We start from the raw sequence: 142,047 nt of genomic DNA on the forward strand, positions 1-142,047 counted from the left end.
CATTCAAAAAACACTTCTTGCGCACTTGGGTACCAAACTCTAAGGATGTGGCGGTGATGAAGTCACAGGTTCTGTCTGCAAAGGGCTTTGGGCTGAGTGAGGAGCACAGGTAAAACACGGGCACTTTCAGCAGAATAAGAAGAGCGCTGAAAAGGTCAAACTCAGTGCTTCCCGGGAGCCCTAGTCTCCCCTCCTGTGAGTAGGGAATGCTCTTCTTTACCACCAAGTCACTAGAGTAACAAGGGCCGTCCCAAGGAGTGCAGGGGGCATGGAGGCTATTAGGGGGAGGGGCCTGCCAGGTCTCACCGTGGGCCACAGACTGTCTAAGAAACCACTTGCAGGGTGTCCCATACATCCCAAAGCAGCGTCCCATTCAGCACCTCCTTTGGTTTTCCTGCTCCTCTATGAGGCTGACAGGGTGGAGAATTTCTATTTGAAAGGCTCCAAGGTCATAAAGTCATCTGGTGGCAGAGCAGTCAGCTAAACCCAAGTACACTTTGCTGGCCATTGCAGGGGGTGAATTGGGTGGAAGGTGGGTTGAGGGGAGCTGGGTCGGGGCACAGAGATGAGCAGATAAAGACCCCAAGAGCACACAAACCCTCCCTCCCTTCCGGTCTTTCTCTCAGTTAGGGAGTCCATACATGGGGTGATGTGCCACTGTGCTGGGACACCGTGTTACCCCGGGATGGCACTGAACTCTGCTCTGGGCAGGCAGCAACCCAATCCTGGGTCCTTTCCACACTCACTTATTGGGTGTTGTTCAGGCAGGAAGAACATGAAAAGATGTTGCTGCCCTGGGACAAAGGCCCACTTTCTCAGCATAGCTGGGAAGACTGCTGGACCCTGCTGTCAAGAGTGCAGACACACAGTCCAGCCAGCCCCTTCTGCCCCTATTTTGGAGTAGGGAGGCTGTAGGGGGCTGTACCTCTGGGGATGCCCATCCTGGAATACCCTTTGTGGATGGGGTGACTTGGGCTGGGGAGTGACAGGTGATAAAATAGCTTCCATTTGCCCTGCTAAATGCAAACAGCATCCACCCAGGAAGGCTGATCCCAGGCAATGGCTGCCCAAGTGAGCTACAGTCTGGGGGGCTTTGAGGGCACTCTCCCTGTATGTCACACCCTTGTGGCTGTTTGTTCCTGTGGCCATGGAAGTTTCCTAAGAGCCTAGATACTGAGGGCAGACGATAGGCAAAATTCTACCCTTAGTGAGTCATTCTTCTGGATTAAACTTTGCCCCCTCCCCTGTCTCCTACTCTGGTGAGAGGGACAGAATAGCAGGAAAGCCCTGGTGCATGCACACAGGAAAGGAAGGAGAGAAAGTCCTGGACAATGGGAAAAGAGGCCCCCCAGAATGTGAGGGCCCGGGCACGCAGGTAAATGTCCTCATTTGCTCCAGAGCCACCCTGGGCCTTAGGGGGACACTCTGGCCCCCACATTTTCTGCCCCCAACCCCTTGTGAGCTGCTTGCCAGGCTTGAAGACAGACCAAGCTGGGCCTTTGGAGTGACAGTCCGTCTCAGACCCAGCACTGGTGCTCCACCCACCTGGCCAGGCTGGGCTAAATAAAGACGCGGTCCCAGTGGGGAGCCCTGGGGCTGAGAGCTCTCCTGGGGGGCACTGGGCAGCAGGAGCCAGCTCCCTGAGGCTTAGCAGATGCAGTCACGCCCGCCCCCCTCCATTCGGCCTTGACATTGAGTGACCTGGCAGATGGCCAGTGGCCGAGAGCTGGAGCATGAGTGTGTGTTCTAGTGAGAGGCTGTGGGGTTGCTCTGGGCCGATGAGGGCTCCGAGGCCCAGCACTGGCACCAGGACAAGGCTGGGCATGGCCACACGGTGCTAACCAGAGACAGAGCAGTGCCATGGGGGCAGTGGGGAGGCTGGGCAATGAGCAGTGCTATTTCAGGCTTTCAAGAGCTGGACTAGCTCAGCCCTGCTGCTGTGGGGAGCACGGAAGGGAGCAGAAGCAGGTTGTAGTCCTCCTGGGGAGTCTGGGGTATGTGGTGAAAAAGGAGTCCTGGATGACACAGAGACAATGTCCCAAACTGCGTTGGGTGCTTTCTCCTGCCTCCCTGGTCCCCTACGGTGGAAGAAAGTAGAGCAGAAGCCCAGCATTGTGGCCGGATGGCTACCTCCTCCCTTCCCCTCCTTTCCTCTTCCCTTCAGTTCCCTTTATTTCCCTTTCCTCCCTTCCCGGGAGAGAAATGGAAAGCTCCCTGCTCAGGGCACGGAGGACCCACTTTTTCCATTCCTGGCTCTGTTGGGTGTATTGTGACCTTGGCCATGGCATGGGCTGTGAGTCTGTGCATTTAGAAGAGGAGCTAATCCGGCCACGCCTTCCTCCAGGACGTTGTGAGGATGTCCAGAGCCAGCGTGGATGAAGACCATGTTCTGTGCCGCTGTGAGGTGCAGCACCCTGCTCAGGTGGTCTTGATCTGCACCCTCCCGCTCCCCCCAGCCCAGGGGAGCTGCAGCATGGGCAGGTTCCTCCCCCTGGAATGAGCTGCCAGGGAGCTTGGGAGCCCCCTGGGATGGGTGGGGGTGCAGAGAGAATAAGTAAAGCCAGCTCCTCACCTCCTGCTGGTGCCTTCCTCTAGAGGGAATGATGGAGCAGTGAGAACACTGACCGAAATCAATTACAGAAATCAATGCCCCTGAGTGCAGCTTGCATTTCTGCGCCCCCCCCCCCCAGTCTGGTTGCACCCGCCCCACCCAGCAGCCCTGGTCCCTCTGTGGGAATCCGATGGTTTACTTAAATCCCTGGTGGTGGTGTCCCCAGACTGGTTCCTTCCTTGCGGGCTGAATGGGCTGGGTCTTAGGGAGCGGAGGTGACTTTGTGCCAAGAGAATGGTGGTGAGGGGACCGCCTACATTCAAGGGAGACACTGGAAAGCCTGGGGTGATTCAGGCCAGGATGCAGACCTGGGCACTTGGAGCTGTGGCATGCAGACAGGACCCTGTCTAGTCTGCAGGACAAGGCCAGACAAGCCCCACAGTCTAGATCACAAAAGGAATTTTGAGCCTCATGATTTTTTCACTCTAGGTAGACCAGGCTGGGGAAGAAGATCATCTCAGGTGTTCTTAGTGCAGATGTGAAAATTTGTGGGCCAGGAGATCTGTCACTTTGCTTCTTTATATGAGGCCCCAAATTGATCGATGTGGGACTCTGGATTTTGGCTGCCTGAGTTTGAAACCTGCCACTGAGAATATGATCGTGGCAAGTTGTGTCCTGTGTCTCGCCTCTGTTTTCTCACTTGTAAAATGGGGCGATTACTATAAGATTATTGCAAGAATGAAAGAGTATTAACATGTATTTTGTCATAAAGTTGGCCACTTATTTTTTCCCATGGAAAACTCTGGAAAGTCAGGGCTGTTTTCTTTATCCTGGCCTGGGCTTTCTCTGAGTGGAAGATAATTTGTCATTATCTGTCCCCAGCATCCTGCCAATTCATCTTTACAACATGCCTCTGACAACTGTCTCCTCCTGTCCATGCCAACTGTCACCTCCTGTTTTGGGTCCTTATCACAGCAGGGCAAAGCTGTTACAACTGGCTCCCAATGGGTCTCCAGTCTCCATCCTTTACATAGTTGCAAGATCAGTCTTGGTAATCATGTCGCATCACGTCACTTGTCTGCCCAAACACCTTCAGTTGCTCCCAGGGGCTCATGTCCAAAGCCTGCAGCGCTTGGTCTTCCAGTGTGTCCAGTTGGATCTTCCAGATCTTCTGCCAGGCCCCTCCAACTGCTGAATGTTCCTTTTGTGGTTCTGGGCATTGAACTAAGGGCCTTAACACTGAGCTACTTGCAATCCTCGCGCCTCAGCCTCCCAGAGTACTAGGATTACAGGCCTGCACCACCACGCTCAGCCTAGAGGTTCCTCAAACCTTTCTTTAACCACTGTGGCCTTGATTAGGCAATTCCTTTGCCCTACTTATGGCACCTGGTCCGAGTGAATCCCACCTCCCAGGAGCAGCAAGTCCTCCCTGACAGCTCTCTGAAAGCCTGCAGGACTGGCTCTCCCTTCTCTCTGGAGCCCCAGAGTGCCCCTGGCTTGCTCACTGTCTTTTTATGAGTGCATGACTAACTCCATCTCTAAGTGCTTCCATGGCCAGCACACTCCTGCCCTATTCCTGCAGCCTTTGGCATTGTGCTGGGGACAGAGAAAGTGTTCAATAAGTCTGTGCTGGTTGATGGATGGTGGGATGCCTTGGGCAGGATGCTGTCCCATGGCCGAAGGCACTTCTGCCTTCCTAGTGCTCTGGCTCCTGATAGGTCACAGCTGGATGGCAGAGCACCTTCTTTTCATTCCAGGTGGATATCTGCCCTGGGGCCATCGGGACCCTTGGTCCTCCTCCCTCTACCATAGCAAAGGTGGGAATGAGAATTTGGTCACTGGCCAGGTTGCAACCCTGTGCAGCCAACATGTGCGTGCCCATGTGTGGTGTGCAGGGGTGGGCTGCACCCACTCGGGCCTTTCTGCTTCTCCACCACTTTTACCCTTCAGAGAAGCCTTCCAAAAGACAAATGGGACCAGAAAGAGGAGAGAAAGGGAAGGAATTCAAGGCCTAAGTATTGTTTTTTTCCTCTTCTGAACACCGGGGCTCCTGAGCTATACTGGGGAGGGGCTGCTGCCTGGTTGGGCAGGAGGTTCATCTGCCTGTGAGCGCAGGAGCAGCTGGGTGGGGTCCATGAAGCTTGGACAAAGGACACAGGTTCTGAAGGTGAGCAACTCTGTGTGAGCCAGGCAGTGTATTAGCTGCTTTGTGTGTAGTATCTCACCTAATTTCCCCAAGGCTTGATTTTTTAAAATCTGAATTTTATAGATGAGATGACTGAGCTTCAGAGATATTACGTTGGCCCCCACTAGTCCATTTTCCAGTGCAGAGCCTGGTAGAAGGTGAGGGGTGTCTCACACATAGCAGACGCTCAGGAACTAATGGTGTGATGCCAGACTATGCCATACCCAAAGGCAGCTCAGGATGAAGGCTAAAGTTGGCTGAGTGGGAGAGACCTTTGTACAGACTGGAGCGGGGAGAGGTCCAAGTTCAGGGTGCTACAAGCTGAATGCTGGCCATGGTGGCTACTGTCCACTGTCCTTGTGAGAGCTGGGTTCCTGAAGGGTCTCAGCCACAGACCTCCTGCTGCCAAAATCCCAGTCCCAGGCCCCACGGAAACTCAGTGGAGGCCTTCCCTGGCGTCCACTGCTGCGTCTCAGCATTCATTGGCAGCACTCCCATATGCTTCTCAGAGCTCTCCTCCTTATATTCAGCTGTGGTGAAATAAGCGTTACACACACATTCAGTATTTGGACCACGAGAAGACCCTGGGAGTAGAGGAGGGGAGGGTGAAAGGTTTTTTGTTTTATTTATTTATTTTTTCAATGGCCAGGCTTCCAGCCTCTGGCCACTGGTTCAAGACTCCTGGCAGTATAACTACTGTTTTTCTGCTTTTAACTCAAACTTGTAGGAAACCATTCCCTTAAATTCTCCAATTTCTGGACTGATGCTAGGAGATCTTGTTAGGTATAAAGTCATTTTCTACAACTGGAAAGGTGGGAAGGAGGCAGGCGTGGAAGAGGGCTCCCCGCAGCTCCGCGCCATCCCCAGGCCTTCTCCACCAGCCCAGGAGCCTCCACTACCCAGGCAGTGAGGTGTCTCTAGCGGGCACCATCCACCTTCGGGGCGGGAAGATGCAGGCAGGCGTCCAGGGCCACTGCCTCACGAAAAGACAAAAGGGGCATTCAGAGGTCGAGTCTCTCATCCAGAGCTTCCACGGCCCCGAGAAGCCGCGTTCCCGCCTAAATCCACAAGATGGAAGTTGCTCCCTGTAGCTTTTCCGCTAGCTAAGGCTGCGGGTGTTGCGATTGACCCCTCCCCTCGCGCCAAGTCCATTTCTATCATTTACCCTATCATAGTCTCGTTATTTAAAAATGTATCTCCAAAGGCACTTCAGATACATCTTAGATGCAGCGCAGATCTGATTTTGTGCAGCGCGGAAAGTTTACGAGGCGCCGCGCGCACACCGCCCCAGCACCCTGCGTGAGCGCGCAGAGCTTCGCGCCAGGAAGGTGCGAGCTAAAGCCCAGGGCTCCTGGGCGGCTCTTCCGCAGCCGAGGGTGTGTCACAAGGAAGTGTAGAACTGAGGTGCCCGGTGTGCGTGGGAGCGTGCTCCCGTGCGTGCCGCGGCGTGTGCGCCCGCGTGGCTGCAGCCCCGCCGCCTCTCCAGTCTGGTCTCGCCTGAACGTGTCAGCAACCTCACTTCTCCTTCAACCCTTTCCCCGCCAGGCGCTTCTGAGCGTTGATCGTAAATTCCGTGATTAAAACACGCCGACGAGCCCGGCCCATCCACAGATGGATCAGTCGCCTCCTTGCCGGCTGAGAGAGTGGTCCCGGGTCGGATGCTCGAGAGCCGGGAGCTGCCAGCTGTTTGGGGACGAGAGAGCGAGCGGGGCGGGGGTGTGGGGGGGCGGTGGCCACCGAGCCTGGTGCGGAGACCTGGCCCGAGTCGGTCTCCGGGCTCACCACCGGCGTGGGGTGCAAGGCTGAGCGCGGTCATTCTGGCGCGGTTTGAGCAGGTTCGCAGGCTTCCAAGAAGGCAGCCAGGGTGCGCCGGCACCGCAGTCTTCTCCCGGATCCAGGGGAGGGGAGATCAACCCGGGAAGGGAAGTCTCAGAGGACCAGGAGGCTGGGCGTGCAGGGAGCCAGAGAGCCGCGGTGCGCGGGGAAAGTTCCCATGCCCGCGTGGAGAGCACACGTGCATGAGCGCGGGGCTAGACCGGCACAGGCAGGCTGCGCGGGGCTCGCGGGGGCCACAGGACGCCCTTGGGCTCCCCGACAGAGGGCCACGAGAGCCAGTGTAGCCCCCCCCCCCCGCAGACCTGGGCTAGCAGGCTGGGGGTTCCCAGAGCCCTGCCCATCTACACCACCTGGATGGCTGGGGCTCCCGGGACCCTGGACCCACTGGCCTCACCCAGCCTCTCCAGGCTTCCGACAACTGGCGGCCCAGGGCCCGGGGCAGGGGCAGAGGCGGAAGAAGAAGGGGTTGGAGAGCTCAGCCTCCCCGAGGCCAGGAAGGGGGCTCTGTGGGGCCAGAAGGAGGGTGCCGAGGCGTCCGTGGGTTTGAGCTCCAGCTGTAGCTCTGGGGCCGTCAGTTTCCGGCCCAGGCAGCAGGTCAGCCCGGGAAGGGCGCGCGGCTGAGCAGAAGGAGACGGCGGTGAAGCTCTCCCTCTGGTCAGCGTTCCCCGGCGCCACCGCCACCGCCTTGTCGCCGCTGCACAGTGTCGCTGCTCCGCCGCGCTCCCGCGCCCCGCGCCGCCCGCCGCCTTGGAACCGGAGCGCCGAGCCCGGGGCGGAGGAGAGGGGCAAGGGCGCGAGAGCAGCAGCGGCGAGGGAGCCGCGCAGGGGGAGGGGGCGGGCGGAGGGAGGAGCAGGGAGAGGGGGAGAAGGGAGGGAGAGGAGAGCGAGGGAGAGCTGGAGAGAGCGCGAGCAAAGAGCGAGAGCTAGGGAGAGCAGAGGAGCGGAGAGGGAGGGCGAGGAAAGACGCGCGCAGAGGCACACGACCACTGGAATTCTGTTAGGAAAAAAGTGAGCGAGCTAGGGTTAGCTGGAGAAGATTTTTTTTTTTTGAATCTTTTCTTCGTCTTGGGGCGAAAGAAGCGACTCTGGTCTCCAGTCCTCGAAGCTCCGACTGGATTGTTCCTGGCGCTCACATCCGTCGGTGGATTTCTTTCCGATTTGCAATTCTGACTCCCTCCCTCGCCACCTCCTTCCAGCTCTGCACTCTCCGATCGCCTCATCCCCACCTCCCCAGACCCCTCCTGGGCGCGCAGGGGAATTGGACCCGCGGGGACTCACGCCTTCCGGGACGAGCGAGGGGAGGGCTGACCTCAGGACGGGCTGTTGGCTTATAAAGCAGCCAGACACGCAGCGAGGCGTGTGTGATTTTGGTGGGCAGGGGGGGCGTCGAGGGGCAGCCCACCGCCCGCCTCCCACCCCACCCCCTCCAGCCAGAGGCGAGAATCGCAGCACTCAGGATCTTCAGCGGGCGGACAGGCTGGGATCTCTGCATTGGATTCGGGGCTGATTACCACTGCTTGGCTATTATTGTTTTTTAAAAAAGAATTGATTTCATTTTTTTAACCTAAGGGCGAAAGACAAAATAACTGTGGGATTTATTTAACATGATCTTGGCAAACGCCTTCTGCCTCTTCTTCTTTTTGGGTGAGTACCTGCGGGCGGCCGCGCGCTGGGGCGCTGGCGAAAGGCCGGGACCGCGGGGGCGGGGGGGAGCGGGGCGGGCGCCGCAGGAGACCGGCGGGGAGAGCGCGCGGCGGGGCGAGCCTAGCTCGGGCTCCGGCGAACCGAGCGGGCCGGGCGGCGCACGCGGGCGGAGGAACCAGAACTGCGGCTGGCTGGCTGCACGGGGCGGTGATTGGGAAGGAGCCTTCCAGTGTTCACACACACACACACACACACACACACACACACGCACGTCGTGACAACACTCATTTCCCTCGAAATAATGGGCTCGAATTGCAGCAACTAAAAAGAAAAAAAAAGAAAGCCCCAAACCCCAACTCGACATGGAAGAGTGGAGGGAGGGGAAGAGCTGATGGCGAGCAGAGAAAAATCTTGTGTGTCCCACCTTTCCCGATCCATCGGTGCCGGTGCCGGAGTCACAGGGCCAGGGTTTGTGCAGGAGCTGGAGGATGGACATCTGCGGGGAGCCCCAGCAGGAACCCCCCCCCCCCCCCCCCGCCAGTCAGCCTCAGGAAAACGAACCCCATCTCCTCACTCCCTGGAACACTTTGCAAGTTTCTCCCGCCCTTGGGCCTCCGGTCCAACCAGACCTGTGCCGGGTGGCTGCGGTGCGGGGCGCAGGGCTTGGGAGCAGCGGCTCAAGGCTGCCTCTACTCCACCCACCTCTGGAGGCCTCAGAGTCAGGGAAGAAGCGAGGGAGGAGGCCAAAGTTTGTTTCTCTGGGTGAAGAAGGTGAGGGGTGAAGGAGAAAAGGGGACCTGGACCCAAACCACTGCTCATTCCGTAAGCCCCCTCCCTCCAGGGCAGGGAAGAGGGGCTGGCTGGTGCCCCTGATCCCCAGCACATTCATTCCCGCGCCCCTGGCCCTCAGCTATGCTGTGTGAGATCTCAGCTGCTCCGAAATGGCTCTGGAGGAAGCGTGTCCGGTGCAGGGGGGGGAGAAGAGGGTGTTTGCAAGGCCAGGTGCTGGCCGGGAGTCCTGGGCAAGCTGCTGCCAGAGAGTAGGAGCTCCTGAGAGCGAGCTCCGGAAGTGTGTGCCTGAGTGTGTGGCAAGGCTGCTTCAGCGTGGGGCTGTGTAGCCGGCCGTGGCGAGCCAGCCTCCCTGGGAAGAGGGGGTCCTGAGCGCACCCCTTTCCTCCTGTGGGAGGGGCTCCGCGGAGGCCCAGTTGGGAGGTAGATGCGGGTCGCAGAAAGACGTGGGTGGTCTAGGAAGTGCCCCCCAGACTGGGACTGGGGATTCGGGGGTCAGTGGAGGCTGGGTCCTGGACTTTTAGCTTGCTCTCCTACCCACCTCCCCCAGGTTCTTTAGGGACAAGGCCCTGTCCTGGGGTGTGGCCTTCACCACCCTGCCTCCCTAAGTCAGTGGCAGCTCTGTGGAGTGGGAGGGGCAGAGGGAGGAAGCTGGACAGTGCTATGGGCCCGCGGTGGCTCTGCAGCCCATCCCGCAGCCACCTGGAAGTGGACTCTCATTCTGAAGGGGCTGTTATAAAACCTGACCTTTTCTCCCATTGCTGCTTTGAAAACAGCTTTCTGGGGCTTAGAATGATCAAGGCCAAGAAGAAAAGAAAATTGTATTTCAGGCAAAGCAGCCAGATTGCTTTGCTGCTAAGCTACACACTCTACAAGCCGGCAGGGATCCCAAGTGTGGTGCTGGAGGAGAGTACTCCCACCCTGCTCCCCCATATTGCAGGAGGGCTCCCCCAAGCTGAGGTGGCTGAGGCATCAACTCTCCTCTGGTTCCCAGAAGTGACACTGGCGCTCTTGTTCATGGGGTGTGTGTGTGTGTGTGTGTGTGTGTGTGTGTGTGTATAGGGTAGGAGCAGAAATGCCCACCAGTGTCTGTGACCTGAAGCTTGTGTGGTAAGGGGGAAGGGGCAGGAGCCGGAGAGGAGGGGAGGTCAGCGTCCCCTTGGGTCATAGCCCTTCAGTTCCCCATCCTTTGAGAAGTTCCTTTCCAGACTGAGCCGAGGGCTTCGATGGTTGACTTGGGTGACCACAGGGCATCAGCAGTGTGGGTGGATGGGGTTAAGGAAACTTTAGTCCTAGGGCCCTTTTGTTAGCCAGGAGCCCATAGTTGGGAACTGGTTGGAACTCCCACTCAGGGCAGAGGCTTTGGGGAGCTGGAGACTTAGTGGGCGATTTCAGCTGGGGACATGGTGATGGGTGCACCCAAGGAGCAAAGGCCTTTGGGTCCTTCCCCAGGGGCCAAGTGAGGTCTGGGGGCACAGGACTGTGGAGGAGAGACAGGCCTCTTTGCCCAGCCACCCTGACCTCCAGTGTTGGCCCCCAGGAGAGAATGCCATGGGGTCAGTGACTTGAGTTGGGCTGGCCAGAGGGCTCACTTCTCAGTGACAGGCTAGGGTATGTTTTGGTTCCTTGGGGGGCATTTGGTTCTTTGGATGCAGGAAGGCAGCCAGAGCCCCATGTTGTCTCTTGGTGCCCCCATATCTCTAGTAGCTGCTCCATATGTCTGTTCTTGGTGGATCCAAGTTTCCCGCCATGGAGAACATCTCCAGGATACCTTTTGCCCCGTCCTTGCCTAGGATTCTTGGTTAAAGACTTCATGTTGCTTTGGTTCGCTTCTCTGACTGGTCTTGATTGATGACAAGAGTCAGACGGTTGGTGAAAGGGTGCCCCAACTCTTTGCAGGGCACACCCCTCCCCCATCATAGATGCCAGTTAGTAGGAAAAGGGAAGGCTTTACTTTTGACACAGGGGCCTACCCAGGGTCATGTAAGGACCATCTCTTGGGGCTGTAGGTCCCACCTGCCTTTTTGTGCCACCCTTGAGGATAACGTCCCCACTGGAAGCCTGCTGTGAATCCTGAGCCCAGGGGGAAGGCTCAGGATGCGAGGATGTCCCAGTCTTAGCCCCCATGGACAGTCACATGGGAGGAGAGCCACCAGCTGGGGTGCTGGGGCCAGGTCTGAAGAGCTCAGCGCTGGCTGGCTGGGGAGGGAGGAAGCAGCAGCAGCTGCAGGTGGGGATGTCGGCTCAGCTGCTCCTGCAAGGCCCACAGGTGCTCAGTCCTGATTGGGGATGTAGGAATCTGCTGAAGCTCAGAAAGAAAGATGCCACCTCAGCTTGTGTGGAGGATGTTTCTTTCCAGACCCCGCTGCCTGTGCCTCCCTCTCTGAGCTGATTTCTGTTCTGGTCTTGTCTCAGTGTGGCCACATCTTCCAGCTTTTCCTGTTCAGGGGCAGAGGTGTGGTCAGTGCAGAAGAAAATCTTTGGCCCTAGACCCTGAAGCCTCCACCACTTGGGCCACCCTCTGTTTCTCTTCTTTCAGGTCTCCCTCAGGGTAGGCCTCCTCCTGGGTTCCTCTGGGAGTGATTCCTTTTCCCTAGGGTCGCCTGGGAGCGACAGGCTGGGTGTGCAGGACTCTGCCCCTAGGTGTCGCTGTCCCCCTGTGATAGCTCCGCCCCCCCCCCCCCCCCGCCGGCCTCCTAGGGAGAAGGCGTGAACATGAGCTTGGTGCTCTGGACAGGCACCCGGGCATTCTGCCTTATTCCGAGGAGGGGCTAGTGGCCTAGGATTTTATTATGTTTTGGGGCTGGAGGAAGTGGAGGAAGCCTCCCAAATCTTTTCGTGGGGCTTGGCTGTGGCTGTGGGGTGGGGCCTTTCTGGGGCAGGGTCTGCAGTTAGCGGCTCAGGAAGGACAGGAAGATGGAGGAAGATGTGCACGTCTGGAGGAAACTGTTTTGGGGATGTGGCTTTGGGAAGGGTCAGGCCAGTCTCTCCATGCCCTTCCCCTCTGAATCTTCGTCCCCATTCTCTCCCTCCTGGGGCCCCTGGCAGCCAGTGAGGAGGGTGGGCTGATGAGAGCTGGTTCAGTGTTGCAGAAGTGAGGCTGCATCTGCAAGGCTTCCCGTGGGAAGGAGAGGGTTTCACGGGAGAAGAAGAAAAAGCAAAAGAGAGGAGGAGAAAGAGCCAGGCCACTCAGAGAAGTAATAAGGTCTGTAGAGAGTGGAGCCCTTGTTTTTTGTTTATTTATTGGATTTTGTTCTTTGCAGTGCTGGGGATTGAACCCAGGACCTTTGCACTGAGCTACATCCCCAGCCTTCTTTATTTTTAGAGTCTCATAAGTTTCTAGGCAGGACTGGAACTTGCAGTCTTCCTGCCTCAGCCCCTCAAGTGCTGGGATAACAGGTGTGCACCTTGGGAGGCAGGGAGGAAGAGAAGCCCGGGGTGGAGGCAGGAAATGGTCCAAGAGGGGAGGGGCAGAGCGAGGTGCAGTGGCTCACCTGCACACCAGCGCGTTTCCCTAGACCGGGCGGGGTGGAACCTGGCCTGGGCAGGTTTTCAGGCCTCCATGTGGTGTGAGGTTGGACTGGAAGCTGTGGAGAGGCTGTGCTGGAGGGGTCGCACCTCCCTCCGGGCCAGCCTCGCTGTTGGGGCTGCAAAGTCTAGCAACTGACTTACTGTCCTCCTGGAAAGTCTAGCAACTCAGAATGAGGAGATTAGGGCTCAGAGGGGCCTCTTCCACCTGTGTATGTGACCAGGGGTTGTCATCTCTTCTTCGGTTTCTTACCTAGGCTGTAGGATCTGAAGAGCTGGGCAGGCTCTGAACGTGAAATGACTTTCTGATGCCTTCAGGGCATGATGGAGGGCTCCTGAGGTTTGTGGGGGTGCTGGGTGGAGCAGAAGGGAGGGCCCCAGCTCTGGCGGAGCCTTGTCGCAGCACATGTGGGCCGCTGCTGTCCTAGACTGTGGTCTCCAGAGAGGGCCTTCCTGGCTTCATCGTGCTGGGCTCCTAGGCCCTTACCAGGGAGGAACAGCGCAAGCTGTGGGGCCGGAAGCATGGCAGCCCCTGGGGTCCCAGGAGATATGTTCCGCAGAGTCGCCTGGGTTCCGCTTCGGTGCAGGATGGGAGCATCGTTCCCAGGAGGGCCCGAGCCCCAGGCCTGCATCTTGGGGCGGAGATTGTGGCGCCCTCATTCATGCTTGTCTTCCCTCCCCACCACCCAGACGAGACCCTCCGCTCTTTGGCCAGCCCTTCCTCCCTGCAGGGCCCCGAGCTCCACGGCTGGCGCCCCCCAGTGGACTGCGTCCGGGCCAATGAGCTGTGCGCGGCCGAGTCCAACTGCAGCTCCCGCTACCGCACGCTGCGGCAGTGCCTGGCGGGCCGGGACCGCAACACCATGCTGGCCAACAAGGAGTGCCAGGCGGCCCTGGAGGTCCTGCAGGAGAGCCCGCTCTATGACTGCCTCTGCAAGCGAGGCATGAAGAAGGAGCTGCAGTGCCTGCAGATCTACTGGAGCATCCATCTCGGGCTGACAGAGGGTAAGCGCAGGGCGGACTGGGGTGGGCAGTGGGAGGGCTGAGGGGGTGGACGGCCAGGTGGAGCACTGGGTAATGGGTGAACTGTTCATCCCCCGGGGGAGCCTAGGACCCAGAGGAAGGAACCAGCGGCCTGGGGTGGCATCGGTGACAGCTGGAGGTGGTGGGAAAAGGAGAACCAAGGCTGGACAAGGGAGGTGACATGGGGGGAAGAAACAGACTTTCAAGCAGGACCTTGTGAAGGGGCCCCTTCTGCATGAGAGGGTGAGGCAAAGGCACCAGGAAGCCGGAGCAGTGAGGGCGTCCCAAGCATGCCGCCCAGAGAGAGCCTTGCTCCTGGAGGCCCACCCTTCGAGGGTCATGAAGTCCTGTGGCTTCCAGGCACCGTGCCTGGCCTAGGTATCTTCTACACTGCTTAGGTGTGGGCAGCCTGAAGGTGGGGTCTCCCTGCCCTAGCGATACCCTACACCCCCCTGCCCTGCTCCAGACTGGGGTGTGGGGATTTGGGCATGCTTTCAGAGGTTGGCCACCTTGGTTGGATACTCATTTATTAATTCAACAGATGTTCACTGAATAGACTGCCTGCTAGGCACTGTGGGAACAGTTGAGAGCAAACTGTCATGGAGCCTGGTTGCACCTCAGGGACATCCAACGACTGTTATGAAACCCAAAGAGCCTTCCTGGAGGAGGCGATGTCAGAAGAGAATCAGAAAATGAATCAGTTGGAAAAGTGAAGGCTGTAGGAAGAGTGGGTGGGCTGGTGGAGGGAGCAGCAAGGCCTGGGCCCCAGGTGAGAGTTGAACCCTCCTGCAGAAGTGCCACAAGGTAGAGAGCGGAGTGGGCGGCGGGGGGGGGGGGGCGGGAGAAGTTGGGGACAGGGAGATCTGGTGGGCAGCAGGGCAGGGAGCCCCAAAAGGGGTTGAGGGAGTCAATGAATCTGTGTTTCAGAAGAGAATGCCAATGAAGAGAGTTGCTTGTAACGTCTGTTCAGAAGCCACTGTTGGAATACAGGTCAGGAACAGTGGTGGCCGGAAGTAGACAGTGGCCAGAAAGGGCAGGGCAGACCTAACAACTCCATAGAAGGCCAAGGCAGAGGCACACATTTCTGGTCAAGCAGGAGAGCGATGGCAGTGTCTCTGATGTCCTTGGGGTGAGCTTCTTAGGTGGCTCCTAGGGGCAGGGACCCGATTAGGGAGTGGATGGGAGCTGGGAGGTTGGAAATGATAAACGCAGACAACTTTTTCCAGGATTTTAGTGTGAAGAGGAGAGAACAAAGGATGATAGATTTTCTTTTTTAAAGGTGAGAGGAGGTGGAACAATTTAAATTCTGGGGTAGGGTGGTGGTGGTGGAGATGTAGAGGGGAAGAAGACAGCAGTGTCCTCTGTGGACTGTGGCCCTGGGGGATGCAGCAGGTGGGTGCAGGGCCAGGTAGGGGATTAGATCAGAGAGGAACTCTCTGCAGGGTGCTGGAAGGGGAAGATTCCACCTGCAGGTCTGGAGGCTGAAGAGGGAGGAGTCCCTGAGCAGGCACTAAGATGGCTCAAATATTCTCTGAACATAGGAATAAGAAATATGTATAATTATTATTAGCATTATTGCCATTAATAACAGTAACTCCTCATGCATCAGGGTTCACTTCTCCCTGGCAACCTCGATTCCTGGAGCTAGAGTAAGCAGAGAGGGAAACACTGTCCTAACACACCTGCACTTTGCTCTACATGGGACAAGGGACTGTTGTTCACTCAGAGTCTGGCTGTGTATAGTGAGGGCTCCTGGCTCCTGAGCCTGGTAGTTTTGCTTCTTGTTTTCTTCCTGGCAGCCTTCAGTGTCAACCTAGAGAACAATGGGCAGCTCATTGGGGTGGATTTGCTTGGGCTGCAGAGTGGACTGGGAGGGAAAGAACTGCTGCTAGAAGGCCCATGGGCCACCTGGTCCTTTAGCACAGACAGCCCTGCCCACTTCTGTGGCTCCCTGTGGCATTGGCAGGGCAGCATGCTGCAGGACTCTGCTGATGGGAGTCTGGAGAAATGGGGTTGTTTCTCATTTCGAGAGAGCAGTGAGCTACTCTACACTTTTCTCTGTACTTTGCTAAGGGGTCTTCAAGGCCACTTTAGACTTGGGAGGGTCTTATTGAAGATGACTATCTCTGGTTCCAGGTCTTGAGATGATTTTTTAAATTCATTTATTCAGTGACCATCAGTTAAACACCTACTGTGTGCCTTAGGGAATGGTGGCACTAAAAAGCTGAGATCCTTATGCTGGCTGTCTCCAGGCTAGGAGAACTTCCCCTGGGTCTGTCCAGAAAAACACCCCAGCTTGTCCCCTCCTGCTGAAGCTGGCCTCTTCTTCCCTGAGCGCCCGCATGCATGCATGCTCCTTTGTCTTGAACTGGAGAGCTGTCTGCCCAGTAGTATTGACCAGGGCAAGCCAGGAGGCCTTTGAACAGCAGGTCCTGTCCCTGTGAGTGACAGGGTCTACCTGAGAGTTAATTATTCACAGCCAGGGTTGAATGGTGCCCCTGGGGAGGCTGCAAGAACCTCCTCTTTGCTCCATAATAACACTTAATAGTGGGCTTGGGCCTGGGCCAGGGAAGGAAAGGAGGGGAGTAGAGATCTGCGTGGGTTCGAGCTTTCCTTCCCATTCTTGGCTTTCCTTGGCCCCTGCGGGTGGGTGTGAGTCACCCAGACCTTGGCTCCGTGTTCTCCCTCTGCCTGAGGCTGAGCTTGTGGTGCTGGCTCAAGGCCACTGCCTGGAGTGGCAGTGGAGGAAGGTGGGTGGGCTGTGGCAGGCAGGTGGCCTCTGAAGAGGCGGCCGCTGGACTCCTAGAATCTGAAGTGCAAAGGATCTGGAGATGGCTTGGGGTCGCCCCACACTGGGTGGAATCTGAGGTGCAGAGTGGGGATGGCTGCCGGGGTACACAGTGAGCTGGTGGCAGGACTCAGGCTGGGCCCAGGTCCTGACATGGTATCCAGGTCTCTTTCGCTGCCCTGAGGAGATCCCATTGTCGGGGGCCTGTTTCCTTCTTGCTGTTACCTCTGCTAGTATTTATGCTGTGCTGTCACTGTGGACCATATGGAGGCTCGAAGCCAGGTGACGCTGAAACTCGGGCTCTGGATCCTTCGCAGTGAAGAGCACAGGTGTTTGTCATGTGTCCATTCCCAGGATCTGACATTCTAGGTCTGGCCTCATTCTGGGTCAGGCCTGCAATTTCCCACTGGTCCTGTCTGCTGTAGGAACGGCAACCTTGAGTGGACCTAGAGACTATGAACTCCTCCAAACTGCCCCTGGGGGAGTCATTGGTCCTGGCTGGTGCTGCCCAGGCTCAGTGCTGTGCTGCGTGGCTAGGAGCTAGCTGCAGGGGGAAGGCCAGCTGTGCAGCGAGGACTGCTCCTTCAAAAAGTGGAACGCCAGTGCTTAGTGAAGAGGGTATGGTTGCAGTAACACCATGTCATTTTGCCACCATGAGCAAAGCACTTGGGCTCTGGAACCTGGATTTGCCACTTCCCAGCTTCGTGACAGATGTTAAGTCATTTTGGGCAAGTTATTTAATGTCTCTGTCCCTTGTTTCTTGTTAGTACAGGAGGGGAAAGGTTGTGTCTACTCACAGAGCAGTGAAGAGGATGGAATTGAGTTGAATTGTCCAAAGCACGCTTAGTGTGGGCATGCCAAAACACCTTATTTATTTGTTTATTTTATTATGAAAGGGCTTCCTAAGATCTTCTATGGTTTGACTCCACTAGGCAGCAAAGGCTGGGGCCCTACCCCCAGGAGTTTCCTAGAACAGAGTGTAAGTTAAGTGCCAGTGGGTAGAATGGAGGTCACTGAGGTCATCATGCCAGTGATGGGCCTGCAGGCCCCAGGGTGCAGGGCTTGGACAGAGACCATGAAGATGCCAGGCCTTTGGGTGAGGCCACTGGGCAGATTTGAGGAGGGGGCACCACAACATGTGCTGGACTCAGCAGCCAAACTTCTTGCTCTGTGAACCATACAGGGCTTGCTGTGTCTCCATTCCTAGGGGTGGGGACATCCTGGGCCAGTTGAGGAGCCTCCTACAGGAGTATTCGGGGCCCCTCTTCCGAGGGCGGTTCCTTCCTGCAGGTGGCCCCATAAGTGTCATCCACCTGGACTCCTCACAGCCCATGGTGGCTGCTCATGGCGCCTGGCCCCCATGGGTAGGAAGTGGTTATGTGCAACTGTGGGCCCCCCTGCCTACTCTGCCCCTCACCACACGCAGGACTAGTGAGTCTGCACTGATTTCTCCTCCCCAGAGGGGACATTTCCTTTCCTTTGAGGTGTAGGCAGACACACACGGCTCCCCAGGAGGTGGTGATGGGGTCCCTAGGGCAGCCCTGTGCGCTTTATCTTCTGCTTTCCCATACTCTGATGCCCCCAGAGCCCCGAGGAAAAGTCTGAGGAGGTGGCAGGAGGTGGCACAGGGTTTTGGGGAGGAAGTGTTAGGACATAGGAGCAGGGGATTGGGTCAACCACCTAGCGACCTTCAGACCTTCTCGCCAGACTTTTCTGGCATATGATGGGAAGCAAAGAGGAGATTCTTTCTTCTGGAGGGACCTGCACTAAGCCAGTGTATATCGAGGGCCAGGAGATCAGATGTAGCCAAAAGCTGTGTGATGTCAGGCAGGTGGATTCACCTCTGTGGACCCCCGCAGAATCCTGTCTTTTGAAATGAAAAATTGATACTCAGTGGTCATGGCGGCCTCTAACTTCAGATCCTATGATTGGTACTTGGCCTTCACAGGTTATTGTTCTACCTTCCCCATCCTTTCCAGAAGCATTGGCGTTTGTCAGAGAAGGCTGGTTGTGCAGGGAGGTGATGGGGGAGAACCAGGCAGTAGCATCTGCTCCGGGGGAACGTCTGTCCTAGTTGGAGGGAAGTAACTTGGCCGTGTGCAAGGGTCAGCCTCTGATTTGCCTGGGCAGTGCTTTGCATTTGGTGATGGGCTCGTCCTCCCTGCTGGCACAAGCACTGTAGAGGATCTTTCCGGACTGAAAGTGCTGTGGGCAGGGGGAGCTGAGCCTGACGCCTGCCTCTCTTCCAGGTGAGGAGTTCTATGAAGCCTCGCCCTACGAGCCCGTGACCTCGCGCCTCTCGGACATCTTCAGGCTTGCTTCAATCTTGTCAGGTAAGTGGCTCTTGCCGGGACATGGCCTGGTCTCTTGTCCTGGCGGCGTGGCTCATGTAGCCCTGGGCTGCTGTTGACTTTGCTCCCCATCAGCTTGTCCTTTGGTGTTTCTGAGGCTTGGGGCCTGGCCTGTAAAGGAGACTGTATCACCTTCTCCTCGGTGATTGTCTGGAGCAAAGCATTTGAGGGCCTTCCTAGCATGATGGCTGTCATAGTCCTGAACCTGAAGCTTGATGTTGCCCTTGTTCCTTCTTCCCAGTTCCCTGGCTCCTCTTCTTTGGAGCTCTTCTCCTTGGTCAAGTTGCTTACCTAACCTCTGTGCCTCACTGTCCTCTGCTGTGAAGTGGGGACAGTGGCAGTTGGATTGTTATGAGCTATAAATCAGTCCGTGAACCATAAAGTGCATGATGTGCTGAAAATCTTGTGGGAGATTTCGGGAAACATAGCTGTGGTTTTGGTATAGGTTGAGCATCTTTAATCCAAAAACCCAAATCCAAAATGTTCCAAAATCCCAACTTTTTTGAGTGCTGATGTCCTGCTACAGTGGAACATCTCACCCCGACCTCATGTGATAGATGCTGTGCACTAAAAATATTGTGTAAATTTACCAATATATCAGTTGCATACGAAGCAATTGCATTTTGTGTTTGGGTTCCACCCCCAAGATATCTCATTATGTATATGGAAATATTCCAAAGTCCCAAAATATAATCTGAAATTGGAAGCACCTCTTGTCCTAAGCATTTTGGATAAGGTAGACTCACCTAGATTGCTAGTGTTGCCACTCTTTGGTCTGCTGTGGGTCCTCCCTTGGCTTTTGAACCACTGAGGAAGGCATCCCAGGGAGGACTCCCCAGTCCCAGGCATTTCCCACCCTGGCCTTCCCCGGGGAGCGAGAGAGATCATGCGGGCCTCTGGCTTTGCTTGCTGGGTCAGTGCGTAGAAGGCAAATGAGCTTTCTGGTCCTTTTTCCTTGGCCTTGGCCTCTCTGGCATTAGGGAGACCCTGGGCTCAGGGTTGACTGTCGTGCTTCGGCATTGGTGGGGGTCCGCATCTTGGTGTCACTTGGAGCTCTGGGGAGGATGAGCTCAGGTAGCCAGGGCAGGGCTTGTTCTCTGCTGGCTCCAGGTTTCCAGGTGCTTCTGTGGCAGTCTTGGAAGGCTTCCTTCTGGGGGTCTGAGTGCTTTCTGAGTAGCAGCACTGTCGACACTTTGGCCTGAGTATCTCTTTCTTCCAGAAGAACCACCCTGTGTGTGGTAGGAGGTTGTATCATCCCTGGTCTCTATCCATTAGACGTGCCAACACATCCTCAAGTCGTGATAACCCTAAATGTCCCCAGACATGGCCAAATGTCCCTGTGGGGCGCAGTCACTGCCAGCTGAGAATTACTGCTATAAACAATGAATCAGGAGACTTTCTAGTGAGAGTCTGAACCTTTCCAATGAAGAATTCTCTATGACAATGTTTCTCAACCATTTTTTCATTATCATCGCCCCATGAGAAAAATTAATTTACCCTAACTAAGGAAATTAAAGACCAAGAAATACAAATTTGTCACAAAGTCGAGTTTTAGAACAGCACAAATCACTGTAATACCCACTTTCTTTTCCTACCCGAGAATCAATGTTTGCTCTTATGAAGTGACACCCCAATGTCGGGAATGCCTGCTCTAGATGTTGGAGATGGGGTTGGTATGTATGTTCCTGGTAGCAGAAATCCGGGCCTCGTATGAAGAGGGAGGCACCGGCCAGCATGTTAATCAGCTCTGTTACTATAACAAATACCTGAGATAATAAACTTTTAATTAATTTATTTATTTTTTACATTCTTTTATTGGTCCATTGTAGGTATACAGCACAATTACATTTCTCATTGGGAATTGTACCTTTACATGATGCATCTTGGTTCTTATTTTTTCCCCATTCCTAGCCCTCCCTTCACCCCCTCCACCCTTCCCTATTTACAAAGACTTTGTTTCCATTTTTTCCATTTCTCATCATTTTTCCTTTCCCTTCTTTCCTTTCCCCTGTCCCTCCCACTACCCCTACCCCTTTGGACCTTTTCTTCCTGTTTTGCATTATCGGTTATTCATTCTAATCATGGGTACATTTTAGGTATACAATATACTGGCATTCCTCATTGGAAATTTGCACCTTTACATAATCTGAGATAATAAACTTATAAAGAGCAAAGGTTACTTTGGCCCAATTTTAGAGGTTTCTTTCTATGATCAGTTGGCCCTGTTGCTGGCACATCATGATGGGAGCTTGTGGTAGAGCAAAACTGTTTGCTCCATGGCTAAGAAGTAAAATAGAGGGAGAGAAGAGACTGGCTCCTCATAGTCCCTTTCCAGAGATGCCTCCACTGACTTAAGGACCTCCCCACTGAGTCCACTTCTTAAAGTTTCCACCACTTCCCAATAGTGCCAGTCAGACACACAGGCCTTGGGGGACATGCCAGATCCAACCTGCAGTGGCCTGTTGGACATGGCCTTCGATTCTAGCAGTGGTTGTGGGTGGTAGAGAGTGGAATGGAGACCTCAAAGCTGATCAGTTACTTTGAGAACCCTGCCCTTGGTTCCCACTGTCAATCTCCACCCCGGCTTGGGGGATCCTAGCAGAAGCAGTGGGCTCCAGGAGTCTTGTATTGACTCTTGCCCACCCTCCAAAGCTGGGTTAGATGATGGCCCGACTGAATTCCCTTCTAATTAGCATTTGGATTGTCACATTTCCTGGTTAGTTTCAGATTGGTTTGTCTGAGACAGTGCTCTGCCACTCAGATGTCAGACGAGACATTGGTGGCATAGGCGTGGTATGGTGGGGATCCCTGGGTGGCCCAGATGCACCCCTATCTTATTCCCTCCGCCTTGCCAGGTACCAGCTGACTACTACTGTATGGGTAGGTGGCATTGAGTTTTCCCTGGTAAAAATGTAACTTTGGCTTGTTTCCTGAATGCTGCAGCTCTGAGGTCCTCACCTTACCCCTGTTGCTTCCTGGAGTCAACACTTAAGTATCTTCCTAGCAGAAAATCTTTATGTAATGGACTTGACACTCTATGAGACAGGGATGTTGACAAGACAAATGAGGAAATTACTGGATGTGCAACTCACTTAATCAGCTCCCTATTGCCTGCTGTCCAGAGATAACTGGGCCCCACATAGCCCTGGATCTCTGAACTCTGGGGCCACTCCCCACCACGTGGGCTATGTAGGCTTTGGAGTCTGTGACAGTCCCTCCTGATTATAGCTGTGGATTCTGCTCCACCCAGAGCAGCCCCGGAGCTGGGCAAGTGGGTGTCTCTGTCTGGGGAAAGTTGGGGACAGCTGGAAGGGGAGGCCACCAAGAAACCAAGTGGACCATTGTGGGGCGCATAACAGAAAGAAGGGAGGAGTGAGAGCCAGGAGACTGACTCTACCTCAGTTTCTGCCTAGATCCCCCATGGGCTCTTGGGCATGTCATTTCCTGTCTCCAGATCTTCTTGTTGTTGTAGTTTTTTTTTTTCCCTGAAGAATGAAGACATAAGCTTAGAGCAGTGCATCCGGCTCTGTATCCCACAAAGGCATACAGAAAAGAATGGCATGGTGGGGGCCGGGGATTTAGCTCAGTGGTTCTGCCACCTGCCTCAAAAAAGCAAGGTTGCGAGTTTGATCCCTGGTGCAAAAAAAAAAAAAGAATGGCATGGTGGGTGGGCAGACCAGCTTGGAGTCCAGGGGGTCTCAAGATCCCGTGCCTGTGCTTTGGGGTTATAAAGGTGCCTCCCTGAAGGATTGCATGCAGTTAGTAGAAGTCCCTCCTGCTGCCACATACCTGTACTTGGCTCTGTGGAGCTCCTCTACCATGTCTGTATGGAAAGGCCAGGAGCAGGGCACAGAGTCTTGGTGGCCTCTTCTGGGCTGCCCTGCCCAGCTGGGGCACCAGGGAAGGAGGCTGTTGTACCTTTCGGGTACAGTTGCCTCTTTCTCCTCCTCATCTCCTGACTTGAGATTTGGTAGCAGGAGTGTGAGTCCCTCATTGCCTGCAGTCTCTCCGTGTTGAGGTTCTTGGAAAGTCCTGTTGGGGTTATGTTGGCAAGGAGAGATGCCAGGATTCCTGTAACCTCCTGCATCTCCCCTCCACTCTCCCTCGTCCCATCTGCAGGCCCTGGATACAGTAATCAGCCAGTTCTGGGTTCACAGTGATGTGGGGCCCCTGCTTTCACAGCACGCGCACATTAGAAATATCCAGATGTCCATCCTCACCTGGAACATGAAGGAGAGATCTCCTGGAGAAGATACAAGTTTTGTCCTGGGTCTTGCAAACAGGAAACAACATTTAAGGAGGTGCCTGGTGCATGGCAAGAGCATGAGCCTTTGGCCAGACATTCCAGGCTTTGAATCCTGGCTTGGCTTCTTGGGAGCGTGTGCTAGCCTTCTGTCACTGTGACAAAAAACCAGAGTTAAACAAGTTGAGAGAAAGCTTGTTCTGACTTGTGACTTTAGAGGTTTCAGTCCATGGTTCTGGTTCTGTTGCTTTTGGGCCCATGGCAAGGTGGAATATCATGGTGGAATTGCATTTGCATGACAGTGGTGGCTGTGAAGGGTGGGGAGAGAGAGAAAGAGAGAGAGAGAGAGAGAGAGAGAGAGAGAGAGAGAGAGAGAGAGAGCGAGAGCGAGAGAGCATGCAGGTACACCCACAGTGATCCAACTTCCTTCCACTGGGCCCCACCTCCTAAAAGTTCTACCATCTCTCAATAACACCATCAGCTGGGACCAAGCTTTCAGCACATGAGCCTTTGGGGGCTGTAAGATCCCAACCATAACATCACTGTGGCCATTTCGAGCTGTGGTTCTTGTGTTTGTAAGTTTGGTTGGTAAGGAGGATTCAGTGAGGATGGACAGAGGCAATGCACTCACTGTGTGCTGGAGACCGAGTTGGGCTTGACAGGGTGGCGTCCTCTCTCAGTGGGGGGGTGTGATGGGGATGCGAGGTTGGAGGGGATGCAGGGGCCCAGGAGCTGAAACCGAGTGACCTTCTTGTCTCCAGGCTTCTGTGAGCCTATGAGTACATCTGGGGAGGCAGGAGCGGGTGGAACAAGGCAGAGAAGAGACCCCTTTCAGGCAGACAGAGGTTGCCCTGGAGAAGTGACCTGGAGCCCCCAGGGGTGTGGCCATCAGTGGACAGCCAGGCACATTGCTGGACAGCAGTGTCCTACGGGACCGAAAGAAGTGATAGGCAGATGGGCTTGGCTGTCATTAAGCTCTGCCTCTGGATTCTGGGTGAGGGGTTGGGAGTGTCCAAGCCCTCAGCATCTGGTGCCAGCCTTAGCTGGAGCATGGGCAAGGAGCAAATTTATCGAGCATTCTTTCCATTTCTGTAGCTGGAAGGGAGGTTAGGACCAGGCAGGCCCACCTCTTCACCTGACTATAGAGGAATCAGGCCCAGAGAGAAAGGACCGGTGTGGACCAGGGTTCAGGTTCAGATTCCCTGCCCAGTGTACACTTCAGGCAGGTGCCTCCCCTCTTACCCAACACGGGACTGGCAGAAACACCTGTCTTCTAAGATTTTTTGCAAAGACTAAATGAGATAATGCAGGTAAGTTGTTGGCTCAGGGCCTGGCATGTTGCACAAAAATATGTTAGCTGTTTAAAAATTACCATGGAGTGATTTCTGCAAGGTCAGGTGGCAGATGGTGGCAGGGCTGGCCTACAGCCTGGCATGTGGTACGTGGTTGCACACTTGTTGGTGACATGAGGCAGTCTGCTGCATCAGGACAGCGCTTGGTGGGGCTGCAGTGGAGGGGACTGGGAGATTTTCAGAGAGCAGTGGGACCCAGGGGCTCAGTGGGGTCTTGGATGGTAATGGCTTTGGTGTGCTACACTGTGACTGGGTGTGGACAGATAGAGGCTGGTGAAGGCCTGGGATTGGTGGCTTTTGATGGATCGGAGGTGTAAGATTGGGCAGTGTTCACTTTGGCTGGCCAGCATCCCTCAAGGTGGGCTATCTTGCTTGGGTAGAACCAGGAGTCATCCAGGAACATTGTTTCTGGAGGCTCCAATGATCTACCCTGTAGGAGTGCAGCAGAGGGGGAACCTAGCACTAATCCTCCCCCTTACCAAGGAGCCTTGCATGGTGGAAGCATTCAGATGTCCTGCCCTCCCCTAATGCATGGGAAGAGATTTCAGGGAGAAGAAATCAGCACGCAGGTGTTGGGCATGTGTATCATTGCGGGGTTGGTCCTCTGCCCCATGCATCCTCTCTTCTTGGTATCCCCTGGGTGCCCAGCACTGTGCTTTGTGCCTACCACACATCCACAGAGGGTCCTGGAACAGTGCATGGGCTGTGGACTTTGACACTACACTGGCTGGTCCTAGCTTTGAGTCTTGCCCTGGCCCTCCAAGCTATGTGACCTCAAGTTCACTCAGTTCCTCAAACCTCATTTTTCTCATCTGTAAAATGGAGCGGTGTGGCTGCTCTGCAGGACTGGCAGTGCCACAGGGGCAGCTCTTCACATGTGTCCAGGATGGGGCGACAGGGGTCACTGTGGCCCAGGGGGAGTGATGACTTAGTGGGGGGTGTTAGACCTGTCCAGGGAAAGGCCACTGAAAAGTCCTCATGAGCTGTACCCTGTGTGCTGCATCTCAGAGCTTTGGGGTGCAGGGGGGAGCACCATTTTGCTTAGTCCATATGGACTGTGTGCTCTAGGGCCATGTAGGTCACTGCTGTAAAATGCCAGGCCCAGGTCCTCCCATCCAGTGGAGCAGGTGGACAGCTACTGGGATGCCTCATATTATGTGGGTGATGTAGACCCAGTGCTGCCCCAAGAGTTGAGGGGAGGCAGCAACTGTCAGTGCCTGGGAGGTATTGGAAGAGCAGGAGGCAGGACTGGGAGTGACGTCCCCAGCAGCATCATGGCTGAGCAGCCTCGCTGAGGTTGGGGTGACGGGAGTGGGGGGGGACCCCCAGTCTTCTGAGCTTAAGTGAGCCCTGGGGACAGTGAATGGTGCAGGCAGGGGGGTGGCCTCACTGAGGTCTCTTCCTTTGTGGTCCTGCTCAGTGGCAGAGCTCAGGGTGCCTTTCTGTTTGGGGGGCTGGGGTCCTTGGAGGGGGCTGGGCTGTTCTGGTCACGAGTCCCCCCAGGAAGAGCACTTCAGTGGCCCTGGTGGGGCTGTGGGAGGCCAGGGCCCAGCTTAGCTCTGTGCATGCCCAGGGAAGCCCCTTGCCTTCCCCACCCTGTCCCCTTGGATTCCCCAGGCCCCCCGAGGCAGGCGCTTGATCCCAGCACCTGCAGCCTCCTCCTCTCTGGCTGTGCAGAGGGAAAGGAGTGGGAGGTTTAATGTCCTCAGAGGCCAGGCCTGTGAGGGCTCTGCCTGTGAGAGACCCAGGTGAGATGCAGGGGGAGGAGCAGGAGGGGCAGGCAGCCTCCCTCCCTGCCCCCCTTCACGGTGGCTCAGGCGATAAACTGCTTATCCTCAGGTTGTCTTCCTGAGCCGAATGCAGAAGTGTGTTATTTAAATTTCAAAATCACATTCTTCTTCTAACAGCTGTCAGAGACTCTGAGTGTCAATGAAAATTGGGCTTTAGCTGCAGCTCTGTCACCTCTTTCACCTCCCCGTTCAGGGACAGCTCTTCCGCTGGCCAGGGGGAGATTGGTATTGTCTGGGGGGCCGGGGCAGGGGACAGATGGCTGTCACCAGGTTGAGGGGTGGCTGGGACCGACAGGGAGGGAGCCAGCCCCACCGCCACCACCCAGGAGTGCCAGGGCCAGACAGCTACATTTTCCCTCTTCCATTTCCATTTTTCCTCTCCTGTAAAAGCCAGGGACCTCAGGCTCCTGTCAGTGGGTAGAAGGATTTGCTCGCACTGAGATGTGAAGAGGGTGTTGGTGACTTCATCTTTGGTTGCCTTTGTGTCTAAGGAAGAAATTGCCATGGAAAAAACACCAGCAGAGAACAAATGCAACCCCAGAGAAAGACTTTCTGATGGTAGAATTCTAGGTGCCATGGTTGGGGTGAGTTTTTGGGGGTGAGGGTATTTTTCGGTACCTTTCAAGTCGCATCACCTAGGCAGTCACCTGCTTGCCTCTCCTGTGTGTAAGCAGGCTCTGCTGGCAGCTGGGTTCTTGGCTGGGTGCTTCCTGTCTGCCCGGCTCCTGCACTGGCCCTTGTGGGATCCGAGTCCTGAGCCTACTCCTGCCCTTAGCACTGAAGGCACTTGTTCCCTTCAGTTTATCCTGATGGAAAGCAGGACGTGAGTCGCTGCGCTAGGAACTCTCCTCCTTCATGCCCGTCACGTGCTCCTGTGACCCCATGAGTGTTCAGAGAAAGGGCCACAGCCAGGACAGGGGTCAGTGTGGAGGTGTCCCGTGTGCACGTCTGCAGAGTGTGATGTGTGGCACAGGACCCTAAGTATGCGTGGGTGATGTATGGGTAGCGTGTAGGGGGTATATGTGTCTAGATGTGTGTTAGGCAGTGTGTGTGTGGTGTAGACATTGTAGACATTGGGGGGTGTGTGTGCGTGCCGGTATGTGTTTATGAGTTGTGATGTATGTGTGTGTAAGAACATGTGTTAATGTGCTTGTGGGTGGTATGTGTGCAGATGGGGTAGCTATGTGTGTAGGTTGTGTCATTGTGTGTGTGAGTGGTGTGTATATATTAGTCACTTTCCTGTTGCTGAGACAAAATACCTAACACCAACCTAAAAGAGGGCAGGTTTATTTTGGCTTACAGTTTTCAGAGGGTTTAGTTCATGGTTTTAGTGGTTTCAAGGCAGAAACGGCACTGTGGAAAGTCGTGATAGAGCAAAGGGTGCTTAACCAACCCATAGCAGACAGGAATAGGGGAGAGGGAGGAACCAGGGTCAAGAACACACCCTTCTAGGTCACCCTCCCAGTCGTCTGCCTCTATCCAGTCCTCACCTCCCAACAGCAAGTCAGCCATGGACTCATCAGTGATGGTGTAGCTGGTATGTGATGCAGTCACCTTCCAAACACATGAGACTTTGTGGGGGATTTTTAGATCACAGTGCAAATGTGATTGTGTGTGTGTGTGTGTGTATGTGTGTGTAATGTGTGTGTGTGATGGTTTGTGTATCAGTTTGTGTGTGAGGCAGTGTGTGTCTTTAGATACATGTGTGTGACAGTGTATGTTGGGCGGTGTGTATAGGTGTGTGTCTGTGTGAGGCAACGTGTGTAAGTGTGGGGTGGTAGTGTGTGTTTTGGGAAGTGTGTGGTGTCTGTGAGAGGTGTGTGTAGGTGTCTATATGGTGTGTGCATATAGATGTGTGTGTCAGTGTATGTTGTGTGGTGTGGAGGAACAATTGTGAGTTGGGGCAGTGGCTTCTGTCTGTGGGTGCCAGGGAAGGGAGGGAAGGGGACCGGGAGGCGGAGATGCAGCTGTGGCTTCCTCCACTGTGACCGTGGGGGACCCTCTCTTCTCTGCCTCCCTCATTCCTTAGGAGGGCTCTGGGAGGAGAGCCCCGGGGTGAGTCCCAAAGGCCATCTTGGGCTGACTCGAAGACACAGTGAGCAGACTTAGCTTGTAGGGTTCGGGTGAGCTTGTTGGGCGGTGGTTTCCATGGACTCTGGACGCTCAGGTGTCCTCTGTGCCCAAGGAACGTGTGAGTCCCTGAGCATCCTCGGTGCCCCTCGCCCTGTGCTAAGTGCTGAGGCGTGTCCACGACCCAAACAAGGGAGTCCATTGCTCTCACAGAGCGGATGTTCTATTAGCCAGAGTCAGAGAAAAATAGAAAACAATACAATGAGCAAATTAACAGAGAAAATGTAGCCTGTGGTGAATTTCATGTGGAGATTAAAATAGGATGATGGGATGAGTGACTGGGAACACCTGGCTCTGACTCACAGGAAGAGCCCAGCCATGGGAGGGTCAGGAACAGCAGATGGAATGGGTGGGGAAGACCCGGGTGGGGAAGACCCGGGTGGGGACTGTGAGCTGCGGAGGCCAGGTGGCTGCCCCCACGAGTGAGTGAGGTGGAGGTAGCAGTGTGGGGGATTCTGCGCAGGTGGGCTCGGATCCCAAGCTTCTGCAGGTCCAGTTAGGAGTTTGGATTGTATTTGAAGAGCGATGGGGCTGGGTGTTGATGGTGCATGCCTGTAATCCCAGCACTCTGGGAGGCTGAGGCAGGAGGATTGCAAGTTTGAGCTTAGCCCGGGGAACTTAACAACTTAGCAAGACCCTGCCTCAAAATACAGATTTGTAAAAGGGCTGGTGACGTAGCTAAGTATGAAGGCTCAGTTCACTTCAGAGAGAGAAGAAGGGAAGGAGGGAGGGAAGAGGAGAGGAAAGAAGGGAGAGAGACAGAGAGATACAGGCAGAGAGAGAGAGAGAGAGAGAGACAGACAGACAACCATTAGGTGATTGAGTTGAACAGCACAGTAGGATTTATGTGTTTGAAAGATGCTTCTGCACTTTGGGAGACTTAACCATGTCAGGGACGGGGGGTGGCATGGACAAAGTGGGGAGCAGGGAGACGAGGTAAGAGGCCATGGCAGGGGTCCCGGTGAGGGATGGTGAAAGGAGAGATGGACAGAATACATGGGCTTGGGGTGGGTCCCGGAGGTGCAGTTGAGAGGATGTGGAGCTGGAATCTCCTACTTTCTGTTTGAACAAGGATCCTGGCGTTTACCAGGATGGAGAAGATAAGGGAAGAGGGAAGGGACAGATTGTGGGTTGGATGGATAGAAATCAAGAGTTTCATTTTGGGCATGTTAGGGTTGAGATGCCAAATAGACTTCTACCTGGAAATGCCAGGCTCGGGATCGGTATGTCATTAGCATATAGATGGCATTTTAAGTCATGGAAGCATGGGGTCATTGAGGAGAGTGTACAGTTACAGAGAGGCTGGGGCTGTCCAAGCAGAGGGGGCCGAGATGCCGGCCAGAGAGAAAGGGGAACTAGTTGGGGTGTCCGGGGAGAGGAGACAGGGCTGGGTTTCAGGAAAGAGGAAGTGGTGTGCTGGGCCCAGTGAACGTTTGTGTTGCCCCCAAATGCATATGGTGAAATCCTAGCCCTTCATGTGATTGCTTTAGGAGGTGGAGTTTTGAGAGGTGAATAGGTCATAGGGGTGGGGCCCTCATGAATGGGATTAGTGCCCCTGCAAAAGAGGCCCAGTGAACTCCTTTGCCCCTTTCAGCAAGTGAGGGCACTGTGAAAGGATGGCTATCTGTGCCCCAGAAAGAAGGTGCTCACCAGACACTGAACCTGGTGGTGCTTTGTTCTCAGGCCTCTCGATTTCTAGGACTGTGAGAAAGGAATGTCTGTTACTTATAAGTCATCCAGTCTGTGATGCTTTTTATAGCAGCTTGATCACATTAAGACACAATATAATCAGATTAGAACATGGGGGAAGAGAGTAGGAAGACTGAGGCAGAAAAGGTATGAAATGGCCATTGTAAGACATTTGAGAGCTGAGGGCAGGAATTTAAAGTGAGAGCAGTCAGCCCAGATGTGCGTGTGTGCGCGGGTGTGTGTGTGTGTGTTTCCGAGTGACATCATGCTACTCAAGAGTCAGCATGGAGCAGGAGGGTGGTTGGGTTCACCAGGGCTGCTGGTTGACGTGTATGATGGAGGAAGGGGTTGAAGGAGTTCAGGGCGTGGAAACCAGGAAATGTAGGCTGGGGGAGGAGGGTATGCGGACAGGGTTGGAGGTGGTTGAGGGAGGAGCAAGAGGACAGGTCAAGGGGGCCAAGATCTGGGGGAGAATTCATACTTGCTGCACTAGGAGTTCCAGAGTAGGAGCTGGGACCTGCAGAGATGCTGGTCTGAGGTGGGGGTATGTGATAAAGGCTGCCAGGAAAGGCAAAGCCAAGGTCATGACCATGACAGTGGGGGGCTCGGGATCCTAGGAAGCAGGACATGGATGAGCAGGAAGGCTTGAGTGTCCTGTGGCCCCTTCCTGTTGGGTGGAAGCTACAGAAATGAGGCTGGTGAGCCAGACATGAAGCCCCTCCTGAGGGGGGAACGGTGGGGTTGCAAGGTGACATCCCTGTGGAAGAGTAGGTGTGGCAGACTGAAGACGTGATCCCCTCAGGAGGCCAGGTGACACAGAAATGATGAGGAAGAGAAGCCTCTATGGACCTGGGGTTTGTTGTGCACAAGCTACCTCATGGCCCTTTCTTTCTGGAGCAGTATGAGAAGTGACTAAGTCACATTGATTCACCCAGCTAATGTCTTTGCAGTGTGTAAAAGTGTTTTCAGACATTTACACTGAATGGTTTTCATGGCTTTTGAACATTTTGCAAGTGGACTTCATAGCTGTATGTTAAGATACATTTGGGTTTTTGAAATCTCAGTTTTGGAATCAGTTACATGGGGTATGAGTTGATGCAGACTTCTTATAGTGAGAAAAGTATGTTTCATAGTCACTAAGCAAAATTTGAGCTTATGATTGGTGCCTCGACCTCTACATCCATTCAGCACAAATGAAAAATGCCAAGGAAGGATTTAGGTGAATCTCATCAATGTAAAATGCCTCAGTTTTGGCTTGTAGTTGTTATAAATACAACATCAAAACTGATATGCCATTGTGGGAAATGGTGTGAGAAGGGTAACAACCCTAAATGTAAAAAACCTCAAGCCCCAAAACTATGCTTTCAAAGAATAAAGCACTCAGGTGTGGACGAAAAAGTTCCTTCAAAACAGGAAACAATGAAATTTGAGGATTTTTAATTGCATGAATTTCAAAATTAAGACTAATCTGCCTTTTGAAGAAGTGGAGACAGAATTTTAAACGTGGTTAAAAATTGACAATATAAAATGATATTCAGAAGCATGCACATTGATTTTTTTCCATTGATTTTCAGTGAATTTGCCATTCATCAAGTTGATTTTCGGCGGGTTGGCTCGCTTCCTGCAAATCTGGCATTCCCCTAGAGAATGGTTGGGTGGTTGTGATGTCCTGACAGGGCTGGGAGGGGAAGGGAAAGTTTGGAGAGGAAGTTGGGCTTTTGAGGGAAGGTGACCTGGAGACCAGAGCAGTGGGGGATGAGGGTTTGGGTCCCTCCAGGTCCCTGGGCTTTGAGTGACACCTGAAAGGACTAGGGGTGAGGTGCTGCTGGGTTCCTGGCCACCATTCCCAGGGATATGGGGCCTAGATGTGAGATGGGGCCCTGAGGTCACGTGCTGTTGGGTGTCCTGGAAGGAACAGAGGAGCTCTGGAGACCTCTCCTGATCACAGAGGTGGAGCCTGGGCATGGTGTGTCTAGGCTAGGTCATATGAGTCTGGTGTGTTCTACCAGCAGGGTGACACGAATATAGCAGGAAGGGGGAGAGATGGGAGGGAAAATCTATCCAGCCAGGGAGGGCCAGCCTTTACACTGAGCTACATCCCCAGCCTTTTGTAAAAATTATTTTCTTTTGTTGTTTTTTTTTGTTTTTTCCCGTACCAGGGATCGAACTCAGGACCCCGTACTTATGAGGCAGGTGCAGCATCACTGAACTAAATCCCCAGCCCCAAAATTATTTTCTTTTAATACAGGGTCTTGCTAAGTTGTCAGTTGCCCAGACTGGCTTCGAACTTGTGATCTTCCTGCCTCCAGCCTCTCAGAGTGCTGGGGTTACAGGCATGCACAGTTTTAAACAAGCCATTTTCACCTGTGTACTGTGGGGTGGAAACTTGGAGAGGCATTATTGGTAGCCAGCTTTGCATTACCACAATGAAAGACCCGTGGCAGCTCACTTATAAAGAGAAAAGGCTTACTAAGCTCACTGTTTGGAAATTCAAAGCCCAAGATCCAGCAGCCCCGTTGTTGGTCTGGTGTCTGGTGAGGATGGTGACTCTTCATGGTGGGAGTAGGTATAGGAGCCAAGCCTCCCATCTGGAACCTGAGTGGAGAGGGAGTGAGGCTAAACTCAGGCTCTCTCTAGAACCACCATGTAACCATGTGACCCATCTTCCAAGAGCACCTCGCCAGTGACCTAAGGACTTTCCACTAGGCCTTACGTCCTCAAGGCTCTGCCACCTCCAAATAGTACCACCTTGGCGCTGCCTTTAACATATGGGCCATTGGTGGACACTCAAGCCACACCTAAACCACAGACATTTCATCTATATTATTGCTGGACAGCCTTTAGGTAGTCTGTGTATAGGCAGGGTGGGCCTTATGTCCCCATTTTGTAGATGAAATGAGGCTAAAGAGGCTATAAAACTTGTGTGCTTGCTCTGCCAGGCTGCTAGCTGCAATTCCCAATCGCCTGCTTCGCCGCAGTCCTCATTCTTAACTGTAACCATTGTAGCCGATTGACCTCAGCCAAGGGAGACCTTTCCACAGTCTTCATTCTTAACTGTAACCATTGTAGGCGATTGACCTCAGCCAAGGGAGACCTTTCCACAGTCCTCATTCTTAACTGTAACCATTGTAGCCGATTGACCTCAGCCAAGGGAGATGCTTTCCTTTGCCGACTTTAATTCTCCCCAGCTCTGGAGGTTGGGAGGTGCACTCCCCTTCAGGTAGGAGCCTTGTTGATTTTGCCCATTAGTCCTTGACTCCTGCTGGGACCCCAGTAAGTGCTGGTTGTGAGGTGCACCTAGGGTTGATGGCCTCAGGAGGACAAGAGGTGTGGAGGTGATGGTCGGTGTGGCTGAGAGCCCACAGGGAAGGTGGGCTCCAATGTGGGCAGCCCCCATCTCTTCTCCTGGGCCCTCCTTTCCCTCCCTGTCCTTCCTGTCTTCCATGCAGCCCTGTAGAGTTTCTTTATTCTACATCTCGTCATTCATACTCTCAGTTATTTGGAGTCAGTTGACCATCAAATCGACCCTCTTTTTTAACATTTTTTTTGTTTTGTTTTTTGGTACCGGGGATTGAACTTGGGTCCTTGTGCTTGCGAGGCAGGTGACAGAACCACTGGGCTAAATCCCCAGCGACCCTCTTTTTTCTTTTTTGAAATTTTTGTCTTGACTTCCGTGAAAGCAGCAATTCTTGATGTCCTACCAGCTCAAAGTCCGCGCCTTCCCAGTCTTCCCCAGTAAACACTGGTGTCCCCGAGCTCTGGCCTGACCCTGTTTCCTGTCTTCATTCTCACCCTCAACCTTGGGGACCTCGCTGAATTGTGTGCTTTGAAGCGCCTGTCGTGACAGTTAACTCAGTTTGCCATCTGCAGCCCAGACTGCTCTCCCACCTGCATCTCCTGTCCTGCCTTTCGCTATGTCTCCATGTGGACATCCCACAGGCCTCTCTGCGTACCAAGCCCCACCTGGAAGGATCCATTGGTCCTGCGCCTTCTTCCTTCCTAGTGACACCCTCTTGCCATCCACCTGAGGCTCAGGCCAAAATCCAGGAGTTTCCTTGTGTTCTCTTTCCTCCCACTCACAATCCAGCCAGTCCTGTTGGCATCATCCTAAGTTACACGTAGAATGGGCTCATTTTTTGTCCTCCCTGCAATCATCAACCCACCCAAGCCTGCACCTCCATCACCTGTTACCACAGCGGCTGTCACTCGTCACTTGCCCAGCTCCCCTGTCCACCTCTGTGTACTTTCTCTTCTCTATGCCAGCCTATGAGCCCAGTGGCTCCCCTCCTTCCTACTCTCCAAGTGCTTAGCACTTTAAAAGAAAAATCTAAAATTCTTACCCTGTTCTGTGAGGCTCCATGGGTCTCCCCGACTGTTCCTCTGACTTCCTTTCCTTCTAATTTTTACCTCATTCGAGAAGCTCCAGCACCCTGACGTTCTTTTGTTTGGGAACATCCCAAGCTCACACACGTCTCAGGACCTTTCCATGTGCTTTTCCTTTTGCCTGGAATTCTCTTCCCTTGGAGTTTTCGTGTATTTCACTCCTGCTGATCATCCTGTCTCAACTCAGCAGCACCTTTTAGGACAGACCGTTTCTCATCCCCTGGTCATTCTCTCTGAACTTCCTTATTTTCTTCATTATCACACTTATTGATTCTTTAAATTATTAATTTTGTGTGTTTATTACCAGTCTTTCTCTCACTAGAATAAAATAAAAGCCCCTGGAGAGCAGGATTCTGTCTTTCATGTTCACAGCTAGATTGTAAAGCCTGGCATATATTCAGTGCATGAAAATATTTGTTGGCTGCTGTTTGATCAACTGCTAACTGTGGGGCGATGCCATGTGTGCTCTTTGTGGAAAGGCAGGCATGATCAGGAGCCTTTGTGTGTGTGTGTGTGTGTGTGTGTGTGTGTGTGTGTGTGGTGTTTGCAGGGGACCAGGGTAGTCTCCTTTGAGTCTGCCATGGTTGACCTGTGGTTGCAGTTCATAGGAACAGGGTGGGTAGGAACCGGGGGACTATCCCAGGCCTTCCAGCCTATAAAGTCTTGCCCTGGTGTGACGGGTGGCTCAGCAGGAGAATCACAAAGTATGAGAGACCATATAGTTAAAAAACTGTCATTTTTCACGTAAGAAATGAGCTCCAGTGAGGGCCAGGGCTTACCTTGGGTCTCACAAAGCTGGGAGAGGATCAGACAGAGGATCAGGACTCAGGTTTTGCAGGCCCTGCTTTAGTGGCAGAGGTGTGTGGCAGGTGTGGCCCAGGTCCCAAGAGGGGCTTAGGGGTTGACACTGCAGTTGCAGATGGGATTCAGCAGCAAGTGATCAGCTGTCCATTTCCTAGGTGGGCAAGGAGGGAAATTGAGACCCCCAGGTCCCTGATGGCTTGGGGGTGCTACAGAAGGCTGAGCCTCTCGTTTCTGTTCCTGGAGGGGGAGTCCTGTTGGTGATTGGAAAGTCTGCCTTGATACACTGGGGGTATGGAGAAGGGTAGAGAGAGCATGTGTAGGGGACAACAGAGGGCCACAGCCACCTTCTGCTGAGGGTGCTCTGGGAAATGGTGTGCTGGGTGGGGTGTGTACGTGTTTGACATGGGACTGGACTGCAGGGAGCTTGCCTTCTCCTCCAGGTGTTGTCTCTCCATCTTTGGAAGGTGGTTTCAGAATCACGGGGACCTTGTGAAATCTGTATGCATGCATGCCACTCCCAGAACCCTTGACAGAAGGGGCATGGCCTGGGGCCTGTGAGCCATGGGAGCACCAGAGTTTGGACACCCCTGCTCTAACTGTCACCTCCCTCCGACTGTGTGCACCAGTGGAATGCATGACGGGCAGGGAAGAAATATTTTAATTTCAAGAGCACACAGCCTTTTCATGTGTTAGAACAATTCAGAGTTAATGGAGATGTTATCATTGAGGACAAATCTAGGTAGGTATTGAACAATTTAAAAAGACAGTCAAAGAAATTTAAAAAATTCATTTAAGAATTAAGGGATTTGAAGGGAAATCTAATTAATATTAGTGCAGCTAGTACTGTTAACAGGGCCCAGATTTCATCTGTGGCCCTTGGGAGGCTGATGTTTGGTAAACCCAGCTGTTTATGAACATTGAATAACTATTTAGAGAATATCAGTTTGAAGGGGGCCATGTGCTTGCTGGCCATGGTGCTCCACTCTCTGGGGACAACCCTGTGCTCTAGATGGGCCTTTGGCTCAAGGCGGTGTCCCTGGGGAGAAGAGATGGGGCTCTGTGACCTGGGGTGTAAACTGAGGAAAGGGCTGGGTGCAGGAGGCTGACGCAGAGCCTCTGGTGGTGGAGCTGGCCTGTTCGTCAAAGAGGGAGGAGAACAGAAGGGCCTAAAGAAGCCAAGATGTTTCCTTAGCTGCTGGGCCTGGCAGGATGAATTTACTGAGGTTTTGGGAAGTGCTAAGCGTTACTGAGTCCCACCTCCCTCTCCCTTGGGCTGCTGTTTACCATTTCTGGGTTGGCCCAACTCTGCAGGCCTGGGAGACCCACGTGGGGCAACACTTCCGAGAGCACATTTCTGGTGTAGGCTGGCCCTGCTATGCATTTCCAGCTCCCGAGTCCCTGTCAGGTCCCGTATGGTCTCTTAGCCTTTTGCAGGGTGAGGATGGGAAGTCAGAGGAGCCCGGGTTGGAATTCCCATCCCTGCTCCCTGTAGGTTTTGTTCAGGGGCTGGAGCCTGAGCAGCGGCTGAGAACTGTGAGGGGTTCTGGGGGGGGGGGTCCTGCTGTTTGGAATCCTTGCTCCTTCTTCCTCCCTGGTGGGGTCTTACCTTCAGACTTGAGAGTAGGCGGAAAGGCAGGGGCTGGGCTGGGCAGGAGCGTGTGGGCTGAGCATGTACCAGTTACCCGGACCTTGCACACCTGGCTGTTTATAATGATGAATGACAAAAGACGGAAGCCCGAGTGGGCGGCCTGCTGGGAGAGGGGCCTGGTGGAGTGCAGAACCTGGAGTGGCTGGGCTGTGTGTGGGGGTGGATTTCTCTGTCCCAGGTCCCCACCAGGCAGGATCAGAGGGAGCATCTTCTCGGTAACCAGGCACTTGCTGCTCCTTTTGCTGCATTTCTTGATTTTTTTTTTTTCTAGGAAATTTACCAAGTTTGGGCCCAGGGGTTTACATTTCCTACCCCCTAGCAAATGCTTTCACTATTCAAGCCCCAAATGGCAGCCACTGAGGCTATAATTACCCAGGCATTAGCTCAGGAACATGCTGAGAGGAGCAGAACGGAGCACTTGGGGGACCTAGGAGCAGCCACAGGCCTAAATTTGCTGCTTTTCTGCTTGGCAGTTGTCGCCTGTTCCTCCAAGGAGTCCCCTCCTTATCCTCTCTCCCCCACCTCGGCCCCAGGTCACTGTGCTCTTCCTTCGTGCCAGCCAGCTGGTGTCTGACAGGTGCACCACGGATGGCTGATCTGGGAGGACCCCTCCCACCGAGGCAGGGTCCTTTGTGTTGACAGGCGTCCTTGGTCCTTGCCTGGCCTTCCAGAATGCTTGCCAGCAGCTCAGAGGATTGCTTGGAAGGCCAAATGCTCCAGCATGACCAACAAATCCCTAGCTCTCCAGCGCCCTCTCTAGTCATCCTCTGGCGCTGGGTCTGCTTTTCCAGGATGGATTTTGGTTCGTCCCAGCTGTTGCCCCTGTCGTTTGGCCTGGGACCTCTCTTCACTTCCTCTGATTCATCTTGCTGGTTTCAGCAGGGATACCACTATATCCACGCTCCCCCAGCTTTGGGCAGGATGCTTTCCTGTCTGCACCCCGACATCTTCAAGGCAGAACTTTGCATTCACAATGAAGCGGGCTGCTCCCCTCTGTCCCCAGCCGTGTTTCAGGCAGGGTTGTACCCTGGTGGCTAGGAAAGTGCCTGCCACGTAGATTGATTGATTAGAAAAACAAACCTCAGTTCCCATTCTGCCTTCATTTCTCCCACCCCCTCCCCTTTTAAAAGACTTAAGTTTCTTTGAGCAGCCTTAGGTAGGTGCACAGCAGAATTGAGAGAAGGCACGGAGAGTTCCTGTATGACCCCACCGCCAGCCAGCCTGCTCAACACCCCCCACCAGAGCTGTGCATTTGCCACACTGAGGATCCTGGAAGGACACCCCATTGCCACCGAGGGCCCATTGTTGATATCAGAGGTCTCTTGGTGTTGTAGCCCGTGGATTTGGACAAATACTTGATGATGCATAGCTACCATGACAGTATCAGAATAGTTCCACTGCCCTGAAAACACCACTCTGTCTATTCGTCCTTCCCTTCCCCGGATTCCTAATAACCATTGATCTTTTTGCTGTCTCTATTGTTTTCCCTTTTCCAAAATGTCCCATAGTTGGAGTGATATCTGTGGGTTCCTCCATATGAGGTTCCTCTGTGTCTTTTAACAGGTTGCTAGCTCACTTCCTGTTACCACTGAATAATATTCCATTGTCTGGGTGCCTCACCCCCCACCCCCTTAGTTTTTTCTTGTTTTTGGTGCTGGGGATCGAACTCAGGACCTGTGCTTGCCAGGCAGGCACGGCGTCCCTGAGCTAAATCCCCAGTCCCTCAACCCCTCAGTTTTTACAACAGAGAGAGGGCACCTCTTCGGTCTCGGTGGGGCTGCTGTTGGGCTAGAGCTGGTGTTGTGCTGAGTAGTTTGGTGTTCATCCATCATTCCCCAGCTTTCCCTTCTCAGCCCCTTCTGGGCCTGGCCCACATTAATACTTGATTATTCGCGGTCTTCATTGACTACCTTAGCCTGTCTGTGCCAGTTTTGCTTCCTTAATGGTATTAGTAACTTTTTTGAGCACTTATCATAAACTAGACATGTTCTAAGTACATTTATTCTTTTACCCACCAAATACTTATTCAGCACCTGTGTATTAAACACTTAGTACTATGAGCACAGCAGCTAGCAACCCACAAAGCATAACTCCTTTGCCTTCGTGGAGCTTGTATTTGATAGAAACAAATGAATGAGTAAGTGTATACTCCAGCAGGTGGTGATAGCTGCTGGGAGAAAAACAGATCAGAGTAGGAGGTACATAGAGTGTAGAGGTTGCTATTACGCATGGGGAGGACAGGAAGGACTCACACGTCAGGCAACGTTTAAGCAGAGAGCTAAGAAAGTTGAGGAAAGTGATGGGTAGTCATGGGCTAGGGGAGAGCCTTCCAGACCAAGGGGCAGCAAGTGCAAAGGCCCTGAAGCCGGCCACAACTGGCCTGCTCCAGGAAGATCCAGGAGGGCAGCATTGGAATAGAGTGAGCCAGGGGAAAGGAGTTGGAAGTAAGGTTCTATAGAGCAGTGCTGAGTAGAAGTATCCTATGCAGCCAGGTGAAGTGGCGCACACCTGGAATCCCAGCTACTTGGGAGGGTGAGGCAGGGGGATTGCAAGTTGGAGGCTAGTCTGGGTAACTTGGTGAAGATCTGTCTGAAAACGAAACAAATACAAAAGGGCTGGGAATGTAGCTCAGTGTAAGAGTGCTTAGTTAGCATGCCTGAGGGCCAGCGATTTATTTAGTTCAGTGATTCCACTGCCTGCCCCCAGAAGTGCAAGGACCCGAGTTCGATCCCTGGTACCAAAAAAAAAAAGAAAAAAGTAAAATGGCAAGCATGCCTGAGACACTGGATCAATCCCTACTTAAAGAAAAAATTTAATGTGCATCACTCTCATGGAATTCTAAATATTTAAAAAACCACATTAAGTGGTAAAAAGATATAGGTGAAATTAATTTTAATATTACATTTGTAGAACATCCTTTGGATATGTAAGCAAACTAAAAATTATTAGTGAGCTATCTACTTTTTCTTATGTTTTTCAAAATCTGGTGTATTTCCAAATCTTGCCTACGCATTTGAATTACCCTAGCAACATCTCAAGTTCAGAAGCGACATGTGCCTAGGGGCTACCATATTGTACAGCACAAATATAGAGCCTTACAGATCATGCCAAGGCCTTTGAATGAGATGGGGAAACCAGTGAATTCTTTGGGTCCAGGAATGGTATCTCTTTGCCTTGGCTTCTAGGAAATTCACTCCAGCTGCTGTGATAAGAGGGTTTTGTCATGGGGTCGGGGATAGGAGGATTAGGAAGGAAGTTTTTTTTTTTTGAAGGAAGTTTTAATGAGGCACAGAGTGATGGCATCTTGGACCAAGGTTGCAGCGGTGGTAGTAGCGGGGAGTGGTGAGTTCCAGATGTGTTTTGAAGGCAGAACTTCCAGGTTTTCCTGCTGTGCTGTGTGAACAAGAGAGGAGTGAAGGATGTACAGAGAACTTTGGCTTGAGCTACTGGAAGGACCTGGTTGTTTGCAGCAGGATGAAGAAGACTGTTGGGTGGAGGGTAGCCTTGGGGGTCTGGGTGTTCGTTTTTCAGGTGGAATTGTTAAGTAGGAGTTGGACAGATGGATCTGAGGTCAGGTGAGGGGTCTGGCCTATGAAGGGTGTTTAGGGCCTCCAGGGAGCAGGTGCACAGAGGGAGGACTGAGCCAGCAAGGAAGGGTGAACAGGGAGTGCTGGGAGGTGGAGGGAGGCTCCCAGAGGGTGGAAGGCAAGAGAGGAAGGGGTTCAGGGCTGCTGATAGGCTGGGAAAGGTGAGGATTCCTGGTCACTGAGGAGAGAGGTGGGGCAGATGCCAGACTGAAGTCCAGGTGAGAATTGGGAGGAGAGCAGCAGACAGCTGGGACAGACAACTAGCTTGAGTGGTTCTGCTTCAAAGGGGAGCAGTAGAAGAAAGGGTGGTAGCTTAAGAAGGGTGTATGATCATGAGGTCACGAGGTCTTTTTTTCATTAAAGTTGGGAATGTAGTGTCAATGGGGTTGTTCTATAAGAGAGGACAAAATAATGATACAGGGGAGAGAGAAAATAATGAGTAACATTATTTATTCTTGCACTGACCCTATGCAGTAGGCACTGTTTTGCAGACAAAGAAACCCAGTCAAAGAAAGGTTCAGTCACTTGCCCAGGGTCACAGGGCTAATGGGTTGCAGGGCCAGGAGTTGAAGGCTTGTGGCTTAGTTCTTAAAGGCCCAGTCCTGGCTGCTGTGCCATTCTACTTCTTGGTTTCCTACCTGGAGTGGCCAGCTGTTCTAGGGTGTGGCCTCCTGTTACAGTTTTTGCTCAACGCAGCATCCAGCAGAGGTCTGTGCAGCGGTGGGATTTAGAGCTCTAATGCTGTGTATGCTCTGTCGTCACCAGGACCCTGCACAGGAGGGAAACTAGGCCCCCACCAGCCTCATTCCACCCCCAACCCCGGTGCCATGGCTGTGTATGAAGTGTGGGTGGAGAGGCTGACGCTCCTCATAAGCCCTAAGCTGATGGTTCTCCCTCGTGTACCTGGTGCTGGGTGGCTGGGTTCCTGCTCGGGTTTGCTTCCCTGGTGCTGAGCGACACTCAGGGCCTCCATTTCCTTATCTGCAAAGAGGTTGGGTTGGATGATCACCCACAGGCTCCCACCAGGTGTCTCAGGAGGACGTGCAGATGGGGTTCTTCCTCCAGGCCAGAGGCAGATGGTCAGGTAGTGCCAGTGTCATGTATCTCCTGAGACTTACAGGGAGGGGCAGCCACCACAGCGGGAGCGTACAATTTCTGGGAACACTGTTGAATGCCCAAGACGTTCTGCTTCATGGGCAGTGGCAAAAACTCGAGGGTGTGGCACTAATGCCAGCGTCTCAGCACATCTGCCCTGCGGTTGGCTGTGTGCTCAGCCCAGGTTTGGCCTAGGGGCAACCTTGACTTCAACTTGCAGGACTCCCAGCTCAGGGGTTCCTTTTTGGGTGGCTGTAGCAGTCACCCGCTCTGGATGCAGGGGGTGGGCATTTGAAGTGTCTCAGGGCGGTTTCCATGGCCACGATGGTGGGGGTGAGGATGGTGGTTGTGGGACTGCTCCTACCCTGGCTGCTGAAGCCCCCATAGTGAGCATTGCCCCACCTGTCCCACTCCAAATGCTCCCTGACTGTGCTCAGGTGTGCTGCTCCTTGAGCCAAGCGTGTTGTTTCCTGCATTTGTAAATAGGGTCAGGCACAACCAGTTGCTTGTCTCCAGGCTTGTGGTAAGTTTAAGATGAGACTTTGGGTTAACAGCCAACATCCTAACAGCCCCTCGCATGTGCTGCTCATCCCATGCCTGCGCTACCCTGAGTGCTTTTTTTCTTTCTTTTTTGCGGTACCGGGGATGGAACCATTGCACTGAGCTACATCCCCAGGCTGTAAAACAAATTAAAAAAAAACATTTTGAGACAACATCTTGCTAAGTCACTAAGTTGCCCAGACTGGGCCCAAATTTGTAATCTTCCTTCCTCGGCCTCCCAGAGTTCTAGGATTCCAGATATTGCAGTATCCCACCTGACTATTCCTGAGTTCGTTTTGGGCTTGCGTACTAACTCTTAATCTTTATTGCAGCCTTGGGGGTTAGGTCTTGGGAAGTGATCCCTATTTCACAGATGAGGAAACTGAGCAAAGAGCAGGCATGTAAAAGCACATCAATCTCAGGCTGCTGTCTTCCCCCCACCCCCATGCTGATGGGGGACCCTGACCTGTGCTTGACTCCTTCCTCCAGGGACAGGGGCAGACCCGGCTGTCAGTGCCAAGAGCAACCATTGCCTGGACGCTGCCAAGGCCTGCAACCTGAATGACAACTGCAAGAAGCTGCGCTCCTCCTACATCTCCATCTGCAACCGTGAGATCTCATCCACCGAGCGCTGCAACCGCCGCAAGTGCCACAAGGCCCTGCGCCAGTTCTTCGACCGCGTGCCCAGCGAGTACACCTACCGCATGCTCTTCTGCTCCTGCCAAGACCAGGCCTGTGCTGAGCGCCGCCGGCAGACCATCCTGCCCAGCTGCTCCTATGAGGACAAGGAGAAGCCCAACTGCCTGGAGCTCCGCAGCCTGTGCCGAACCGATCACTTGTGCCGGTAAGGGCATGCATCTCAGGGTGTTGGCTTCAGGGGGCTTGTGGTGGGGCTGGTGTTGTCCCTCTTCCACATCCACTGGGGAGTCCACTGGGTTATGAGTCAGCCCAGCAGGAGGTGTCAAACAGGTCCAATCCACTTGGATATGTGCAAAATCAGCTGTCCATTCTTTCCATCCATCTATCCATCCGTCGATTTATCCATCTATCCACCTGTGACCATCCATCCATCTGTCTGTCCATCTGTCCGTCCATGCATCTGCCACTCATTTTCTGATTTGCTCATTCATTGAACTCAGCTTTATAGTTTGTCTGCTCTGTGCCTAGCCTCATGTTAAGAACTTCGAAGGAAGCCAGTAAGCCATCCAAAGAGGTTATAATTTAAAATCATAGGGTCCTGGAGTCATGGACAAAAAGAAATGACCTTCAGAGAATTTGATCCCACTTCTAAAGCAAGCCCCAGCCTTGTGACCCAGCAGTGGAAGTTGCTCTCATAGTTTGAAGAGCAGCTTATTACAGACTGAGAGCTGAACAGGCTAGTGTTGGGGGAAAGAATCGGTTCTGGAGTCTGATGATGTTGGGTTTGAATTCTGACTACCAGTTACTAACTGTGTGACTTTAAGCCATTTTTAAAGATTTCCTGAGCCTCCATCCCTTCATCTAGGAAACAGGAATAGCAATACCCATATCACAGGGTTATTGTGAGCATTAGATTGCATGTGTCCACAGCTTGGCACAGAGCCTGCACTATAGTACATGCTTACTAAATGTAGCCCAGTTGTTAGGAAGTGGGATTTTTTTTTTTTATAGAGAGTGGAAGTTTGGCTCCTTAAACATGTTTTTCCTGTTTGTTATTAAGCATTTGTCAGCCTCTCTTGCATGTAGCACTTGGTTCTAAGGCCTGGACATACAGAGATGACCTTGATGCTCTCCAAGGAACACGGACTTCATCAGGGAAACAGACAAAGACATTCAGTAGGATGTAGCTGGAAGCTACCAAGGAGGAGGGGCATCTGCCTCAGTCTAGGGGTCCAGGGAAGGGAACCTTGAGCAAAGCCTTGGTAAATGATAAGGAGAAAGCACAGGAAGAAGGCAACCAGAAAAGTCCAGAGAAAGAGAGAGAGAGAGAGAGAGAGAGAGAGGGAGGGATCGGAGAAACTGCAGGGAGTGGGTACGTGTAGGTGGGGCACGATGGAGAGGCTGTTGGAGAAACAGGAATTGCAGTAGTTGCAGGTGTTTAGATATTGTCTGCTGTGTTCTAGACATTGTTCTAAAAGCTTCACGTCACAATCATGCAACAAGGCTACAAAGCCAGTGCTGTTTTCATCTTTATTTGTCAGTTGAGGGAATAGAGAAAATCATTTGCCTAAGGTCACTCAATGCACACATTTCAGAGCTGAGAGTCACATGATAACTTCTTTCTTGCCACTGTGACATACTGCTCTGGACTAAGGTAGTGGCTGTGGGGATGGAAATTGTGGATTGTTTCAGAAGAGAGTGATAAATAGACTTGGATGTGGCAGGATTGGGTGACTGGCTGCAGTTCCTTGGAGGCAAGAACCATTTCTGTTTTACTTACTCCACACCTCGTCCAGCACATAGAGCCTGGTACTTGGTGAGCACCCTGTAAGTATTACTTAAATAGATAAGTGAATGGCATCTGTATCCACCATGTTTCCCAGTTGAATAATTATGGGGTGATGGATTAATTGGGTGAGAGTGGTGTTGAACACACAGTGTTTGAGGAGACTCTGGGGAAACCATTGCCATTCCCATGGCAACATCTGGGGGGCATTTGGATGAATGGATCTGGAGCTCAGTAATGAGGCTAGGTTTAGAAATTCTTGGGCTCCTTGTTGGTGATTAAAACCACAGCAGTGGGTGATGTTTCTGGAGGGTTTGGTGGAGATGCCTGCAGATTTGAGCAACGTTGGAGTTCAGGTGGTAAATGAAGCCATCAGTGTGGGTAGTGAGGGCCAAACTATGCTGGAAACATGGGGGCATGTGGAAGGGAAGGCAGAGGAAGTGGCAGTGTGAGGCAGGGTGGCTGGGAAGTCAAAGGACAACAGAGCAGAGAGTGGGCCCAGAAACTAAAAGACAGGAGGTTTCATGGGGAAGGAGTGGTAAAGCTAGCACCTTACAAAATGCGTGCGTGCGTGCGTGTGTGTGTGTGTGTGTGTGTGTGTGTGTGTATTTGTGTGGTGCTCAAAGCTGATCGCTATGGGCACACTTCTGGCGGGGAGGCAGAAGCAGAGGTGTTGGGTACAAATTGCCTTTTTCAGAAGGAAGCAGGGCTGAGGCCAGGGCCACAGGGGGATGTGGGCTGGGAGTGGCTTATTTTTTCCTGGTAGAGGTGGGCCTCTGTGTATATTCAAGGTGAAGTGCTGCTTTGTTTGGTTTGAAGTAGGAGCTCTGCTGGAGTTCAGAAGAGGACTGAGCATCGAGCTCGCTGCAGGGCTCAGGGAAAGCCCCGGTAAGGAGGTGGGCTTTTCTTTTCTACTTGCTTAAAAAATACACTTTCTACACAAATGGATTGAGGCGGTTTGAAATAAACCCATGTTTACAACAGTAGGAGGGTTCTCAGGAGAAACTGAGAGCCCTAGAAAGCAGGAGTGAGCAAACGCCTCTGCTATGTAGTCTGGCAGAGTGCTGAACTTGAGCTCTGAGCTTCCTGGTTGCTGGGGTCAAGAGGAAGCTGGACAGGCCACACAATCCCCAAAACATGATAGAAGGAGCATGCTTATTCTTAAATACAGACATATTTTCTCCTTGGACCAAATGCTAAAATGAAATTGCCAAGCTGCACCGTACATGGTGTGGAATAGTAACAGTTGAAGAACTGGGCCTTGAAGGAGCTGGGAAGGACCAGCTCGAGCCCCAGTTCAGGAATTCATGCATTTTCAGGGCCAGAAAGGTGCACCCAAAAAGCCAGAAGGCTGGCTGGGGATGGTAGTGCATATCTGTAATCAAAGCACTCTGCAAGGCTGAGGTAGCAGGACTGCGTGTTTGAACCCACCCCGGGCAACTTAGCAAGATCCTACCTCAATAAAAAATAAAAAAGAATTAGTGTTGTAGCTCAATTCAGAGGTCCTAGATCCTATCTTCCATACTGAAACCCCAGAAGACTTCAGGGGTCCTGCGATGGGGTTTTGGGGTTGTGCCAGTCAGATGTTAGAACTGAGTCTCAGGTAGAGAAGTGGCAGGACCTCAGCACTTGTATCGTTTTTTTTTTTTTTTTTGGTACCGGGGATCGAACTTGGGTCCTTGTGCTTGTGCAGCAGGTGTTGAAACCACTGAGCTAAATCCCCGGCCCTGATTTTGGGGAAGGTGGGCAATGGAGTATGTGGCTCCTGCCGGGCCCTTGGCCTGTGTGAGGTGGGAGAGTTAGAGTGGGGTGAATTTGGTGGCTTGGTCTGTTTTTTGTTTGTTTATTTTTCTGGAGATGGAGAACCCAGGAACATAACTATAATTGTCACATTGTAGAACCAGAAAGGATGTTTAAATAAGACAAAGTATTGGGAACATGGAGACCAAAGGAGGAGCTCTGGTGGCTAAGAGTAGACCGTTCTAAGAGGGACTGAGCCAAATGGAGAAGCCCCTTGCATCAGGATGTGGATTTCAATAGCAGCAACCCCAGAGCCATGGACAGAGCTGTGTTTAGATCATTGAATTAGGGACCCAACTTCCTTGGGGAGGCCTGGAGTCTCAAGAAGGAAATCCACACTGCTTCAGGATGTGGCCAGGTGAGCTCTTGTCTAGTACCAGGACATTTGTGTAACCCTCTGTTGCTCATCTCCCACTTCCTGCCCACCCACACGTAAAAGTGTGGTCTTTGGAGAGGGAAGGCAGGGATGAGGGCTGAACCTGCATGTAGGATGAGTCTGGCAGGGCCTTAGGGAATGTTGGTGCAGAGGGAAATGCCATTTAGGTACTTTGCTTGTCACTCAGGTGAGGCTTAAGGTGGGCTTCGAGATGTGCTGGGGAAGGGTCTGAGATGCAGAGATGGTGGATGGAGAGGTGGCCATGGTACCCTAAGTCAGAGCCATGTCTGTAGTCTCCTGAGTGGTCCTGAATGCACTGCTTCACACCGTTTGTTTCTTCACTGATCACACAAGAGCACTTCCAGGTCTGTGGATTTGAGTCCATCCAGGTGGGTTTTTTTTTTGGTACCGGGGAGCGACCTCAGGACCTTAGGCTTTTGAGGTAGGCACTGGAACCAGTGAGATAAATCCCTGGCCCTCTATCCAGGTGGTTTTGCACCTGCCTTCTGCTGCTTCTGCCCTACCTCTTGGGTTATGTTCCTGGACAGATGAGCTCTTGGCAGAAGAGGAAATGAACAAATGGCCATGGAGGTTCCTGCTCTCAGCACGAGGAGGTTACGGGTGGCTCAAGAGGGGCATGTAGAGGGTAGGAAGCTGAGCTTGGCTCTGCACGTGCCCTTCAGGAGATTCTGTGCTCTTCCTTCCTTTGCTGGACCTGTTCTCCAGGTCCCTGGCCTCCAGGATGGGCACCAGGGCCGGGAATCTTACGACCATGGAGAAGCCCAGTGCTGTGGTGTTTGGAGCAGGAGCTGGAGACCCCCACCAGTTGGATACTTTAATGAATGAAGCTGGCTTGATGGGGTCATGGGAAAGCATCTCAGGACGATGATTCTTTGGAAACACAGCTCCTGCCTGTGAGCATCTCCCAGAACAACCCCTGTGCCCCAGGGCTGTAGTGCTTAGTCCTGACTTCACTAGGCCTGGCAGGGCCCCAGTCCCTCATTCTGTTTTGGGAGTTGTCCACTATGCTGGACTTCCTGGCATCCTGTCCCTCCTGCACCACATTAGAGCCAGTTCATTGCACTGCTGTAAGGCACACCTGGCAGCAGGCCTCGTATGTCACTGGTGTGGGATTCGCCTGTGTGATGTGTCGCAGACTCTGCAGTGCTGTCTTAGTAAATGTCACTGCTGTAAAGGCTTGGAGGTTTTCCTTGATCTGGAGTTTGAAGAAGCCTTCATTAAACAAGGCTTCTGCTTGTTAGGCCTCAGGGTTATCGGGAGCACTTCTGAATCCTCTCATCGACCTTTGGACCAGGGCCGCAGGGAGCTTCTGGAAGCTTCTCTCTACCCATGGTTCCAGCTGGCTGGGAAGTTGCACCCCAAGAGGCCAAGCTCTGCCTTCCCTCTCTTCACACCCTGAACCTCAGGGCTACAGACCTAAGCTGACCAGAGATGTTGGGAAGACCAGGAGAGGCATTTCCTTGGAAAGGTTTTGATACAGAGGCTGGGGTGCCTGGGGAACGTGTGGGAATGAATCTGTAGAATTTGGCTGGATTCTCTCCAGCTAACAGTGGGCCATGATCTACATTTTTTTTAAAAAAATGCAGTCTTTTAGTGTTTTTCCTCTCAATTTGCGCTTATTACAAGGATGTCCTTAGATTTTGTGTGTGTGTGTGTGTGTGTGTGTGTGTGTGTGTGTATGTAGTGGTGGTTGTGGGTTGTGGGCAGACGATTCTGTTCTCCTGTAAACTGTGTCCCTTCTGGGCCATGCTTGAAGCGGCTGTTCGAGTTGTCCTGTTCCTCTCAGTGTGCTAGGAGATATAAATAACACTTGCTGGCCCCATGCCATCTGTGGGGCTGTAATTCAACCCCTGGATGCTGAAGATGTGTATAAATAGATCCCAACCTGGAGCTACCCTGGCTGTCTGGGCCCCTTTTGTGTGGTAGACACTGCCCTTGTCTGAGAGGGCTGCTGGGGTGAAGGGGGACTTGGACCACCTCCCTTGGGGCTGTCCTGGGGAAGCCGCCAGGAGTCCCTTCTGTGAGCTGTCTCTCTCGTCTAGCTTGGGGTGTGTCCACTCTTTTTAGGCAGGGAAGACAAACAGGTCAGGGATTTGACTCTTGGCTCCCTGGCCCTGTTGTTCAGGATCTCTTTGGCTCTCTATAGTGTCTATTGGCTGATAGTTATGGTTTATATCTAGGAGTTCCCCAAGAACCTCATGGGCTCACAGGAGGGGATTTTAGAAGCTTATTGGACCATGGGGGGTGTATAGCTGGCTTGCTCTTAGGAGGTGGGTCTGGTTGGAAGAGGGAGTGACCTGGAAGGGTGTGTCTCCTTCCATGGCTCTTCCCTTTACTCTCTGCTTCCAGAAGTGACCATCTCTCTTCTGCCTAGGTCTTTCAACCATACTGTTGTTCTGCCTTGGAGCCAGCCAACCATGGACTCTAACTGTGATCCAAAATAAACCTCTCCTTTAAGTTGTGGGTGTCAGGTATGTTGTCCCACGAGGAGAAAGTAATTAATTCTCTGATGTTTTTAGAGATCATCTCTGAATAATAGGTAGTGATTCTTTGTGTAGGGCTAAGTGGGCTGAGGGTCTTCGAAACTTTTATCTCTCTTAAGGGAGAAGTCTTTGAATATCTTGAAATTAAACACCACATTGTTTGAGTGTGTGTTGAAGAGAGAAAGTTGTTGTGTTCATTAGATTCTCAAAGGACTCCTTGATTTCCCAGTAAGAATTTCTGCCTCTACTGGAAGACCAACTTTATTAGCTTCCTGCAGAAGAATGTCTGCTCAGTAGCAAAGAGGGCTGTGATCGATTAGTAATGCCTGCCACAGGTTTGGGAGGTGCAGGAAGGATCTGGATAAAGCCCAGCCAGTCATTCCTGGGGCCAGTGAGTTGCCTAAAGCGGGGGATGGGGATCTCATAACCATTCCTCTATTGATCTCATGATTTATTGATTATCTACATTGGGCCTTGCATTGTGTTAGGGTTGGGGAGTCAGTGAAGAAGGGGCTAGAAGTCAGTTTCCTCTTGGAATTTAGAGACTGTAGACAGAACACTGTTGATTGCACCTGCAACTTAGAGACTCTCTATAGTTATGGTTTATGTGGGATCAGAGCTGTATTGAAGTTAGATGGTAGTATTTTAACTGTTTCTCTTGAAATCCCAGTTCTACTTGGCTACTACTAGGTCCACCCTGGTGGCATTGGAGAGCAGGCCCTTCTTGGGGATCATGGGCCTCAGACAGGTAAGTTGCCCTCAGGGGCCTTCCTGGCCTTGAGCAGAGCTGCACCTTGGAGTGTCTGGGTGAAGACCTCTCCAGTTTCTGGTGGGAAGCCTACCACGAGGCTGTAGTTGAGAGAGGCTCTGGCCGGGGGCAGTGATGTGGCTGCTCCACTACCGCAGGGACCCAAAGATCTGCCTTTCCTTGCTGTCCCGTGCTATCTCCTGCCTCTGCTTTCTGTAGTTGCTTGCTCACCTCTTATTCCAGGTCAATGTGCCCAAATGCTCTTCCTGGAACTTCCTGTGGCAGGTGGAGACAAGGCTGGAATGTTGAATAGTACTTTATCAAAGGTCCTGGGGAGATAAACTATACGCCGTTTACAAGTTAGGGTTTGTGCATGTTGCAACTCTGGAGTCCTGGAATCTTTCTCACCCAGCCTGTTCTCCAGGCATCTGGGCTCTGCAAAGCTCACACCCCACACAGATGTGCATGGCCCCTGTCTATGGAAGGCCCACACTTCACTAGTGGAGCTGGGATTAAGGACTCAACTCATCTCTAGAGGGGTGGGGAGAGTGGTCCATTTGGGGAGATGTCACTTACCCTGAGAGAATCTAGATTCCTGTCTGCGCACACTGTTTACTCCAGAGCCCTCACCTGTGGGTAGGTGTATATTTGCTCACACAGGGGCAGGCACACCTTCATCCACCCTGGTCTTCCGTTGTTCCCATGGGCTACCTGGTTGTTTCTGCTTCCACTCCTGGAGACGAGCTCCTTCTTTGCCAAGTGTTTTAGTTCAGGCTAATATAATGGAATGTCATAGACAGGGTGGTTATTACAGACTTCTACCTCTCCTAGTTGGGGGAGTCTGAGATCAGGGTCCAGTGACTCTTGATGAGGACCTTTTTTCTTGGTTATGCCCTCATTGGTGTGTGTTGAGGGGCAGGGAGAGAGAGAAAGAGACAGATGGGCAGAGACAGGCGGAGAGATGGGGGGGGAGAGAGAGAGAGACAGACTCTTAGAATGACACTAATCCCATCATAAGAGCCTCACCCCATGACCTAATCTAACCCTAATCTCCTCCCAAAGGTTCTGTTCTCTAGATACCATCACACTGGGGATTTGGAAGGGACTCAGGCATTTGGTCCATAGAACTGAAACTTGCCCTTTATCAAGACAGTCTGGTTTTCTATCTCCCTGAACCCTTCCCTGGATGCTCCTTGCTCGGATAGTCTGTAAAACTTGTTTGAATCCTTCATTTGGTACTTACTATTTTCTTCCTGATTAGGTCTCTGCCTTTTCATATTCTTATTTTACTACTGTGTTGCTTTATTGATATGATGAGTCTTTATTGTGTGCCCACCCTGTGCCAGGCACCGTGCTAACACTCCTGGAGGCCACAGCAGACAGGGATGCTGTGCAGTCTGATGCAGGAGGTAGACAATAGATAAGGAAGCAGATAAGTGTATCCAGATTGAGCTCTTCTAATCTGAAAATCTGAAATATCAGATGCTCCCAAATTCAATAACATTTAGAGCACCAACACGACACTACAAGTGGAAAATTCCACCTGTGACCTCATGTGATGGAAGGTAGTCCAATGTAGGTACCCAAGACAAAAAATAAAATGTATGTATATACGTATATATATGTATACATATATGTGTATGTATGTATATACATATATATGTATACGTATATATGTATAAAGTTACTTCAAGCTGTGTGTGTAAGGTGTGCATGAAAGATAAATGAATTTGTCTTTACTGTTGGATCCTGATCCCCCCACTCTCACTGCAAATACCCAGATACTCTAAAAGCTGAAAAAAAATCCAAAATGTGAAACCCTTCTGGTCCTACGCAGTTTGGAGAAGGGTTACTCAACTTAACTAAAATGGTTGAGATGAACAGGATGGAGACATAAAGTGTAATGGGGGTGGGGGAGCCTGTTTGGACAGGGATCAGGAAAAGTTTATCTGAGGAGACGACATTTAAATTGAGACCTGAAGAATGAGGAGCCAGTGAGACAGATGGAGAGAGGATTTCACACGGAGGGTGTGGTATGGGCAGAAGTGGCAGAAGGGAGGACTTGGTGCTGTTGGAAGGAGGTGTGTGGCTGGGTGGCTGGGACTTGGGGACAGAGGCACAGGATGTGGTTGGGAGGCAGTCAGGGACCAGATTGCATGGGGCCTGTGGGTCCTGGCGAGAGTTTGAATGGGCTGAGGACCAGTGGAAGGGAACTTCTGCAGTCTTCAGTGACATCATTAAGACTGTGGCATGAAAAGATTGCTCTGACTACTGTGTGGAGAGGAAGAGGAGGAGGCAAGAGTGACTGCAGGAGATCAGCGAGGATGTTATTTTCGTATCACTGGATGCTGATGATGGTGGCTCAGACCTGGGTGGTGGCTGTGTGGACAGGTAAGTGGGTAAATTGGAGAGATTTTGGAGATGGAAGTGCTATGCCTGGAATGGGGGAGCGAGGGTGATGGAGTAACTTACGGATGACTCACAGGATTCTGGCTGGAACAGCTCAGTGGGTGATAGTGCCATTTTCTGAGATAGTGAACACTTGGGGTAGGGAGATAGATCCGGAGTCCCATTTGGAGCATGTTAATTTTGAGGGGCCTTTGGAACATTCATATCAGGTGCTTGACTAGAGTGATACAGTCTGCATGGATATGGTAATTAAACCTAGAGGTTTTCTACAAAGGATCCTTTTAGAGGAGTCCAGCACAACCCGGACAGGTGTGCCAGGTGCTGTTGAGAGTCCAGAGGACAAAGTCACATGGGAACTATTGGTTTTGGGAACCAGGAGGGCCATGACTACTCTTCCATAGCAGTTTTTTTTTTTTTTTTTTTGGTACCAGGGATCGAACTCGGGACCTTGTGCTTGCATGGCAGGTGCCAGAATTCCATAGCGGTTTTGATGAATTGGTGATTCCAGAAACCTGGTCAGTGCTAAAGAAAGGCTAGTCACTGGATGGGCCAGAGTTTGTGGGAAACATGTCAAAGGAATGAGAAGACGTTTGTCCCCAATGGAGTTCATTCCCCAGGGGAATGGCCATGGAGAACCCAGTGCTGCTTGGCTTTGAGAAGCATGGAGTGAGAGTGGAGGTGGGCAAGAGAGAGCCTGGCCCTGACATCGGGGGCAACCCCAGCTTCTCTGCCGTGGCCCTCTGCAGGTTCCAGAGCCACAGTGGTGGCCAGATTCAGTCCATGACTGAGACCTGGGACACCTACAGGAATTTTGATTTTATAGTGCTGCAAAAAATGATACACATTGAATAGAAACAGTTCTTTGGATTTTAGCTGGGGCTCTTCCTGGGCTGGTGATATGGGGTCTAGTCCCCTCTGGTGACGTGGTCCCAGTCAGCCTGGAAACATGACTGTGAATGATAGATGCTCTGTAGTGTTGGGCAAACTACTTTATTTTTATTTATTTTAAAAAAATATATATTTATTGGTACATTTTAGGTACAAAATACATTTACATTCATCATTGGGTGTTTGTACCAGAACATGATGCATCTTAGCTTTTATTTTCTCTCCCATTACCTGTGCACCCTTCAGCCCCTCCACCCTTCCCTATCTACACAGAGTTTGATTCCATTTTTTTCTCATAATTTTTTTCTTTCCCTTCTTCCCTTTCCCTTTTCCCTTCCACCATCCCCAAACCCTTGGACCTTTTCTTAATTCAAATTATCAATTATTCACTTTAACCATTTTCATCCTTATTTACACTTTCAATTTCTCACACTAGAGAAACTATTTGGTATTTACACATGTGTGTCCTATTTATTTCACTTAAGAGTATGGCCTCAATATGCATCCATTTAGCTATAAATGTCTCTAGTTTCTCATTCTTTATGGCTGAGTAGTACTCCATTTTATAAAAAAACCACAAAAACCACATCTTCTTTATCCAGTTTCCAGTCGATGGGCATTTGGGCTGTTTCCAAGCTTTAGCTATTACAAACTGTGCTGCTATAAACATATCGCTGTGGTATGATTCTTTTAATTCTTTGGGGAAGATTCCCAGTAGGGGAATAGCTGGGTCTAATGGGACCTGTAGCCCTAGTTCTTTGAGGTATCTCCACACTGATTTCCACAGTGGTTGCCCCAATCTACATTCCCACCAACAATAGAGAAGGGTTCGTTTCTCTCCACATCCCCGCCAGCATTTGTTATTGGTTGTGGGCAAACTACTTTAAATGGGCTTTCTTTTAGGAGATTTTTGCCTAGCCTTAGGTGAATATAAGTGTTCTGAGCACATTTAAAGCAGGCTAGCCTAAGTTATGGTGTTTGGCAGGTTAGGTGTACTAAATACATTTCAACTTGTGGTACTTTTAATTTATGGTGTGTTTTTTGGGACATAACTGCACTGTTAAGTTGAGGAGCATTTGTGTTGTGACTCAGCTCCTTGAACATTCCCACTTGGGTTCCAAAAGGCCATAACCAGCTTCTTCTGGTCCAGCCCCAGAATCCTTTGGTTGTGGGAACAGATTTTTCCTCTGGGTCCCATGTGTTGATGTGCAGCCTCAAGGGCCAGCCTCCCAGTAGGGGGCTCTGCTGCCCTAAGGAGCCTTCCTGTCAGCTCCAGTCTTCAGCCAAGAGGCTCTTAGAGTAGTGCTGAGGGTGTCTGGAGGGTGTGCCGGGACTCCCGTGTCAGTTCCTCTCTGTGGTGTTTCAGGGAAAATGGGATTTTCCCACAGCCAGCCTCAGGGACACTTTGGCTTCCAGATCAGCGTCCCCTGAGGAGAGGTAGCCCTCCCATATGGAGAAGCAGCAGGAGCGAAGGTGTCTCTGAGGCAGCTGCCATCTTCCAGATCCTTCCCGGGCTCTTTCGTAAGACTCAGAGGCTGTATTAATTAGCTTTCCCATTGCTAAGACAAAATACCTGACATATACAATATAAAACAGATGTATTTTGGCTCACAATTTCAGAAGGGTTTAGTGCATGATGAGCTGGCTCCAAGGCAGGAACATCATGGCAGAAGGGCCTGGCGGAGAAAAGATCCTCAACCCATGGCAGCCAGGAAGCAGAGAGCAAGCAAGGGTCAGGGAGATACACCCTCAAAAGACATTCCTTCTGACCCATCTCCTCAAACCAGCCCCACTTCCTGACCGCACATTCAGCTACAAACTCATCAGCGGATGAATTTGCTGTTGAGTATAGTGCCCCTCATGATCCAGTCACCTTCTGAAAGCCCCACCTCTGAAAGCATGAGACTTTGAGAGGACATTTTAGATCCAAGCTGTGACAGACGTTTCATGTGGCCAGGCCTGAGAGGTTCTCTGAGACGAGTGAGCATCTTAGGCCACTAGTGGCACCCATCTGCCTGGAGAAGAATTTGGAAATTGAGTTATGCACAGATGTATAGCAAGTATTTGCAGGAAGGAAATTTTGGGATAGCTTTTCAGACCCTGCTGGGCCCAAGAGTCCTCCTGGGTGAATGATGCCTCCTCCTCTCCATTCTTAGGGACTGTACTCTGGGCCAGAAAAGGAAAGCATTACAGGGCAGCACAGTGAGTGGAGACAGACAGCCCTGGCTTCAGATCCTCAGTTATGTGAACTTGGGTGCATTTTTACATATAGATTGAGGAGCCTCTGCTTGCCCTGTTGAAATAAGGACAGTAATGTCCTCATTGAAGCTTTTCAGCCCATTTAGGAGGATGCACATGGGTGTATGTAGCACTTGAGTGCTGAGACAAACCATGGACTTGCTGGAAGGTGGCCCAGGGTGTCCTGGCTGTGAGGTAGAGGACCAGCCCTCTCTGCTTTGGGGACCCTCCAGGAGGTGATATTTGTGCCGAGTGTGGAGGAGGAGGAGCCCTGTACCAGGACCTTCTGTTCCTGGCAGAGAAAATGGGTGTGCAAAAGAGAGTGATCGGGAAGAAGAAAGAGGAGACCAGCTCACAAAGCCCTTGTACATGGTTCCCTGTGGAAGGCAGTAGGGAGCCATGAAGTATTTTAAGCAAAAGGGTAACACAACCTAGCTGTCACTGCAGTGCTTTCACCACTGTGAACTGTGAAGGAGAGGGAGGCTGAAGGTGGGGAGTCCCCTTAAGGAGCCGCCATTGTGATGTCTGAGATTAGGCCAAGGCAGAGGGAAGTGAAGAGAACCAGGCCACAGGGACAAGGCAGGGGCTTTCAGAGTCAGCTCCTGGGCACATTTTGGAGATGGACAGTGAAAAGTGTGTCCAGGATGATGTCGAGGTCCCTGGCCTCGTGGCCAGTTGACTGGCAGTGCTGTCACCTGAGAGAAGGGAGAAGGAGAAGGAGGAAGAGGAAGAGGGGGTAGAAGAGGAAGAGGAACAGGAGGAGGAAGAAGAGGAGGAGAAGGAGGAGAGATCTGGGTATGGGGGGTGGAAATTTGGGTTTCATGTTTGCTTGAAAGCCATAGAAACATGCAAGCAGAAACGTCATATACAAAAAGTGCTTGTTATTAGGGAGTTCAGGGGAGAGGCAGGGGCTTGGGGTGGCGATGGTAGGATTAAGGGAGGTAATACATGACAAGTGGTGAGCAGTGGCCAAGCACATGGGCATGTGGTAAACACAAGCACCTTCAAAGAGCTCTAAGCTCCTCTGGGGAGGCAGGGCTCACCTCTGTGAACCACTGACTATGAAGAGGCGGTCCTGTTTAATGAAGTGTTGGAGGATTAAACTGCTTGCTGCAGGCAGCGGGAAGGCGAGTCTGGAGCTGGGAGAGCCAAGGGAGGGTGGTGTGGGCCTGGGTCCTGCAGGTGGAGCAGGAAGGAAGGAAGGTGTCCTCCAGCAGAGGCTTCTGGGTAGGGGGGATGGAGGGAAGCAGGACTGAGCAGGGCTTGTCCTGCGGAAGGGGCCTGCTGGGGGAGGAGAGTTGTGGTGAGGAGTGTGAGACTGAGACTGAGCTTTGGGATGCCCTGTGGAACTCTGCTGGCTCAGGATCTCCCCAGCACCCCTCCTCCAGGCTCCCCCCATCAGCCCCCAACTCCAACAGGCTCAGGGTTCTCTTCACTTATTTCCTAATAAGATGACAAAGTAGCCAGGTGGAACGGGATTAGGAGTTTGCCTTAATCCTCATGAATACATTTGGTTCTCTGAGTCTGCAGGCTCCACGTTCATGCGTCCAATCAACCGCAGGTTGAAAATATTTGGGGAGAAAAACCACAGTAAAAATAACAACAGACGAATCATACAAAAGACAATCCACTATAATAAGTATCTCCATAGCCTGCACACTGTATCAAGTATTACAAGGAACCCAGAGATGACTGGCAATATGCTGGAGAACGTGCGTGGGCTCTCTGAAAATCAACACCATGTTAAGGACTTGCACATCCTTGGGCTTTGGTATCCCAGGGGGTCCTGGAGCCAGTTCTCTGGGACACTGAGGCAGGGGTGTACTGCCTCTGCTAATTAATAGCTAATCTCTCATCTTGTTGGAAATTAGAATGCGTGGCCTAGTTAGGTGCGGGTGTCTGTCCTCATTGGTGCAGACAGAGGCAGAAGCCCCTTGCCAGCACCCAAGGAGGCCTGTTGAGTCCCTTCTGAGCGAGTGAGCCAGTGAGGCTGGGACATCCTGTGTTGCCTCTTGAGACTGGAGGAGACTGTTTCCTGGGGAGGCTTGTTTCCTCTCTTCTTCCCTCTCCCTCCCCCTTTCTCCCCCTTCTCCTCTTCTTCCTCCTCTCCCTCTTCCTTCTTCCTCTGGATCTTCTGTGTTCCTGGGGATTGGACCCAGAGCCTTTGTGCTGAGCTACATCCTCAGGCCCTTTTTGTTTTGAGGCAGAGTCTAGCTAATTTGTTAATTTCCCCAGGATGGCCTTGAACTTTCGATCTTTCTGCTTCAGCTTTCCAGAGTGCTGGGATTACAGGGTTGTAACACCACGCCTGGCCTCTCTTCTCCTTTTTCCTTTATTCCTCCCCTTCTATCCTAATTCTCGAAATAAAATTCATTTGACTGGGTTTTGCTGATTATAAGAATGCTATAGTGTAAAGAGCTCAGGCAAGACAGTAAGGTGTACCTAAGAAAGTAGAAATTGTCCCCAGCCTGAACACCCTCCAGCAAGCCCTGGCTGACACTCAGGAGAATATATACTTTCAGACTTTTTGTGCATACACATATTTGAACAAAATGATGTCGTGCAGTACACGCTGATTTCCAGCTATTTTGTTCTCTTGCATGTGCATGGTCAGCATTTCTGCGTCTCAGTATATACAGGTGTACTGGTTTGTCACAACAGTCTTTTTTCCCTATGTGGGCTGGGGCCCCGTGGCTGCCTCTCACAGCCTGTCTTTGCACACGTACGCCTTCACTCTTATCATCTGGACCCCAGCCTTCTGGATGGTGGGGACAGCTACATCCTGGGCTTCCCAGGGAGAAGGGACACTGAGGCCTAAGACCCTCAGACAAGACCTGCGGGGGCCTTTCCCGAGGTGCGGGGAGGACAGCGGGCTGGGATGAAGTGGTCATCTTTGCAGCAGGTGGGACTTTCTGGTGGCTTCCATCTGTGGTTTGGGCTGCTATCTGCCGGGTGTGGTCTGTTTCCCACTCACGCTAGGACAGCAGCGCTCAGGTGAGGATGTGGATTTTAAAATACGCTGAGATCTCCTCAGCTACCTTCGCAACTAGAGGAGAGATGATGGGCCAACAGGAAGTTTAGGAATCGGTATGTGTGTTTGCCTCATTAAAACACAAAATTTCCTTTTGGTTGAGTGGGGAATTGAACCCAGGACCTTCACACTGAGCTACATTCCTCGGCCCTTAATTTTTTTTTTTTTTTTTTTAATTTTGAGACAGTCTTGCTAAGTCATGCTGGGATTGAACTGGCGATTCTCCTGCCTCAGCCTCCCAGAATGCTGGCATGTGGTCAAACAAAACAAAACAAAAAGCAGCAACAGCAACAAAAATCATAATTTGGCTGGCGCTGTCAAGAGTGGGGGCTGTGGTCACGTGGAGAGGGCCGGAGCATGCTGGCCAAGGCTGGGCCTTGGAGGCTGGGGAGGCTCAGTTCCTCCATTCAGTTCTTCCCAGGGTGTCTTTTCCTCTGGGAGTGTTTTAAATAAGCCAAGCAAGGATCATTGCCTGCTCCTTGCTAATTCCCTCCTAGTTCCTTCAGGGACAGTTTGAAATCTCTACAAAACCAACAAGTAGTAGCTACCAAGTGGCAAGCTATGAGCTCCAGCCCTTGAGGGCTGCAGCGCCGAAAGCTGGAAGCTTTTTTGGAGGAGGGAGGGGTTGTTATCTCCCAGCAGGTGGGGGGGCGGGGAAAAAGCGATGATGGGAAGCAGGTCTGGGACACGCGCCCACCCCACTGCCAGGGAGGACAAGGCAGCTTTGGCCACCACTCCTCAGCCTTTTACAGGCACCTGGGCTCTACTGCTGTCCTCTGGGCTCATGGCACTAAGGAGGCTGGGCCAGTGGGGGCCTCTGGGAGGACCGGCTGGGGCACCTGCAGTGTGGAGCACCTGCTGCCTGTGCCTTGGGCAGCCCTGACTGCTGGCCTGAGCACCTCGCTGTGACCCCTGCATGTGTGGATGGAGAGTTGCCTTGAAGGAGAGTCCCCAGTGTGATGGCATATAAAGGGGGCCCGTGTGGGTGAGAGGGGTCCCAGGGTCTGAGTTTTTGTTGTGTATCCGTCTCATTCATGCCCGGAGAAGTGTGTGCTGTGTGGAACGGTGGCTGCCATGATGCCGAGGAGGACATTGTTGTGCCTGAAAACGTGGCTAATGAAAGCTTCAGGGATCTCTGACTGCGCCTGAAAACAGAGGTCGAGGAGATCTAAAGGTCCATGCCCACAGCATTCCATTTTGCAGGTGAAGGAGCCGAGTCGTAGAGAGAGAAAGTCATTTTCCCAGAGTTGCACAGCTAAGGAGTGGCAGGACCTGGGTGAAAGGTCTTGTCTTTCCTGCCTGGGCAGTGCCCTGGTCTTAGAGGCAGCGTGGGACAGCAGCGGAAGCTGGGTGAAGTCAGGAGGGATTTCCCTTTTGCCAGGTCTGAGCCCCAGACTTGGGAGTTGGAACATTTTTGAGCCTCAGTCTCCTCATTTAAAAATGGACAGAATGAAATCTAAGGGATTTCAGTCAACCCCAGAATTAAATCACAGGGTTGTTATGTGAAGGTAAAGAAGGAGTGGGTACCCCTTATCTGAATTGCTTGAGACCAGAAGTGCTTCACATTTCAGATTTTTTTGGACTTTGGAATATTTGAATATACCATGAGATATGTTGGGGATGGGACTCAAGTCTAAATGTGAAATTCATTTATGCTTCGTATGTCTTAGACACAAAGCCTGAAGGCAGTTTTATACAATATGTTCAATAATTTTATGCATAAAGCAAAGTTTCATGGGTGGACTTTTCTGTGTATGGTTTTATGGAGATGCTTAAGAAGTTTTAGATTTTGGAGTATTTCAGATATTGCATTTTTAGATTAGGAATGCTCACCTGTACTTGGACCATTTCGGTGTTTAAGAATGGGATGCCCCCAGTGCCCTTGATGGCCTGTAGACCTGGTTCTGTTCCAGTAGGAGCAACAGAGGCAGTGTGGGAGCAGAAGGGGTCGCTGGGGCAGATTCCCTGGAAGGGCAGGGCAGAAGAGCAAGGAGGGCTTGGTGCTTGGGTGCACAGAGCCCTGGACACGGCTTCTGACTTCCAGCTGTGGGCAGAAGGTCTAAGACCAGTTGGACTTCGGGCCAGCCCAGGCCTGGCAAAGGGGAAAGCCTTTCTGCTTCCTTCCCCTTCCTTCCGGTTCCATCAGTGAGCCCGGCAGGCTGTCCTCCTTCTATGCTCCTGCCAGAAGCCCTGTAGTCCACACAGCATTGAAGCCTGGGCAGGGAGGGTGGGGGTGTCCAGGAGCCCATCCTTTGGGGTCCCCAGCCACAGCCCCCTTTCTCCGTGCAGGCTCAGGCCTGCATTGCTCCTGTGTCCCCACTGCCTCTCCCCTTTGGATCAACCTCTCAGAGGTCAGGGGCAGAACAGGGTGTGTGGGGGGATAAACAGAAATGATGATGACTTTGATTTTTTTTTTCTTTCTTCTGTCGGAGCCTGGGGAGGGTGGTTGTTTTGCTTCCTGTACCTCAGCGGAGAATTCTCTGCCAGACAATCATCTCGGCACTTTCATTGCTTTCTGATGCTCCTCTAACTGCGCAGGGTCGGCTATTAAATGGTCATCAAACCTCAGCCTCTATCCCATCAATAGTCATAAAGTTGGGGAGATAAAAGCCATCAGTTTTCCATTATAGCTGAAAGCAATACTGTAGATAGCTATTTTCTGAATGCTGCAGATAGATGTATTTTAACTAGAGCAGGGTTTCCAGTGGCCCCTAGCTCGGCTTTGGGCCCTGCCGGGCATGGGATAACCTGCCAGGTGGTTAAAATGGAAGTGTGGTGGGAGCTTTTTCTTTGTCCCCTCTCTCTTAGTAGAATCGAATGGGCAGATCCTCAGGCTTGGGGTGCTGGGCGGAGGGCTTAGTGGTGGTACTGTGGGCTGTGACCCTTCATGCTTCCCAGATGCTGTGGTTAGGTGTAGGGAGTGGTGATCTATAGATTGTAGCCAGGAGAGTGCTCCTCTGCTGGATCCGGGGCTTTGGGCAGGCCTGGGGCGAGGTGCAGAAGGGCACCAGGGCTTGCAGGCTTGGCTCCTACAGACCCGGAATGACCCCAGTCCAAGGAAGCTGGCACCTGGGGTGCAGAGTGCCAAGAGCCACTGGGTCCTGATGTACTATGCCCGTACCTTCTCACAAACAGCAGGCCATTTGGAAATGGATTTTGCAATCAAACAGCCGGGCAGTGAGCAGCCATCAGGTAAGTCTTCAGAATGAACATTTTAAAGCACTGAAGCCCCGGGGCCCTCCTGACTCTGGTTTCAGAAGAATCTGGGTTCTGAGACCCCTGGCCTTGGCTCCCTATCTGTAGCTACCTTTCCTCATCTCCCACAATGCACCACTGGCCTCTGCTTCTCCTTTCTCTGGGGACCTGCCTGGATTTCCTCCTGACTCAGTGGGACATGAGATCTCCAAGGTTGCCACTTCTTGGTGGCATCTGGATCTTTTCCAGGAAGTTGCTGTCTCTGTTTTCTGTGCTCTTCACTTGTGCAATGTCCCAGCCCTGATCAGAGCTATTTTTAGGAAGCCCCACAGTTATTGAGTATGTGGATTTTGCCACACAATAGTCTGGCGTCAATGCACATTTCCTCGTTTTTCTAACTCCCCAGCCAGCTAGCAGAAATGCAGTCCTATTTGCTTGAGTAGCCAGTCTGTGCTCTGCAGGACTGTTGCACCCTAGGCCAGTTCAGCTGTGGCTTGGCTCCTCCCACCAGCCCTCCAGGGGGCCCGTCAGGTAGGCCCTTTAGCACCTGGTGGACACCCTGTCTTGGGTGGTTTCAAGTCCTCCGATGACTCTGAAGTCCATAGAGCCCTGAAATGCCCAGAGAGACCCCTTGCTACCCCCACAGGTGCTTTGCTCAAGACCACGGGCCACCCCTGTGCTGTAGCTCCCAACACCCCTCATGTGAGTCCTAGGGCAGAGGGGTCAAGTCACAAGGACCTCAGTCATTCTGCTCTGCCCTGGTGGCGGCCACTCAGCAAGCCCTGGTCATCTCTGGCTCTTGTCTGGCTTTTCTGAGGCTTCTGAAAATGATGCTTCCTCTTACTGTCGGGAACATCGAGGCTTCCCAGCCTCAAAATCCCGCTTGCGCCCCCAGAAGGGGCACAGGGATCATGGGAGGAAGGGCAAACACTTCTCATTGTTTTCTTCTTTCTCCCTCCCTCCTGTTACACCCTTTGGAAAGTGAGAGTCAGCTGCCTCCACCACCATGTCTGCCCACATGGCATGTGGCTTGGGGTGGCACTATGAGCTCTGGACTCCAGGGCTTATTCATTCACCCCACATCTGGCTCAGGCCCTGGAAGGATGCAGAGGTACAATAAATACTTGGGGAATTCTTGGATGCTCTTTGTAAAGCAGGGACTGTCCCATGAGCCTTAACCTTTTCTTGGTGACAAGGCTCATCCTTGATGACCAGGTTAGGTGCTTTCAGGTGCTGTGCACTTCTGTAGAACTGTTCTTCCCTACACTAATTAGCCCCAAGTACTAGGACTTGTGAGTCATTGTCATTTGTTTTTCTGGTATTTCTGTCTCCTGTGCTGTGTTGACTGTCATTCTTGCTGAAGGTCCTGCCTGCTCTTGTGAGCTTCCTTCTGTCAGCCTCTCACCTTTGCTGGTTTCCCAAGGTATAGAGAATCAAATAACTGAGTGTGTTAGCATTATGCATGCACTAGGAGCCACAGGGCTTTCCGTGGAGAGAGAAGGGGTTTTCTGAGGAGTAAAAGATCTGTTTTAGTGTACAGATTTCACACTGCCTCTCTGGGCGACTTGGCAGGCTGCCAGCTGAGTGACCTACAAATGTGCTGTTGCTGTGGAGCCGTTTTAGATTAAAAAATATATTTTAAGATGACTTTGGAAAGGGGACAAGAGAACGTATGAAGTCTTTTTGTACTTGCCATTAAGAGGGACCGGGATAGCGGACCCCGGAAGATTCCTGTGTGTTTCTGCACAATGACCACGTCCTCATTGTCTCCAGTCCCAACATAATTTCACCCTGCTTTTTGTCACAGAACGTGGGTTCAGGGACTCTAATGAGGATGGTTTTGGCATCCTTGGGTGGGGTTGTGGCACCAACAGGGAAGGGTGACTGAGGATGAGGCTATCGTGCTGGACTCTGACGCCATGTGCATTGGTGATGGTCACCAGAAGAAATGCTGCACCACGAGGCTTCACACTGCAGAAGGAGGAAGTGTGAGACGTCGGGGCCAGAACTCCACGGTCCTGTCCCTGGGTCTGCCCCTCTGACTGGGAAAACCTCGGGGAATGTCTAATCTTCAGGTTTGTTCTTTTATCTGACGACAAAGGGGTGAAATGAAATAGTACCCATTTTAAATTATTCTGTGCTTCAAGAATGATGATTTCTCTTATTTCAGGAATTTGGGGGAAGGAAGAGGGAGCCTGGGGCTCAGGGCGTTAATAGTAAAGTTCTTACCACTCACTCAGCAAGGTAAAAATGCCGAGGGCTTTGCATTTAGTTGCCATTTTGTGTGTCTTCTGATTCTGGAAGTTTGCACGAGGATTCGCATCCCGTGTGTGGTGTGGGGTGTGTGTGTGTGTGTGTGTGTGTGTGTGTGTGCTGCGCATGTGTGAGAAATGCCGAGGAAGTGAGATGCAGGCTCCAAGACAGTGCTGGAGGGACTAAGCTTCCCACTTGACCTTGCAGTGTGAGACTCAGACTCCACTCACTGTGGAGCATAGACAGCAGCTGAGCAGGAGAACTGGGCTGGGCCCCTTCCCGCTCTGTGGGGTGGGAGGTGGCTCATTGGGCTCATTGGTCTCTAAGGCTCCTTCTTGTGCTGTTGACCTGAGAACCCAGGACATAACCTCTACAGCCCCTCCTGCTCCTGCCAGGAGAGGCCTAGGGACAGATCCTGCTGCTCTGCATCCTCCTTGGGCTCTCCAGTGGCTGGCTGTGACCAGTCATCTCTCCAGAGCATCTGTGCTCTGCATCCCAACTTCCACATTTCTCAGGGCTGAAGCAGGTCCTTGGGCCCACTGACTTCTGTGTAGGCCCAGGACCTGGGGACCAGGCAGGCTGCAGAGAGGCAGGACGTGGCCTCTTAATGCTCCTGGACTGAAAGAGCAGAAGGGAGAGAGTCATGCTCTGGTGACTCCACTCGGGGTCACAAAGTCTGTGGGGGGGCCAATGGGGGAAAGGGCAGCCTCAGCATGTGAGTTCTGGGGCTGTGCATGGGGTCACAGGGGGGCTCCTGAGTGAGCTGGTGTGGGAGGCCTGTGAGAGGGATCTTCCCATGAGCAAATGTGGATTTGTCAGCAGGTCTCCTCGATGGGTTTCTGAGCTGTAGGTGCTGCTTCTCTAAGGAGATTGCCATCTCTTTAGTAGTATAGCCATGCACTGCTTTACAATGGGACTAGGCTCTGAGAGGTGTGTCCCTAGGTGATCTTGTCACTGTACAGGTGTCAGAGTGCACTTACACAGACGAAGATGGCCATGATGTCCTGGGGGACGGGATCTTAGGGGACCACACACACAAGCCATAGTTTCCTGAAGCACCGTTGTGCAACACAGGACATAAGAAAGTCCAGGTTCTCTGCGGTTTAAAAAAGAAAAAAAGAGAGGATCTGTAAATAGCAGGAAGGGTAGTGGCTTCCTGGGCCCCAGTCTTATCTTCTGGCCCCAGCCTTTCTCCCTTGGTGGGGGGGGGCTCACAGACAACCATGCCACTCCCCATGGCCCTGTAGGGGAGGGGCAGCTCTGCTCCCCTCCAGCACTGAGGCTCCTGTAGACATTCCTGCCCATTCCATGGTACAGCTGTGACCAGGCCGAGAGGTTTGTCATCGCTGTGTAAAGGCTCAGGGGACAAGGAGAGAAGCACAGAGAGGAACCTGCTATGCCTGGGCTGACTCTTGTCAAGAGGCCTGGCTTGCTCTCTGGGACTGACAGGTCCCATCCTGCCCAGGTCTCGATCTGCCTCGTGCAGTGAGCACCACTGCAGAACCTGCCATCTGGCCAGATGCTTTGGTGCCTACCTCCCAGCAGAGGCTGCTAAGGGGACCTGCCGCACTGTACAGTAATCCTAAGGTGTCACCAGTCGAGCTGTCATGTGTTAGGCCCTGGCCACCATGTCACTGTGTCACCATGTTAGGACCTGTCACGCCCACACTTACATATTCTTTACAGCCCTTTGTGGTGGGCACTCTCATTATTTCTCTCTGTTCAGATAAGGAAACAGGACCAGAAATTTTAAGGAACCCACCCAAGGTCACATGGCTAAGATATGGCAAAACTGGAACCGGCCCTAGCTCCAAAGGCTGTTTTTGTCATCTCCTGATTGTCTCTCCAGATGTGCTCCATGGACCCCACACATCAACCAGTGGTGATGCTTAATAAATAAAATGCTGATTCCAGAGCCTTCCCTGAAGCCTGAGGAAATGGAGTCTCTGGAAATGGGGGCCAGGAATCTAGTTTTTCCCTGGCTCCCTGGGAAATGTAGGCAGCACACCCTGTCTAGCGCTGGGGCCCATACCCTGGAACCAGCCTGTTCAGTGGCCCAGAGGGCAACTTCTGGGCCAGAGAGCCCAGCAGGCTCACTCACTTCCGCCATCTGCCTGTGATGAGCTTAAAACTTGCGATGTCGCCATGTCTCTGCATCCTCTAGATCTCTGTAGGATGGAGTGTGCCTGGGCTGGAGGGTAGCCTGGATTCACCTGCCCTGTACATGTGTGAGCATCCATAAACTTGCTTTATCATCCAGTTGGCATTTTTATTATTAAAACAGTCCCCTGTTTTGTTTATCCTTGGAGAAATAATCAAACTGTTTTCCGTGAGTCCAGACAGTCTTTGGAAAATAGGATGTCATTGCAGGAGATCACTGTGGCATGAAGAGAACAGACGGGTTGGCCCAAGACTCAAAGACTGAGAAAAGCCCAGCATGGAGGCTGCTGTCTATGGCCAGACAGGCACTGCTGTCCTGGCTGACCACTGTCATAGCCAGTTGGCCGCCACACTTGGCCTCCAGCATTGCCTCTCAACTGTCGGGCTGAGAATGCCCAGCCCCAGGGAGGGAGGATGGGAATCTGGGAACTGAGTGCATGTGACTCTTCTCCACTTGCCTCCTGCAGGTAGCTGGGCTGGAATGAGGCAGTGCCCAGGTATGGACCATGAGGCCAGGCCCCACAACACAAGGAGGAATGTGAACTCGATTCCCTAGGGCATTGCTGCAGGTTACAGGCCTGGGGACTTGGTACTATGGGGCCTGATCCTCTCCCCCAGGGAAGCCCCTCAGGATCTGCCCAGTGAAGAAACAAGGGAAGCCCCTCCCTACTCAATGGAGAGTTGAATCTCTGATCTTGGAGTGACCACCCAGGCAGGACACACAAGATTCAGTCTGCATCTGAGTCAAGCCGAGGTGGCGGAGTGTGATGAAATAAACGCCAGCTGGACTTTGGAAGGGATGGATGAGGGAGGGTAGTCACTTGAACAGTGTCTCCCTAAATTTCATGTCCATCTGGAACTTCAGAATGTGTCCTTATTTGGAAACAGGGTCTTTGCAGATGGAATCAGTTAAGGTGAGATTATACTGCATTAGGATGGGCCCTGAATCCAATGATTGGTGTCCTTATGAGGAGAACTGAGGACACAGAGACAGGGCAAAACCCTGTGACAATGGAGACAGAGATTGGAATGAGGCTGTCACAAGCCAGGGGATGCTGGCACCACCAGAAGTAGGCAGAGGCAGGAAGGATCTGCCCTGAGGGCCTTCAAAGGGAACCTCTCCCCATGACGTTGTGATCGCTGACCTGCAGCCTCAGGGCTGGGAGAGAAGTTCCTGTCACTTGTAAGCCAGCCTGTTGGTGGTAGTATGTTAGGGTCTCCCTAGGAAACCAGTACACTGAGGCAGGACCTCCTGCACTACTCCCAGCAAGCAGTTGTCACTGTGCCCTCCAAGGCCAGTGGGGCCTGAAAAACTTTATGATATTATGACTCTAGGAGCTGCACAGGTGGAGCTCAGATGGGCAGGAGCTGTTGGACTGGGAAAGGCTCAGGAGGGCTTTAGAAGAAAGGGTGCTGGCGGGGATGGAGTAGGGGTGGGGGGTGTCTTAGACAGAGTGACTGGCTGGAGAAACACCAGTTTTGAGGGCAGAGACCAAGAGTGGCGGGTTGTAAGGGTGGACGCAGGGTTGACTTTCTCAGGGAGGCCTCATCACTCAAGGTCAGGGAGTCCTGGCTCTGCCCTTGTGATCCTCACCCCATCTTGGTGTCTTGCTCTTGGATTCTGTTGCTCCCACTCTACCTACCGCCCAGAAGGGGATGCCTCGTCTACACTGGAACATCCTTGACCATGCTGCACGGACACACCTGGGTTCAAGTCCAGACCAGCACTTGTCAGCTGTACCACAAGTCACTCAGCTGCTCCAAGCCTCAGCTTCCTTCTCTGTAACGTGGGGAGTGTTGGGCTACCTGTCTATCTCAGGGTGCTTGTGAGGACTAAATACATTAATGCTTTTAGGAGTGCTTAGCAGACACATAGTAAACACTCAAAATTGTTAGCTATGATTATTTATTATTTGGTAGGTCTTTTAGTAAATGCAAAGGCAGGACTAAAAGGAAATAATTATAGAAAACATAAACAGCATAAAAATACTGGTTTGCGAAGTACAGGTTTCAGCCTGAGTGTCTGGGCTGGCTCAGGATGCTGGTGGCACTCCCCCGCCTGGCACTGGGCACTAGGCTTCTGTGCAGGGCTTCTGCCCTGGCCCCCTTGCCCACCCCTTCAGTTTCCTGTCACTGACCACAGCAGCCCATATCTTTGTAGTCAGAACTGGTCCACAGTTTTTACTCCTTGTCTGAGGTCTGTTTTGGGAGGAGCTCCAGAGTCTTTTTTGGGATGGACCAGTATTAGTCTTTGACTCTTTTCACACTTCAGACTGGCTGTGCTTTGAGAATGGACACTTGGGTGGGATCTTGTTCTCTGCATCCATTGCCACCCTTCTCTGCTCCTTTTCAAAGCAGGATAAGTCAGGAGGGATGGAGGGATGGGTTTTGAGGTCTGTGGTATGAGGGTGCACAGGGTCAAGTCCCAGCCTGGAAAGGCCACAGTCAGGGATTGTGCCAGAGCCCTGCCTCCATCAAGGCCCCATTGAGATCTTGTCAAGACATCCGATGTGTCCCACAGGAGCTCCCACCAGGAGGGGGCCTCTGCATGAGGCAGTGACATTTCTACCTATATTTGAATCTGGTGGGGTGGCCACAGAGGGAGGATGACCCAGAGGGACTGACTTTTGCATCCCTCCCAACTCTTGAATGCCCCAGGATGTGATTATTCTTTCTTTTGTGTAAGTACTTTCTGTGCACATGGACTTAGCCATTGTCTTGGGGTCCTGGTCCTTCATTGAACATCAGACTTTATCCCTTCCAGATTCTTTGCTTATAGATCACCAGCCACCTGATCCTGAATTGCCTTTCCAGTTTGCCTCCTGTTTTAGAAGGACTCTGTTTAAGGCTTAAGACAGTATGTTTGTGAGCATTTCTTGTAGACCTACTACTGCTCAGCAACATATGAACTGGATATCGGGTATACAACTGTTCTACCTTCCTCATTGCTGCAGATTAACATATACCAGAACTCATTGCACTCCATGCCAAAGCAATGGAAGGTGGAGTCTACTCTTGATTCCCAACATCCTCACCTCCAGCAGCATCTGGATGAAATTCAGGTTGCCTGTGAGGAGATCTGGTATTCCTCTAGAAAGCCAGATGGCAGCAAGAAAGAACACCAAGAAAAACTAGGCCCCTCAGGGAAGACCATTAATGACGGGTACTTCCTGTGCAAGAGGCAGAAGGGTTGTTCTTGGGACTGGGGTCAGAGGTCATCAGTTGCCCTGATGTATTTTTCTCCCCGTGGGCTCTGTGACTGTGAGGGTGTAGTCCACTTGTGAATGCCAGCCCTCTTGTTTCTTGGGTGTGGGCTGTGGTTTCTGGCTTTCCACCCACTCTGCCCCTTCAGCTTCCATTTTTTCTTCCCTGTTTGGCTCCCTTCACAGGGGCTTTGTTTGTTGAGTCAGCCTCTGCCTTCTGCTACCTGCGGGTGACTTCACCCTGGGTGATGTTCTAAGATAATGCGTCTTATCTTGTACAGATGCTTCTTACAAAAGTGGGATTGAGGAACTGAAGTTGTTTTACAGTTTTGATGTGCAATGGTAGTAAGGCCAACTCCCTTCCCTGACTACTGGGGAGAAGACTGAATGAGCAGATGTGGGGACCTGTCTTAGCCCTCAGCGTTCCCCTGGGAGCATACAGCTTTCCAAGTGGCCCTAGGGAGTCCTGCCCTTTCCATCTCCTTCTGCCCTTTCCACCTCCTCCTGTACTAGGATGGAGCCCAGTACCCTGGATAAGAGTCTGTTCATGCATCCTGACCCTCTGGGCAACTTCTCACTTCTACCTCCTGATCCCACTGTTGGCTTGTCTCTGCGGTGCCATTGGCCTTGCCGGCCTACTTCTCTTCTTGGATCTGCTCTCACCTGTCTCCACTTATAATAAGGTATTCTTCCTTCTGTATCTTGTACTCCTATGTCCTGTCCCCCATCCCTTGAGCCTGGGTTTTGACAGAGTCTTGCAGAGCATGTGTGAGGAACCAGGTAGAAGATGTGGAGAACTTTGCCCAGTACCCCAATCTGCTGGTATGAAAATAAGTGCACTCAAATACTTAATGAGCAAACTAAGAGGTTCCTTGCTCTTTCTTGCTTGGTGCCATGTTGTTATATAGCTGTTGCATCTTTTTTTTCCTACCCCATGAGAATTGTCTGTCTGGACCCTGTACCTTCTCCTCAGCTGAAGCCAAGGCTCCAGTTCAAATTCTCAGAAGCTCCAGGGTGGCAGTGCTCAGTTTCTTCATAGTAGACGTTTCCAAGGGTGAGTGACTAATCCAGTGGGAGCCAGTGACCAGCTGCTCCCTGGCCTCTGCTGCATCCCCTCTACATGGGGAAACTGTGGTGGGAGCTGGCCCAGTGCCAGACTAGCTCCATGCACTCAGTGCTACCCAGCCACGGCTAAGAGCCTTGCTCCCTGGCCCGTCAGCCTGGTGTCCAGCCCTGTGACGTCAGAGGGAGACCCCGCATTGTCACTTGCCTTGGAGTTGGGGAGTAGAAACAGAGAGATCTAAGAGTCAGGGCTTGAGAATGAAGACTTTCAACCTGAGAGGTGTGTGTCCTTGTCCAGATGGCAGGGCCTTGACCTTGGTGTGCATGTGGGGTTGTGTGTGAGAGAGCTTACTGTGTGTAGGTGAGACGAAGGGCCCACATTCCTTCCACCCTGCACACCACATTCCATGCGCCTGACCTCACGCTGACAGGTCGGAACCCCTCAGTTTATAGATTTTATTTTTTATATAAAGCCCTTTTTGTAAAACACTAACCTCAGCGAAGGAGAAAGAAGGAAGAAAAAGAAAAAAGCTGAGTTCAGCAGCTGCAGTGTGCTGTATTTTTCATCTTGCATCAGCAAGTTGGGACTACAAATAATCTGGTCTTCCATGCTCCAGCGATGCCGCCACTTAAGACTTTGCCCTCCCTGAGGGTAGCATATTCCTGGAGCTGGTGCGCTCCCCTTCCTGGGTTCCTGGCTCAAGGGTTTGGGGTGGGTGGGCAGAGCAAAGAGGTCCACGTGGGAGGAAGAACACAGAGGGGAGAAAGCACTGGCCAGCAAGGGGGTGGGTAATTGATTTCTGAATGGTTTCTGGAATCAGCGAAACATTTCCTTTTAACCAGTTTCTCCAGCCTCATATCCTTTGTTAGTTCAGGAAAAATGTCATTTATAATGGATGTTGCCTTGATAAATAGCTCTGAGAAGCACAATGTTCTCATTAGTCTATATAATGAGAAAGACTCCTAGTGGTGACAGAGCTGCCCAGATATTTGCCTGATAGGAAAAATGTTCATGTATGCAGTTCCGGGGGGTTGGAATGGAAGGCAGTGGGGAGGGGCCTGAAGGCCCAAGGCCTCCCGTATTTTCTCAGAGCATAGGCCAACCAGCCATACCTGCTCCTTCCTGCTTCCTGTTGGGTCCAGGCTGCAATGCACAGGCTGCCCTGTGCTCTGCCCACCTGTCCTCTTGCTTCTGCTCTGGCTCCTGCACTGGGAGCTTGTCTGTCTAGCCAGGCAAAGAAGAGGATTAGGGAACAGTGGAACTGTCCTGTTCTCTTTTTATTTTCCCTAAGAAGAAAAATACTAAAGCTGTATCTAGTACATTCTAATTTCAGAAATACTTTAGCTCATGTGGTTACATTTAGTCCCCCAAATCTCTTGTGCGTGTGTCACAGCCACCTAGACACTGAGAGATGCAGTCATATTGCCAGAGTTTATGGTTTGTAAGCAGCAGATGTTTTGAGCCTTGTACTCTGCCCCAGCACCTGGGTACTTTTGCCCTTCTGGTCGTTGGGAGAATGGACACTTTATCCAGCCTTTTTCCACAGGGACACATTGGCTTCTCTTTTGTAGGTCTCCAAGGCACTTCTTCATGTTAAGAGTGGTGCTTAAGGATGTGTGTTAATTCTTGCAGGCCACTTGGGCCTCCTTTAGCGAACAGCTATTACCAGAGATGGCAGAGAGACTTTTCTGAGTCTTAATAGCCACAGGCAGACTCAGAGGAAGGGAGAGAGACATACCCACTGGAGGGCGCTTTTGGTGTTGGGTTACCTTGGTTTCCAGGTAAATTTAAGATTGACACAATTTTCTGTGCTTTCGGCTGGAGATCTGCCTGTGGTTTAAGTTTTCAAGAGGAAGTGTTAGGAGAGTTCTCAGATTCCCTGGTGTTTAGAGGAAAGTTCCTCTTGCTTCCAGATGCACTCCTTATTTATCCATCTATCCATCCATCCTTCCATCCATCCACCCACTCATACTGTCATCCACTCATTCACTTATCCACCCACTCGTCCTCCACCCATCTGCTCATCTGTCCATCCGTCCATCCATCCATCCACTCGCTCATCTGGCCACTCATCCATTCTTCCTTCTATTGCTCCACGCAGTGACTGTTGTGTGTCAGGCCCTTTTGGGCACTGAAGATTCAAACATGGATAAGATGATTTCTGTCCTGGAGGGACTCATAGGGGGAGAAGCAGATAAGCAAAATATAAATTATGATATGATGATACAAGAGCAGTGATTGAAGTCTGTGAAATATGTTCAGAGTTGGGCAAGGCTTTCAGGGGAGGTTTTCTGAAAGATGTGTTACCTGACCTGGGTTTGGAACTGGAAGAAGTTTCAAGAAGGCCATGGTAGGAGCAGTGAAGGACATGAACCATGAAGAAGGAGCAGGAAACATCATGGTTGGGGGGGGAGTATGTGTGGTCAGTGTTGCCACAAGGGTGTGGCCTGGGAGAGAGGAGGAGGAGTTGAGATGAGGTGATGGAGATGAGCAGTGTTCTGATCAGATCACCAGTGGGGGTCGGGATGCCAAATGATGGCCTGTGGGAGCTCAGGGGAGTTAGCTTAGAAATGCAAAGCTGAGGCTAACATGCCAGTACAGTCTTAGGCACTCTATGGGAATCTCCATTGCTCTTCCCAGAACCTGTTAACTCCTTTGGGTGGATGAGGGTACCCTATTAAAAAAGAGTGAGTACATTGTCCAAGGTTGTACCCTTTGTGACTGGTGGAACTGGAGTTTGGATCCAGGTGCCTGGGATTTTGCTCGTAACCACCTTGTTGTTCTGCCTCTCCAGTTGCTCGGCAATTTAGGCAAAGCATCAAGCTCTGGACTTTTCTCTGCATGTTATGTTTCAGGGCATGTCATTTGGTATAAAAAGCTATCTGGATTGTTGTAACACTGTGCCATGGAATAAAAGGGTTTGGATGGGTTGCAAAGACTGAGGAACACATCTTGTGGAGGTTGAAGGGAATATGCTGGGAATATCAAGGCTGAGGAAGGGTCTGATCTTTGTGGAGGAGGTCTGCAGAATGAGGAGTAGGAAGAATAAGGCTGGGAGTGCTATACTAAGCACAGAGGAATTAAAGTGGTGAGACTTCAGCTGTCAGAGTCTCATGATCAGTCTTCGGAAGGTCATTTGGGAGGGGGAGCAGGCAGGATCACCTGCTGCCCCCTAATAAGCAGTAGGCTCTGCAGCAGGAGGGAGGGAAGAGGTGGGGAGGGAGAGGAAGAAACTAACCTCACACCACCAGTAAGAACCATATCAGCATTCAGAGAAAGTTGAAAGAAATCTTTCAGCTGGCTGGCTACCTAGCTCAAGGCTAACCACACTCTTAACACAATAATAAGTCAATCCTCACTGAATAATTAAATAGAGAGCCTTCATAAGTATTGACTTAATGTGACAGCAAGTCTATAGTGATTTGGGGTTTGCTTATGTAAACACAATCTCTTGTTCAGCTTACTTAGCAGTTCAATGAAATAGAACAGTCCTTCAATTAAAATCAAATGATGCATACATTTAATTCTTTTCTCCTCTTACTTGGTCATAATAGGTTTGGAACATAGGTGAAGGGATGGGGGGAAATGGAGAAAAGGAGGTCTGGTTTTGGAGGACACGAGGGAATATGTCTAATGATGGACTCTTGCAAAAGGAAATGGCCTTGGCTCCCATCTCGGCCCTGTGGGGACATCCAGGGGGCTTAGGTTGGCTTCTACTCCATGTAGGCCCTCCTGACCCTCCTCCAGGGCAGGTGTGGGCCCACCACTGTGGTGGGCATGTTGGTCTCTTAGTAGTGGCCTGGGTCTGATGGACTGCTCTGGTCGTCTGGAGTCCAGTGGCTCCAGACACAGCCCTCTTCCAGGTCATTATTTCCCCATGATGCCTTCATGGCTCCCCTGGTGGAGAGGGAGAGTACTCAGTGAGCTCCAGAATGAAATTATATTGGGGTGAAATGGCACTCAGAGATCTCCTCAGGTGTTCCCAGAAGGAAAATAAGCCTCTTTCATTCTGTAGTTTCAGAATGCAGGGAGAAGAGCCAGGAGTAGCAGGCTGGGAAATGTGGGTGGCTAGGGACAGCATGGTGGAAGGGAAAATCTAGCATGGGAGCTTGGATTTGAACCTAAGTCTTCTGGCCTTGCTCCTGCGATGTTGAGTTAATTAACCAGTCTAAGCCTCCATTTCTTTGCCTGTAAAATAAGGGCAGTCATACCCATGGGGAAAATTGTTGTCAGGGTACCCGGGGGTGACGTTAGTGAACGCACTTGGTATGGCACTCTTTTAACAAGGGAGGTGCTCAGTAATAGTCACTGGTGTCATGTCCCTTTGCTTGAGCCTTGGCAGAACCTCAGAGTGCTGGGCACTTCCCAGGCACTCATAACATTTCCTCATTAGAGGTCTCATTCAGTCCTCCTGGTGAAGACTCTACCAGGTAAGTGCCATTATCCCCTCCGTTTTGTAGAGAGGAAACTGATGTCTCATTTAGTGACCTACCCAAGGGGACACTGCTAGTGAGTAGCTGAGCCAAGGTTTGAACGCAGTGGGTATGACATCAGAAATTAGACCTCATGACTGGACATGCTTCTCTGGAGGGGGTTGGGAGGGAGCTCAAGGGTTCTTGAAGAACTCAGGGCCTCTGAGGAGGGCATCAAGCATTCCTACTTGCAGGTACGCCCTGAGTTCTGTGTGACACCCAGAAGGGCTCGGTGGCCCCTTTCCAGGGTTGGCCCCAGAACCTTCTCCAGCTTGTAGCTCACAGGAATAGGGGCTGCTCAGGGGTGAGGAGCCAGGTCTCCCTTGAAATAGGGGCTTTTCTCTCTTAGCTTCTTTGTCTTGGGACAGAGTCAGTTGGATTCACTGATGCTTCAAGAACCAATAACATTCTCTCTAACCTAAGGCTTAGAAAAATCATGGTTTAAGAGCTCAGGATTCTTGAGGCCTCATTCAACGAACCTTCAACAAATAATTGCAACCTTCAAGCAACTTTATTAAAAGGGAACGTAATGATCAGTGTCTTTCGTTAGCTTCTTTTGAAATTTCCTTTTGAGACTCTTTGATTCAAAGCTTAACATTTTTCCCATTTCTAACCAGGGGGCATACATTGTACTGGCTCTTGCTTTTTAATCCCTTAATATGATTTCATGTTTAAATTCTCATACATCAATGCAATTCACACCTTTGTCATTCTCAATAGTGATGTGGCTTTCCTTGGCATTGACATCTGTTTGACTGCTCTTCCCTAGGTAAACTGGGGAAAGAAAGAGTCCCAGGCAGCCCAGGACTATCTTCCTGCAGGAATCTGATCATCATCTGCTGATCAGATCTCTTTTCTGATGATCACATCTGTGTTCAGAGTTGCTCTTGCTGAATAGCTCTTCCTATCCCAGTACTTTTGCCTGGCTTACACAGACTCTGTGAATTTGATTTTCGGCCTGTGACCTTTTCATAGTGTGCTTTTTTTCTGGTTACTTAGAACTTAGACAGAGAAGGTCATGTAATATTAGTGAGTAAAGCTGAGTTGTAGTTAATATTTTTTTTTTTGCTTTAAATGACAGACAGTTGGGTTGGGAAAAATAAGATTAGCTTACATAATAAAGTATACAAAGGGCAAGGGTGTATCACAATGATTCATGCACAAATAAGACTCTTTTCCCTTGTCACCTAATTCTGTTTTCTCTCTGCAGCTTACTTATTTATGTGTTCTTATTGTGACCATGATGCCAGAGCTATGGTCCCTGTGTATCTGTACTCACACCTGGCTGTCTCATAAGCTGAAAAAAGAAACGTTCTCCCTTGCTTGCTCCATTAGGAAAACCTCAGGCATGGACTTCAGCTTGTGTTACTTCCTCGTGCCTAGAATATGACGGTGAGGAGAGAGGCTCTGTGGCTGGCTCGGCCTGGCTCAGTGCCTACCTGGACTGAGCAGGCCATATGTGGCCTTTATTAGAACTACCTGGCTCAAGGAGGATGTGCCTTCCTCCAGGTCATCCCCAGGGAAGCTGCTGTTCTGGGCAGAAAGAATAAGTCCAGGGAAGCAAGCCAGGAGGTGACTGGGGAGGTGGGAGCATCACACTGCCCCTCATGAGGCTGGAGGTGTCAGAAAGTAGCCGTGGGGTGGTGAAAGCCACGTTCCCTTTTCTCAGTGTCAAGAAACTTTCTTAACCATGCCCTGAGCCATTGGAGGGGACCTCAGAAAGGCATTCTGGAGAGATTTAAATCATTAAAGCCATTTCCTCTGTTTCCATAAATCATCCATGCAGCCTGTCATGAGTTCTTTGCACTTCTTGGGGTCCTCATTCCCCTCCATGAAACATTCAAATACCCTGTTCCTTTGCACTAGGCAGCTCTAGTTGCCGCTCTGTTTTCTTTGGCGGGAGTCTGGCCAGGGTGTGCTGGCTGTCGGTCCTGTGACTGTGCGATAAAGCCTATCTGAAGTTACTGTGTCCTCATGGTGAAATATATTTAATTTATAGGATTGTTCAGAAAATTAAATAGGTTAACAGCTTTGGGCAGATGCATAGTAGGTCCTCCAAAGGTATTAGCTCCCCCTTCTAACAGCTACAACTAATAGAAACCCATGGATTTTTATAGTAGCTTCATAGCAGGTACAGCCTGGTAAGTAGGAACTTTGGGAAGTTGAGAAGGACCTCAGACCAAAAATCTCATGTGTTGGTCTGTATTTTCTGGGAGTTATTCACCCCAATATTCTTCTTTTTGGTTTTTTTGGTACTGGGGATTGAACTTGGGACCTTGTGCTTTCGAGACAGACGGTGGAACCACTGAGCTAAATCCCGACCCAGCCCTAATATTATTCTAAATCAGTCAAATTTCGGAAATGTGAATGGGAAGCTGTTTACAGCCTGGGCCAAGGGAGGATTTCACTAATAACAGGTGCACAGGTGTCTGTACTTTCTTCTGGCCAAGACCTAAGTCCAGCCCTGAGAAGGTATATCTGTGTGTAGCTGTGTGGCCCTGTGGGGACAGGTGTGCGTGTGTGTGTGTGCGTGTGTATACAAATGTGTGCAGTCTTTACATGTAACCACAAGCCTGCTGGGACTATGGCTTTGTACACATTCCTTTCTTCCATGGCTGGGCTGTGAGTGAGGTGTTTAAATCTGAGAGCAGAGTGGGCTCTGAGGCCTGTGAAGGTCGCCATTCTCTGGACCTGCAGCCTGTCTCTGAATCACCTTCAGGGCTTGCTAAAGTGGATTGCTGCCCCTGCCCCTGGAATTTTGGGTCTTGCACACTGCGGGTAGGCCTTGAGCAGTTCAGTTTCTGACAGGTTCCAGTTGCTGCTCATGCTGTTTGTCTGTGGACTGCCCTTTGAGTACTGCTGACCTAAAGAAAGTTGCTCCTCCCCCAAATCTGGTTGATTTCTGCTTCTGTGGGTTGATCTTTGTGTGCCCAGCTCTGCCCTTTTTCCCTTGTCTGGGGACCCCTGTGCTCATCAGATAGGGTTGTTGGTGATAAAAAAAAAATCACAATATAGGATGCCCAGTTAAGTTTGAATTCCAGATCCAGAAAACTATTTAGTGTAAGTATGGCCTAGATGAACTTCTATTAAAAATTCATCATTTATTTGGAGCTCAAATTTAGCTGGATGTTCTGCATTTAATATGGTAACCTTTTCATCAAATTGGAGGTCAGGTGTCTTTCTCTCTCCTGGTGCTGCTTTCCTGTGATTAAATAGGCTGCAGCTGCTGGGGAAACAGGTCCAAAGGGGCCTTGTGCTGTTTGGACCAATCCACCTGCTGCCCTGGGCTCCCTTGGCAGTCTTGTCTCCATCTCAGCAGGGAGGCACTTGGCTTGGTGCATTTTCGTTCTCTTGCTGGTTTCCTGCTTTTTCTCTCTCTGGTTGTTTGCTGGTCTCTCCCTCTTATGCTTCCTTTATGCCATCTCTGTTCTGGGGCTCAGAAATCTGCAAAGCGATGGGACTGATACAGGAAAGGTCTGTTCTTGGCAGCACAAATGGAATCCGAGAGGCCAGTGACCTTCTGATGTATGAGGGAAGAGTGACATTTGGCCGAGAGGTGCTGCATTTGCCTTGGAGAATGATGCATACCAGGAATGGGCTGGAGTGTTCATGTAGCCGGTTCCCATCGTGGCTGGAGTTGAAACGTGTCAAGGCCTTGAAGGAAATTGACACCATTTGGTCTCTGAGGATGACAGAGGGAGCCTGCTACCGTGGACTTAGCTGTGGGTTGAGCGGCTGAGGAACCTTGAGCGGTCAAAGACCTCCTGGGGACTTGGACGTGGCAGCCTCCTAAATGGCTCCATTTGTCACTCACTCTCGTTTGCCAAGGCAGCCTTGGTGCTGAGCATGGAGAAATGGATGAACAGAAGGCTGGCCCCTTCCCTTCCTTTACCCTTCCCCTTGCTGTCTGCCGGCCCAAGCCCACGGCCCCCTCCCTTCATGCAGAACAGTCTCCTCTCTGAGGCTTGGCATGAGCCATGGGGCTGCTGGGAAGGAAATAGGCCACAGTGCAGAGTCACGAGATGCTCCTTTCCCCTGTAGGGCACCGATGGCCTGGAGAAGGGGCTTTGTGCACATTGCCTGGCGTCCAGGGCCTTTGCTCCTCTTCCTGTGTCCTCAGTGTGGTATGAGGGATGAGGGGGTCAGGAGGCCAGGGTGTACCTGGGGGCCAGCCACCTGCCTCTGGAGCCTGGTAGTGACTGGAGAGGGGGCATGTGCTCATGCTGCTCTGGGTGGAACCTAGACTCATCTTGGCACAGGGAGAACGGGTGTTGTTGTCCTTCTCTGGGAAACTCCAGGAAAAGCTGTTCCCTCTTTGGACTTGGCAGTGGCAGGCGCAGTGCAGGGATAAGACGTGTGTTGAGGAGGAAGACAAAGATGATGCCTGCCTGCCTGGGCGCCTGCTCTGTCCGGCTCTCTCACGTAGATGTCTTGTTGGGTCTTTATCTCAGCAGCCCAGTGTGGGAGATAGGCAGCCGCAGCCCTCACTGTTTGGTAACTGGGGTCATAGTCAGCTTTCTTATTGCTGAACACAATACCCAACGCCACTTAAAGGGGATTCAGTCCATGGTCAGCTGACTCCAAGTCAGGAAAGTCACGGCGGAAGGGTGTGGTGAAGCAGAGCTGCTTAGCTCACGGTGGCTGGGAAGCAGAGCCAGGGAATAGTGCCAGAAAGAAGGGGTGAAGGACCAGATACAGTTTCCTGGGTCATACCTCTGTGACCCATCTAGACATACCCAGAAGTGTGCTTTAGTCTTGAATCCCCTGAGTGGCTGACAAGCCAGTCAGATTGACAGTCTATGTTAACCACAATAGCAGGGACACTGAGCACCAGACACAATAGGCCAGCCCAGAGCCACACAGGGACTAAGCATGGGAGTAAGCCAGGGACTAAGCATGACCGCGTGACAGATGCTCCCTCCTCTCCCAGCAGCTGGATCAGCCCCCTCCACTCATTGACGAGCCCCTCTGCCGGCCCTCTTAGGGTCTGGGCTCCGTCCCCTGGTTTGTTTCCTGTGCTCCCACCTCTGCTCCTCATGCCTGGCCTCTCTGGGCCCATCAGGGAATTACTTTGGATTGCTCCTGTTCCATGTTCTCCCTGCACACGATTGGTTCCTTCTCCAGCCTGTGGAGCTGAAGACATTTTGAGAGATTCTATGAATGGTGAGCCAGCCAAGATCCTGTAGTTCCTGGGGGTGGAGCCACTTAGGAGGCTCCCAACACATGAAGGTTGAGCTAGGGCTGCTCAGGTCTGCTGTGGCAGGCACTGTCGTCCCCCAGGACTGAGCCAGTGGTGCTTCTTGCCTGTGGCCTGGACCCCACTGCTGGGGCTTCCCTTCGGACATTCTGCCAACATCCATGCAGTTCCCATCTCAGTCTGTCAGTCACGTGGCAGGAGCAAGGATGACCGGATGTGGACCATCTCATCCCTGTCTGCAGGGGCTGCGCCTGACAGGGCTGCGTCCAAGCTTTGCTCACCCACCTGCAGTCCTGCTCCATGACAACGCCTGATCACATCCCCGTGGCTCCTTCTAGAGGGAGATTTGGCCAAAACAATGCTGTCTTCAAAAGTGTTATGTCAGGCCGGGGATTTAGCTCAGTGGTTCTGTCGCCTGTCTTATAAGTGCAGGTTCCCGAGTTCAATCCCTGGTACCCAAAAAAAAAGTGTTTTGTTGTTTCCTGAGGCTTCTGTAACAAAAGTACCAGAGCTGGGCAGCTTGAAACAGAAATATGTTCTCTCACAGCTCTGGAAGCCAGAACTCTGAAATCAAGGCAGGGTCATGCTCTCTCCAAAACCCAGAGAATCTGTTTCATGCCTCCCTCTTAGCTTCTGGTGTTGTTGGCAGTCCTTGGTGTTATCTGGCCTGCAGAGGTATCTGTCTGGTCTCTGCCGCTGCTGTCACAAGGTATTCTCTCTGTGTCTGTGTCCGCTCACTTATGAGGACCCTAGTCCTTGGATGTAGGGCCCACATAATCTACTGACCTCATCTTAACTTGAGTACATCTTCAGGGACCTTATTTCTGACAAGGCTGCATTCACAGGTACCAGGGTTTTAGAGGACTTCAATATGTTTTTGGAAGGGGCTCAACTCACAGTAGATTTTGTTTTGTTTGTCTCCAAATTCTATCTGTCTATCAGTCTCTTCCCCCACTCAGCCCACTGGTAGGTCTCTAGAGATCCAGGACATGGGCAGAGACCACCCGTCCTTCCACCCACCTTCTCTCAGTTGCCCCCTTGCAGAGTGGGACAGACTCTGGCTTTGATGGTCAAGGCCATGTCTTGTACTGCAGAGGCAGGGACATGGCTGGAAATGCTGCTTTTCCTGTTTTGGGGCTGGGTGGTGAGGAGACAGAGGGTGCAGTAATGGGTCGGGGGAAGGCAGAGATGACGCACGCTTCCTTCTGTGCTGTGGATGGTGGCATCCACAGAAGTGCAGAGGGTCTGAAAGGACCTCAAGGGCTCAAGACTCATTCTCACACGGGAGCTGATGCCTGGCCGGAAGAGTATCTGCCTACTGCTGGAGTTCTGGGCTCAAGTCTTGGCTCCTCTGCTTTCGAGCTCTGAGTTCTTCACCTAATTTAGCTTCTCTGGGGTTCAGTTTTCTCATCTGTCAAATGGGATAATAATAATTGCTTGTCAGACCTCACAGATTTTCCTGAAGATTAAATGATAAAGATGGATGTGAAGGCACCAGTTTAAAAGTCATTGTGATAAAATAAGGTAAACTTTATCCATTAAAAACATATAACATGGCGGCATTAAGTACATTTGCATTGTTGGGCAGTCTTTATCATCACCCCAAATGGGAAGGTACCATTGAAATGATAAACCAAGAGTACTTTTTATTCATTTGGTAAATAAGGACACTGAGTGCCTGGGGAGCAAGGGACTTGCTCATGGTCACCAGTGCGTTAGGGAAGAGCTGAGCTGAGAACTCCTGGCCCTGGATTCTCATGACTTTCCACCAGAGGGGTCAGATGTTTGCAGAGGTGTCCTCCCTCTCAAAACTACCCTCAGGACTTGGGGCCTCCAGGCAAATGATAGTCTGTCCTGCTGGTGCCCTTGGGCCTGCATGGTGGCAGGTCTTCTCCGCAGGCACTGACACTTTCCCTGTGAAGCCTGGGATCTCTCCTCACTCAGTGTCTCTCAGCCTCTTGTCCCGTATCCCTCTATACATGCCTTTCCCAAATGGGACACGATTCCAGTGAAGAACCAGGAGAACTGAATTTGGGGTGAGCTTGGGGATCACTTTGTAAGGTCCCTTATGTGCCAAGAGCCTGGGCGAGGAGCCAGGTGACCCAGGTTCTGGTCCTTCCTGTGAATCTTGGCTGACACTAGTTTCTGAGGTCCCAGTTCTCACAGCTGCTGTGACACTCAGAAGATGTGACACAGAGACCACCTGGCCAGGGACACTCACCTGACATGGTGGGTGTGGAAGTATCCTTCTGGGCCCAAGTGATCCCAAACCAGAGAGCACTGGGGCAGGAAGAAATGGGAGCCCTCGTGTGTGTGAGACTTGGGTGTCTGGTGCTCCTTGTAACGTGCTCTGTCCAGCTCTGGGGCTGGGGACCGGGGACCGATGTGATCAGACAGCACCTGCCTTTAAGCAGCTCCTGGCCGAGTGGGAAGCACAGAGCTATCTATGCACACTGGTTATATCGCATCATCAGAGGAGCGGGCAGTGGCCCGCTGCAGTCACTAGGGGAGGACAAGGCTGGTGCCTGGGAGGTGGTGGAAAGGTGCCGGGGGCTTTGCTCTGACGCGATACCCAAGAGCCAGGCAGGAACACCTGTGCGATGTCCCCGAAGCCCCTTCTCCTCTCTGGGTCTGGCTCCTTTCAGCCTCAGACAGATCCTGTGGGGTGGCTGGGGCAGGGATTATTGGACCCATTTTTCAAGTGGGAAGAGTGATGTGTTGAAGACTTGGGCAGGGTCACCCAGCCTTGTGGCCGAGCAGAAAGCAGAGCCCCGCTCTCCGGCCCTGGCTAAGGGCACTCTGCAAACCCAGCCTGAGTCCTTCTCCTGGGAGGAGCCATTGAGAGTGTGCTATTGCTGTGCCTTTTTGGGTCTTTTTTGTCATTTGTCACTGGACTTTTCTGTCCTCAGCTTGCTCACAGCCCAAGGTGCTCAACACTTGGTCCCCCACGGTCCCCTTTTCCCTCTTTCTGGCATCCTCAGCCCATCTGGGAGAGCAGCAGGGAGGGGCCACTCTGCGCTGGCCGGACAGAGGGGCCTGGAAGGCCACCACACTAAACGCCTCTCTTTGGGTCTTCTCCCGACACAGGTCCCGGCTGGCGGACTTCCACACCAACTGTCGAGCCTCCTACCGCACCCTCACCAGCTGCCCTGCCGACAATTACCAGGCGTGTCTGGGCTCCTACGCGGGCATGATTGGTAAGCTCCTGCATGCTCTGCGCTGGCTGAGATCTTTGCTGCCCCAACATTGCCGGGCAGGTGCATGGCCCAGCTCAGGGCTGCTGGGAGTCAGGCTGAGCTCAGCCTTCTCTGTGACAGATTCAGACAGCTTTTGGGGGGGACTAGTGGGGAACCAATTCTTTAGGAAGAAGGGGATTGAGGAAGGCCCCAGAGGCCTTGTAAGCCTTTGGAAATAAAAAAAAAAAAGAGGTATCTGTTGCATGGTTCTGACATTCTAGGTCTTTACTTATTGGATTCTCCCTGCAGGTCTTGCTAGTAAGGTATAGATGTCTCCATTTTACAGATGTGGAAGCTGAGGTGAGAGAAATTGAGTAGCTTGCCCAGGCTCACCCAGCTGGTAAACACTGACCCTGGGACCCAACCCAGGACAGGAGCCTTCGTCTCTCTGACTCTAGAGCTAGGCACTTCCTCGTGGGTGAGGGCAAAGCAAGGGCACGCTCTGCACAGGGCTGTGCGTCTTCCTTGCTGTCCTGGTGGTGAGGAGCCTGGTTCCCGAGGCCTCGGCCCTCTGCCCTCGAAGACCCCGAGGTTCCTGGGGTAGTAGTGCTCAGTTAGGATGGCAGGGTGCTGTGTGTGTACCGGGGGCAGGGGGACTCCCGCCCTGTTGCACCTGGTGTCTGGGGCCCAGAGGAAAGGTCCTCTTGCTCCTGTCTCCTTTCCCTCCCGCTCTCTCTGCCCAGGGTTTGATATGACCCCGAACTACGTGGACTCCAGCCCCAGCAGCATTGTGGTGTCCCCCTGGTGCAGCTGTCGCGGCAGTGGGAACATGGAGGAGGAGTGCGAGAAGTTTCTGAGGGACTTCACTGAGAACCCGTGCCTCCGTGAGTCAGGGAGCGCTCTCCCCACACCCAAGTGCCCCGGACCCTCTTCCCAACAGCTACCTGGGAGGGGACCTGGACCTGCCTGCCCTGGCCACTCGCTGCCTTCTTTTCTGATGGCCACCATGGGTGCTGTCTGTCCGTGGGGACCCTGGGTCTTGAGCTCTTTCAGATTCACAGTAGAGCTGTCAGTGGACCTGCCTCAGTTTACCACCAGAGTCCTTGAGCCTATGTCAAGCCAAGGGCAAAAATTTCTGTTATTCTGACAGCTTTCCTCCAGCTTCCTTTGGAGACTGAGCCCCACCCTATAAGGCTCTCAGGCACCTGCTACCTTTCATTTTAACAAGTATTTTTCCTGGAATCTGCAACTTTCTTTTAAATAACTCCTCATCCCAAATCTGGAGAGAGAAGGGGGCCACAGTCAAGCTCTGTCTGCTATGAGTTTTGCAGTTGGACACCCCTTGCTGGACACTCCATCTGCAGGTCTCTTCTCTCTTTCTTTTCTTCTTCCTGTCCATCTGTCCATCCCTCTTCTTCCTTCCTTTGTTTGGTACTGGGAGAGGCAGAGGTTCTAGGGCCTGTCATTGAGGAGCACACAGTCCGGTGGAAGTAAATTGAGGGTTACCTGTGATCACAGTACAGGGTGAGGAGTCTGAGGGTGGAGTTCTGTCTGGGATTCTTCAGGGGCTCAGGTTGGGGACCCCACACCAGCCAGGAGGAGGATGGCCCCGAAGACTTCTCAGAGGCTGTATCCTGTGAAGATAGTCCAAACTGGTCAATGGAAGAGGCAGGGAGCTTATCCTGGCGGGCCCCAGGGCCCTCCAGAAGATGAGTTTGTTGAAGGAACTGCAGAGTACTTGGCCTTGCCACATAGCATTGAAGATGACCGGAGTGACAGTCATCTGGACAGGTAGAGAGCACCCTCCTCTTGCAGACCCAAACAGGATGGCACAGGATGGATGAAAAGATGCCAGCAGGTGATCCCAAGGTTGTGGCATGGAGGTCCCTGGGGCTAGGGATATGATTCTGATGATTGGCCCAGTAAAAGTTCCGTGAGAAGGCTGTAGCTGATGCTCATGGGAGAGGACGGTGATGACGGAATACAGCAGGGGGAATGGACGAGATGGAGTGCAGAGATCTTTAGGAGGTGGCCTCAATGACCTGCCAGTGGGTGAGTGGACAGGCACCATGGGGTGACCCTCTCCTGTCCCCTTGGGTTTCTGGCTTGGGGGACTTGGGTAGACAGAGATGACACCTTAGGATTAGCAATATAGGGGAAGGAATTGTTGGCAATGGTGAGAAGAGATGCCTAGTTCAGGTTTAGACAGGAGGATTTTGAAGTGTATTTGGGATGTTCAGGTGAAGATTTCTCTGTAGGTTTGGTCTTAGGGACAAAGGTTAGTTTCAGAGGTCTGATGAGTCAGCCCCCAGTGAATTAGTGCTAGCTGACAGCATGGAGACGGAGAAGCTTCCCCAGGAAAGTTTATGGTGTGGAGAGGAAAGAGGGCTAGTCTGCAGCCCTTGGAATGCCAGCGCTGGGGACCTGGAAGCACTCAGGACAGCGAGTGAGTGGGACAGCCTGTGAGTAGGGGTCTGGGGCCTGGGGGGAGCTTTCCCAGCAGGGTCTGCAGCACTGATGGCCCTGCCACTCTTGGCAAAGCCCCACCTCTCCCCTGGTTCCCACACTTCTTCTTCCTCCCTCCTTTCCTCTGCTGTAATCCTCATCATGTACGTTTTTTCCATTCTGGTTTATGTCTTTTCCACCTTCCTCTTGCTGTTTCCCCCTCTAGATGTGAACTTTTGCAGGTCTGAAAAGGAGCCTCAGCAAGGTTAAATTCCATGTGCTTCTGTTTGTCCCTAGGTTCTGGGTTGTTCCAGGGCAGAGCAGTCAGGGAGGGGAGCTGGGGCAGAAAGGATGGGAGCAGGTCCTGATTTTTCCACATGTGCCCGTTCCTCCGTTCCCCAGGGAATGCCATCCAGGCCTTTGGCAATGGCACAGATGTGAATGTGTCCCCCAAGAACCCCCCATTCCAGGCCACCCAGGCCCCTCGGGTGGAGAAGACTCCTTCTTTGCCAGATGACCTCAGTGACAGCACCAGTCTGGGGACCAGTGTCATCACCACTTGCACATCTGTCCAGGTGAGGCGAGTTCTACAGCTTGGGAACTGGAACCAGGGTAGGCTGAGGGTCTGGGAAAGCACCTTGGTGTTAGGAGCCATGTGAGACCCATAAAATGGGCCAGGAAAGGGCACTGAAGGTCCTCCTTTAGGTCAGAGCCCCAAGAGGCAAGGAGGAGCTGGTGGGGCTGTTCTTTGCTCAGTCATTTAGGAATTCATGTTGCAAGTTTGAAACACCTGTTACAGCGCAGTATTGTACTAGACACCACAGGGGTACAGAGTAATGTAATGCTTCCCATTTGTCAGCCATCTGCTAATTGCCAGGTAGTGTGCTAGCCCGTTCTCTTCCTGTCTCATTGAATTCCTACCCAATGAAATATTGGCATTCTTGTTTTTAGAGAGGTTAGGTCACATATCCAAGATCACATAGCTGCTGGTGGTAGAATGCCATTTCAAACCTATATCCGACTCCAAAACCCTACGGTTCATTTGTTTGTCTGAACATCCATCCATCCATCCATCCACCCACCCAACCACCTACTCATGCTCTACAAGTTACATGTAAGATCTTACGTGAGATCCTGGGGATACATTGGTGAGTGAGGACAACACAGTCTTGAGTTTGTGGTTCTGTGGTCTTATTGAGGTTTAGACAATGAAATAAGCGTCAGTCAGCGCCATGACAGGGGACATGTAGCACTATGGAGGTGTGGCCCAGGCTCCTGTTCAGCCTCTCATTCTGCTGAGTTGCCCGCGTACTGTCACACCTTGAGCTGTGTAGTAGGTTCTCTGCTGAAGAGCTTGGTTAGGCAGGCCCTACATATATGTGTGCACACACACACACACACACACACACACACACTCATGTACACATCCACTCTGGAACCAAGAATTTAGGGCAGCATATGGGGGAGAGCAGAGGAGGGAGGGAGCGGAGACTCTAGGAGCTCTCTTGGGGTTACCTTTCTTGATTCTGTCCATGCCAAATTGCCCTCTGCCTACCTTGGGCTCCCACTTTGCCTTGTCATCATTTGAGCCCCATCATCTGTGCTCTCTTCCCTCCTGGGCCAGTGTCCCCGGAAGCCTGGGTGGCACCTCCCCCTTTGTGTCACTCTGCAGAACCAAGTACCCAGGGCCTGGTGTGGAGCAGGTGCACTGCACAGGTTAGAGGAGAGAACGGACAGGCCTCAGTTTGTTTGAACTTGCTGCTGTTTTTTCAAAGAGGGTCTGGGTGTCTTCTCTGCAGCTATGTGTTCAGTTCCTTGGCCCCTCCTGGATGCCGTCTGGGTGCACAGGGTGGGGGAAAGGGAGGGTAAAGTCAGTTTTTTCTGTTTAAGGCGTGGGAAGATTGTTCAGGAGGCTTTTGGTCTTGTGGTGGCACCTGGATGAGGGCATGCAGTGGGGATGAGGGAAGACCAGCGACAGACAGGGTTTTGCTGGCCATGGCCTGTTCCCTCCACTCCTGACATTCCCCTTGAGTTGCTCTGGGCTCAGTCAGAATGCCAGGGCCCCTCAGATCACCGGGACACTCACCTTTCCTATGACGGGGGAGTACTAGGGACACTCATCCTTGTCTCCACCAGCCACTTTCACCTCTTCTGCTCGACACTGCCAATCACATAGCAGGATGTTTAGAAATGAGTTTGGAGGGGCTACCGGAAGGCCTCTCACTTCCTGCCTGAAGCAACTTTAGCAGCTAGCAGCCCCCTCTGTCTGCTTCCTCATCCTCTCTGCTGTGGGGATGGGTGTTTCACCAGCTCACAAGCCAGAGAGTGGCCCATGAGTGCATGTGTTCATTTATTTCGGTATAGGGTCTTACTGCATGTCACCTGTCCCGGCCACTGAGTCTGACCAGCTTAATCGTCCAGTACCCTGGTCCTAATACTTCTAGGAAGGACTGGAGGCCTGCTCAGACGCTTCTGAGGGAAACGGTCACACCAAGAGGACTGATGAGATGAGGTCTGGGGAGGAAAGGATGGTTTTTCAACGGAGAGTGGTGGAAACTGAAGACTCGTGACAAGGGCAAACCTGCTTCCAGGCCCGGAAGGTTCAGGACAGTGGACTGTAGAAACTGAAATCGGATTGGAGCACATGCGGGGCTCCCAGGCAGAGGGGCAAGCAAGAGTCGATGCTTGGAGTCAGCACAGTGTAAGGAGAGTGTGTTCCACAGGGCCCCCTGCCTGCTTTATAACATGTACCGCTGGAACCCAGCCATAGCTTTTGTTTGCGTGTCATCTCTGTGCTGCAGGGAGAGCCGTGTATGGTGGTTGTAGCAAGAGACTGTGTGTCCTGCAAAGCCTAAAATGGTTGCCTCTGGTGTTTTATAGAAAATGCGTGTTGCCCCCTGGCCCTGACCAGGAGGAGATGCAGGCCATTGGCTTGGGTGGGACACACAGTGCTTGTATGGGAAGGAGGTAGGGTGCACCCGTGACTCCCAGGCTGGAGTGGTGAACAGCGAGGCCTGGGAGGTGCTGGACATAGGGGCGTTGAGTCTGATTGGAGCCATGGCTGTGGAGGGTTCATCTGACAGGTGGAGATTTGTAGACAAGGGAGAGAGATTGGAGTCAGAAGAACGTCTTTGGAGATCCTTTCAATATTTGGAGGTGAGAAATAGGATGTTGTTGGGGCAGGGAGGGGGATGAAGAAGTGAGAGCCACAGGGGTAGGGGTGCATAGGAAGGATGGGCCTAGGGGTACAGGTGAGGAAGGAGTCCAGGGGAACTGGGATTTGGGGATGGGGCCAGGAAGAGAAGCAGGGAACATGGGGAGAGCCAGCAGCTGTCTGTCTAACTGGACAGCTTTGGAGTTAGTCACTTGCACCTGCGCCAGGCCAGTGAGTCTCTGGGACTGCCAGCCTGGGCTTTGGGGGCACAGGCTGGGGACAGAGGTCGGCAGCAAATGAGAAGAAGACAGTAACTTCCAACTTCCTGAGCAGAGGGGCCTCTTTGGGAGAAAGTTCTAGAAAGCCTAAGCCCGCTCCGCCTCCGTCCTTCCTCCTGTCTGTGTCCTTACACTGGCCCCCTCTTTCCCACTGCTGGTGGCCTCCATGGCACAGCCCGTCGGGGCCAGCTCTTCCCACAAGGTCTCTCTGCCTGCCACTATGCCGCAGGGAAGCCTTGTGTCCTGCCATCCTTGCAGCCTGTGCCCTGTGGGGAGCCGTCACCCCACAGACCCTGAGCCCGCCTCAAGGGGCTGAGAGCCTCAGAGTGGGGGCTGGGCAGGGCCTGGAGTAACCCGTGGCAGCAGAGTCAGGGAGAGCCCAGTGAAGCCAGCCTTGAGGGGTCATGGCCCCTGGGACAGCAGCGGCCCAAGGCTGTTGGGAGAGGACGGTGGCCTTCTCTCCTTCCTGGGGTTTCACTGGCCTGGAGGTGGTTGTGTGGAGGCTTATTTCTCTGGTAAGATGTGAGCCCCATTTCTGTGCCTCTCAAGGGCAGGGCTGAGGGTCCTTTAGGGGAGATGGTTCCCCAGCTGGTGCGGGAGGGAGGCAGTGGGTCTGAGCCCCTGGTGGTGGTGGAATTTCTTTCTCTGCACCTCCCCAAGCATGCATGTGCCACTTTCAGAAAAGTCTGCCTGTGGTCAGTCACTCCCACCGTGAAGGCCTCAGGTTGGCTGTGGGCCGAGGTTGCTGAGGCCTGCACTGTCTGCTCCATGTTTTCTGGAAATCAAGTGGGGTGGAGACCTCCTGAGCCCTTTGCTTCCCAAGCTGTCATCTGCTGCAAAGAGGCTGCAGGAGGCTGGAGAGAGGGCAGGAGGCTGGCTGCCTGGGGTTCACCTCCTGGCCCCTTCCTGGCCTCTGTGCTGCTTTGCTCTTGGGCTCTGCCTTGGGATGGAAAAGTGGGCTTGTCTCTGCTTCATGCTGTATGGAATAAGCAGCGATCCCTTAGCTTTGGGGGAGCACTGCCGTCATCAGGGTGGCTTGTTATGTCCCCGCTTAATAGATGAGGAACCTAGGGCTCAGTACGCTTGCCCTGTGTCATTGGAAGATCCAGACTTGGGCCCAGATCTCCTGCCTCTTGAGCCCTTTGCTCCTCATTCTGTTTTTGAGTGACCTTTGCATGAAGGGCCTGTTCTGTGGACACCAAGAGAGAGGACCCTGCAGTGTACACAATGAAAGGCTGCAGGGGGTCTATGTGGACAAAAATCCATAAACTAATCTGGCAGCCCCCGAAGGAAGGGTTGAGGGCAGCATTGGAGCCCAGTGTATTCTCCGCATCCAGTGCTGTGGCTGGTCAGCCCTGGCCCAAACGTCCCTTGCCTCAGAAGTACTCTCTCTCCCCTCTCATCTTCCCTGTGTGAGCTCTGCCAGCACCCCTGCCCCTCTGCCTTCTTGGGAGGAACCTGTTGAGTCCTGCTCATTCAGGAGCAGAATGCAGGCCTAGGCCAGGTGCTCCAGAGGGCACTGGCCCTCCGATCTTATCTCCGCACACCTGGCGGAGCTGGGGAAGGACACGCTGTGCTCGGGGCTCAGGCGCTTTGCTGGCTCCTCTGTGTGGGTTGACCTTGGGGTAGCACCTGCCTGAACTGGCAGTGTCTAGTCTAGGACCTGCCTGAGAGTTGGCATCCCTGGTCAAGGAACGTTGTGCCGGCCCCATTTTAGGGGACAGCTAGTCTTACTGTTTTGTCAGGCTTTATGTTTTTAAGCAGTACACTGTTTTTGTTTTTTTTAAAAAATTATACATAGGTATACTGAATAGAACAAATGAACACAGAACAGCTTTGGTTGAAATGGGATAGGCTCTTGTGTCCCTGGAGGTTGCTTCTCTGGTTCTACATGGGCTTCATATTTAGTGAGCACCATGGGGAGTGGGGACAAAGAGACCCCAAAAGGATCAGGACTACACTGTCACAATTAGGACAGTCACACCAGGAAGTGATGGCAGATATGAGTAGGCACGGGGTGGTGTATGTCGCAGGCAGGTGGGGACTGATGTGCCTGCATGAGGACTGGCGAAGGGGCAGGGGAGGGCAGGCGGGAGATGACAGTAGTGGCCTCTCAGTTGGGATGGTCGTGTTCTGGTCGCTGCAGTGGCCTCTCGTGCCTCTGCTTAGAGCAGCACCATGGTCCCAGGAGCTAGTCCTTGGGGCTGGATGTGTGACTGTGCAGAGGGACACAGTTGGTGGGTTGGCTGGGGTGTAACTTGGGACCTGGAGACATGGGGATTGTAGTCTTGAGTAGGATCCTCCTGGGCAGGATCTGGTTCTGTTCCTGCTGTGCCGATCATCACTATTGTCCTATCTCCACCGTTGGCAACAACTCTACTCTTGGCCGGGGTCTCTGTGTGACAGCTGGGACCTTGTTTAGCTGACCAGATGTCTTGGGTGGTCAGTTGCCTGTGATGTCCAAGGCATTATTGATATGTCTGGCCAAGAGCAATGATTTAGGCATAATTTCTTGGGGTTCCCAGTTGCTTTTGGTGGCCAGAAATTCCCCACAAGTACCATGGGAACCAAGCTATTTGAAGCCAGGATAGAAGCACTGCATCCCCAGCTGGTTCCCATGGATCTTTATCTTGATGATGCTAACAAAGGACTGCTTTTCATCCACAGTATTCATGCAAGGGCAGAGGACTCTGGAACCATCATCACACCAGCCTTCCTTTTCCATTCCTCATCTTTCTACAGATTTCCCAGGTGCTGCACATCTGTTTGGGGTGGAAATGGCCTGGCACAGATGCCAGATATCGCCTAACATGCGCCAGTGCAGACATCGCTAATCGGTCACAGCTCTCCTTCCCCTTGAGTCCAAATGAGGGCTTATGATTCTTTTCTATAAAGCTCTCTAGCAACGAAGGCAAATAACAGGAGCTGGCACCCAAATGCCATTTCTGATCTGTGGCATCCATTCACCTCTTCATTCATGCATGCATCTAGTAAAACGTTGATTGAGTTTCTGTTACAAGCTACATACTACTCCACACAAGGAAAAGAAACCTGGTCCCAGCCTTTGAGGGGCTCTGAGTATGTAGACACACGTGGAAGTGGCTGATAACTGCAAAATGTTGTAAACTGGAGAGCAAGGTTTAGAACTGTGTTTTCAGGAGCTAAGAGGAGCCACAATCTAATTGCTGAGGATTTCAGAATGGGCAGGGCCTTTTGTGCTGTGTAGGACCAAGGCAGTAAATGCCAGGGCTTATCTGAGTCACTGGGATGGCCTGGCCCAGAAAAACCTGGTGACCTGACCTCATTTTTGCCTTCTCTCCCACAGGAGCAGGGGCTAAAGGCCAACAACTCCAAAGAGTTAAGCATGTGCTTCACAGAGGTGAGTAGAGGTAGAATGGGGGTGGGTGGGTGCAGGAGAGTGGCCCAGAGCAGGCTGTTTTCTAGGTGAGCCTTGCACTTAAAGCTCCTGAATCCCATTGCTCAGGCTGGGCCAGCTGAGCTTCTGGTCCCACCTGGACCTGAGTAGGCATCACTCTGCTGGGTGGAGGAGTGCAAAGACTATAGCCAGAGCCCATGGCTGCCTCCCCCAAGGAGTGGCTGCTTTGAGTGGAGGCCCTCTCACCACTTCCCTTACTCTTTAGAACCTGTTCAGGGCTGGGGCAGTGATATTTACAAGGCTCAGAGATGAATAAAGACACAGTCCTTCCCTTGAAGGAATCCGCCCACCTAGGCGTCTGTGACTTACAGATCTAAGATGGTAACTTGGGTGAGAAGGGGCCAGGTAAAGTTCTGCAGGAGGGAGAGAAGCTCAGTCAGGCTGCTAGAGGAGGAGGCATCCTGTACATTAGGAATGGAGAAAATGCCTCCCTCCCCTCTCCTGTGTCCCCCAAACAGGTCCTTAAGGTCCCCTGACCTTCTCTTGGGGTCTTGAAATCAACTCCCTCGTCAGTCCTGATGTCCTGCCCACTTCCTGTACCTGAGGGCTCAGAGCCCGGAAGGGGCCAAGCAGTCCCTGTGCTTCTGCCCTGCCCAGCCCCATGGAAGCCCAGCTCCACCTTCTGAGTGCCAGAAAGGGTCCTCTACATGGCCCTAGAGGTGGGGCTGTAGGTGGGGTTGTTCCTGATTCCAGCCTTGCTGATGTTTTGTTGTTGTTGTTGTCATCGTTGCTGGTGGTGTTGTTCTCTCTCTGTGTTCTACTTCTGCTGTGGACTCAGCTCACGACAAATATCATCCCAGGGAGCAAAAAGGTGATCAAACTTAACTCAGGCCTCAGCAGAGCTCGACCGACGGCTGCCTTCACCGTGCTCCCCCTCCTGATGCTGAAACTGGCATTGTAGGCGCTGGGGACTGTGTCTTGAGATTTCTACAAGCTACAGAACTCCCGCCTGAGAAAATGGAAAGACACCCAGACACCCAGACACACACGCGCGCGCGCACACACACACACACACCTACCTTGCAAAAAAAATTTTTTTTCCCACCTCGTCTCTGAACCTGTCTCCTCCCAGGTTTCTGCTCTGGAGAAGATTTTCTAAACCAAACAGACAAGCAGGTGGGCAGCGTGAGAGCCAGCCCAGCGGTCCCTTGGCAAGGGGTCCCTCATGCTGAGGAGGGCGTGGGCTCTTTCCTGTCTCTGGCGTTTTTATCTCTGGACCCTTCTGAAGCAAAAGACCAAGGCGAGACCCCTGCCGTGGAAGGAACTGTGCTGTGCCTCATGCAGGCTGGGGACAGGACAACTGCAGCTGTTCTCTCCAGCTGCCCACTCTGGGGACCTTCCAGGGTCTGGAAGTGGGCACTGGTCAGTGGGGAAGCAGGGCTGGCCATGGGGTCCAGGGGACCTGGTCGGGCCCTCCTCTTACCTTCAAAGATGGAGATGGCTTGGCCTCCTTCTCTGCCCTCTGGTGGCTGGCTGGGGCTGTGCTGGGTCCCCTTGACGCTAGTGTGGAGGGCGTCTAGGGCCAGCTCCAGGAGGGCCTGGGAGACAAGCTCTAGGGTCCACCTTCCTCCTCGATGGCAGGAATTTTGCAGTCAGAGATAGGATGCTTTACTGGCTTTCTTGGCTTCCTTGGGTCCATTTGGTGGGGCTCCCCTTGGGAGAGGCACCACAGAGGAGGCAGAAGAGACCGAGGCAGGGTGAGTGTCACAGCACCGTCTGGTCTCTGGAGCTCACTCCTTTTCTCCTCTCCCCTCTCCTTGTTCCCCGTTCTCTTTCCTCATTTCCGAGACACACGTCAACTGTCTGTACATAACGAGGCTCCTTTCGCAACATAGGTGTATATCCACGCCCGTATACATATATCCTGTGGTCTCCCTTTTCTTTCCTTTTTCTAAGAAACGAAACTATGGAAATAATACCCCACAGATGAGCGAAAATGTATTATTGTAAAGTTTATTTTTTTTAATAATGTTGTCTATAATGGAAAAAAAAAATGGAAATGGACTCCTGGAGCCCCACTCCAGGTGGGCTGATGGGGCTGTGGCCGGGGACTCCTGATCCGAATTCACTTAACCAAGGCTCCAATAAACGTACTAGGAAGCAAGCCGCCTTGTGCTTCACTGCCCTGTGCCTTTGGCCCAGTGGGCCCAATCCCACCTGTTGGGGGCTTACCTGGGGCTCCCGCAGCACTTGGGGAAGTGTGTGCGCATGTGTGTGTATGCGTGTGTGTGCACGCTTGTGCCTCGTCCAAGCGTCTCTGTGTGGATGGATGGAACTCCCTCCCAGTGGAGATGGCTTTACACCCGGCAGGCCTGGCGGTCTCGGCCGTAGCGAGTTGGAGGTCCCTTTGCCTATTCACACCTGCCTCCCCTTCCTCGTCAGTATTGGAGCCTGTTATTCCTGGACTGGAAAACAGCAGTGAGAGGTGGTTGGGGAGGAAGAGACAGCCTGGCGCCACCACGCTTCCGGTATGATTTGGTCTCCAGGCAGCCTGAGTGGCCCTGTCCATTTTCTGTCCAGTTACGTCCCTCCTGGGACTTGTGGTCTGTTTGAGGGATGTGAGTGTGAAGACAGGCACCTGGCCTCTTGGGTCCCCCCGGAGGAGGAAGATGACTGAGCATTTTGCGGTCAGGGTTCCCTTCCACCCCTTCCTTCCCTCTTTGTGTCGGCCGTGATCTCCCAGGGGCTTCTCCCCAGAGAGCACCGCAGAATGCCTGCTGGTGGAAAGTGCACACCTGTGTGTGTATGTGAGCACCTGTATCAGCTGTGCATGTGTCCACAGCAGGCAGCAGGAGGGGAAGGGTGGACGGGCCCATGCCTTTAGGGCCACACGTGATCCATTCTGTCACCGTTGAGTGATGGGATGACATTTTCCAGCCTCCTGGTCCTGGGTCCACTCCGATGCCTCTTGTTTCTGGTTGCACATGTGTCAGTGGCATCTGTTCACAACAGGACACTGCTGTGTGGTGCCCAGGCTCTGCCTGGAGGTAGGACAGTGAGCCAGCCAGCTCTCTGTCCTGCCATTGCTGGCCTTGCAGTGGACAGTGGTGAGCTGATGTCACCTGGGAATCTATGCTGCTTGCAAATGGCTCAGACAGTAATTCACTGCAAGGCTGTGCGGGGAGGTGGCTCACAGCGTCGGAAGGAGGACCGGGGGCTGACTGGGATCGGAAAATGCCTGCAGGTCTGCAGGGCAGGATCCCCTGTCCATCCACGTGCTGCTGCCTCCGTGACAAATGGTCACCAGCTGGCTGAAGTGGCCCTTGTGCCTCCTCCATCCGTTCTTGGGAGGATGAGCATATGTCCTGATTGGTATTTCTAATAGGAAGTAAGCTCTAGGGTGGGGTGGGGGGTGTGTGAAAATATCTCAGAAGGAACCAAGGTGTCACTATGAAGGAGGAATGGATGCAGGGCAGTTTTACTCCGTCTTCAAATGTCTCCTGATTCATGTAGCACTTGGCTGAGATTTTACCGGTAAGTATTCGTTCCTTTGGTTGGGATGATTCCTGTTCTGTGTTCCCTTCAACATGTGTAAAGAGCGGGACAGAGTAAAAGGGTCATTATCTTAATGTTGATTTAGTGATGTGGATGACTGGAGGACATGAAGATATTTGGGCCTAGGTGTTGAGATTAGGGTTGGGGGAACAGATGAGGGCGAATAAACAGGAAAGGGATCAGGAGCAGATTGGCCATCAGAGATTCTGGAGTTATTTTGGGGAAAGTGAAGCCCCAGGCAGTGGAGGGCCCTGTGTGCTCACCTCAGAGTGGGCAGAGCATGTAGAGTTAGCGTCCTTTGCCACTGGCATCTGTCTGCAAGACTGTCTCACCTCTGCGCTTGGTTCAAGGACTGGGGAGGTCTGAAACCGCGGGAATGCTTCTGCCCTGTAGGGAAGTTTCCAGCATGGGTATTTATCCCTAGCCAAGAACCCAGGCACTCTCTGTACACCTGGCTCTGGCCTCTGTATCGTTCCTCGCAGTGCAGTGAAGGCCACTGGCCCAGGACAATGGCTCAGGTGAGTCCTGCAGTGGGGACTAAGGAGATCCACTGCAGGGCTCAGGGTTCTGGATTCAAGTGAGCAGGGACACTCATTCCACACAGACCTGATGGTTGTCCTCACAGCCAGGCCTCTGCATTGTTTTGAGACCAGTCACAGGGGTGTCCTCTGAGTTCCTGGTATCCCGAGCCTTGCCTGTGTAACATGGGTGGCAACAGTTTCTAGGACCCTGGGTCCAATCCTGCTCTTTCTGGCCCTTCCAGGAAACAAGTTCTGCCTGGGAAGCTCAGGCCTGTGGTGAGCCCTGCTGTCCCCAGCAGACCCTCCCGATGCCAACCAGTTCTTGGCCTGCCAGAATGGCCACCCCTCACCTTTCCCAGCCTCCCACCATGGCTCAGTGGCTCACTGGGATGCTCACTGCTGCAGGCTGCCCAATGCTGGGCCTGTCGGTTCTTCCTCCCAGGGTCTGCTGGTCTACCTGTGGTGGCTTCACTTCATGCCAAAGGATCTTGTGTTTGTGTGTCTCTGTGTGTGTACCTCCCTGGCTTCTAGCTATGGACTGCCAAATCCTTGTGTAAGACACAGACTCCTAAACTCAGAGAGGCCCAAAGCTGCAGTGTTGCCTGCTGGTTGGAAGAATCCTTTGCCAGGATTTTCTAATCTGTGAAGTGAGTTTACATCAGACAACCCCTGCCAAGTGGACTAGTCCCGTATTTCATTAATACAAGGCCACGTACTCATAGCCCATTGCCCATACTTCTGAGTCTCCATGGGTGTAGACATTTAACTCTTCAAAATGGATGAAATTTTTTTTAGGAAAAGCGAAAGTCATTTGGAACAAAAACTGGTAAACAGGGTGGGTGACATTCTTTGGAGTCTAAGTAGTAAAAAGGCTTCTGGTCACAGGAAATCTTGTCACCAGGTTCGACCTAGTTTGTCTTGCCTATGGACTTAGATGACAACTAAAGTCCTTCACAATGCTAAACAGGCTCTAGAAGAGAAAAAGAAACCCCAAGATGGACAGAGGTTGACTCTGAGGTAGACACTAAGAAGTCTGCCTGGTTTTCCTGCCCAGTGCATCCATTGCCCCTGCAATCCCTCCACTAACACTCTGGACAGCAGAAGCACGCCCAGGCTGCTGGTTGACTGCTTGGAATTTAAAAGCCCAGATGCATTTTTAAAACCCCAGCCGTACTACTTCCTCGAACCTTCTACATGAAAACAAATGGCACACATAGAAAGGCTCTGAAATCTCTGCAAAGATGATGTTTACAAAGTCAAGGCTGAGCGGGGTGTCGACTCACCAGTCCTTTATTTGCCATGTCCCGCTTTTAGCATGAAGTGGGCATTTCTGCTGTATCCTCCCTGGGAGAAAAATGGGATCAAATATTTTGGAAGGACTTTAATAGCATAAGTGAAAATAAAAACAAATTAGAATGTCGATACCTGAAAATATGCATACCTTGAAATTTAACTCATGATTTAACTCACAGCCCTCATCAGAAGCCCGATGTTCTGAAACTGCAAATGTTAATTCATTGAATTCCTCCTGGGACCAGAGAGGTTGAGGCCCTACCCCCATTCTACCAAGCAGACTAAATTTGCCCAGAGGAGTTCCTGCCTTGTCTGAGATGGTACAGAGGGGAAGTAGCAGAGCTCAGATTCAAACCCGGGCAGCTGGCTCAAAGGGCAGCTTGCACTGGCACCCAGAACTGAACACTACATGTGCCCTGCCTGTGTTCCGGGCAGTTTCAGCTGACCTGGGGTTACTGTGGTGTCTCCCCTTCCTCTCCAGCACCCTCAGCACCTGGCGCTTTAGGGTCAAAGGTAGCAGAGCATCAACAGATGCAGAGCTGGCTGTGCCTTTGGGAGCCTATAAGGTAATGGGGAGGGAGTTTTATAAATGACTCCATGAAATCAAAGGTGGTGTGGACTTGGAGGAAGGGAGGAGAGGAAGGAAGGGGCTCCTTGATGACATGGGCCCCAGCTCAAGGCCTTTCTGGTGGGGCAGAGGAGGATAGAAGTGGGCATGCCACTTCAGTGCTATTCAGTTTTTCTAGGATTGATGAAGATATTGTTGGAAAATGGCTTTGTTAGGAGACAGCCTCTCCAGGAAAGAGCCTGACCAGCTGGGATCCTCTTGCTTGCTTGATTTTGACGTTCCTGCCCCATGGTTAAGAGGAGAGAGGCTAAACTCAGGGATTAAGAAGACTTGATTTAAATTCCAGGGCTGCTACTGACCAATGGGGAAATTATATCAAATCTGAGCTTCAGTTTTCTCATCTGTAAAATGATGTCATCCAGTCTCACAGGCATGCTATTGTGATGACATGGGGTATCTTGCCAGTGCCTGGCATACAGCAGGCTCTCAGCCAAGTGCTCCCTCACCCAGTGGATTCACTGCCCAGGCCCCCATGAGCCCTCAGTACCTGCCCCACTGACCAATCTCTTCCTCTGGGCTTTAGCCTTGGATCCTCTCTTGTTTCTCCTTTCTGTGTCCTAAAAAGCTTTAGAATCTCTGGGGGCAAACCAGTGAGTGTGACTGTCTTCAGGCCCCAAGCTACAGGATATCCAAACGTTACACTCTCTTAAGTCCCATTGATTGACTGCCTCCCTCTCCATGCATGAAGGCAGAGGGTGTGCAGCTGGAGCAACCGCACCAGCTCAAAGCTGAGAACAAGAAGTGTCGATTTGTCCTGGAGTTGAGCTGAGGGGACTGTTAGTGCCTATGGGAAGGAGGCTGGTGTGTGGTCCCTGCTGGGGCCAAGCAAGAGCAGAGCAGGATTTGCTACCGTGACTCTGAGGAGGTCCCTGCAGGGAGGGCCCTGGGCTCCCAAAGTCACCTAATGTTTTCTGGTCAGAGCTGTCTCATCCATGTGCTGCTTCTTATAGAAAACACCTGGGAATGAGGTGAGGGTGTGATGACATGTCAGAATCATTTTCTTTCCTGGAGGAATCAAGTAAAGAGGCAGGGGACCCAGGTTCAAACCCTGGCTCTGCAATCTGCTAGCACCATTAGTTAAGAGTGAACCTTTCTGAGCCTCAGAAAGGTTGCTCTAGATCAGGAGTCAGCAAACTTTCTCTGTGAAGGGCCAGACAGGAGACACTATGGGTGAGGTGGCCTGTGGCATATCAGTTGCAACTATCAACTACCACTACAGCTCAAAGTCTGTCACAGGAAATATATCAACAACTGGGCCCGGTTGTGTGCCAATAAAACGTTATTTATAGAAACAGGTCCAGGCCCAGTCTGGTCCACAGTCCTAGATGTTCTAGATGCTGTCTGAGTCTGAGCTGTTAATCGCAGGCAGTTGGGGCACAGAATGATGGAGCAAGGGGTGATTGGTCCCTGGTGGGGCTGAAGTCAGCCTTGGCGTAGAGGAGGAGGAAAGGCAGGTCTGCCAGCGGATGTGAGCTCATGGGTGAGCTGGTGGTAGAGAAAGCTGGGTAAAGGGTCCTACGCTGGGCCAGGGGTGCAAGGATAGAAACCAGGTGGCCTCTGGGCCACAGCTTGGGGCTGTGTGTGTGCCACTTCAAGGTTGTGCTCTGCATGGGGACATGGGACCAGCAGTGTGCATGGGGCTGAAATCCAGCCGCATTAAACTCACCCATCTGCGCACCAGCTCAGGGCTGGACACCATTCCCTAATTTGCCCAAAGGCTTCTGCGTTTGAGTGGAGGACCTGTGGCACAGGCAAGCAGGGCTGTCATTCCGGGCTGGTGGGGAGAAGAGTCAGGTGGGCAGGTAAGTCTGGATTTGCCAGCAGGGCCCTGAGAACCCCACATGCCTGTCGGCGGGCCACTTCCCCTTTTCGATTCCCCTTTCATTATCTGCAAAGTGAGAGTGCAGAGCACCTACTCTCCAGGATCCTCCCGATGTAGGATCCTGTGGGGCTCTGCTGCTGGTGGATTCTGAGCTCAACAGCCCAGTGCAAGATGACTTGGAAGGAGACAAAATGCACCTCTCTTTCAGCGAATACTGCCACCCTGCTTGTTGCTGCAAATTTTCACCACAAGTCTTGTGCAGGGCTCTGGAAGGTTGGCATGGTGCTCACTTTGGGTAGTAGGGCCAGCCATGGGGGGACACCTCACTCCGTCCTGTTTCTTCTTCACAATGGCATTTCTAGGGAAGCCAGGCTTGGGACCGCGTGGAGCAATGGTCCCTAGCCCCTAGCCTGGCCTCCTTCCTAGGGGAGGGCACATTTGAGTCATACCTAGACCTGGAGACCATCCAGCAGCCAGAGATCATGGAGGAGACTCCTGCATGAGGCCCACCCAGGAAGAAAGTGACTAATTCCCCCTTAAACACCTCTGCAGGAGGGAGTTTGTTCAACCTTGTGGGGGCCTATACTCCGGGTGTGGAAGCTCCTCAGCCAGAGGGAGAGGCTTCCAGGAATAACGGTTCCTTGCTTTTTCCTAGACCCACACAGTGGCTGCCCCCTCCCATCTCCTTCCCTGCTGGCCAACATATAGGAGGTTGGCAATTTAAGAGAAAGGTCTCTGCTTTCACTCTAGTTCTTTTGAAAACCAGAGTCCAGCCTGGTTGGCCAAACAAACCCTCATGGGATGACACCTACTGGCTCAGTACCCCCTTCACTTTTGTCTTCTGTGGAAGATGAAAGGGCTTTTTTAGGAGCCCAGCAACCCGAAATTACTCTTAATTTCTGTTTTGTGAGCAAGCTGGCTGAGTATGAGGCCGTGGTGACAGGAAGGACCTGTCCTACAATGCTTCCTTCTGGGAAGTGTATTTATAGCATTTCTACCCTGACTGCCTGGGTGGCTGCCGAATTAACCTCTTCCACCTGAAGAAGAATTGACCTTATTGCTAATGAGATGTCGTCCATGGCTATTGCGATCCATGACAGTGATAGCCCTTCATTCCAGCCCCTCAAACTTACCTTCCTGCAATCGCACTGTGCAGTCCTGGCAGCCTTGCAGGACTAGAGTAGCCCCAGGCAGTTTGAGGAAGGTTTGTGGTGGACTGTGCTGCAGATGGGAGGTCGGGCTGAGCTGGCTCTGCTGGCTTTGGACGTGGGTTGGCAGGACTGGGAAGGACCTGCCTCGTTGAATCTGTATCTTGCACCAGACACCACTCAGTGAGCAGGCCCAACATCCTGGGGAAGGCTCAGCCCAGCTCAGGTTCTGGACATCTCTGTGGATTCAGGTGTCCATGACTTTAGAATGGACACTGGCGTCTTTCCCAGGAGGCTCCTTTAGAGTTCTTACAGCTTTTCCACAAGAGCTCTGACTTCTGTCCCTTGGGGCTACTGCCCCCGGCACCACTCCCTTCCTCCCCTGTGTCAAGCTAGGGCTACAAAAGGCTTAGGCACGCAGGATGGGGCTTAGACCTGGGTGTATGGCGTGCATGCAGATCAGCACCCTTAGTTGGTGTTAGAAATTCAGCTCTGCACAGACTTGGAATCTAGTCATTTTCTTCCTGGAGTCTCCTCCTTCATCCTTTCTCTTCCAGAGCCTTCTCCATATGGTTGGCTTCTTTCCTCCACCTTCTGGTACCTTCATTGTGCAGGCCCTGGGAAAGGCTTTTTCCTCCGAGTCTCTACTTTGGGTTGGAACTGGGGCATCATCTGCTACAGTTCCTGAGTAAGCTGCCCCCCGGTTTCATCTCGATAGCCCCTCTCACCTTCTGCCCGTTATTCAGTCCAGCTTCTCTCCTCCACGGGGAAGGCAGCAGGGAACAGAAACCCATGGGGAATGCACCGCTACATCGGGCAGTCATGCCACTCATGAGGTTTTCCCAGTGATTGCTGTTTTTCCCAGTAATTGGCCTCTTCAAATTTCACTGTGCACTTTCTATACCTCTCCATCAGTTTGGGGCAAAACTCTCCTCACTTGAATTAATTGGGAGTTTGAAAGGAGGCTTGTATAAATGAATAAAACCAGCTGAATTACAAAATTTTGCTTAAACAAAGAAATGAAGCATAATCTCTTTGAAGTGGATCCAGCCTTTTTAATGGCCTGTGAGACCCTCTGTGAGCTGGTCCTGATGACCTCTCTGACCCCCTCTCCAGCTGCCCACTCCCCGCTCACTCTCCACCAGCCATGGCGGCCTCCTTGCCGGTCTCTGTGCACCTCGCTGTCACTCACCTTCAAATCTTTGCAGGGGCTATGCCATATACCTGCACCTTCTCATCGCAGCTGGCTCCCTCCCTGCCTTCAGTTCAGCTAACTGAAGAGACTTTCCCTGTCTAGAACTTCCTTCTCGCCTCCTATCGTGGGACTTCCTGTTCTAACACTTTTCCAAAGCACTTGCTGTCTTCCACCAGAACATGTATACATATATGTTTGTGTCCACTCCCACACAGCTTAATGACAGGGATCTGTCCTGAGAACGACATGGATTTCTTCCTTGTGAGGATGTCACAGCATTTACCCAAACCTACAGGGTCCAGGTTGCTCACTCAACCTCATGCCCTCAAGAAACAGTAAACACAAGCTGCATGACGCAGTTGCTGACAGAACACAGCATGCTGTACTATAGAAACTTGTTTACAGGTAGAAGGAGTACACCCTAAAACAGTGATAGAAAGTATAGTAAATGTATTAACCAATAACATAGTGATTTATACCAAGTATTATGTACTCTACATCATTGTGTGTGCTATACTTTCATATGACTGGTCCTGCAGTGTCTTTGTTTTTACCACTACAGAAGAGCAATGTGTCACCATACGGGTGTTATGAAAGCTGTGACATCGCTAGGCGATAGAACTTTATCAGCTCCATTATAGCCTCATAGGATCTCTGCTGTTGTATTGGCAGGCAGTCTGTTGTTGACCAAAACATCATCACATCATGCAGCAAATGACTTTTCTGTGTGACACACACACACACACACACACACACACAGTGATTGAAACATACGGTGAATACTCGAAATTTAAAAAAATTTATTATAGTAAAAGACACATTGTCATTAATCCTCCTCACAATACTCTCCCTCAAACACTTTTATCCTATCATTTTTGCCACTTTCTGAAGCAGTTGTGGAAGTCCTCTTTTGTGTCTTCAGTTGTACTGTCATGGCTGCCTCGATGTTCTGAATTGATTCTAAGCATTTACCTTTTATGATCATTTTGACTTTGGGGAAGAGTTAGAAGTTGCGTGGTTACAGATTTGGTGAATAAGATGGACAAGGACACACTGTAATATTTCGATGAGTCTGCCTTTCTGTTGGATGGCACTGGGCAGTGCATTCACCATATTTTTGATCATACTTCCTAACAACACTCATGAAAAAGGACTTCAAAACTGCATCAGAAAGTGGCAAGAACGATGGCCTAGTATATTCAAAGTGGGGGGAGGGTTTTGAGGGGGGCTAATGGCAATGTATCTTTAAATGTAATGTATTTAAAAAATTTAAACATTCACTATGTATTCGATCACATCATGCATGTGTGTATTTGTTTAGGATATACCTCCTCTCACTAGAATGTAAACTCCAAAAGTAGGAGGGTCATCATTTTTTTTTTCTTCCCAGCTCTATCTTTAGCTTCTAGAACAGTGCCTATTTGTTGATGGACTGAGAAAAAGCAGACACGGAGTGTTAGTGTGTTTCGATAGACTGCTGAGGGCAAATGGGGTGAGAGAGGAGCAGAGGGATTCTGAAGTAGCATTAAAAAGTGGAAGCCAGGACAGTGCTGGCCCTAGCTACCTCTTTCCGATGGTTGAAGTAAGTCCATAGCCTTTACCTCACCCCAGGCCACAGGGTGTGTCATCGACAGCAGGGCTGAATTAGAAACCTGGACTCTGTTTCCTAGTCTGATCCAGGTTCTCCCACCCTGGAAATGGTTTCTTCTCTTGGGTAGTTACATGTGTACCCTGAGGTCACAGGTGGGTGATTCATTTTCCTAGCACAGAATAAAGGGAACTTTCGGTTCAACCAGTGGAGTGCCATCAATTTAGACCTGTAGGATCTGAATGAAGGTGTGTTATGAGACCCCAGGGTGTGCAGAGTCTCGGCTGCAGTCTCAGACCTCTGTTGAAGCAAGCAAGCTCAGCCTAGTTCACTTGCCGGCAGGCAGCCCCCTTACCACGGAGCTCACAGTCATCCCCAGCTTTCCTTCTGCATAACTGCTTACCTGGCTTTTCCCAGTCTCACTCTCCTACTCAAAAAAAAAGATGCCCAGCTCCAAAATACCACATCCACCAGCCTCTTTCTGAATTTGCACTGGACAATGGACTTGCCCTGCACCACAGCCAGTTGCCATAGATGGAGAAAGTAGCCAGGGAAAATCTACCCAGCACCATGCCTGGGTTGGGAAGGATTAATTGGAGCCTGGGAGACAGGGAAAGTAAGGGCAGGTGGGTTTTATTTACTAAGATGGAGCTAATGATAATAGAAGGGGAACATCAAGTCTTGGTTGTTCAGGTATGTGATTGAGACAGGCCATCAGCAGAGGGATAGAAGCTTGTTAGAAATCACTAGGCCAGTATAACTGAGATCAAGAGCTGCCTCTTGAAATGGGAAGGAAATAGACACCCCCTCAGGAAGGCAATTAGATTGAAAGATTCCGATGTGCTGGGTGAACAAACATATCTTCATAAAAAGTCTACTTGGGTGAGCAGCCACCTTAAGATAATGATCTTTCTCAACCTATCCTGATGGGAAGTAGGGGCATCCATCCTGGGCTAAAGGTCAGAGGTCAGAGGCAAAGGGGAAAACACAGGCTGGCTGATGGGAATTTCAGCTCCTCTGCTTCTTTAAAGACAAAGAAAGGAGGAAGCAGGAACAGCAAACCCTGGATCTTAGTTTTCTAAATTTACCAAGACTTGTGTATATAAAAATGCTCAGTTGGGCTGGGGATTTAGCTCAGTGGTGCCGCTGCCTGCCTCGCAAGCGCAAGGTCCCGAGTTTGATCCCCGGTACCAAAAGAAAAAAAAAGCTCAGTGTACATGTGACACTGTGTTGTCCCACCTGAGGAACGGGCAGTTGAGAGGCCTTGCAAAAGATGCTACCTCCTGGGTTTAACAGCTCAGCTGGGGTGAGGGGACCCCAGGTTTTTTTCTGTGTCCTATGATCCCATCCTGCAGTGAGGGGACACAGATAGAGTATGTGTGTATAACATTTGCACAGACTATATGTGTATCCGTGGCTTCTTGTTGGCAATGCATAAAGGGTGGAATTGGTTACCCCTTTATAATTTCTGAACCAAACCTTGCATTCCTTTTGGGGAAACTGACTGACTAACAGATCAAAGGGAAGAGGGCTAGGAAATGACCATACCATAGAGTCTGGCCTGTGTTGACCTGGCTGCTTGTGGTCTGAAGAACCTGATGGGGCCATTACTGGGCCTGGCAGAGGGTTGGGGGAGCCCGCATTGCACATGCTGCCTGCTTGCCTTCCTACATCAGGTTCTAGTAGAGAGCCTGCTGGCCTGGGGCCATCTCCCTCAGTGGCCCCTGGCGGCATTCTGTCTCTGATGATTTGCAGATAGTGGAGAATTTTGCAAAAGACTCTCACTGGGGCTTGAAAAAAATGCCCTTAATTACTTGGACATGGACTGAGAAAATCAAAGGGCAGGTGGACAGGAATTGGAGCTTCTACAGAGGCACTGGGAGAGGGACTGGCCTCTTCCATCTTCGTCTCTCTGTGCATAGAAGATGTTGCTCATAAAGCACGGATGGGATTTTGGACACTACCTGCTTCAGATGGGGTTCAGGATGTACCTGAACCATTTGGGGGCCCTAGGTGCCATACTGAAGTGACCATGTCCTTGAGGTAGGGACAGGCAAAGGGCTGGGGGTCCTGACAAGCTCCTCTCTAGTGTGAAGTAGCCACTCGTAGAGGGCCCAGGAGCTGCTGCTCCTCTAGCATGGTTGGGCTCTGCTACTGGACCCTTGGGGACAAGGAAGAGGGAGGAGGTGTTTGCCTCAGTCAGGAAAGCAAGTGTATGGTCTCTGTGCTGGACCAGGTCGCTTCTGACTGCATCAGTTTCCTCTTCTGTCAAAGGGGTAGTTTGGACCAGGCGGTTGGGCAGACAACCTAGAATGCCTGAAGTTGGTAAGGGCTGTCGGTGGCCAACTCATGAAGATGTGATGTCTCATCATGGACCAGCTCAATTTTCAGGTCTTTTAGTAAGTTCTAGCTTTAAATCTCAATTTGTCATTCCTAAAGGGAGTTGAGCGACATTAACTTTGAGGAGTCAGGGCAATGAATGAGCTAATGTGCATGAAGAGCCCAGTGCAGGATCTGGTACATATGAGGTGTAATCAACATATATGGTGAGTGTTTAAATAAAAAAAATTATTACAGTAAAAAGCACATTGACATTAACCATCCTCAAAATGTTCCCCATTGCTTCAAACACACTTATCCTATCATTCTTGCCACTTTCTGGTGCAGTTCTAGAAGACCTGTTTCGTGAATGTCTTTAGGAGATACAATAAAAAAGATGGTGAATGCTGCTGCTGAGTGCCTGCCAATGGAAAGGTGGGCTCAGAAACAGTGTTTCCTTGTTCATCTTATTTGCCAGATCTTGTACCATACAACTGGTTCTTCCTCAAAGTAAAAAATGACCATAAAAGATAAACATTTCGAATCAATTCAGGACATGGAGGTAGCTGCAACTGTACAACTAAAGACACTCATGAAAGAGGACTTCCAGACCTGCTTCAGAAAGTGGAGAGAGTGATGAGTGTGTTTTTTGAGGGGGATTAATGGTAGCATATCTTTTACTGTAATAATCTAAAAAAAATTTTGTAAACATTCACTGTAGTTTTGGATCACACTGAACTGTAGGCTCTTAACCAAAAGATTTCCTTCTGATTTCCTTTTTCCTTGTTTACTCCCCACTGCTCACACCTACATTCTTCTCATTCAGTTGCTGAGCCAACTTGGACAGCTGGAAAGCTGTGAAGGGGACTGTGTTAATTTGATTCTGTCTCTAAATGGTGCATCTACTCTTCTCCATTGGAGGTTGCTGTAAGTCCCAGTCTCTTCTTGAAGGCTTACAGGGTCTCAAAGCCCATTCTGCAGGGCATCGTTCATTACAGACAGTGTCCCTTAAGTGTGGCTATGTATGGTGGCAGACCTTAGTATGGGAAAAGATCATCTTTGGTGTTAGACCACTGTAGGAAAGATCAGATTCCCCTTTGTGTTTTGATACCAGAAGACTCAGTCAAATTTTGTCCCCCACAACTATAATTCCCAAAATCTTTCTACCACCCAACTTCTTTTCACACATCTTTCCAGGTAACCGAAATTTCCCCAAGTGTGGAGAAGGGCCCATTTCAGTGCTTGGGGAGGATCTATGCTGGTCTCCATGAGACACTGTCAGGCTGATTGGCTCATTTCCTTTCTATTAACTCCGTGTTCACATGCACAGATATACAGATGCGTGAACACGCACATACAACTCTAAGTCCCTTGAGGCCAGGGAGGTGTCCTTCCACCCAGCACACCCAGAACACCTGGTGTCTGAAACTTACAATATGCTCAAGAAATGCTTGTTGAATCATGAGATGAATAGAAGAACAAATGGTTAAACAGAGCGCTTTAGGCCAGGTGCCATGTCTCCTTTCTTCTTCCCTTACTAGTCTGTGGGTTTTGAGCTTTTACAATGACTGCCTATCTTTTTATCATAAATACAACTTGAAAGCACTTGGGAATTGCGTGGGGCTGGGGTAAGTAAATGAAGTAAATAATTTCACCTCTCCTCCACGAAACTTTCTTTGCAAACCCCCATCAGCGATGCCCTGGGGCTCAAGGATGTAGACTCTGGAGTAAACAGGAAGCACCCACCTTCATCCTGCTCTGTCTCCAAACAGCTGGGGACCTGGGCAAATCCTTCAGCTTTCTGACCTTCAGTGGGCCTGCTTGTGAAAGGAGCTAGTGGCGGCTCCCTCGAACAGCAGAAGGTCACACAAGAGCACAAGAAGGTCACATGAGAAGGTGAAATGGGGAGCAGAGTATGAGGCCCCCAGGAAGTGGCTCCCTGGCACAGTAGTGCTGTGTGTCCTGGGGGTGTTGGCTCGAGAACGTAAGCCCCCTTGAGGTCAGGTGTTTTGCGCCCTTCTTATCTCACCTTGGCTGCCTGGGTCGGGACTGGGTATACTAGTGTCTAGATCCCTGGATAAACTTCTGGCCACCACTAGAAAGTCTTGCTCACACAGTCTGGCTCTTGGACTCAGCACACAATGTAGGTGGGGCTGTGGGCAGCTGACTCCCTATTTCATAGGGACAGGAATGCCTTCCCTCCCCTGTGTTGCTGCCTTCACCATCAGCAGAGACATTTAGGTGGCACACAGAGCCCACCTCAGGATATTCACTATCCTAGCAGGAGCAGGAGCTTCAGGTGCCTTCAGGGAGGCAGCTACAACCCCAGCACTGGCTGAGCCAACTGCAGCAATCACCTGTAGTTCCAATGTGCAGGTATGGAGTTCTGTCTGTGCTTCCAAAGTGGTGTCTCCCAAACAGCTCTTTCCATTGAATTCTCTGTGAGAAGCTCAAGGGCCAGAGAGGTTAAGTGACAGGAAAGAGCTCACACAGCTGGTCAGCGGCACAGCTGGGAGAGGAGCTGCAGCCTGGGGCCCCAGGTCATTGCTCTCTGGCCTGTGCCAGACAAGAATGATGCGAGGGATTGTGTGGAGCAATTGACACCATCTCTGTCTCATCTTTGTTCCAGAGAGAGTGCCAGAATCCAACCAGTTGTGGCGTGGACACTGAGAGCACCTGGCTTTCTATGGAGGCCACCTTCACCCTCGGCTGCCGTGGTCTGAGGGCATCAGGGGGAGACGAGGGCTAGTGCTGAAGGCTCTGATGTGTCTCTGGGGCTGGGTTCAAAGGCAAAGGCTTCAACAGGCAGTACTGCAAAGACAGTGTTAGTGACATGGCAGAGGAGGGGAGGCTGTGCATGGAGAGGAAAGGCTCGGAAGCTGAATCCTGTACACACCCCGGAGAGGGCACTGGACACATGCACAGATGGCATTTAGGACTTTCCAAATGTGAATCGCCATATAAAATCAAACCCACATTCAAGGGCCTTTAAAGCGTAGCCTATTTATTCAGCCAATCTTTATGAAGCCCTGGCGGATTTATAATCCAGGCAGTAACTTGCTCCACACTGCTGAGAGCTGGCTGTCTGCCCTGGGCTAGAAGAACAGCATCTCTCTCTGCCTGGATAGACTGAGTCTCAGCCCCAGGGTCGAGTGACAAAGGAGGCTTTCGAGATGCTCCAGAGTGAAGGAGACAGGTGGGCACACAGTGGCAGCGGGAAAGTATGTGTGATCTACCTGCTATTCTCCTGCCACCCTGAGAACTGACTTCCCCAGCTTTGTCCTCTGGAAATCTTTGTTGGCCAGGAGCCAGAGATACTTGGCTCATGATACTTATTTACTTGGAACCTCAATTTTTATGTTTTTGAGAGAGAGTTTCACTATGCAGTTCAGGCTGGCCTTGAACTCACTATGTAGCCCAGGCTGGCCTCGGACTTGGGGCAATCCTCCTGCCTCAGCCTCCCAAGTGCTGGGAGTACAGGTGTGCGCCATCACACCCAGTTATCAGAACTTTTCATCCAGAGCCTATTATGTGCTGACACTGGGAATCCTAAGGCAAAATGCCTCTTAAAAGTCCCTTGCAAGGTGGGGCCTACAGCCTAGGCTTTCCCTTGCAGGGTGTGGGAGACTTGCCTCGCACACTGAGAGAAACCCCTCACACACTGGCCCTTTCCCTACACCTTCGCAGGGAGCCTGGAAGAACTTGGTAGTCTGTCTGGGAAGACCCTGAGCCTGGCACGCTTTCTTTTCCTTTGAGTTGGCAGGCTGTTTGCTGAAGATTTGAAATGTAGTCTGGTCTAGGGAGCAAACTCCTTTCCTGCAACTGGGCAAATGCACACAGCTCTGCTGTGGTTTCCTGCAAGAGAACAGCCCAGGCCTTCAGGGCTGCCTCTCCCACTTCTGCTGGGGAGTGTTTGTGCTAATTATTTGCTGCCTCAGTTACATAACCAGGCCCCTGTCAGCGGTTTTCTGCTGGGAACTTCTGTGAAGTTTGGGTTTGCTGTTCAGCAACCCTTTCTGATGAATGCTCTGGGAAGTGCATGGTGCTGAGATTGTGCCTCTGCCCCGAGGGGCCCCATGTGCTGCTGGGTGCTCACTCAGACCGCAGGACCCTTGTCATGTGTGTGCTCAGGAGTCTCAGTTTACATGGGCAGCTCCTTATAAGGACAACTTGGAAACTACGAGTGATCTGGCTCTGGCCACCACTGGAGAAGGGATGATTTATTGGAAAGGGACACAGTATGCCAGAAAGAGTGATCCTTATACAAAGTACCCCTGTCACTTGAGCCCAATCTCAGATCCTTTTGAGAAATGTAAAGCTTAAGCTTGAAACTCCATTAACTAAAATCTCATTAGTGGCAATGATAGTAGCTACTATTAATTGAGTGCTTTTTAGGCAGCAGATACTGGGCATTTAACATGCATTATCTTATTTAATCTCATTAACAGTTCTCTGAGGATGTGTTATTCTCCTTTCCATGACACAAGCATGGAAACTGAGGCTGCAAAAGGTTTAATACCTTGTCCAAGACCACTTGATTTTATTTTATTTTTTTTGATGTTTATTAAATGCTTTATTTAAAGATTTTTAACATGAAAAAGAAGGTACACAAATACACATTACATTATGATGACCAAGGCAGTATTCTACATGACAAAAATCAAAACAAAACAGATTTATAAAGTAAATGTCCTGGCACTGAACAAGATGTTTGAAATTAATCCAGGCTTCATATGCATAAAATGATCTGACCACAGGCTTATGCAAAATAAATTATTTCCGAGAACACCAAAATGCCAATTATTCTGTCTGTAAACTGCCTTATTCCCAGTGAATGTTTTGAAAGACCTACTATATAATATGAAAAGAACTAGCGTGACACTTAAAGATGGCGAAAAAAAAGAATATAGTTAAAAACATATTTGTAGTGCAGTTCTGCATGAAATATGCAAGTCAATCTTACTACTTAAAAATCTATACTTTAAATTAAAAACAAAAGGGCCGGGGATTTAGCTCAGAGGTTCCGGCGCCTGCCTTGCAAGCGCAAGGTCCTGAGTTCGATCCCTGGTACCAAAAAAAAAATAAAAAATAAAAAATAAAAATACCTTAAACATATTTCTTATATGTTGCAATTCTCTATAATTTTATGCTGTGGATAATGCTTTTTGCTTTAAAACAATTTCCAGACATTAAGAGAAATATATATGTCTCACAAATGAATAAGCAGATGTCTATAAACATTTTCCTTTATGTTTTTATTACTTTCAAACTTGAAAATTGAAGAAAAGGTAATAAAACTAAAAGCTTTGGAAAAGTTACAATTCTAATGAAATGGGGTACCTCAAAAAAGATAAAAAGGTAATTAAATGCGTACAAATTTTAAATCATTCTAAATTTAAAACTAGTGTACCTAAAATTAAATTTTGTTCAGATTGTATCATTATAACCTATTTAGAAAATGATGGTTACTTTTCAAGTCCTTTGCATAAAAATAGGACTAGCACAGGAATGCTATAGATCTGGTAACTCTTTAAATAATAAATTACTGACCAGTAATTTCGATAAAAATATTTTGAAGAACTTTGCCTCTGAAATGAATTCTACTATGTATTTCATGTGTTATCCTACTAAATAAAAAAACTTAACTAAGGAGATAGAACTATAATATATATGTGTTTTCTGCAGATTAATTTAAAAGTGTTATAATTTTTTGGATTCCCTGAAGACTACATAAACTGGGGTCCAAAAGGTATAGGTAATACGGTTTGAGATCAACAAGCATAGGTAAGACATTCTACTTAAAAGACAAATTATTTTCTTGTATAGTACGTAACTAGAAAAAGTATTATACTTTCTGTCTCCACTCAACAAATGGAATGTTTTCATTTATCAACAAAAACATTCAATATTCCCTATTATAGACTGTAAGGATCAAGTATTAATCTAAATATAACTACAAAAAATAAATTAAAATTAGCTTCTAGACAGTTATGAAATGGTTCATTGAATCCAGGCTGGTAACCAGTTTTTCCAAGCATTAAATAGTAATAAGCAGAATGCATAGTTGACAAATGAGGATCAGACCCACTCTTCTTCATACATTGAAAGACTATTGATATACTCCAAACCTGCAAACTTGTATCCTTCCATTTTGCTTACGATGTCATTATCATCTGGGGTGAGCTGGACAGGCTCCTCAGTAAACAGAATCAAAGTTGTCCAACCCGAATCCCTCAGACATATTTGGTTTGAAGGGAGGCACTACTTGCTTTTGCTCCATCATGTCCCAGTCGACATTTTGAAAGAATGGATGCTCCTGAACATCAGCAAAGCCCCTCTGAGGATGGCAACCCAATCGTTCCTTTGGGTCCCTGCTCAGAAAACTCTTCAGGACACTTGCAGCTTCTACAGACAGACACTGAGGTATGCGAATTTCTCTTTCCAAAATGACTTGATAGAGATTATTGTTTGAGTTTTGGTCAGGGTTATCAGAGCTCTCATCAAGTTGAAAAGGAGACTCTCCAATCAACATCTCATACATCAGTACTCCGAGAGTCCACCAGTCCACACTGAAACCATAATCTTCCCCCTTACAATTTCTGGAGCCAGGTAATTAGGAGTGCCACAGAAAGTGCTGGTCACATCTCCAGGCTGTAAGCCTTCCTTACATATGCAATAGTCAGTGAGTCTAATGTGCCCTTCTGAGTCCAGTAGAATATTGTCCATTTTCAAATTTCTATACAGTATCCCTCGCTGATGAAGATAGTTGAAGGCTAAACTGACTTCTGCAGAGTAAAACCTGGCATGTTCTTCAGGAGGGATTCTTTGTTGTTGCGGATGAAACATCAGATCTCCACCACTTACATAGTCTAGAACAAAGAACAGCCTGCTTTCTGTCTGGAAGCAAGAATGTAGTCCTACAAGAAAAGGATGATTAGTGGGCTGCTGTAAAACGTGCTTTTCTGTCTGTACTTGATCAGTGTTGACAAGCTCTTTTTTCATTGCTTTCATTGCATACACACGACATGATTTTTTCAGCTGGGCTAACAGTACTTTCCCATAACTCCCTCTGCCTATCACATGAAGCAAATCAAAGTCCTGAAGACCTAAACTAGGTGAAGATTTGCCACTTTCCCTGTTGTTCCCTGCCTCATTCTCTTCACCAACAACTTGTTCTAAAGCCTCATGAGTTGCAAGTTTCTGTGGGGTCTCTGTCTGTGCAGGGTCTGAAGCCAAGGATGATGGATCAACTGGCATCAGGGCGTCTGATGGTAAAGAATGCTGCCCACATTCAACTGTGACAAATGTGTGGCACTTCTTGTGAACTGAGAGTTTACATTTGGTGCACTTATATACCTGGCGGCCAAGTCCCCCCACACGGTCTGTGCAGACAGCACAGTGAGCATGCCTGCTGAAGTATTTGGCTTGAAAAGTGTGGCCATTAGCACAATACACTTTTCTCCAGCGGCCTGCAGCTCTGTGGTGGATGGATTTCTCTTCTCCGGGACAAGGCACTTTAGGATGTTCTGGTATACAAGGCGGTACATGAACTAAGAGTTCATTTTGAGAACATGAGTTTTTCAGTCCAGAAAGCCTAAAGGGCTCTTCTAACTCCACCTGAGGTGACACAGTGTATGAGTCTCCTTCCTCATCTACCCAGTCTGTGGTGAAAAGCTGTTTATTGTCCAAACACCGCATATCTTGATCTTTATCACAAAGGCCCGCAAGGGAGATGGAATTCTCAAAAGATGTTGTCAAGATGTCTCTTCCCAAAATCAGGGCTGTTCGGGTAGAGGTGTAGGTCATGGAGATGCCTAGGAAGAAGGGACCATAGACGGGTTGGCTGCCCAGGAAAACGGGCAGGAAGAGCTCAGAGAATGAGTGCGGCCTGACTTCCTGCAGGGACCACACTGGCCTGAACTCTGCAAGGCTGTCTGTGAAGTTGTTTCTGATAGTGGCAGGCAGGCCTGGGTGGATGTACACCGGGCTTCTCAGTGTCTCTCGGGGGCTGCTGGCTGTGACTTGTCTCCCCTACTGGACTTTGACTCTCTAGGTTTTTTGTGCCCAGGTCTGGGGAGACCTGCCCAGAGCTACGGGGTGTTTCTTGGCCTGGTGATAGTTCCCTTGGGCTCTTTCCAGTTTCTGTGCCTTTGGTATTTGGGCTTAGGGAGACTTCACAGAGGTACCTTGATTTTGATAGGTCACTGGTCATCACTCCCCTGGAGACCGTCCCTGGGGTGTCTGTGACAGTGATGTGGCTGCTGCAGTGTGGCCTGTGGCCTCTGGATGGAGTCAGCCATCTTCCCAATCTTTCACAGATACTTTCTCTGCCTGGGGTCCTGAGGCTGCGGCCTCGAGAAGTGGAGAAGCAGCTCAGCATGTTCGCTGTTGACCATCTCTGGCCAAGTGAGCTTGGGAGATGGTCGGTACTATATTGTGACGCCCATTAGAAGGGTTCCAAGTTCTGTGTGAAGATGTTGCCAAGGAAGTGAGGTCATGTCTTGGGGTTCCACAACCGGAGTTCCCCCTGTGATGTGAAAATCCTATGGCCCATCTTTTTCTTCATACTAAATAAATCAGTGCCTATTTATTTATTTCTTTATTTGAAAAGAATGAGGCTGATCACCACAAGGTCAGTTAGCCTTAGATTAGAAGTTTGAGACTCTCAGGGCCATCTCCGACCTCCTCACAGAGATTTTATAATTACACAAGGTGGACACTTACGTGCAAAATAACAATTCACATTCTTAGGGTAAATGGTGTCATGAAAACAGCCTTCGGCGCTGTAGAAGGGTGTGAACACAGGAAGTGCACAGCTGCCTCCCTGCAGCCGCTGATATAAGACTGCAGCCTCTCCTGCTTCCGAAGTTCTGGGTGATGTCGAGGCCTTCGGACTTAGTCTCACTCTTAGTGAAATCAATTCCGAGTCCATCTGCCAGGAGTGCTAGTGATATGGCCCAGGTAAGGGCAGCCAGCCACGGGACTCAAGCCTCTTTTGTTCTCCTTGTTTCTTTATTTTATGTTCTCTAAGTATGTTTTGATTTTTGAGTCTTTTGCTCGTCTGTTTTTCATTACTATAAAAAAATATCTGAGATAAATCAACTCCTAAAGACAAAAGGGTTGTTCTGACTTCCAACTTTGGAGGTTCCAGTCCCAGATGGATTCACCCATTGCTTTGAGCCTGTGGGTTCAGAGTGCACCATGGTGGAAGTGCGTACTTCCTTCATGGCAAGTGAGTGAAGAACCAGGTCCCACAGTCCCTTCCAGTGCCTGTCCCAGTGATCCCAAGACTGTCCAGAGGCCTGTCCCTGAAAGTGTCCACCTGAGGACTTGGCCTTTAACATGCAGGCCTTTGGAGGACATTCAGGATCCAAACTATCGCAGTCCTTACCGTCATGGCTCCTCACGCTTTGTTTTTTTTCCCTTTGGGACATTCATCTGCCCTCGTGATATCAATTACTATTTCTGTGCTGATTCCAAATCAGTCTAAGTTTGTTTCTTCCTCACAGTAACCTCATGTAAGGGGAGAAATTCATTCAAGTTCACCCAGGGTGGTATCATATTCAGTACCACAGTGTCATACTGAAAGTCCAGACCAGGAAAACTGGGAAGCTTGGTCACCACACCTGTGACACAGGTGCTGTTGGCCAAGGCAAGTTCATTATGAAAAGGATGTAGCTTGGCTGACAGGACTTCATTTTCATAGACTTTTTTAAAAGACTCTGAGAACAAGTCTAATAATGTCTTCACATGGTTTATATGATTTAAGAAAACTTCACAAGTAAAATAATTTAAGCACAATGACTTCTTAGAGTTCCTCTTGCCTTGGGTGGTGTTGGAGTGGCTCTAAACACATTTTTGCTGGATCTGGGCCCTATTTCCAGATGTGATATTGGATATTGTCCAACATGCTTCCTTTTTGATAGATTCTTTAGGGCTACTCAGCAAATGCAATAAACTCTGAAGAGCTGAGCAATTCAAAATTACCTGTGTTTGAATATCATCCCCTGTGACAATGTTTCCCACAGCCCGCAAAGCAGGAGAAGCCACTTTATAATCATTATGCATAAGTAGCTCCACAAGTCTCCTACATACTCCTGCATCAATGACTGCTTGAATTTTATCATTGGGTCCATCTGATAGATAGGAGAGGGCCCAGCAGGCATCAGCCAGTACGTCAGTGTCGTTGACAAAAAGCAACCAGGAAAGCACATTCAGACAAGGGGAAACCTTTGCAAATTCTGGAGGTGGACTTTTCCCTCTACAGAGATTAGACAAAGCCCATACTGCATTCCGGGTCATGGTCAGGTGGTTTTGTTTTGAAAATAACTGCAGAAGAGGAGGAAGGATATTGCAATCTAGGACATAGTCCTTGCACATGGTACTATCTCCAGCAATGTTGCCCAGAGCCCAGACTGCCTGTTCCTGGACATCTTCAAACTCTGAGCTGAGCAATTCTATGAAGATGGGCACTGCTCCTGTCTAAATCACAATCCGGGTCTGAAGAGAATTTCCTGAAGCAATATTTGTCAGTACCCAAGCTGATTCAAACTGCAGTGTACAATTCCCTTTTCATTTGAGGAATTCCACAGACCTGGCCACAACTCCTGGTGTGCTGATAACTTCATCAATAGGAGGGTTAGGTTCTTTTGAAAGCAGTTTTCTGAATTTCTGTGTTGCAGAAAGTTGGTGCTCTGGGCTATTAGAAACTATCATCTCAATCATGTCAGAAGTAATAACACCACCTGGTGCCATCTCCATGTTATTGATCTGGGCCTCATGAAAGCCACCATCTGACATGACTTCTTCTTCTGTAGCATCATTTCTTCACTTGAATAACTGCTCCTCTCTGTTCTGCTTTTGTAGCTGTAATCCTTCTTCCTTCCCCCTTCTATGCATCTCATCCAGATTTAGAGATTTGTTCTTGTAACTTTTCAGGTGAAAGTTCTCTTTTCCTGGGGTGGTCATGATTTCGGCCTGAGGCAACTGATCCCGGTGCCACTGCTAGGGTGCGGTGCTTGCTCGCCGGCCCGCCTTACCTCTCCCGCTCACAACCTCCCAGAGCTGGTCCGCTCCTTGGCATTGCTCACCAGGCCTCTCTCTCCAAGACCACTTGATTGTGTAAGTGACAGTGCTGTGTCGAGGGCTGGGTTTGGACCCAGGGCTTCATGTTTATCAATTTGATTACTTGTTCATTTTTACAAATGCGTATATTGGATGTCTTTTCATGTTTCAGCACAAGGATGCAAATGAAGTCTCTGGAGAAGCTCAGAGTCTAAAGGGTTGGGGAACCTTCTGCAATGCAAATAGTGTGCGTGTAGGGTAAGGGGATGTGCACAGCACATAGCAATGGGGTGCTCCAAGGAGATGGCACATTAAGGTTCTCCAGAGAGGCAGCCAATAGGGTATATGTAAAATGAGATTCAGAATAAGGAATAAGCCCATACAATTATGGGGGCTGAGAAGTCCCATGATCTGACATCTGCCAGCTGGAGACCCAGGAGAGTGGTGATGTAAGTGTAGTCCAAGTCCAAGGCCTGAGACCCAGGGACACTGATGCTCTAAGTCCCATTCCAAGGATAGGAGGAGACTGATATTCCATTTCCAGCAGGCAAGCAGAGAGACAGCATTCAGCCTTCCTCTGCCTCCTTATTCTTTTTGGATCTCCAATGTATTGGATGGTGCCTACCCTCACTGGGGTAGGGGGCAAATCTTCTTTACTCAGTCTATGCTTTAAATGCTAAGCTCTTCTGGAAGCACAAAAATAACATTTAACCAGATGTCTGGGCACCACATAGCCCAGTCAAGTTGAGATATAAAAGTGGCCAGCACAGTAGTTGAGTTTTGGTGACTGTTGGTGTATGAAAAGGCTTAGGTGGCTTTCTGGAAGTGGTGGGTACAAAGATGAGCCGGAGATGCCAGGCAGTACGAGGAGGGGCATCTGGCAGGAGTACCATGTGCAAATGCACATGGAGGTGGAATGATTGTTGCCTCCAGGAACCCTGGGTTTGTAGTGCATCTGGAATATGATGGACCCTGAAGCCAACAGGATGTTAATATATATGGGGGAAGGCTCCTGTGAATGAAGGGAGAGCCTAAATGTGAAGACAAGGAGAAATGTATTTCAGCAGCTTCAATGTTGCCTGGGTCCATTTCTTCCATCCACAAATGCTTCTCTCTCTCTGATCTTTAAAATTTAAAGCCCATTTTGATATCATGCCCCTTTGATATCAATGTCATATTGCTCTGTGGTCTGAATGTATGTCCCTTCCCAAATTCCTATGTTGAAACCTAACCCCAAGGTGGGCATTAAGATGAAGGACCTTTGGGTTCATATATGACATTCTGAAAAAATCAAATCTGGAGAGAGGAGAAAAAAAAATCAGTGGTTGCTAGGCGTTAGTTGTGAGGAAGAAATGAACAGGCAAAACAGGATATTCAAGGAAGTGAAACTATAGTATTCTGTATGGTGTAATGGTGGATAAGTGCCATTATGCCTATTTCCAAATCCATAGAATTTATATCACCACGAGAGAACCTAAAGGCAATCCATGAAGTTTGGGTGATAACTATTTGTCAATAAAGGTTCATAAGTTGTAACAAATACACTACAATGGTGGGTTGATAGTGGAGGCTGGGCCTGTAGGAGGAAAGGTGTATGTGAAAACCATCTTTTCCTTCTCATGTTGTTAAAATCAAATGGCTCCCCAAAATAGTTTTAAACAAAATTTTGCCTTAAAAAAAGATGAATCTTTGCGAGGCAGTTACATCATGAGGGCCCCATCCTGTGAGTGGGATTACTTCCCTTACAAAAGAGGCTTGAGAGGAAATCTCTCTTGCCATGTAAGAACACATAGAAGACACCATCCATGGTGCAGGCCCCTTGATCTTAGGTTTGCTAACCGCTAGGACTATAAGTGCATTTCTCTTGTTAATAAATTATTCAGTCTAAGATACTTTATTATAGCACCCAAATATTAAGACCTGCCTTAAGCTACCACAAGCTACCATAGCTGTGTACTCTGGGGTGTCTGAGAATCATAGCTCTTTGCAAACTCCTCCTCCCACATAGGAAGTGCCCATTAAACTTACTTGTAACTTGTCTTCTATTCTTCTCTTGTCCCTCCTGCCCATCTGTTCACCTATGTGACACTGAACAGTGCTAACCCTGAACTGGACGTTTAGATTTAGATAAAATTAGATCACATGTCTGACACAGCCTGCCAAACTTCTTCAATATCCCTTATGTCCTTTCATAACATCCCAAATAATAGGAGGAAAGTGGGAAAAGCCAGGGTGAAATTTGGCCACAGATACTATTATAGTAAGGATGGCTGGGTCACATGTAAATTCAGATTTCAAACTTGCTATTGTGCTCCTTCATTGCACACCTGCCTGGTCTCCACTGGAACTGATTTTCTTTCCACATCCCACTACTCATGTTCTTGGCTGGAAAGATTTAAGATCATAAAGAGGTCAATGCCACTAGTGTTAATTTATATATTTAGCACAGTCCTAATAATATATCAAGTATTCTCTCCTCTGGAACTAAACAAAGTATTTTAAAGTTTGTATTAAAAATAAACAAGTAAGGAATTTGAGAAATACCTTAAAAAAGAAAAGAGTAATATGGGGAGACAATTCAAAAACATTGAATAGTCTCAATCATTAAGGCATTGTGGCATTGGCATAGATATACAAATGGGGCAGAACAGCAGGACCAAGACAGGCCCAGAATACATGAAAGAAATTAGTAAATTATACAGATGGCACCTGAAAGCAATATGGTGAACATGAATTTTTAATAACTGTTATTAGGACAAGAGACCAGTCATTTTTGGAAAAAGATAAATTTGACTCTGTACTTCATACAATACATTGAGAAAAATCCCCAAATGGAGCAAAGATTTAAATGTTAAAAACAGACATAAGCTAGGCACAGGCATGCATGTCTGTAATCTCAGGACTTTGGGAGGCCGAGACAGAAGACCATCAAGTTTAAGTCTGCCCAGGCAACTTGGCAACTTAGTGAGGCCCTGTCTCAAAAATATTTGGAAAAAAGGACTGAGGATGTAGCTCAGTGCAAAGACCCTGGGATTAATCTTCAATACTGCAACTCCCAAACAACAACAGAATACCCCAAAAGACATACAACATAAAATAAAAGTACTATAAGGAAACATAGGGGTCACCATGGATGAGGACAGCCTTCTAACTGTGATTCAAAATCCAGGAAAAAAAGATGGATAAAAAAACTGAAAAGAATTTCTGCATGTCCAAAACACCACATGGAGAGGCAAAAGGCAAATGACAAACAACGGAAAAAGAACTGGCAATTCATATCACAAAGAAGTAGTCCCTCTAATACAAAAAGGACTTAGAAATTGAGAAAATTGGGCTTATTGGTTGATGTGCCAGTGCTCCCAGCACAGAGAAGGAGGCTTCCAGGTCAATGTACCACTGCTCCCAGCACAGAGGAGGTGAGCCACGAGGGTGCAAGCAGCAACCTCCCCCTGCCAGTTGAAATGAGAAGACACATAAACAAGCCTCAAAACCAGACTTCCAGATCACGTACAGCAACCCCAAAGGGAAATGAGATGGAACACTCTGATACTTAACCACCTGGACTCCCTGGACTGGCAACAAAAGAGGATCTGGAAAAAACGAAATCAGAAATAATTTCTCACAAAACAGCAGAGATTGTGCCCATAGTGCAAGACATGATGGAATCACAACATAGGAAAGAAATGGAATCCATAAAACAGATGCAAACAGATTTCCAGGAGATTAAAAACTCCACTGAAGGACTATGCAGCACAATGAGCCAATGTGAGGACAGAATTTCAGATATAGAAGATAAGATTGCAATTAAGGACCAGGAAAAGAAAAATTGCAAGGGACCACAAGAAATTAATCCAGCAGCTGCTAGATGATGCAGAGAAGAATAACATCAGATTGACTGGAGTCAATGAAGAAACAGGAGAGAGTGCAGACAACATAAAAAAACTGTTCGCAGAAGTGATGGTAGAAAACTTCCCAAGCAGGGGAAAAGAACTTGAAATACAGATAGTTGAGGCATATAGGACTCCAACTAGCCTTGATAAAAAACAAATCTACACATAGGTATATAATTGTTAAGACTCTAGAAACCCAACAGAAGAACAAAGTCACACAAGCAGTCAGAGAAAAGAAACAAATCACATACAAAGGATAGCCCATCAGAGTCACAGCAGACTTTTCAACACAAACCCTCAAGTCAAGAAGAGTTTGGAATGACATATTCTAAGCCCTAAAGGAAAACAGCCTTCAATCCAGATTGATACGCCCTGCAAAATTTTCTTTCAAAATTGATGGAGAAATAAGATACTTTCATGACAAAAGCACTAATGGACATGAAAAATCATATAAGCACTAATACAATAGTAGAGGGGGACCTCAGTGCCCCACTGTCACAAATAGATAGATCAACTAGACAAAAAACAAGGAATGAAATACTAGAACTCAATCGAACTCTTGAACAAATGAACTTAACAGATGTTTACAGAGTCTTCCACCCCACAAAATCAGAATACACTTTCTTTTCAGCTGCACACAGGTCGTTCTCCAAAACAGACCACAACTTACTCATCGAATGTATTTAAGTAAGTGTAAAGGAATTGAAGTTATCCTCTATATATTATCAGACCATAGTGCAATGAAATTAGAGATCAATAGCAAAAGAAACTGGAAAAACTTCATAAACACATGAAAATTGAACAACACACTTCCGAATAACCAATGGGTCACAGAGGAAATTAAAGAAGAAATCAGACAGTTCCTTCAATTAAATGACAATGACAATACAACATATCGGCATCTATGGGACACAATGAAAGCAGTCTTACGAGGGAAATTGATAGAAGTGAATACGCATATTAGGAAAACAGAATGAGCCCAATTAAACAACCTGATGCTGGAGGTCCCCAGTCACGCGGAACACATGCCGAATCAGCCCGCTGCAGACAGGCAGGTCTGTGCATGCCCTACCGAGGTCCTGAGTCACGCAGAAGACACTGAATCACCCCACTGCAGTCAGGCAGCCACCTGATTCCACATTACCAAGGCGCAGAGGGCACCAGACCACCAGACCAAGGTACTGAGTCCCACTGTTCCCGGCCCAGAGGTAGGGGCTTCTGAGCCACCATCCCACTGCTCCTGGTCGAGAGGAAGGGGCTTCCCGGTCACCATCCCTCCCGCTGCTCCCAGCCCAGATGAAAGGGCTTTTGGGCCACCTTCTGTCCCACTGCTCCTGGCCCAGAGGAAGGGGCTTCAGGGCCACCATCACTCCCACCACTCCCGGCCCAGAGGGAGGGGCTTCTGAGCCACCATCCCACTGCTCCTGGTCCAGAGGAAGGGATTTCCCGGCCACCATCCCTCCGGCTGCTCCCAGCCCACAGGAAAGGGCTTTTGGGTCACCATCCCATCCGCTGCTCCTGGCCTCTGTTCCACCTCACCCAGCTCAGAGGAGGTAATCCGTGCAGGCACTAACAGCCCCCTGCCCCAGGCGAAATGAGAAAACACATAAATAAGTCTCAAAACCAGACTTCCAGATCACCTACAGCAACCTCAAAGGGAAATGAGATGGAACACTCTGATACTCAACCACCTGGACCCACTGAACTGGCAACAAAAGGGGATCTGGAAAAAATGAAATCAGAAATAATTTCTCAGATAACAGGAGAAATTGTGCCCCTAGTGCAAGACATGATTAATAAATCTAGAGAGGAGCTCAGGAACATGATGGAATCCCAACATAAGAAACAAATGAAATCCATAAAACAGATGCAAATAGATTTCCAGGACATGAAAAACTCCACTGAAAGTCTACACAGCAGAATGAGCCAGTGTGAGGACAGAATTTCAGATAGAGAAGATAAGATTGCAATTAGTGACCAGGAAAAGGAAAATTGCTTCAAAATTATAAGGGAACATGAGAAATCAATCCAGTAGCTGCTAGATGATGCAGAAAAGAATAACATAAGACTGATTTGGCTCAATGAAGAAACAGGAGAGAGTGCAGATGACATAAAAAAATCTCTTCACAGAAATAATGGCAGAAAACTTCCCAAGCAGGGGAAAAGAGCTTGACATACAGATAAGTGAGGCATATAGGACTCCAAATAGCCTTGATCAAAAAAAATCTACACATAGGCATATAATTGTTAAGATTCCAGAAACACAACAGAAGAACAAAGTTCTCCAAGCAGTCAGAGAAAAGAAACAAATCACATACAAAGGAAAGACCATCAGAATCACAGCAGACTTCTCAACACAAACCATCAAGGCAAGAAGAGCTTGGAGTGACATATTCCAAGCCCTAAAAGAAAACAGCCTCCAACCCAGATTGATGTACCCTGCAAAACTATCTTTCAAAATGGATGGAGAAATAAGATACTTTCATGACAAAGAGCACCTTAGGAACTTCGTGAATACCAAACCAGCACTCCAAAGAATTTTACACAATATCCTAGGAACACACATTGAGGATCACAACCCCAGGAAGCAAAGCAGAATGAACCCATCCAGCATGACAAGAAATTAAATGGAAAGGGGGAGAACCCAACAAAAAGAAAAAGTCATGGCAATGACAAGGCAATACGTTTCAGTTATAACCATCAATGTTAATGGTCTCAATTCACCAATCAAAAGAAATAGACTGGCGGAATGGGTGAAGAAGCAAAAGCCAACAATATGCTGCATACAAGAAACACACTTCATTCAAAAGGAAACTCAGACTGAAAGTTAAAGGGTGGAAAACAATACTCCATGCAACAGGAACCCGAAAAAAAGCAGGAGTAGCTATCATCTTGGCAGATCAAGTAGATTTCAAACCAACACTGATTAAGGGAGACGAAGAAGGACACTACATCCTTGTAAAGGGAAGAATCCAAGAGGAAGAGATGACAATCATAAAAGTCTATGCACCAAACACTAGTGCACCCAAGTATATAAAACAAACACTAACGGACATGAAAAGTCATATATGCACTAATACAATTGTAGTGGGGGACCTCAACACCCCACTGTCACAGATAGATCAAATAGACTAGAAATAAGTAATGAAATACTAGAACTCAATCGAACTCTTGAACAAATGAACCTAACAGATGTTAAGAGTCTTCCACCCCACAAAATCAGAATACACATTCTTCTCAACTGCACATGGGTCATTCTCCAAAATAGACCACATACTCACACATAGAACATGTTTAAGTAAGTGCAAAGGAATTGAAGTTATCCCCTGTATATTATCAGACCATAGTGCGATGAAATTGGAGATCCATAACAAAAGAAACTCAAAAAATTTCATAAACATGTGGAAATTGAACAACACACTTCTGAATAACCAATGGGTCACAGAGGAAATTAAAGAAGAAATCAGACAGTTTCTTCAATTAAATGACAATGACAATACAACATATCGGAATCTATGGGACACAATGAAAGCAGTCTTACGAGGGAAATTCATAGAAGTGAATATGCATATTAGGAAAACAGAATGAGCCCAATTAAACAACCTGATGCTGAACCTCAAGCTTCTAGAAAAAGAAGAGCAGGACAACCCCAAAGCTCATACAAGGGAAGAAATTATAAAGATCAGAGGAGAAATCAATGCAATGGAGACTAAGAGAATGATACAAAAAATCAATGAAGCCAAGAGTTGGTTCTTTGAAAGAATCAACAAAATTGATAAACCTTTAGTCAACCTTGTCAGAAAAAGGAAAGAAAAGGCCCAAATCCATGCAATTAGGAATGAAAAGAGTGAAACTACAACAGACCCAGCAGAAATCCAGATGATCATCAATACCTACTTCCAGAACCTATACGCCAATAAGATGGACAACACAGAACAAATGGACAGATTCCTAGATACATATGAATTACCAAAGTTGAATGAAGAAGACCTAAAAGTTCTGAACAACCCAATATCAACCAATGAAATTGAAAACATAATTAAAAACTTATCACCTAAGAAAAGCCCGGGCCCTGATGGCTTCACTGCTGAATTCTACAAGACATTTAGAGAGGAACTGCTGCCACTACTGTTTCAACTCTTCAATGAAATTGAAAGGGAAGCAATACTCCCAGATTCATTCCTGGAAGCAAGCATCACCTTGATCCCCAAAGCAGAGAAAGACCCACCTGAAAAAGACAACTATAGGCCAATCTCACTAATGAACATAGATGCAAAAATCCTCAATAAGATACTGGCAAACAGAATGCAGAAGATCATCAAGAAGATCATACACCCTGATCAAGTGGGATTCATCCCAGGGATGCAGGGATGTTCAACATACACAAATCAATCAATGTAATACACTATATCAACAGAGGCAAGGACAAAAACCATATGATCATTTCAATAGATGAAGAAAAAGCATTTGACAAAATGCAACATACATTTATGATAAAAATCCTACAAAAAATTGGAATAGATTATCTCCACCTCAATCTGATAAAAGCCATCTATGAAAAACCAACAGCCAATATCATACTAAATGGTCAAAAACTGAAATCCTTCACACTAAAATGAGGAACAAGACATGGATGTCCACTATCATCACTCCTGTTCAATAGAGTTTTGGAAATTAGCCATGGCAATTGGACAAAAGAAAGAAATAAAAGGAATAAAGATAAGAAATGAAGAAGACAAATTGTCATTATTTGCAGATGACATGATACTCTATATAGAAGACCCTGAGAACTCCACCAAAAGTCTTCTAGACTTAATGACCAAATTCAGTAAAGAAGCTGGATACAAGGTCAACACACAAAAATCAATAGCTTTCCTCTACACCAATGACAAACTCACTGAGAGAGAAATAGGGAAATAATTCCTTTCACAATAGCATCAAAGAAACTGAAATACCTAGGAATCAACCTAACAAAAGAAATCAATGACCTCTTCTCTGAAAACTATAGCAATGTGAAAAGAGAGATTGAAGATGATATCAGAAAATGGAAAGACATCCCCTGCTCTTGGGTAGGAAGGATCAACACTGAAAATGGCCATACTTCCAATACTGCTCTAGATTCAATGCAATCTCAATTGAAATTCCAGCAGCATACTTCACGGACCTGGAGAAAACAATCCAAAACTTCATTTGGAACAAGAGACCCAGAGTATCAAAAGCAATTCTAGGCAACAGAGACATGGCAGGGGGTATCACCACTCCCAAGTTGAAACTATACTACAAAGCTACTGTGATAAAAACAGCATGGTACTGGCAAAGAAACAGACCTGAGGACCAGTGGAATAGATTAGAAGATGCAGAAACAACTCCAAAGACACTCAGCCACCTCATCTTTGACAAAGGAGCCAAACCCCCTCTCTGGAGGAAAGATAGCATCTTTAATAAAAAGTGTTGGAAAAACTGGGTTTCAACTTGCCAAAACTAAAACTAGACCCATATCTCTCACCATGCACTAAACTAAAATCAAAATGGATTGAAGATCTAAATATTAATACAGAAATGCTAAATTGGGTGGAATAGAGGTTAGGTAGAACTCTTGAAGACATTGGTGTAGGAAAAGATTTTATGGCCAAAACCTCAGTTGACCATGAACTAGCACAAACAATCAACAAGTGGGATCTCTTCTTATTAAAAAGCTTCTGCACAACAAGAGAAACCACCAGCAGAGTGAAGAGACAACCCCCAATGTGGGAAAAAGTTTTCACCAGCTGTCCCTCAGACAAAGGTCTGCTATCAAGAATCTATAAAGAACTTAAAAAGATCAGACCTCCCAAATTTAAAGACCGAATCCAAAAATGGGCACCTGAAATGAACAGACATTTCTCAGACAAAGAAGTAGAAATAGCAAATAAATACATGAAAAAATGTTCAACATCACTGGTCATTCAAGAGATGCAAATGAAAACAAAGCTAAGATTCCACCTCACCCCAGAAAGAATGGCTGCTATCATGAAATCAACCAATAACCAATGCTGGCGGGGTTGTGGGGAAAGAGGAACCTTGCTCCACTGCTGGTGGGAGTGTTGACTGGTGCAACCACTGTGGAAATCAATATGGAGAAACCTCAAATAACTAGGACTGGAAGTCCCATTTGACCCAGCTATTTCCCTGCTTGGTATCTTCCCCAAAGAATTAAAAGAATCATACCACAATGATATATGTGCACCCATGTTCATAGCAGCACAGTTTGTAATAGCTAAAACTTGGAAACAGCCCAAATGCCCATCAACTGGAGACTGGATAAAGAAAATGTCATTAAAAAAATAATAAAATGGAGTACTACTCAGCCATAAAAATGAGAAATTAGAGACATTTATAGCTAAATGGATGAACATTGAGGAGATACTCTTAAGTGAAATAAATAGGACACACATGTGCACATACCTAATAGTTTCTCTGGTGTGAGAAACCAAAAGTGTAAATAAGGACTAAAACATATAATAGGTGATGTGAAATAGGAAGAAAAGGGGCAAAGGGAAAGGGGAAGTGGTAGGGGTGAGGGAAAGGAAAGAAGGGAATGGAATTAATATGAGAAAAAGAAAAAAAGGAAACAAAGTCTTTGTAAATAGGGAGGAATGGAGGTGTTGAAGGGAGGACAAGGGAAGGGGGAAAACAAAGCACCAAGAGAGATTAAGTAAAGGTGCAAATTTCCAATGATGAATGTCATTATATTGTAGACCTAAAATGTACCAATAAAATAAAATGTAAAAAAAAGTAATTGAGAAGATCCATAACCCAGTAGAAAAATGGGTATAGGACATGAACATTGAATTCACAAAAAAACAATTGCAAATGGTCCTTTACCCTGTGACTAGATGTGCAACTCATTCATCATAGGAGTCATGCAATTCAAAGTCACGGTGAAATCAAATGAAAACCATTTCTTACCTTTCCCATTAGGCAGAAATCCAAACTTTTGACCAAACACAGTAGTGGCAAAATTGTGGAGAAGAATATGGATCCTGCCATTTCTGGAAGAGTGTAAGATGGAGGGACCGTATGGAACAAACGTGGTATTGTCCACTAACATCGTATGTGTCTGTCCTCTCACCCCGTGATCCCTGGGCTGGGGATCTCTGTTGCAGAAATACCTACACAAGTGCAAACCATATGTGCACAAAGTCATCCTTATGGCATTGTTCATAATATTAGAAGGCTGGAAATGGCCCAGTGTCTATCAACAGGGGACTGTATGAATGCATTCTGGGACATCTACTTGGGTACACTGTGAGGGAAACACAGCAGTCACCTTAGATGGCACAGCCTATCTAGCTGAGATTTGAAATCTAGATGTCATGAAAGAAAAGACATAAAAAAATTGAAGAATTCAACTTTGTCATAAAGGAGGAGAAAAATTCCCTTATAGAGGTATGTAGAGATCTTCAGGATATCTTGTTAAATGAAACAAGCAAAGAATATGTAAACAGGATCACATTTCTTGGTAAAGAGAAGGAAGAAATAAGAAATATATATTCAGTTGTGCTTGCATTTTCATCAAAAGCACTGGAAAGATAAAGAAGAAATAGATGAAAGGGTGATCTCGGTGGATGAGATGGGGATGGGGGTATGGTGTGTCTTCGGTTGAGTTGGGAATTTTGATGAATACAGGAGTATTGCCTGACCTTCCTGGAATTCTGTGTGTTCTGATCTGGTTTGATCAGGGCAGTCATTTGAGTAATCTGTTAAAATTAATCCAGAATCCCAGGCCTTCATTTGTGGGGGTCCCAGGAATGAGCATTTCTCCAGGGGCAGCAGCTTATTGGGGAATGGGGAGGTGTGGAAATTGCCAAAGCTTATTTTTTGAGGTCCCTGAAGCCACAAGGAGCTAGGTAGAAGAGACTTTCCCAGTGTCGAGGTCCTCAAACTTGAAGCCCCATGTCCAGGTCTGATGTGCATGACCCTCCCAGTGCTTCCCCTGAACAGCACCACTTCCCTGTGGCTGATCTCCCATCCTATAGACAAGCATGGTGCTGTGGGATGCCAGTCTCCGGCATGCCAACAGCTTTTGTCTGATTTAGTTTCCACAATTCGCAAGATAAAAGGGTAAAACTTTATTTCTGTTTTTTTCCCCATAAATTTATAGGCACATCTTAGGTATACAATACAGTGACATTCATCGCTGGGATCTTGTACCTTTACATGAAGCATCTTGGTTCTTATTTTTTCCCCATTCCCCTGCGCTTCCTTCACTATACCTTTTCAAACACCCATTCCTTCTCCCTACAGACATCCCTGTGCATCTTCCCAGAGGTCCTCCTCCCACCTCCTGACCTCCTTCTAGACAGACTGAGGGAGGAGGCTCCTAGGAGGGCCCTTTGGTTCTGTTCACCTCCCAGGACTCACTCCTCCACTCTGTAGGAGAAAATGCAGGGGAAGGCCAGTGCTTGGAGACGGGAGGGGGGTTCCATGACAGCCCAGCGACCCAGGGGACTTCTCTGTTCTGGGCCAACTCTCCTCCTTTCCTGTCCTCCCTGTCCCACAGGGTGCGGTGGCAGGCTGCTGTTTCCTTGCTGTCCCTGGATCTAGGCACACAGCACCTTTTCTTCTTAGGGTCACTGTGGGGAGCCACACAAAGAATGACACGGGAGAGCTTCAGAGGCGGGGGAAATGAGGCTGGCTCTGGTCATTGGGCAACAGTCTGGCGGCTATCTCTAAGAGGCCACCTAGAAGTTAGCAAGATGTTTGTGGGGAACTGGAGCCAAGCATAGGCTCCTTAAATTGCTGGGAGGCTGAGTGTTCTGCCAGAAGGATCCAGGGGGCTCCCTGGGCGAGGCAATTTCCAACCAGACTCCCTGAGGAGCCACAGCCAAAGGGGTGGTGTGCATCTGCTGCAGCCTGGCCATTGCCCCAACACACTTCTGCTTCGATTTTTCTGATTATTCTTGTTTATTTTTTTGCACTGGGGGAAATATTTGTTTCTTTACTGTTTCTCCCTGAAACCCCCAAGGATTAATGAAAGCCTGCCTCAGAAAAACTTGGGATTTAAGTTATGCTGTTAACAACTGGGAAGTGGGAGGCAGATCGAATTTGCCAAGTCCTAGCCTGCAGTAGGTATCTGGTAAGAGGTGCTGGCTAGAGCAGCTCCCTGTCTGCCCACCATCCCACCACCCTGGTGGGCCTGAACCCCATCCCTGGCTCCCTACGCCATGCTTGCTTGCTGGTCTTGTTGCCTCTGGCATCTTGTAGGGGAGGAGAAGGAGCCATGAGCCTTGTGGTTGCTTCTTCTCCTCTGTGTGCCTCAGTTTCCTCTCCAGTAAAATGAAGGCTGGTCTAGGCCATCTCGGGAGGCTCTTCCAGTTGGACCTCATTACTGCCTGGCTCCACTGCTCTGGGACCTCTCTCCAGCAAACCTCCAGGGTGCGGACAAGTCCCCCCAGAAAGGCTGCGTCTCCCAGCCCCTTTCCTGTGCCAGGCAGTTTAATGTGCATTGCCAAATACAGCTGTATGGCATGGGCAACACTGGGAGCTTCCCAGATGAGGCAGGCAGAAAGCAGCACAAGGGAGGCCGGCCACTCTGCCTGTCACTGCCTGGCTGTTCTTTGTGGCTTTGATCTCTTGGCACCCAGGGCAGAATAAACAATGCATTCAACCTTCAATCCCAACTGGAAACAGACATTTCCTCACCATTCTCTTCCGTAGGTTTGCAGGAGTTCAGGCTGTTTCCTGCTGCCCGCCGCCGGCTCTCCCTTGGCCATGCTCCCAAGGTTCCTGAGCCAAAGCCTGGAGCAAAAGCCTGAGGGGATGTGGGCAGATGGGGGCTGGGGAGGTGGGGGCTGACCTGCCAGGTTGTTTGGTCCTCCAGGGGCCCTGGGAACCCAGCAGGGCTCTGGGCGCCTGCCACTTACTGCCCTCCTTTCCTTTCTTTCTTCTACAGTGTGAGCTCTGGGAGTTTGGGCGGGACGTGGGAAGGGAGCTCCCAGAGACCCAAGCTCTTAGGAAGGTTTTGAGCAACAGCAATTGGGCCAGCACACATGGAAAGTGTTTGCCAGGAACTGCTGCTCACAGTAGACAATTTTGTGGACGTCCAAGGATGTGTTTGGAAGCTTCCTACTTCCCATTCCCTCTTCATGTCCCCCTCCTAAACTCTCAGATCTTTTCTCACTTCGATCCTCACTATCCACCCCGTACTCATGGGCATAAGGTGTGATAAAAATACTGTGAATGTTCAAATAAAATTTAAAATATTATTACAGTAAAAGGCACATTGCCATTAATCCCCCTCAAAATACTCCCCGCTTCGAACACACTTATCCCATCATTCTTGGGGACACAGATCTGCACGGCTCCGTTTGTCAGTATCTTTTTGTGGCTGTCTTCTTGTCCTGAATTGATTTAAAATGCTCATAGCAATTTCTGTCAAACGAAAAAACATTACCTTGTGTCCTTATCCACCTTATTGACCAGATTTGGCACCATGTGACTTCTGGCTCTTCCCCAAAGTAAAACTGACCATGACAACTAAATGTTTTGAATCAATTCAAGACATTGAGGCAGCCAGGACAGCACAACTAAAGACACTCATGCAAAAGGACTTCCAGAACTGCTGCAGAAAGTGGCAAGAACAATGGAACAAGTGTGTTCAAAGTGAGGGATAGTATTTTGAGGGGGATTAATATCAATGTATCTTTTTTATTTTTGGTACTAGGAATTGAACTCAGGACCTTGCACTTGCCAGGCAGATGCAGCATCACTGAGCTAAATCTCCGGCCCAGTGTATCTTTTATTATAATATATATATATTTAAAAAAAAATTAAATATTCACCATATATTTTGATCATACCTCAGAGGCCCCCTGTTTTTTTGAAGTCCCTACTACAAAGTTCTACTCCCAAACTCCCAAATGACAGATGGTTTTTCACTTAATTGAGTGACTATTATTGCCAAGGACACTGGGGACACAGTGGTGGGCAGCAGGCAGCTCTGCCTGCAAGGGACTGTGCTCAAGTGGAGGACGAGATCATTGCTAAAGCAATGACATCAGTGTGATAAATGCTGCAGGTTCTCAACACAGTTCATGGAGTTCACCAAAGGCTTTCGGAAGGAAGACGTATAATGTTTCTTCTCTTCCCTTGAATCTCGTCTTCCAGCAATATCCAGATGTTTAGAGGAGAATAAATGAATGGAACAAACCTACTGCATGTGAAGGTCTCAGATGTGTCCTTCCTGGGTTATTTCCCCTTATACAAAGGAGCCCATTAGCTCACTTGGGGAATTGCGTGCCAGGGAGGGAGGACCCTTCTTTGATGTTCTTGCCTGCTCAGGCTCTGCCCTGGTTCCAACCCATATTTTACTCCTGAAAAGCTGCCAAGTTCTCTCATAGATGACCAACATATGGTGTGTATATGTGTGTGCATTTAAATACTATACTTGGAATGAGGCTGGTGCTGGGAGTCCAGAAACTTGGATTCAGGCTGCTGTTAATTAGCTTTATTGTCTGGGGTGGGTGTGATGATGCCTCTTGGGACCTTGATTTCTTTGTAGACAAAGGCAATGCTACCTGTGTTGACAACTTCATGCCAAGGCTGCTGGGTGAGGATTAGACAGATTACATTTGTGCAAGTGGCATGCCAACCCCTGGGCATTTCTCTCCCAGTGATCAATGATTGCTCTGCTTGTCCTCTTATGCTCAGTGTCACGGGCTCACTCCATTTGCCAGGATGAGACTGGTTATGAGCTGGGTTCCTTCTACTTATATCCCCAGGAAACCCCTTCCCACTGCTGTGAGATCCTTCCTGGCTGCAGGGAACTTTTGCTCCTAACAGCTGCACCCAAGGGGGACAGTCTGATGGACGAGACCAATGTCCCTCCCAATGTGGCCCCAGTTTTCCTCTATGACCAGGAAGAGGAAAGGAGGAGCCAGGTCCTGGTTAGACTTCTTAGACACTCAGAGCTCACCCTGGGATCCCACTGAAGTCACCTACATGAGACTTTGGCTGAATTCCCCTTGTGCTTGGCTTCTTTTTCTGTCCTGTGTCTCCCTCCTCCCTGCCAGTCCTCCTGGGAGCTCTTCCCTAGTAAATCTCCAACCCCTGCATCCTGGCCTCAGGACATCAAGGGCTAGAAACCTTTTTAGAGATGATGGGCTGTTAAATTTTAGCAAGGATAAAAAGAGTGAAAAAGAAGAAGCAGTTGAATAATTATTAAGCACCTCATGTGCACACTAGGTATTGTGCTGGTGTCTAATATTTAATCTGATCTTCCAAAATAAAGGCTTATATGATTACAGATCTGTGCAGTAACTCACCCAGGTAACACTGTCAGTTTGAATTCAGATCCCGCCTCTTTCTGCTCAATCTGTTGTCTCCTGCATATGCTGTGGGTTTAGGACACCTGGGGAGGCTGATTTGGGGGCGCCTGTGTCACATCTCTTCAGGCTACTGGGGACCTGAGTACAGCTCCACTGTGGTCATATGGTGCCATGATTAATCTTGGGTGTCTTTTGATTCTTCTCTGGAGGACTGTGTGTGTGTGTGTGTGTGTGTGTGTGTGTGTGCATGTGTGTGTAGGGGGAGGAGTGTGCACTTTCACCCTACTAATGAGGCTCAATTACCAGCTCCCTTTCCAGGGCCTCAAAGGTGATAAACTGGTAGGCAAGTGGGTTTTAATCTTAATCTCTCATAAACCAATCTAATTCCAAACCCCTGTCTCCTTCTCACTGTTCATGGGAAGGTCTCTCTGCCAGCTGCTGACACTCTACCATCTCTCCTGCCAGCTGTGGGGAGTGGGGAAGAGAGAGTTGTCACCTTCTTTCCTCTCTACTCTATCAAAAGAAAGGACATAGAGATTTCCTCCTGGAGCTGGGAATGAAAGACCAACAAAAGGCTCGACGATCTTTCCCTTTCTGCTTTCCGGGCTATTTTACAGATGGAGATTATGTGAGGGTTTAGATCAAGAATACCCCCAAAGGCCTCCGGCCCTCATAGGTGAGCGTGTGGTGATTGGATCCTGGGGGTGCTGTACTCCTGAGTGGGATCTGCTGGTGAGTCCAGCAGCTGTGTGTGCTATGGGAAGGCGGGGCTGGCCCGTAGAGACAGGTCTCAGGGGAGGGTGCATCTCCCTCTCTGGCTCCTTCCTCCACTCTCTGCTTCCTGGCTGCCATGAGGCGAGCAGCTTTCCTTCTCCCAAGCCCTTCCACCATGCTGTATTCTGCATGTGAGTCTGCCCAACATGGATTGAGACTTCTGAAACTGTGAGCCAAAATAAACCTTTCTTCCTTCAAGTTGTGAGTGTTAGGTATTTTGTCCCAGCAATGAGAAAGTGACTAAGACATTGACCATACCTGAAAAGCTTCTTCAGGGAGTTGGTAGAGGACAAGATTAGAGTGCAGAATCTGGGACTTAGCAGCAGTGTAGCCAGGGAGCCCACAGAAACCCTGGGTGTTCTAACCTGGAGACTCACCTGCTCTGTGCCTCCACCTTCCTACAGCGATGCTGATGGTGCCAACACAGCGGCCTTCCCTGGAGCTGCCCTGAGGGTGGGGATTGGAGTCCACGCTTGAGGTAGCCAACCCCTGCCTGCTGTGCAGTCTGACTTCCAGCTTAAGTCTCCTCTTCCTGCTTCTCCCCATGCAGCCCTGTAAATTGCCTGTGCTGAATTCTGCACACACCTCAGTGGAAGGGGAATTATTTGCCAGATATACGGTGTCTGCAAGAAGGGCCTCTTATGAGTCAGCGTTCAAATATGTTACCAGCTCAATAAACAGAGGTGGTTTGTTGTAAATTAAGCGAAGTGAGGTGCCTGCAACAACGTTGTTCATCTACTGTTTCCTATTAGCACCACTTCCTTCTAAGTAGTCCATAATTCCCTGGGAACTGCTGGCCAGGCAGCTTGGAAGGGGGAGGTAATTGCACTGCAGTAGTTAGGCAGTTGGAACCACACAGTAAGGTCAGGAGATAGCTAGTGCATCCTTGGGGGCTTGGTTGGGCTCCCATGATGGGATGGCACTGGGGCTGCCAGAGAGGGTGCTGAAGGGCAGTGGGGGTGGTGAAGCAGGAGCAGCAAGGGCAGAAACAAGGGGCAGATTTGGAAAAGGAGGCTCTGCCTCTCACCAGCAGGATGAACTGGGGTTGTGGGAAGCCTTTGGTTCTTGATGGGCAGCATATAGCTTTGCCATGGCACACGGGCTGGCACTGGGCTTCCAGGAGAGGGTTCAGCCCTGATTAAGGAGGCTGTGGTGGGCTTGAGGAGGGCTCTGGGGTGTGGAGGACTGCAGGGATGAGGAGAACTCATGCACAGAACCCAGGTGAAACTCCACCCAGGAGGTGGTGCTGCAGAGGGATCGGGCTTGCTGGCGAGTCTCTCTGCAAGGAAGCACCTTCTCACACTTCCCGCTCCTCAGTTATTTCCACTAGGCTCCATAGAGTTCATCCCATCCGCAGTCCCTCATTCTGAGCAAGTCCTGCCGGGGTGGGAAGGACTTAGCCTTTCCCACTACCCTCTCCCTGCCTGGCCTCTCAGCCCCACAGGCTTCTGTGGCTCACCCTCACACCAGGCATCCCAGATACCTACCAAGGGGTTGTGTTGGACAGTGGGGGTTGGTGGGGGAGGGGCAGGGCTATCTGATCCTTAACTTCAACCGTCCAGGTCGGTATCCACAGAGATGTCACTATCCCATCTGTCCATAGTCACTGGTCCTTGAGATTGTCACTGGGGCACCCCTGTTCCCACCGTCTGGCCTTTTCAGATGTGTCCCTCTTCTGTGCCCTTAGCTCAGGTGACTCATGTTTAGAAGGGAGGGAGGGCGGCCTTGAACTCTTAGTGCCTGAGGGAAAACCTGAGTCCTTTCAGTTCCCCAAGGACACAGCCTTTGGACACACCAAGGTCTGAGTGGGCTTTGGGCCTGTTTGTTTCCCATCATGCATGGCCCTCTCTGGAAGAAAGGCTGAGCTGCTTGAAAGGAGTGGAGGGAGGAGGAGGGCTGATGTTCTGTGAGCCTTTTCCTACCACCCCGAGAATGCTGGAGTTGCTAGGAGTTGCTAGGGACCTTGGCCAACATCTAGTTCAGCCCCCTTCATGTACAGGTGGGGATCTGAGGCTCGCAATGAGCCAGCTTTAGTGGTAGAGGACTCCCTTCTCCTGGAAGAAGAGTTTGCATGCAGCTGACATAGTGGAATGTGCACATAGTGGGTGTCCAAAGCATTCTAGGTGAATGTATGAATGAATGGATGAATGGATGAAGGTTCTATTGGTGAGTGAGGAAAGATGCGACTCAACCGGAGCTCCAGAGCATCCCCGTGTTTTCTCCCTCCCTCCTTTCCCTACTTCCTGATGGTATGCTTAGACAATTATAACACAGAAGGGCAAGTCAGGAAGCTGCTTGTAGGCCAAGGCCAGGCCTGCCAGTCACCTTGAGGGAATCAGTGGCTTATGAGCCCATTCCCCACTCTTGCTCCATCACTAGGCTGCAGCAGGCTGGGAAGCTATGGGCGGACCCATTTGCTGCAGCTGTGGAGCTAGCTGGAAGCACACACATGCCTGGACTGGAGCCCTGGTCCAGCTGAACAGGAGGAGAGGTTAACAAGGTCTACCCCAAAAGAGAAAGGGTCCTCATCCAGTTAGTGGCCCAAAATGTCCATGGGTTTTGGTCTGTTCTACCTCTGCTCATGAACACTGCTCCTTATTGGAGCTCTTTGGTGATTGGTTGCTACTGGCCACTTAGTGAAGCTCTTCTGCTTTCGAGGGGCCTCATCAATGTTGCCCCTTCCCTGTCTGTCCTGCCCCCCACCTTAAGTAGAACACTCGTAGTTAGATGTACATATCCTGCTCCACTGTGTGGAATGCAAAAAGTCTTCACTCTGACAGGCGTGAAAGATACTCACAGGTTTCTGGGACTGGAAGAGACATTGTCTCAGTTTAATCCAGGGGAGGTGGAAGGCATCGTTGGAGAATTCAGATTCTTCAGGCATCTGACTAATGTCCAATCTTACCTCCTAAACTGGATTAGAAGCCTACATTCCCTTTGCATCTTTTTTCTATTTTTCTCTTCCTTAGATAAGTCTTCTGTTTATCTATGGGCCTCAGGAAGCAGTTTCTTGTGTAAGACCTCCACATTGCCCAACTGCAAGGATCACCTTTGCTGCTGTGCCCCAGAGCTGTGCGATGGAGTCCCTTTCCCTAAGGCTGGTCTTCACGCCTGCTCTGTACTGGCAGTACGTTAGTCTTGATGAAACATCTCTCTCCCAGTGTGGACTGTATAATGAAGGGGAAGAGTTTGCATCCAGGACACAGGCATCTGGGTTTGAATTCTGGCTCTGTAGTGTCACCTTAGGTAACCCAGTTAATATATCTCTTTCTCTCTCTCTCTCAAATTTAAAATAGATAAAAAATGTTGGGGTAAGGGTCATGGGACAGTTTATTTGTAGAGGTATTTAGCAACATTCTAAACCACTCTGCAAGTAGTGGTTATGATTGTGCAATTAGACCCTGGGATTGCCACATTTTAGTTACTGTGTAGTTACTGTGTTTACTAGCTAGCCAAAAGGACCTGGCTGTGAAGGATGCACTTTCATGTTTCTTATTAGGAACCTTAATTGAGCAATGCTGGGGTGGGATCTGGGAGCAGCCTGTAACATGATTGCTACTCACTGGTTTGCACTTAGCTTTCATTAGACATTTGTTGCACAGACACTATCGAACACCTGCTCCAAGTCTAGCCTTGTGGAAGGAGCAGGGCAAGGTGAGAGAGCCTCTGACTGTGATGCAAGTCTAATGACTACAGAAGGAGGAGAGAAGAAAGGGGAATGGGGTAGAAGGAGCCCCAGGTTGAAGCATGATTCTAGCAGTGTCTGGCTAGGCTAGTGGGGAGCCTCTGGATCAAAGCCTTTCATTTTGCTGGAATAGACATGTTTTTAATAATAGACCGGCCTTGCTTAGCTGCTGGCTGGAAATAGTCCTTAGGAATGTGTGGCCTCAACATGAATGTGGTGGTGAATCCCAAGCGGCAGAGCTGAGGCAGACAGTCCATTATGCTTCTCACAACAGAGATAGGGGTCTTGCATTGTCATGGCCGCCACAACAGGTAGAAGTTTTCCTGGAGTGAGGAAAGACAGGTAATACTCAGCATAAGAAAGAAATAGATTAAAGGATAAATAAATTAATAAACCAATTCAATAGAAGTTGGTAAGTATATGGAAAAAATGAAGTGCATAAAGGATGTTAGGCACGTATGAAGAACAGCAAGAAGGCAAGAAATCAGAGAGACAGGAATGGAGTGGGTCTAGGGGAGTTTGGGAGGAGGGGGCATCTGAGAAGGGTGGGCTTGGAGGCCACTGTGTGGACTCTGCTCTATTCTGAGGGGCATGAGCAGACAGTGGAGGGTTGGAGCAGAGTCATGTCTTCCAAGCATCCTCTGGGCCTGTATTGAAAACAGATTCTTAGCAGCTAAGATGGCAGCCTGGAGACCAGTTGGAAACTGATGACATTAATTCAGGTGAGTGATAATGGTGCAGGTGGTGAGAGGAAGGGATCAGATGCTGGATGTGCTTTGAAGACAGAGGCAATGGGGTACCTTGATGGATTGGTGAGAGAAAAAGAAGAGTTGAGGATGAGGTTGACATTTTTGGCTGGACTACTGGAGGAAACCAGCTCCATAACTACCAGCAAAGGGAGATTCTATCTGTTTAGTGGAAAGAAGAAAAGAGTATGGAAAATGAAAAACATGAAAGAAGGTAAAAAAATAACTCATAATAAAACATCAATTTGCAATATTATAAATGGATTAAACTCATAATTCAAAATACAGAGGCTCTTAACTTGGATTAAAAATACAAGATTTAGGAATATATTTTCTACAACAGATATATCAAGGGCTTGTGTATTAGTCAGTGTTCCCATTGCTGGGATTCAACACTCAACATCTAAAACTTAAAGGAGGAGTGATTTAATGTGGCTCACAGTTTCAGGGGATTCGGTCCATAGTTAAGCAAGCTCCTAGGCAGAAATATCATGGTGGAAGGGTGTGCCATAGCAAGCTGTTTAGTTCCTGGTGGCTGGGAAGTAGAGCAGGAAAAGAAGGCCAGAAAGGAATGGGTGAGGGACCAGACATAGATCTCAAGGCTGTATCTCCATGACCTACCTAGATATACCCAGGAGTGTACTCCACCCATCCTCAAGCCAATGAAGTTGACAAATCAAGCTTAACTACCAAGACTGGAAATAAAAGGATAGAAGAGGTGGCAAGCAAATGTGAACAAAAATATTTATAGGAAATAAAAGGAAGAACATTATGTTTCAGTAAAAGAAATGGCAAAACAATTATAAAAATCATGAAAATGTATGCATACCTAGTAACATAGCCTTAAATATATGTGTAGCCTTAATATATTCATGCACATGCTTGCACATAAAAATGTAGCTGTAGAAACATAGGGAGCAAGAGATACATCAAATATTTTATTTGAATATTTTTAATATATTCCTCTCATAAGTTTATAGTGCAAGTGGACAGAATTTATTAGCTATACAGGAGATTTGAACAACTTGTTTACTAAGCTTGAATATGGGTCTATAATACATACAAATGTGCAACTTTATACCTAATGCAAGACACATTCTTTTGATTATGACTATAAACTAGTGTACAAAGGGAGCCTCAACAAATCCTAAAGGACCAACATCATATAACATTCTCTAGCCAAACTACAATGACACTAAAATAGCTAGAAGAGAAGGCTTTGAATATTCTCTTCACAAACAAATGTTAAAAGTTTGGCAAGATGGGCAACTGCAGTATCCCAAGCTGATCAATATACAATGTATAAATGTACTGACACATCACACTGTGCCCTGTAAGGATGTACACTTATATTCCATAAAAACCCAAGAAAGCAAAACTAAAAACAAAAACATATCCCAAAGTCCTTGGGACCAAAAAGCGTTTCAGATTTTGGATTTATTTTAGATTTTGGAATATTTGCATATATATAATGAGATATCTTAGGAATGTGACCCAAGTCTAAACATGAAATTCATTTACATTTCCTGTGCACCCTATACATGGCCTGAAAGTAATTTTATATAGCATTTTTAGTACATCTGTGACTGTGACCTTTGATATGAGTCAGGTGTAAAATTTTCCACCTATGGCAGCATGTCAGGACTCAAGAAGTTTTGGATTTTGGAGTGTTTCAGATTTTGGATTTTTATATTAGAGATTCTCAACGTATGCTAAAAGGTAGAATTAAAATAGGATTAAAGGAGAAATAATGCAGATAATTGCACAAATATTTAGAATTAAGTGAATGAATAAGTCACATGGAAAAATTTGTGGGCCGCAGATAAAGTGGCACGTAGAGGGAAAAGTACAGCTTTAAATACATTTATTAGGAGACACAGAAAACAAGTGACCTAAATGCTGGTGTCAGAGGCAAGAAAAGCAGCAACAGAATACGCTTATAGAAAAAGAAGGAAATAATAGATACAAAGGCAGACATAAATGAATTGCAAATTACAACAAAAAATCACAGAAACTTAGCCAAGCTGGATGTAGGTCTTTTGAAAAGATTAATAAGATAGATAAACCACTGGCAAGACTGAGGATAAAAGTGATGTAATAAAACAAAAGAGAATGAAAAAAGAAACTGCTAGACCCAACAGATTTAGGAAAAATAGGAAAAGAATTCTGTGAAGTACCAATAAATTTGAAAAATTAGATCAATTGGAGAACTGTCTGGGAAAATGAGAAATGCCAAAATTGGTAAAGAATAACCAGAACACTATCAAACATACCAGTAATGGATAAAGAAATTGAAATCCTAGACAGCTCTTCCTTTAAAGGCCTAGGTTGAGTTCTACCAAGTACTTAAGCAGAAAATAACCCCATTTTGTAGAAGCTGTTCCAGAAAATAGAAAAAGAAAGCCATCTGATTCATTTAATGAAGCTAGTTTAATTGTTACTCTTAAACTAGACAAGGACAGGAGGAAAAAAATTATAGGCCCATTTTACTTGCAAAAATAGATGAAAACAATCTGAAATAAAACATTAGCTAAACAAATCCAGCAGGGTAGTAAAATCAGTTGCCACATTGTGTCTGTGGGTTTATGTGAAGTGTGCAATGGTGGTTTAACAGCAGAAAGTTGACAATTCACCACCTCTGTGAACCAACAGAGAAAACAATCATATGATTATCCTAAGAGCTGCAGAAAAAGCATTTGATGAAGTTCACTACGTATTTGTAATGATCTTTGTCATAATAAAAAGATAAGTTCAATACCCACTTATAGCAATCATCATCATCATCATAATACATTTATCAGGCAACCAGTAATAGAAGGGGTTACCCTAAACTGGTGGTTGTCACGCTGAGTGTAGAAACATGAGCATCATTTCTTTATTTTTAAGAAACTGACATACACATGCAGGTCTGTTTGGCTCCAAACACCCCTCATCTTCACCCTCTTCCTTGTGGAGGGAAGAAAGTAGGCATGAGCAGGCTTTAAGGATTTCCTTTGGAGCAGGTCTTGCTGGTTGATTATAAGAGAAACACAAGATTCTCCTCCATCTTAGATATGGCAGGGGCAAAGTATTAACTGTGTCCTCTTGAGCTGTACCATGTCTAACCTGGGTCTCTGTGGACTCCCCAGCTCCCTCAGTTTGGTAGGATGAATGAATGCGTCACT

At 49.9% G+C, this 142,047-nt stretch overlaps 1 protein-coding gene and 1 pseudogene across 4 annotated transcripts; one reads left to right on the top strand and one right to left on the bottom strand.

The window, feature by feature from the left end:
- The first annotated feature begins 1,309 nt into the window (after positions 1–1,309).
- Positions 1,310–94,511, top strand: Gfra2 (GDNF family receptor alpha 2). Of its 4 annotated transcripts, none has more exons than XM_087216871.1 (9): positions 1,310–1,375; positions 13,224–13,538; positions 18,594–18,677; positions 42,446–42,800; positions 83,006–83,115; positions 83,838–83,978; positions 85,942–86,114; positions 92,297–92,350; positions 93,186–94,511. In XM_087216871.1, exons 2-9 carry the CDS (start codon positions 13,397–13,399, stop codon positions 93,306–93,308), a joined length of 1,182 nt encoding a protein of 393 aa, XP_087072997.1. In that variant the 5' UTR covers positions 1,310–1,375; positions 13,224–13,396; the 3' UTR covers positions 93,309–94,511. The 4 variants fall into 4 exon arrangements, with proteins under 4 accessions (XP_087072997.1, XP_087072998.1, XP_004848318.1 ...); XM_087216872.1 differs by lacking the exon at positions 1,310–1,375 and adding an exon at positions 7,450–8,216 and having other exon boundaries at positions 13,265–13,538; XM_004848261.4 differs by lacking the exon at positions 1,310–1,375 and adding an exon at positions 7,453–8,216.
- Positions 94,512–111,832: 17,321 nt separating this feature from the next.
- LOC101700768 (protein kinase C iota type pseudogene) lies at positions 111,833–114,978 on the bottom strand (annotated as a pseudogene).
- Between the last annotated feature and the right edge of the window lie 27,069 nt (positions 114,979–142,047).

Source organism: Heterocephalus glaber, unplaced genomic scaffold (genome assembly GCF_053883595.1).
Source record: "Heterocephalus glaber isolate CG9 unplaced genomic scaffold, H.glaber_assembly_v1.0 deba00001460, whole genome shotgun sequence".
Classification (NCBI taxonomy): Eukaryota; Metazoa; Chordata; class Mammalia; order Rodentia; family Bathyergidae; genus Heterocephalus; species Heterocephalus glaber.

What these genes read in the sequence shown, in the direction of transcription:
- Gfra2 (XM_004848261.4), top strand. Translation starts at nt 8,177, where the DNA reads ATGATCTTGGCAAACGCCTTCTGCCTCTTCTTCTTTTTGG. An exon ending in CTGCCTCTTCTTCTTTTTGG is followed by an intron (nt 8,217 to 13,223) that starts GTGAGTACCTGC and finishes CCCACCACCCAG; the next exon opens with ACGAGACCCTCCGCTCTTTG. An exon ending in GCTTGCTTCAATCTTGTCAG is followed by an intron (nt 18,678 to 42,445) that starts GTAAGTGGCTCT and finishes TCCTTCCTCCAG; the next exon opens with GGACAGGGGCAGACCCGGCT.